The sequence below is a fragment of the Lygodium microphyllum genome, chromosome 17, assembly GCF_053477565.2.
Source record: "Lygodium microphyllum isolate KBCC chromosome 17, Lygodium_microphyllum_v1.1.10, whole genome shotgun sequence".
In the NCBI taxonomy this organism is placed as follows: Eukaryota; Viridiplantae; Streptophyta; class Polypodiopsida; order Schizaeales; family Lygodiaceae; genus Lygodium; species Lygodium microphyllum.
Genome location: NC_141151.1, coordinates 15962096 through 16106274, shown reverse-complemented (window position 1 = coordinate 16106274; position 144179 = coordinate 15962096). Strand labels below are relative to the sequence as shown.

The following is a 144179-nucleotide window of genomic DNA, read 5'->3' as shown; positions in this document are numbered from 1 at the left end:
TGATTTGGGCTTTGTACTCTCTGAGCATACACCTATTTGTGTTAGGTCTTGCCAGTATTGTGTACACTTTGCCCTATTACACAAGGGGTGTACTGGCTTACTGATGGATTCATTTGATATGGTTGGGTGTGTGCTCGATGTACGTATGACTATCACGTCATGTTTTATGCCCACTTGATGCTGGCTATGCTTTGACAATCAGTGGTTGACTTGATGCATTCATTTTGCCTACAGTTTGCTCTCATTGTACCTAGCTGTAATTTATTACAGCAAGCAGTTATGCATGGACTAACATGGAATTCTCATGCTGAGTCATGCTATTAGTTCGTGGTCATTTTGCCTTGGCTTTTATGGTATTTTGGCTATTTATAGCAAAAAACAGCAAGCAATTTTGAACTATCTACACTGCAGTATGGCATCTTCTTCCATTGATAGTGCTATCTTCAACATCACTAAGCTTGATGGTACAAAATATGCTTGTTGGAAGAGCTAATTTTGGCAGGTATTGGTGCAAAAATCGCAGATAAAGCCACTAAGGATGCATGGGGAGCAGTCTGAAACTGTGACTGATAACGAATGGGATGACCTTGATGAGTTATGCAAGTTCACCCTCATCTTGTCTCTCACTGAACAGGTGCATTACAATATGGTTGAGGAAGCACAGAGTGCTTGGCAACTTTGGGATAAAATTAAGAACCTCTATGACAACCACTAAGTCAAAAGTATTGGCTGAAGCAGCTTATGGACCTATGCATGAAGGAGAATATGACAATGTCTGCTCATTTGAGCCAGTTCCATGCTATTCTCAAGAACTTGACTTTGCAGGGCATTACCCTTAATGATGAGATTACTCCATTGTTTTTGCTTGGGACTTTGAGTGAGTCATGGGATGTATTCCACACTGCCTTATGTGCTCCTGCTATTATTTTGAACTTGTATGATGTAGAGAGTGCTCTTCTGCAGGAAGAGATCAACCATAAGAACTTGGATGCCTCTCGTGTGTCGCATGCTTTGACTGTTAGAGGCAGAGATGGTAATGGAAAGAATGACTGTGGGTTTGGACGTGTCAGAGACTCGCAAAAGTCTAGGTCTAAGCTACGTGGTAAGTTACGCAACAAGTCTCGTGGGAGAAATGCTAATGTGATATATCATCATTGCGGCAAGAAGGGTCATATATGCCCACTGTGTCATGAGTTGCGCAATGAGAAGCGCAAAGAGAAGGGGAAAGGCAAAGTACAGGAAAAGTCCTCTAATCGCAACATTATGCATGCGAAATCCAGTGTGAGAATCGAGGAGATAAATGTAATGAAGATTGATGACTCTGATGGGGAGTACATACTTGCAACTAGTACTTGTGATGCTATGCCGTTGACCAAGGTTCACTCTATATATGCGCAGTGCTAGCTTTTGGATTCTAGTGCTTCATTTCATGTTATACCATGCCGTGAGTGGTTCCATTCCTACCGTGCTGTCTCTAGTTCAATTCGCTTGGGTGATGACAGGTCACTTGCTATTATTGGCATTGGGGATGTACGGCTACAGTTCTCTACTAGCAGTATTTTTCTCTTACAGGATATACATCATGTACATGCACTTACACACAGTCTTATGTCTACAAGGCAACTTGAAGATGCTTGATGTTATATTTCATTTGGGGATTCTGCCTAGAAGATCACTTGTGTGGTAGACTTGTGCTTGCTAGAGGTGCCAAGGCTAGCAGCCTCTATCCTCTTGTAATTGATGGGTCCTCTATTGACCATGTTTTGTCAGTCAGTTTCATTCCACATGTATCTCTTTGGCATGCCCGTTTGGGCCATATATCCTTGAAGGGAATGAAAATGCTTTATGGGTTTGTAGTACTTATCGCCCCTTAACTATGCATATTTTGATTTATGTGAGCATTGTCTTTATAGCCGACAGACTAGAAATACGCATAAGAAGTCTGGTAGGACATGCATGAATGAGCCCCTGGCATTGCTACATTTTGATATCTGTGGGCCCATGCCCTATCAGACTATTGACTATTTTTCATGTAAAGTCTAGGCTTAGCCCATTAAGCTTAAGTCAGATATCTTGGATGTGTTTCAAAGATGGCTTGTATTGGTTGAGAGCCAGACTAGGCATAGGCTAAAATACCTTAGAACTAACAATGGGAGAGAATATATGTCACCTTCCTTTGAGCAGCTATGTGATGAGAGGGGTATTAAGCATCACTTGACCGCCCCCTATACTCCACCCCAGAACGGTTTGGCTGAGGGATGAATAGAACCATCTAGGAGCGTGTACGAAGTATTCTAAACCATGCAAGTCTACCAGAGAGCTTTTGCGCTGAGGTAGTCAGTACAGCTATGCATGTCATTAATAGATCACCTTCCAATGGTTTGGATTTCCAGGGTGCAGAGGAGGTATGGACTGGAAACCTTCGTCTTATGCACATCTACGTGTCTTTGGATGTGAGGCATTCTGCCATGTGCCCAAGGAGAGGTGGACTAAGTTGGATCCTAAGTGTGTCAAATGCATTTTCTTTGGCTATGGAGATGCAAGCGAGATGGGTTATTGCCTCTAGGATCCACAGGTGCGAAAAGTCATCTGCAACCATGATGTAGTCTTCCGTGAAGACAAGATGCATAGGTAGCCTGAGAAGGTGGTAGAGATATGCAAGGTTATATTCTAGGAGGAGCCACGTACTCCTACATAGCCAATTGGACAATCTGCAACAACAGTTAGTACACATGGCCAGGGTGTTGAACAGGATGCTAGACATGCGGGAGAGCCTCCAATGAGACACTCTACTAGAGATAGATGTCCATATGATCGATTTGAGCCCTCGATGCATTATGTCTTGGTTACAGATGCAAGAGAGCCTCTCACCTATGATGATGCTATGCGCAGGGGTGATAGTCACTCCTAGGAGAGGGCTATGCAGTCTGAGATGGACTCCATGCATAAGAATATGACTTGGGATTTGGTTGCATTGCCTCAGGGCAAGAAGTCTTTGCCCTACAAATGGGTGTACAAGCTTTAGAAAACCCTTGGAAACCCCAAGCCGGCTTATAAGGCAAGACTTTTTGCTAAGGGTTTTAAAAAGGAGCATGGAGTTGACTTTGATGAAGTCTTTTCTCCTATGGTCAAAATGACCACCCTATGCTTGGTTTTGGCCTTAGTCATGCAGCTTGACTTAGACATGTATCAAATGGATGTCAATACTGCATTCTTGCATGGGGATTTGCATGATGAGATTTACATGGAGCAGCCCAAGGGCTTAGTAGAACCTAGTAGGGTCTTAAATCTCAGCTAAAGAAGAGCATTGAGATGAAGGATTTGGGACAAGCCTCTCACATTCTCGGTATGTGCATTAAGCATGACATGCATCAAGGACTACTCTACCTCTCATAGAGGGAGTACATTTATAAAGTCCTTAAGCGTTTCCGCATGCAAGACATGAAGCCTATTGGTTGTCCATTACCTTCTTATGTGAAGGTTTCACAGGCAGATTGTCCATAGACAAATGAGCAGAGGGCCAAGATGGCCAAGATCCCTTATGCATCAACTGTTGGCAATTTGATGTATGCCATGATAGCCACTCGTCCAGATATTGCCTTTGCAGTTGTTGTTGTGGCATGCTATATGGCTACACCTAGCAAGAAACATTGGGATGCCGTGAAGGGTATCATGAGATACCTGAAGGGCACAGCAGATATGTGTATTTTCTATGGCGATCAGGATATAGGAGTTGTGGGGTACACAGACTCCGATTATGCTGGGCATGCAAATAGTAGAAAGTCCACTTCTGGCTATGTATTCACCTATGTTGGAGATGCTATCTCTTGGATGTCTAGGGTTCAGAAGTGTATGGCTCTCTCTACCACACTGAGGCCAAGTATGTTGCAACCACTGAGGCTTGCAAGGAGGCCATAGGGTTGGGCCGTTTGGTTCATGACCTTGGGATTGATTCTATACCTACGATGCATTTGGATTCTATGAGTGCTATTCAGCTAGCCAAGAATTTGGTCTTCCATGAAAAAATGAAACACATTGAGGTGAGGTATCATTTCATACGTGGGGTCGTGGGGGACAAGTCTATTGACCTTGTCAAGATCTCCACTAACGAAAATCCTGTAGATCTACTCACGAAAAGCCTCACTACTAAGCGCTTTGCCTTCCTTAGGAGATTGATGGGCATTGGATGAGATGACATTTTTTCTCATCCTGTTGTACATGTGCACATTGTACTATCTTTTCTTTTTCTTTTCACTCCTCTCATTGGGGCAAATTCGCCTTTAAATGGAAGGTTGTTGGGGGTAAAGGTGCCTCTACCTAGCTGCCCGTGTATTACTACACTGACAGTACCCACCACTACACACTACAGGTGGCGAGCGCCCATCACTATCACTTTATTCTTTATTCTTTTAGTGACAGTTTGAATAAAGGAAGGCCCTATCACACATTGTGACTATTGGAGTTCCCATTTTTCTATCTCTTTCTTGCTCTTGCTCTCTCGTCATAGCTCTTCCAAGAAAGCTTTGATCCTTCTCACCTTTCACTTAGGCACAATCTTAGTTAACTTTGCATTTTCTTACACTTTTCCCTTGCCTTTCTCACTAATGCCTTGCCCACTTATGCTCAATGTTGGCTGATTGATTCACAAGCTTTATCTCATGTCACGGCTCATCAAGAGTGGTTCCACTCATATTAGAGCATGACATGATCTATCACATTGGGTAATGACTTGGCATTAGATGTTGTTGGTATTGGAGATGTCCAGTTGCAGTTTTCTTCAAGCAATATGTTTACTTTGCATGATGTATGCCATGTTCCAACTTTGACCAAAAGCCTACTTTTGGCTAGATAGTTGGATGATGCAAGTTATGTTATATCTTTTTGTGATTCCTTGTGAAAGCTTACCCGCGGGAATCTTGTCCTAGGGTAAGGTGTCGAGTTTAACACTCTTTATCTCTTACTTTTATCTTGATCTATCGACCATATTTTGGCAATGGCTATAGTATCACATGTATCATTATGGCATTATTGTCTTGGGCACATATCATTAAAGTTAGGGACACATTCACCTTCTTTAAGTGGGAGGTTTTTAGGGGTAAAGGCACCTATGCCTAACTGCTTGTGTATTCATTACACTAATAGTACCCGCACACCCGTACACTACAGATGGTGGGTGCCCATCACTATCACTTCATTCTTTATTATTTCATTGACATTTATAAGGAAAGGCTAGTCGCACATTGTGATTGTTGGAGTTTCCACATCTTGTATCTCTTGCTCTTTCTCTCTTGGTTCTTCCACCATAACTCTTGCTTCTACTTGTGGGCTTCCACTCAAAGCTTCCTCCCTTCAACATGTAGAAGATGTTTGGTAAACTTTTAGTCTCAACGGTCAAGGTGATCTAACATTTTCCTAATATTTCATAAGGAGGTCCCCAATATGAATTTTACTTTTGTCGCCTCATTAGCATGAGTGGCAATTGCCCAATTCCCATCCAATCATTATATATTAGGATGTTACAATCTGCACCTTCATCGATCATGATAGTGATGTGGTGAGATATCCTAGCAATCAGGGTGATACTCAAGTAAGTTGCACGTATGGGGCTTTCGTCCTTAGGGTTGAGTTTACTGATCCTTGATACCCATATAGCAATGGAAAATAGTGCCATTAGGGCTTCATGCAAAAAGTGTATAGGTGGATAATATTTTTTGACTTGGCTTTCATTGAATAAGCCTATTCCTTCACCATCCAATGTTTTAAGGTGGAGTTATCAGTTCGACTAATTGCACAAACTCGAAAGGGACCTAGACCTTGGAATTTCACTTTTAGTTTGAACCCTCAAATGGAGTAGAGCATAACAATGTCGCCCTTTCCAAAATCTTGTTGTTTGATGTGTTTTTCAAGCTAGGCCTTTCTTCATGCTTTTTTGTAGATAAGAGTGTACGCTAACAGTAATCAGGTTTCCAATAATCATTCAAATTAGGTTAAGCAGTTGGTTTAAGCTTTCCTACCTTCCCACCATTCTTGCACTACCACTCTCAATCTTGGGACAAGATCATAATTGCAGCGATACCATAAGTCAAGTTAAAACGAGTTTGGCCAGTCATGGTCTTGTAGATTGTGTGATAGGCCCAAAGCGCTACCATTAGCTTATTGTCTCAATCTCTTTGAGAGGCAGAGATGATTTTGGTCAAGATATTAATCAAGATTTTGTTTGTGGATTCAACTTGACAATTTTCTTGAGGGTAATATGGGAAGGATTTTCAGTGTATGATCATGAATATGGACAACAAGTAGAAGCTACAAGGTCAATGGATTTGGCTAGTTTGCAAAAAATGAGGGCAATTGTGTACTTGGATCCTTGAATTACTTGGAAGTATCCTTGGGTTAGTGATTTTGGGTGTCTTTGGGAATCCTTTTGACTTCTTGTTTTTGTGCATGGAGTGGATCTTTGTTTTTCCTTAGAGGATCCATTTTGATGGCTTGAGCAATAGTATGAGGCTACTACTAGGGTGTTTCTTGTTTGTGTTTGTATAATAAAAGGTTCCTTAGTCTTAGAAGACTTTGGATGTTTGGTTGGACCAACAACTACCTTTGGTTGTTGCTTCTCAATGTTCAATGTTTCTACCATCTCCTTTCTAGGCTTTCTCTGGCTAGACGAAATGGTATCATGGGGGTTTGATGGTTTTGTTTCCTTTTTTTGAAACCTAGGTTTGCATTTAGGCCTTGTTTTCTTTCTCCTTGAACTCATTGGAGCTTTGGCATTAGTCTGTGGAGGTGTTCTTAGGGATGTATTAGATAACCACAAAAATCAATTTCATTTATAGTAGTAGTCTTGAGCATGAATTAGGGCGCCCATTTTCAATGCTTGCGATTGTTATCCTAGGTCTCCTCTTTTGTTTAGTTAAATATTTTTTTCATTTTTTTGTGACCAGCTTGGAGGCTATTGTCTTGCTCTTAGCTATGTTGATTTTTTTTTTAAACTCTAGAAGGACTTGTGCCAAGTGGCTTTTGCTTTTCACCTTGTACTTTAAGCAACTATCTTGAGCACCTTCTTGCTCTCCTCGCTAGGCTTTAGGATTGACTAAGAGATTGACTTCTTATCCTTTCCTTGGAAGTTGGCAAGATTACATACATTGAAAGCAATGATTATGTTGATATTTTGGTAGATTCAAATGTATTCATTGTGCTTTATGAATCATCATCACATTTAGTTGCATACTCGAAGGGTCTTCCAAGTAGGACTACTTTCCTATATCCCATGATTGGGAATCATATAAAATGTGAATGGAAAGCTTTCAATTCAATGGATATGGGGATTTTACTTTATCTAGGAGGGAATATTGAGATTCTAATAATAATTGCATTCATTGGCACAAGATCTAGATGTGTGATCTTAGTCCATGCATCATAGATCAAAATATTGAAGTCCGCTCCTTCATCAATGAGAGCATAAATGGCATGCTTTCTTTTTGCAATAAGTTTTTTTTTTTGAATGTGTATGAATATATTGATATTGCTATCCAATTGTTAACCGTCAGATGAACAAGGTGGAAAATCTCGAAAAGCTAAAGCAGAAGAAAAAGGCCAAGGAAAAGTGAAATGGAAGACAAAGGCGCACAAGGAAAAGTGCAAGTCAATACCTTTGTAAAAGAGCGCAAGCGCATCATGATTTAATTTAAGGAGCGTCGGGCTCTCACCTGTGCAATTAAATGTAGGCGGGTGGTGGAAAGGAAGCTAGGAAGATAGAAGGACAATGGGAAAAAGGGCCTAGGCCACGGCCGGCCATGTAAAAAAGGGGATAAGGGGATGACTGCCCAAAAGGGATTTAGGGTTTTGTATATAAAGTTAAAAAGTGAATGAGAAACTCATTCTTGTGTGTGGCCAAAAGTGGCTCTCCTCTTCTTCTTCTTCTTCTTCTTCTTCTTCTTCTTCTTCTTCTTCTTGCTTACTTGAGCTTGTGCTTGAGAGAGGGAGTGTGAGAGTGTGAGGGAGTGAGTGTGTGAGGGTGAGGGACCAGGGAGGAGAAGCTCTCCATCTTCTTCTCTTCTCTTCTATTCTCTTCTCTTCTCTTCTCTTGCTCGCGGCTATGGAGCTTGGAGCGTGAAGCTTGAGGATGGAGCTTGTTGAAGCTTGCACTTGGATCGTGGAGCCATCGGAGTGCGTGGGAGAGGAGGTAATTTAATCAGCATGGAGGTAAGCTCACTACACCCATAGATATGGATGGTGCGTCGGCTATGTGAGAGATAGCCATTAGTGCTCGGCTTGGAACGCTTGAAACAATAAGCAGTCCGTGGGTCTTAGGAGTTGAGTGAAAGCTCCCACATTTTGGTTGCGTCCGGGACCAACGGATTCAAGCCTTGAGCGCTTGCACACTTCGAATCGAGCATTGAAGTAGGGTTTTCCCCAAACCGGTGCTTGAGGTAGATAGGTAGGAAGTGAGGGAGTTTGAAGAGGTATTCGATCTCCTTAACAAGTAGGTTTTTGTTGTTTTGGACTTGGGAAAGCATGATGGAGTAGTGTAGGTGTTTTTCTTATAATTTTTTCTTCCATTTAGGAAGGATAGGAGCAAAACATTGGAGCAAACAGTAGGGTTTTCTATTGCTATATAACAGACTGAAACAGGGAAATAGGGGCACAGATTCAAATTTCTGGCTAGAAGAGTATGAGGGATTAATTTCTGAGCTTACAGCAGGCTGGGATGGGGCAATAAGAGGCCCAGGGAATCAAGAAAGACCACATTTGACATTCTGCCTTGTGAAAAGAGAGTGAGCTAGAGAGCCCGGGAGAGAGAGAGGGAGAGAGAGCAGCGGGGAGACCTCTGAAGTGCCGATCGATTCGAGCACCACAGTGATTCCAGGTACGCTTGGCAGTTCCCTGTATTGTTTTACACCTATTTGGAAGGCACGAGACGATTCCAGGGAGTAGGCGTTGACCTGGAAGCATCCCACGCAACCCATAGACCGTCGTCTGCGCCGTCAGACCAGACCGTTTGAGTCCCAAAATAGGACTGCTCGATTTCTAGAGTCGAGCTGTTCAACTCCAAAAATCGGACCACTTTTCTGATCCGAGTCCCAGAATTGGACCAGTCCAAAAATCGAACCACTTTTTCGATCCAACTCCCAGAATCGGACCACTTCAAAAATCGGACCACCCCTATTCGACCAGGGAAATCAGACCAAAGTAGATATCGGACTATCCGAGTCCCACAATCGTACCACCCTCTCCGAGTTCTACAATCGGACCACCCTGTCCGATTTTCACAATCTGACCACCTGTAGAGTGTGAGACCCTGAAACTGACCGAGAGACCATATAGAGCCGAAACCATATCATAGATCAATTCACTGGGCTGAAATTTAGAGCAAGTAGTTCAAAATTTGGCTATAAACAGTCTTTCAATTCACGTATGGCATCTACCGTAATGGCCCTGTGGGCCAGGGGGGACTACCCCCCCCCCCCTCGGACCCCTACAAAGGGGTCTCTGCCCCCTCCGCACCTCCCCCAAGTAGGTTGGAGAGAAAACGCACGTCATGACAGGTCCTCCAAATTGGACCCTAGTGTAGTAATGGCTCTACACGAGCATGGATTCTCACTTGCAAAAGAGCAACCAAAATCCCATACCTGAATAGAGAGAAACAGAGACCCTAGAACATCAATGGGCCAATCTAGCCAACAAGGGCAAAAAGGCCACACTGCAAAAACACATACATGTTGCATTTGGACTGCATCTAGTCGAAGCGGAAAGCAACAACATCAAGCTACAACAGCGAGAATGACTGGATATGACAGTCCTGACGATAGATGCTCCTTGAATAGCACTGCACTGATGAGCCAAGACATCAGTGGAGAATCCACATCTGGTCGTGCAGTTGGGGACTCAAGGGCATTAGGCTTAAATTTACAAGCCAAGACTCGGAAGATGAAGAATAAAGCCACCTGCTTATCTTAGGGTCAAACTCACCGCGAAAAGAGAGCACACTATCAATGCTTTGATTGATGAAGGATCAGATTTTAATATCTTGACCTATGAAGCATGGACCCTACTAGGCCAACCAAAGCTCACACCGATTAATGCAACTCTTAGCCCTTATGGGGGACACCCACAAGCACTCATAGGGAAGTGCAGAATCCTTGCGACAATTGAAACTGAAAGCTTGCCTATCCTATTTCATGTTCCTCCAAATAGTGGTAGCTGCAGGAAGGAAACCCTCCTGGGAAGACCCTTCAAAAGGGCGACCAAGTGTGATGCCAACTACGTAGCACAGAGAATACACCTGACACTACCGGGCGTAGGGATAGTCACTACCTTTAGTAAGGGTGACCTCATCAAACCTCGAGGGAAAGGCAAGGAATGTGCTGACATAACAGTCAAGCCTACTAACAAGAGCAAGGGTAGTTGGAAGAATTGATACAAGCACAGGTCGAACAACAAGAACTAGTGAGTGAGGCCATACCTAAAACAAGAAGGTCAAGAGACAATGCCAAGGACGAACTTTGGACTTACAAATATCGTAGAAGACCCCAAAAGAAGCCCAAGCCTTATAGACGAAGGCATCAATGGAGGGTTAGCACAACGCCATGATGGATATCCAAAGCATTGCTACGTGCTCAAGGGTATTATGCAGGTAACCGCCAATGGATTTGGGTGCCAAAACCCCTTGTTAAACCTCCCTTGTTGGCTGAAGGCCAGATCGTATCAAGAGCAAAGAAGTGTAGGAGGAGATCTAAATGAAAAACCAAGTCTCGAGTCAACAGTAGTGGAGTGACCAAGCCCCTCATGGTCGAAATCAAGAAACCAAACGGGACCAATCGGAGGGTAGATCCTAAGCCTAGCGTGCTTGGCAAGAAGATATCAAATGTAATTGTTGAGGATACGCAAAATCCACTAGTGCCCAAGGAGCTCTTGGTTCCCCAAGAGGATAGCAGGCATCATAGGCACAACATTGCTCTTGGCAAGGTTAAATGCTCAACAAAGCAGATAGCAAAATCATCTAACAGCCACGAGCAAATCTCCCAGCCAGTGTCAAAGCCACTTAGGAGTCCCAAGTCTCCTACACCCTCTTTCCCTAAACTGACACAGGAAGCACAACAGTCGTCAAGTGCAGCTACTCAATCCCAATCTCTACCTACATCAGAGCTTCCAAATGTCCAAGAGGCAGGACACGACACTACCCTTAGCTCTCAGCCTAAGGATATGCCTGTGCAATCCACCATGGCTATCTCAACCGATACTCGATCTACGCAAGTGAATGCTCTAAGGGCAACAAAAGACATGACCACTTCCAATCGACCTAAGGACTTGACACCGCAATCCACCAATAGTAGCAAGTCCACTGAACTAGCTGCTACTACTTCCAATCAGGGATCACAGCAGTCACAGCTCTTGGTCGTGACAATGCCCCTTGCGGAACGTGTCCTTAGTAGTTTGCCTGTGGAGGAGGTGTCCCAATCAACTTCATTGAAAACTCCAACACTTCCAAAGCGCCTAAAGTATAGGCTGGAGGAGTTAAACAGAAGGGAAGAGCTAGACTCTCCAAAAAGGGAGGCAGTTGTACCCTCACAACCTAGCGAGGCTATTCAGCAGGCCATAGCTATGTCCCATAAGGACACACTAGAGAAAGAGAATGCTGAGGCCCAACCAAGCACATCAACGGTTGACCTGGTCCAGACTCTTGAGTCGTTGAGAGATACACCTTCACTGACCAAGAAAAAGAGGAGAAGGGAAGAGCTAGACTCTCCAAAAAGGGAGGCAGTTGTACCCTCACAACCTAGCGAGGCTATTTAGCAAGCCATAGCTATGTCCCATAAGGACACACTAGAGAAAGAGAATGCTGAGGCCCAACCAAGCACATCAACGGTTAACTTGGTCCAAGGTCCTGAGTCGTTGAGAGATACACCTTCACTGACCAAGAAAAAGAGGAGAAGGGAAGAGCTAGACTCTCCAAAAAGGGAGGCAGTTGTACCCTCACAACCTAGCAAGGCTATTTAGCATGCCACAGCTATGTCCCATAAGGACACAGTAGAGAAAGAGAATGCTAAGGCCCAACTAAGCACATCAACGGTTGACCTGGTCCAGGGTCTTGAGTCGTTGAGAGATACACCTTCACTGACCAAGAAAAAGAGGAGAAAACAACGAAAACAACAGCAGTTACAGGTGGTTCTGGACCCCAAGAACATTGAGACCAAGAGCGTTGGAGAGCTAAGGAATAAAGCATCAAGTCCATCCACCAATGAACCCATTGATGCCTCTCCTAATAGCTGTGAAACCTCAGACACATCCGTGTGCTCTGAAAAATCAAAGCAGTCGTTACCATCAACAGTTGCTTGCAACACTCAATCCACCGACAACAGAACTCGCATTGACCAATCAAGAGTGGATACAACATTGTCACAACAGGATGAAAAATTTATACTAGTCACATCCAAGAAGAACCATGATGCAATAACAAAGCCTTAAGAGAAACATGAAAACCCCAAAAGCATAAGAAATCCTAGCGTTGACCAATCTTTCTTGTCTAGGCCTGAGCCCCCAGCTATGCTAAAGCCTAGGCAAACTCCTAGAACCTTGCATGAGATAGCAACCGAGCAAGCCCTCGTTGAACATAGAAGTGTCACAGAATGCTTAACCGAGTTGGATGCTAAGCTCAAAGTGTTCGCACGTGTCTATGTCCTGGCATACATGGGCACATTCCCTAAAGAGCAGCTTGAAGAATACTTGCCATTTCCCTTATCCTGGGAAGAGCAAGAACATCTTGACGAGCACTATAACAAGCTCCTATATGAATGCATACGACTCATCTTTGACGAGGAAGCCGACGAACTACGCTTGACTGTAACATTCAATGATGTGCTCTACCAACCAAACCTCTTAGAGATAGAGCAACTAAAGTGACAATCAGAGGGTCGAGGTCAATTCGGTATGAAAACCGCGTTACAATGGCCGAGCTAGGAGCCCAGATCATGACAGTCTCAGAGGAGCAATTGGCCAAATGGCGGTCTCAAAGAGACCCAACCTATGTGGCACCAACTTCCTTTCGAGTGCTGACTGCCATTCGGGGTACGGACTTAGCTAAAACTAGCCAAGAGAACTCTCTATCTGATAAGGTTCTCACTAAGGAGGAGTTACATGTTACCAGTAGACTTGGACAAGGTTCCATGCTACTCGATGTTGCAAAATATCTATCGGTATTGAGTAAGCTGCCATGAGTACTAGATGCGTGTGCCACACTTCAGTATAATCTAGAGTTCTAGAATTGGCTTTTATCCTCGAGAAGTGACATGGATTCGTAAATATATACATAAATAAACAATGAATTTTGTGACCCTATATAGACAATGTCAAAACACACACAAGCAATGATAGTCAAGTGCACGGAGAAGAGTTAGATTCAATAGGCTAAGCTCCTCAGGTCCTCCTCTCACCACACATTTAGAAGTTGTGTGACCATTCCCCCCTCCAGATGGAGGGCATGCAACCCTCATCACCACCATAGAAATCTCTGACCAACATCTCTAAGGGTGTAGGCAGGGTACCGTCCCTTTCTATACACCTTTCCCCCATTCCGGTCTATCCTTCCGAGGATGAGCCCTACCCCACTCCATGACAACCAGTCCACGCAACTTAGCATGAGCCAAGATCTGCTAATGGCTAGAGGCCAAATGAACATCATCATAGGGGCCATCCCTCTACAGCAAACACCACATGCTTCACCTCTCCCCTTCTCGGCATGTGCACTTGATGACCCACTGTATAATCCCTTCCATGCAAACAGTTTTATCTTGCCTCAAGGCCTAATCCTCTGTTCATATATTGCAGGTCCCCCTATGGTAGCCAACATGGAGCACCCAATACAGCTAGCTTTGCAAGGACGCTAATCGCCGTCGAAGGGAGCATGCAGCATAAGCGCTCCCACGAAAATGCTACGTGTCTACTTTAAAGAGGTACGCACCGAAAAGAGGCCCTAAACGACACTGCCTAGGACGCAGGCCAAAAACCCCCCAAGCCAAGAGGACGAGGGCTCAAGGGAGCACACGGGGTGTGGCAACACCAGCCGTGCAAGCTCCCACCAGAAGCTCAGGCACCAGGTGCTCGAAAGAGGAGAGGGCAGCTCAAGACAAGCAAAAATTTGACGCATTGTTTAAAAGCATCTTGGAAACAATTGCGGCCAGGGACTATACCATCCGGGTCCCAGCTGACATTTTCCCCGCCCAGCCTCACAGGAGCCCCTCACCAGCACAGCCTCAATCACCCAACCACCCAGACTCGCCCTGCTTTGTACAAATAGAGTAGCCCCATGTTGTATGAAAGGCTTATCAAATGCTACCTGGCCATAATTTTTTGTGTTTAAATGGTTAAGTGCTGACACGTTTCCCAATTGTACAAACTTTTCATAAGTGCGTTTAATATATTTCACGTCTTTAGCAAAAGAAAAGCTAATCAAGCACAGGTGATAAGTATATAAGCCAACACCATGGAATTCAAATAAGTGATGTCTCTTGCATTGCACTGGTTTATTATAGTTGCAGCATATGCCGTGCATGTACTCTCATGAAGTGACAAGTGGATGCAGGATGACGCAAGTCTTTGTGCGAAAGTGTTCAATGCCCAAGTCACCGCAAGACCACTGACCCCACAAAGAGTCGTGACAAAGCCACGTTGCTAAAAGCGAAAATCACCTGTGCGAGTGCCCACGTCACATAGCCCAAAGCATGATCTTAACCACTTCCTCTTTCTGGGTTACACTCTACGACAGGCACTCACGGCAGCTGTTACCCCAATTGTACCAACATCGCACGTTCCAAAGAGGATTGCAATATCTCAAGTGTATCTCCCCATCTCAACAATTGCTTCTCCAACAACAAGGCTAAGACAAAATCATCGCTATAATATCCATTTCCTGAGCCTTCGAAGCTTGATATTTCCTAACCCGTTGAAAGGCTGATAGCCTCAACATATTGCAATGGTTGTACTCAGGCAAGGCAAAAAAAAAACCCAAAAAATAAAAAAGAAAAATTAAAAATTAAAAAAAGAAAAATGCAAGAAAGAAAGAAAGAAAAAAGAACAAGAAAAAGAAAAGAAAAAAGAAAAAAGAAAAAGGAAAAAGAAAAGAAAAGAACGAAAAAATAAGAAGCACCCCACGATCACAACACAACACCTAGGGATCCTCAAATTAGGTACGTCCAGTGACCTTGGTCGGCTGGCTCCATCCCTAGTCCCCCAGCCCTTTAGCATCACCCACAATTGTTCAAGGCACATCAAGGGCAGAACATACCTAGGGAGCTTGTCTCGCCTATGGTTAGACCTGTCACCCTGACCCATTCGCACGATTCCCTCTTGCACTCTACCTTAATACCATTGCAATCAATTGTGGTAAGCACAGCACGAATGGCCATTAAAAGTACACCATCCTCATCAAGCCAGTCCAATAGTTCCCAGCTACCGAAAGTGCGGTGTCCCTGTGTTCAATTATGCTACGTCGTGCAGTCACAATGCAAAGGATGTCTCATATACCTTCACGTGTACTTCTTCTCAACAGGACAACTTTGCTTTATCCACACATTGTTACGAGAAACTAGCCTGCAATCTTCTAACTACGTAATATCTAAGTATGCACAAGCACTCACATAATATCTGCACTGAAATATATACACACTTTGGGTCCTCAAGTGCAGGACAATACTCTCAGCTTGCTTTGAGTTCGACCTATCTCCCAAACTAAGTGAACTATGTCTTGTGCACGATAGAGAAGACTAGCACTACCATGAGAGGTTTTCAATTGCAGGTATTGAAGACTCCAACGAAAGTGTCGTTCACTCTTCATCGACACCCAATTCTGAATTCTTATCCTTTATCATCCTACAAGCCCACCAAGAATCGCCATGTGCAGAATCCCCAACAAACCAACACTTGTGCTGGCCATCAATGCAATCCCCAACAAAGAATAGCCCTACCACCAACTCCAACAACCCTACCACTAGCCACCTAGGCCACCAACATGCCCCCAACGATCTTCCTCCACACCACCACCAACACTCCATGGCAACCATCGATGTCCCTTCCACCCACATCTTCAGTGCAGGCCAAAGCATGCTACCTATGACGGTGAGTGCCATGGAACTTGCACTCGTCTAGGAGGGGGTAATGCTAACCGTCATATAAACAAGGTGGAAAATCTGGAAACGCTAAAGCAGAAGAAAAAGGCCAAGGAAAAGTGAAACGGAAGACAAAGGTGCACAAGGAAAAGCGCAAGTCAATACCTTTGTAAAAGAGCGCAAGCACATCATGATTTAATTTAAGGAGCACCAGGCTCTCACCCGTGCAATTTGTAAATGTAGATGGGCGCTGGAAAGGAAGCTAGAAAGATAGAAAGACAATGGGAAAAAGGGCCTAGGCCACGGCCGGCCATGTAAAAAAAGGGATAAGGGGATGACCGCCCAAAAGGGATTTAGGGTTTTGTATATAAAGTTGAAAAGTGAATGAGAAGCTCATTCTTGTGTGTGGCCAAAAGTGGCTCTCCTCTTCTTCTTCTTCTTCTTCTTCTTGCTTGCTTGCTTGAGCTTGTGCTTGAGAGAGGGAGTGTGAGAGTGTGAGGGAGTGAGTGTGTGAGGGTGAGGGACTGGGGAGGAGAAGCTCTCCATCCTCTCCTCTCTTCTTCTCTTCTCTTCTCTTCTCTTCTCTTCTCTTCTCTTCTCTTCTCTTCTCTTCTCTTTCTCGCGGCTATGGAGCTTGGAGCGTGGAGCTTGAGGATGGAGTTTTCTTGAAGCTTGCACTTGGATCGTGGAGCTATCGAAGTGCGCGGGAGAGGAGGTAACTCGATCAGCATGGAGGTAAGCTCACTACACCCGTAGATATGGATGGCACATCAGCTATGTGAGAGGTAGCCATTAGTGCTCGGCTTGGAACGCTTGAAACAATAAGCGGTCCATGGGTCTTGGCAGTTGAGCGAAAGCTCCCATACCAATTAGTATTTAAAGTGGATCTTCTAAGTTGCCATGAAGATACAAAATGAAAGCTCCATGTCTTTTAACACATTGCTTTGTTGAAAGCCTTTAGATTAACTTTGAAAATGTAACTTTTCTTCCTAAGTCTCTTAAGGAGTGCTATGACGTCTTTTATAATATTTCAAAAAATAACATAGTAGACATCTAACTTGATTTAGTCAAAATAACAATGTTTTTGTTGTCCTAGACAGTACTTTCAAAGTCAGTTGTCTTAGTAGATTCCATAGCTTGAGAGATTGATAATCTAACTTGTCTCTGTCCCCAAACGACATAGTCGTCATCTTCAATCTTGTATTTAATCTAGCTTTGTGTATCCATTCCTTTAAATTTTCCTAAATTTTTTGGGCAAATGAGTTATTCCAAAGCACATGAGGGATGCTTTTCTTGTCTTTGAGACACATCATATAGAGTTGGCCAACTTGTTGGGGGTTAAAGGCCACATGTCCCTAGACGCCTACATTTACTTGTATATAAACATCCACACTTGTAACATTGCACGTAGTGGGCACCCATCACTGTCACTTTATTCTTTATTCATTTAGTAACAAATAGAATAAGGGAATGCATGTCACACATTGTGACTATTGGAGTTCCCACACACCAGTCTCCCTCTTTTTGCTTGAGCCTCCATAGCTCTTGCCCTCTTCTTGCTTCTACTTGTGCTTCCACCTTCCACTAACCTTTCAACTAGTATCATAGTGGGTCTTTGAGGAGCTTCATCCATATTTTACTTTAGCCCATGAAGAAGCTTTGGCTCAATCTTTCATGGTAGCCACACCTCGAGCATCGTTTGCGTCTCATGTCTACATCTTTCCTATAGCTCATGGAGCTCCCAACACTTGGCAAACACCTTGAAAATCATTTGGACATTGTTTGGCTTCCTTCCAAGCATTGTTTAAAGTATTCTTAATCAACCATTGCTCTACTATTTGATACATACTTGTTGTATACCTTATGGATAGCAAACAATGAGCTCCATATTGCATGTTTGTGCTTCCATGATGCTATTTTGGTGCTCAGATGTCATGGCAATGCTTTGGGATGTTATTTGGATTCTTTAGAGCTTAAATAGCTCAATTTTGAAGGGTTTATTGCTATCATAATAGTTTGGATAACAAGCATACAACAATGAGCTTTATCTCTAATATGTCTACATATGCTTCGAGTATGCTATTTGGCTACAATGATGCTTAGCATGGATCTACATGCCCGAATATGGTTATGACATGCTTTGGTACTTGGATTGGGCTATATTTGATGTACTTGGGCTTTAGTCAATTGCTTTGAGCTTTAGTGATTACTCACTTATGGGCATTGAAGATTCATTGGATACTTATACTCTTGAATGTATTTTTTATGTGCTTGGGCTTCCCAAATGATTTGATGTATATGCATTGAGCTTGGTTTTCTCCCTTATCATTCTACATGTGCTTCCAATAGGAGAAACTTGTATTTATTTGGCAAATCTTAGTTCTTTGAGACAGTGAGACTCTCTTGATTTATATTTATGCTCTCATATATGCTACTTGATATAGTTACTTGTGATTGTGGGCTTATTTGATTCCATATGCTTTGTACACCAACACTTATCTCTATCACAGCACTTTGTCAGTGATATATGCATACATATTGGTTATGTATTGAACATCATTGCTCTTTGCTTAATCTATTGTGCATTTGGTAGATTTGTGCGGTTTCTCTTGAGATATTTTACATGCATGACATATATGCTTAGGATGTATGGATTACTAAGACTTTAAGTTTGTGACAGTCTTTAGTATTAGTGGTCTATGCCTATCCATTTCTAATTGCATTTTGTATATCCTAGTTGCTACCTAGATATCCTTGATAGTGGGAGCTTGTCTTCTTACCTATTTGCCCACAGTTAGATTGGCATACACACAATATTATTACAACAATGCTATGATTATTATTTTGAGCATTATTTTGGATAGCAAACACTTTACTTTGGCATTCTATTGATTGGACTTTGTGGACAACTATATCCCCTCTTGTTCTTGTCCTTTTGCCTACCCTTTGGATTAGTTTTGGGACTATTTTGTTGTAGTTACAGCATGCCATACTCTTTCATTTGCAATCATTATGGTATGTACTTCTCATGCATCAACTGACAGTGCTATTTTCATTCTTGAGAAGCTTTTTGGTAACAACTTTCAATATTAGAATATAAAAATATGGCAAGTCTTGGTGTAGAAGAAGTAGGCTTGTTGGCCATTGAAGACAAAGGGCATAAAGCCAAGAGGTTGGAATAGAGATGATTGGGATATGAGCTTAATGAGTTATGCAAATCCACTATCATACTATCTTTGTTTAAGGTGTATTTTAATGTATCTCTATTGAGGGTGGTGCATATGATTTATGGAAGAATATCCTTGATCTTTATGACAAGTAGAGCCTTGCATTTCAATTGTATTAGTCGGAGAAGCTTGTGGACCTTCACATGAATGAGAATAACATGAAGACTTTGTTCCTTGTCATGCTCCTTGATTCATGGGATACTTTTCATACTGCTATGATTGCGAATCCCCCTAAGAGTGGTTTTAAATGCAACAATATAGAGAGTGCTCTACTAAAAGAAAAAGTAAACATGAAGAATATTGATGCAACTTGCGCGTCTTATGCATTCACTATTAGAGGTAGAAATGGTTAAAATGGTAACAATAATTGTGGTAGAGACTCACAATCCGATTGGGTCAAGTCTTAGTCTCATGGATAATCTTATAGTTAGTCTTACAATCATAATTCCTCTTTAACATATCATTATTGTGGCCAGCAGGGTCATATTGAACCGTAGTGCCATAAAATGTGCAATGATAGATGCATAAGAAAGGCAAGGGAAAAGTACATGAAAATGCAAAGTCCACTAAGATTGTACCTAAGTCTAGTGTGAAGATAGAGGAGATAGACACATTGGAGTACAGTTTTGATGCCTACATTCTTGTAGCTTCATCTCTTGATACTTCTTAGTTGACCAATGAGCCGTATGCTTGCTCTTAGTGTTGGTGACAATGCATTGGATGTTATTGGCATAGGTGATGTTAGTTTGTTGTTTAGTACTAGTACTCCATTTGTGCTTCATGATGTATGTCACATCTCGGCTTTAACAAAAAGCCTTATTTTAGTTGGATAGTTGGATGATAATGAATACCATGTATATTTTGGTGATTGCTCATGGAAGATCACATATGGTAGTTTTTGTGCTTGTTTCTGATTCTATTAATCATGTATTGGCTATGATCAATCTTTCCTGTGTATCTTTATGGCATCATCACCTTGGGCACATATTTTTAAAAGGAATGAAAGTTTTGACATGTTTACAATATCTTCTACTATTGGATAATTCTTGTTTAGATTCATGTGATCATTGTCTTTACAGCAAGGAAATTTATAATTCACATAAGAAGTCTAGTTCTATGCGTATGGATGAATCTTTGGCTCTTGTGCATTCAAATGTTTATGGCTCCATGACCTATCAATGGAATGATGTATTTTTTTAATTTCACAGATGATTAGTCACATAATATTTGGGCTTATTCTACTAAGCAAAAATCGAATGTTTTGCCTACATTTTAGCACTTTCTTGTCATGTTTAAGAACTAGTTTAGGTATAGATTAAAATGCTTACAATTTAATAGTGGGGGTGAATATGTATCTAAGGCTTTTGTGAAACTATGTGATAAGAAGGGTATTAAGCATCACTTGACTGTCCCATACATCCCACCCTAAAATGGTATTATAGAGCACATGAATAGGACCATTTAAGAAAGAGTATGTAGTATGCTTAGTCAGGTTGGGTTACTATAGTACTTCTGAACTGAGACAACTACTACTGCCATGCATCTCATTAATAGATCCCCATGCACTACTCTTGGTGGTAGAGTTGCAAAGGAGGTATGATCTAGGAAACCTCCCTTGTATGCATGATTGCAAGTCTTTGGATGTGAGGCTTTTTGTTGTATCCCAAAAGATAAGTGCAATAAGTTGGATCCAAAGTCTACCAAATGCATCTTTCTTGGATATGGGGATGCGGGTGAGATAGACTATCGGCTTTGGGATCCACATGCTCAAAAGTTATCCATGGCCATGATGTTATCTTCCATGGGAATAAAATGCATATGCGATCAAAGCATGTGATAGAAATACACAGTTGTGATCTTTCAGGATACGCATAGTGTCATAGTACAACCAGTCCTAGTGAGACAGCTTGCAGCAATTGTTGATGATGTAGTGGCCCATGATCCACATGTTGTGTGGGATTATCAGTTTGATAGAGAGGACACAGGCCGTGCATGCCCCAATAGCCAGCTTTGAGATGCTCTACTAGAGATTCACATCCTCCTAATCGCTATGAGCCCTCTATGGATTATGTCATGGTGACAAAGTCTATTGAGCCACTTATCTATGAGGAGACTATGCATAGAGGTGATTCTCATTCTTGGGAGAGGGCTACATAGGTTAAGTTTGATTTACTACATAAAAGCTATACATGGAACTTAGTTTCCTTACTTGATGGAAAGTATCCATTGTCATGCAAGTGGATGTACAAGTTGAAGAGTACCCCTAGCTAGCAAGCCATTATATAAGGCCAGATTGGTTGCTAAGGAATTTAAGTAGGAAAAGGGAGTTGACTTTGATGAGAGTCTTCTCTCCTATGGTGAAGATGATAATCCTACACTTGGGCTTTATCTGAGTTGCTTAGTTGGATTTGGATCTTTATCTTATGGATGTATAATACACGAGTCATGGATTACACTGACTTAGATTATGTAGGACATGCAAACAATAGGAAGGTCACCTTTGGGTATGTCTTTGCCTATACTGGAGGTGCTATCTCTTGGATGTCCAAGATGCAGAAATGCATGGATTAGTCTACTACCGAGGCTGAGTATATTGCAACTACTAAGGCTTATAAGGAGGCCCTATGGTAGGCCATCTGGTTGCAGATCTTAGTATGACTATGACTCCTACACTACATTTAGATTTGATGAGTGCCATCTAGTTGGCTCGTAATCTCATCTTTCATGCAAAGACAAAGCACATTGAGACATGCTATCACTTCATTAGGGGGATGGTATAGAACAATTCCATTAAGCTTGTGAAGATACCTATAGATACAAATCCTACAAATCTACTCACTTAAAGTCTCTCAGTGAAACAATATGTCTTAAGAGGTTGATGGATGTAGGATGAGATGACATCTTTCCTCATCCTATTGTAATCTATGTACATATTATACTTTTATCTCTTTTTTTCTTTTACACCTCTCACTAAGGCACATTCTCCTTTAAGTGGGATGTTGTTGGGGGGTTAAAGGCCACATGTACCTATTTGCTTATATTTACTTGTATATACTTGTACACATGTACATTGTAGGTGGTAGGCACCCATCATTGTCACTTTATTCCTTATTCCTTTAGTGACACATAGAATAAGGGAAGCCAAGTCACACATTGTGACTCTTGGAGTTCCCAAACATTGGTCTCTCTCTTCTTGCTTAAACCTCCATAGCTCTAGTTTTCTTCTTGCTCGTGCTTCCACTTTTTTCTCGCGTTTCGCAATCTCATGAATTTGTTTGGTTGCTAACTTCTTGAAGTAGATCTTCTAGAGAGGACAAGGTTAAGCTCCATATCCTCCTCATTGTGCACCTTCAGGTCTTCCAATGCTCTTGCAAGAATGTTGTTTTCCATTCTGCTTGAAGTCTGACAAATAACTCATTTTTCCTTTCATCAAAGTCTTTCCCTTCTTGCTAGGTGCAACCTCTTCCCTTTGACTATAGTCAATGATTTTCTAGGGTGTCGATCCCTAATGTGGTTGGAGGGGGCCAGAGATCTGTGATAGATACAAACTCTCCTATAGCTACTCTATTTCACTATTGCTAATCTTGAAGTGCCTAATGATTGTATTAGTTTTGATGAGCTCTCATTTTTGGATGTCCGACACATCATACGAGTGTTTAATCCCTTTCCTTTCAAGATCTTAGCCCTTGTGCCCAGGGAACTTCTTGCTTTGATATGAAAAGGGAAAGAGCCAAACATATTGTAGGAGTGATCTATCTCCTCCTCTTTCCTTATAATGAGTCCATATAAGACTTTGATGGATTGCTTCCAACTTCTTAGTAAAGCATTGCATGTGCTTGATTGTGTAATTGTAAGCTTCATGTCAAAGCATAAGACATCTTGCCAAGTCAAATCTTCCCATCTCCCTTTTTCTAGTCAAGTTGTGGCTATCTAGCTAACATAATTATTTCCCAAGGCCAATCTTGTTCTAATTCAGGACCTATGCCTAAGCTATTTTTCCAAACATAGCCTTAGCACCCAATCCTCCACTAGCCCGAGACATACAAAGGATGTTACATACAATGACATGCCAATTCTAGTGATTTGCATTACTCCATATCATTTTACATATTATCTTCTCAATGTTTTGCCAATATGCCTTTGAGAATGCATTTGCACCTACCACAAACATAGCAACTATGTTAATAATGGAATTAATAAGAGTTACAATCTTGCTATTTAGGTCCACCAAGAATCTCTTGAGTGATGTTGCCTTCTTTTCTACTTTTTCTGGACCTACTAGAACCTCTACTTCTCTGTGACCCCAATGCCCATTGGATACCCATGCCTAGTTTATGGGGTATCACTTGATTTGTGAGCAGAGGTAGAAATGGGGTTGGTGAGAGGGTAGGAATTCTTGATCGTGGATCAAGATAGGTGCTTACTTCCTATTATCAGGAGAATGGAGTCTACAAGCTACGATCTCGTGCTGCCTTGGCCTCTCTTCTTCTTACCTCTGAGACACAATCCTAAGCTTTGCCATGCTCGGTTTGGCCACCTAAATTATGATTACCTTCAGAAGGTGTCTAAGGGGACAACTTATTTGAGGTATGCCAAACATTGTGATGAGCCAATACCCATGTATATCTTGCATTTGTGGGAAACAATGTCATGATGCCATTCGCAGTAAGGATTCAAGGTAGTCTTTTGCACCCTTGGAGCTTGTTTCTATAGATGAGGACAAAGTCCCTTAAGGGGAGCTTGTATTTCACACTGATTGTGGACAATTTTAGCAAGATGACATGGGCTTATTTTTTGCAACTAAAGTCTTAGGATTTCTCCGACTTCAAGGATTGGTTACTCTTTGAGGAGAACCGATCAGACCTGAAACTAGAGACATTATGATTGGATAAGGGAGGACAATTTGTTTCTAATGAGCTTACTAGGTTTTATGCATATCGTGGTATCCATCAAGAGTTTGCAAATACCAACACAGCTCGAGAAAATGGCATATTGGAGTAGAAGAACTGAATGTGATTGAGATGGCTCATACCATGATGGAGCATTGGTGGTAAGCACCTCAATGTCTTTGGGCCAAGCATGTGGCTATTGCGATTCACATCCTTAATCGATCCCCCACTTCAATCGTTGTTGGTATGACACCCTATGAGGCACATTTTGGATCTAAGCCTTATGTTTCTTATCTCCAAGTTTTTGGGGTGACACCTATGTCCACATCCCAAAGATAATGTGATAATTTTGAAGTGGCTTCTCGAAGATAGGTGTTTGTGGGCTACAACTCACATTCCCAAGGTTACAGATTGTATGATCCCATTAAGCAAGACATCTCCACGAGTTGAGATGTTCAGTTCGTGGAGGTTCCAGCCCCAAAGGGGGGTGAGTAGCACCTTGTGCTTGGAGATCCAAGAGATAGTTGGGTGCTGCCAACTATACCATTGGAGCTCGTGCCTCATGGGGCTGCTTCCTCCTTAGATGAGACTTCCCTATTGGCTTCCTTGATTGAGCCCCCATCAATGGATGTTCTAAAGACTTCAACAGATAATGTGCACTGAGGAGCGATCCTCCTCCTCATTGGGAACGAGACACACTCCATGATTCATGGATTGAGGGATTCTCTAAGGAGTAGTAGCTACATGATGGTCAATGGCAATCTCAGAAGAACTAAGCACATGCTATCGAGCTTGTTTGTACTTATTGTTTGATGACCCGTGCCCTACAGGATAGAGAGACCACCTTTGTGAAGGAGGCTTTGCAATCACAGCATTAGAAATCTCCTGGCTTTTCCTCATCAGATGGCCAAGTGTACAAGTTGAAGAAGGTCCTTTATGACCTCAAACAAGCTCCACGTGCTTGAAACGAGAAGATAGACTCGTTCCTCCAAGGGAAGTTGGGGTATCGCCATTCCTCTTCTGATCCCCAGTTGTATGTCCACACATCAACTAGAGGACACTATTGTTCATGCTTTATGTGGATGATCTTATTTTGACTGGTGACCATGTCCAAAAGGTCAAGGAGACTAAGACGACACTAGATGAGATGTTCGAGATGACAAATATGGGCCTTCTTCATTTCTTTTTAGGCCATGAGATTTACTAGACTCTAAGAAGGACTTTCATCTCCCAACAGTGGTATGCGCTAGAGCTTTTGGCCACATTTGAGATGGAGGGATATAATGTCATTTGTACTCCTATGGATCCAAACTAGAAGGCTACAACCCATGCAGATTTTTTGGTGGCGGATGCTATCTGTTACAAGCAATAAACTAATTGGGTCCTTGATTTGGCTTCTAAACACTTGGGTTGATTTGTGTTTTTTTGTAGATCTATTAGCCAAGTTCATGAGTGAACCCAAGATGGTACATTGGTAGGCTTCTATGAGGATTTTGCAGTTCTTGAGGGGGATCCCCAATATCTTGCTATTAATAATCTAGCGGCTCCTCGAGATTCACCTTTCATTCTTATAGGCTAGACCGATTCATATTGGCTCAGGGATGTTGACCACTGGAGGTCAATGATAGGATATTTTTTTACTTATGGTGCAAATTTTATCTCGTGGAGGAGCAAGAAGCAGCCCACAGTTTCCCTTTGTTCAATAGAAGGCAAAGTATCAAGCAGTGTCTTCTCACATTGATTTGGCACAAAACCTAGTGTTTCAGGCTAAGTTAAAGCACATTGAGATTCAATAACATTTCATTTGAGAGAATATCTTGGATGAGACCATTGATGTGGTTTACTACAAGACAAAGGATAATCTCACAGATTTTTTTATAAAGGCACTTACTCAACTTCTTCTTTGACAACACTCTAGATCCTTGAGCCATACGTTTTGTCCAAGGTCCAAGATTCATTGGCTCTATACAAAGTGAGTTGAATGCTCCCAAATTTGGACATGATGAATAAGATCTCGATATAGATGCTCTTTTTGCTCTGAACTACACTTATATGGTATTGTAAATTTGATTTAATACTAATATACTTATGCATTATAAATAACCTTAACAAGTAGTCTATATTTTTTTATATTTACTTCTTACAAATACTACATGCAACTTATTATTCATATATGTTATAAAATTATGTTAATGATGTGTGTGTTTGAACATACTTAGGACCATCATGGCATCTTTTCTCTTTCCCCTCACTAGGGATTTTTTTTCCTCGTGCTTGTATAAATATCTATTCACTCTAGGGAAATTTTAATCTTGTAAATCTTCTACATAAATACTTCTCAATACCCTTTGTGTTGTGTTCACTCAAGCTTCTTTCTCTTCAAGGTATGTGTGTTCATTCCTACAACCCTAAATGCAACATTTAGTATCAAAGCATGCTTTGACCACTTGGGTTGCATAGCCAATCTTTTGTATCATTTCCTCTCATAAGGATGAGATTTGACTAGAATTTTCTAGCCAACAAATGCTATAAGGAAGCCTAAGCGCATGGCATTATCAGATTTTTTTTATTTTGGTTCATTTCATGCTCCATTTGCAATACTCCTAGTAGTACATTGTCTATTTTGTTGCTTACCTATCAAGGAAGAAATGAGGCTTATGTTACAAATCAAGTTTTTTGTGGCTAGTTAGAAAGTTAAAGTGTTTGTGGCTGGTCAAAAGGATAAAAGAAAATCTATCTTCTCTACTAGCACAAGTGGATATATATATATATATATATAAACTAACAAGGATGAGAAGAGAAATGAGAGTAAACGATTTAACTCATAAGGTAAAGGATTATGTCACTAAGGATTTGTTCTACATTGGCAAAAAAGAGTTTAAGAAGAAAGAGGCTACAATGATTGTTATAAATACCTCTGCTTCCAAGTCAAAATCTACAAATTTTGTACAAGATAAAGAGTAGATATTTATTGCGTAATGCGATCGTGATTCCTTTCTACATGATTCTTGATTGTCTATTGATATGTAGGATACTTTGACAACGGTGCCACTAAGTATATTTCCTTTCAACATATTTTATTCGCTTCTATCAAGTCTGCCCCCAAAGGATAGTACTATCACATACACCAATAACCCCTCTTATCTTGTAAAAGAAGTTGGTAAAATTGCATTAAAACTACTTATGGAAATACTTTCACACTTCTTGTTGATAATTCACATATACCAGAGGTCAAAAGGAATTTATTGTCAGTTTCTACACTTGTCAAGATGGGCTTGATTATAAATTTCATGGATGACTTACGTATGTTCATTATCTTTCATGTGGTAATACAATTGTTGCATTTGATTCACTATGTTGTGGGTTGTACAAGCTTAACAATTATGGGAAATATATGAAAGATATGGGATGTGTAGTTGCAAATTCACAAGTAATGGGTTCATGATCTTTCATGTGGTGATACAATTGTTGCATCTAATTCACTATATTGTGGGTTGTACAAGCTCAATAGTTATGGAAAATGTATGGAAGATATGGGATGTGTAGTTGCAAATTAACAAGTCGTTTTAGATGCAAATATTTGGTATGTTAGAGATCAATGCTCCACCCCACATATAATAACGTAGGTCATTGCTGACTCTTTTCTTTGTGAGCCTCCCCATATGCGAAGAAGGCATTTAAGAGCAATGCATTTATCTAGTAGGTCCTAATTTCAACATTAGATGGTGGCTTGAGTGTGGCTAGATAGATAGATATAAACCCCAGAGGTGGTTGTTGGCACATTGCCAACCAAGTTACATGCATGTGTATAATCATTGCTACACTGCCTCCTTATTTTATAATCATTGCTACACTGCCTCCTTATTTGGAGGACCTTTTGCAACACAGCTTTTTCAACCAACCTTCTTCGAGAGAGATGAAAAACCCCCTAAGCCCCTCTCAATGGGGAGTTTAAAGGGGATGTCCCCCCCCCCTTTCTCGAGAAGGGCCACTATGCTAAGTATAATGTGTGATTCATGGATCTATAGAATATACATTTGGTGGTGAGTTTTTTAATTGCATGCTTGAAAAATCATGTATTCAATTATCTATTTAGCATTTCATTTTGTGGCTCATTTTACAAGCTTCAATTATGCTTTTCTATATGATCAACCTTGAATCTCTTGTGTTTCCTAAGTGTTATTGAAGCTTCCCAATAGAAGCGCATAGGTTGGGAAGCATAAACTATGTAGTGTAATCATATGTAATTATTGAAGTTTTTGATTCTCTGTATTCTCTATTCATCATTTGCTTGCAAATTTTCTACACTCTGTTGCATGCTCTGTCTAACATGGTATTAGTGCATAACTCTAAGTAGGCTTATAAGAGATTTGTGAGAGTTGGAAAGATGCTATAGCATCAACCTACTACAAACATACCTTCTCATGTTCGACTTCATGCATGGGAATTAAAAGGTAGCTTAACAACATGAACTATATGTTGTGGAGATTCAATATGAAGGCCATCTTAAGTTCTTACAAGGTATGGGACACAATAGAAGGTTAGAATGTGAAGCCTTTCCACTCCCAAATCCTAATAATCCATAGGTTACAATTTAGCCCAACTCAAATAAAGCAATGGTATGGAGCAACCAGATGCAACTACCCTGCATCAAATTGTGATCAACGTCAAAGACTTGATCTTCATGTTGATATTGGTACCAAAGCATGGGTAATTCTCAAAGCTTAGTATGAACAACAAATGAGACGAGGAAGCAAAACGTTGAAAATCAACTAGCTCTTCAGACGATATCTGAGACTAAAGCTATTGAAAATTTCATCGCTTTGGTCAAGGATTTGGAGACCAAATGGTAGCTATTGGAATATCAATTCAAAGTGAAGATCTTACTTAAAGATGTCTTCAAATGCTACCTCCAAAGTTTGATAGTATGGTTACTTTGCTAAATACATTGGTCTAAGTTCCTCCACTCAACTTTAAGGATTTTTTTTAAATCTTGCAAGATGAAGAACTACGACAAAAGGTGGGGTAGTAGTTGTAAGGAGAGGATGTTGCTTTCTCTATGAATACAAAGAACGGCAAAGATAAAGACTATGGTAACCCTTCTTCATATTCTTTAAATGGCATGAAGAAGAAAAAGATAAAGTGCTTCTACTACAAGAAGACTCGACACATTCAAATTGAATGTAGGAAGAAAGATGGAGATGAGAAAAAAAAAAAGCATAGTTAAATCCACTAGACTTGCCAAGAAAGAGTCTAGCAACAATGCTCAAACAAAGCTTGAATTATGGGTTGCTAATAAAGAGATTTATGCAAAAGAAGTTTACTATTCAAAAGCAGATGTTCATTAAATCATTCATAGCAATGCCTCTTAACACATAGCCACTCACAAAGATTGGTATTCCTCACTATATCCAATAAGAGAAAACAATTTGTATGTATTACTAAAATTTTGTCAAGCTCTAAAGTGGGCACTCTCCATTCTGATAAGGGGAGGAGTATATGTATAAAGAGTTTAATGTATTTCATCAGATGTGGGATATAATACCAATGTACAATGTTATATACACCATAGCAAAATGGTATAATTGAGTAAAAGAATAGATCACTCATAGAGATGGCATGATGTATGATCAAAACTCAAGCTTTGTCACATGGTTTTCTAGCTTGAGATTGTTATCTATGCAACTTATGTACTAAACAAGTATCCCACCAAAGCATTGCAATCTATCACTCCATATGATGCTTGGCATTGCCAAAGTCCATCTATTGCTCACTTGCATGTTTTTAGTTGCCTAACTCATACAAGAGCTCCTATATAACATCGCAAAAAATTAAATGGCAAGGTTGTGAAACGTGTTCTTTATTGATTACATTTCTAAAAGCAAAGGTTGTGGCTTATATCATCCTCAAACTAAATGTATTTTGATAAGTCATGATGTTGTCTTTCTAGAAGATGTTGTGCAATCGAAAGATATTTGTCCAATCCTCTCTTGTGGATACGAGTGTCATAACAGCCAACCCAATCAACATTTACATGTGTAAATGCCAAGATTACATACCTTTTTGAATCTTGATTGGGTTGGTTTTTATGACACTCATGTATCCACAAGTGGATTTATGCTTGTCACCTCATGTATATTATGGTTGGGCAACCCACACTATAGCAACTTCTAGTTGTGAAGTTGAGTACATGGTAGCTTTCATGATTATGGTTAAGTGTGTTTGACTCAAAATTCTATTGGTTGATTCATATGTTGGAGAGCCACTTGCCATCACCATCTTTATTGACAAAAAAGAGTGCATTGATAGATGCATGGAGGCCACTCATGTATACAAAAGTGGCTTCCTGCTTGCCAACTCGTGCATATTATGGTTAAGCAAGAAGCAACCCACTGTAGTCACTTCTAGTTGTCTAGTTGAGTACAAGGTAGCTTTCGCAACTACAATTGAGTGTGTTTGGCTCAAATGTCTCTTGACTAATATTTACGTTGAACAATCATCTACCACCACCATCTTCATTAACAATCAAGAGCACATCGATAGTTACATGGAACCCATTGTTGTACACTTGCAATAAGTACATTAAGGTGCATTATCATTATGTCAAAAAGAGACCGTCTAGTAAAGAGATCACCTTGGTCTATGTGCTAACACGAGACAACTTTCCAAATCTTTTCCCAAAGGCTTTGGCATGTGAGAAGTAGAAAAGCTTTTCACTTTGGGCTTACTCCCCCTTTTGGATAAATCATAGTCTATTGAGTTACTAGTAAGAAATTGTCAACATATTTTAATAGTGATGAGTGTGATACACACTTCAGACTACTTGAGTGCTCTTTTCCTTCACCGTCTTCATTGACAATCAAGAGCGCATTGACAATTACATGGAACCCACTATGTATGCAAAAGTGTCTTTATGCTTATCAACTCATGCATATTATGGTTGAGCAAGAAGCAACCCACCATAGCCACTTCTACTTATGAAGTTGAGTACAAGGTAGCTTTTACAACTACAATTGAGTGTGTTTGGCTCAAATGCCTTTTTGACTACTTTTTATGTTGAACCACCATCTTCATTAATAGTCAAGTGCATTGACATTTACATGGAACCCATTGTTGTATCCTTGCACCAAGCACATTAAAGCCCCTTCTTATTATGTCAAAAAGAGAGACTACTAAGAGATCATCTTGGTCTTTGTGTTGACACAAGACACTCACAAATCTTTTCACAAAGGCTTTGGCTTGTGAGAGGTTCAAAGCTTTTTACTTTGGGCTTACTCCCCTTTGTGATTTATCATAGTCCATTGAGCTTGGTAATTTCCTATACACAAGTACAAGCTCTATTCACCACATCACTCCTAGTAGGAATTTGTCAATGTATTTTGCCAATTATGTGTGTGATGAACACACTAAGCCTATTTGAGCACTCTTTACCTTCACTTGTTTACTTGTCCCTAAATGGAGCTACAAGCGAAACAACTTTCTCACTCTTTGATCATTGTACCAAGGTCTTTTCAAAATGTATAGTAACCAATCACTAAAGACATAGTTTGGCATCTCATTCTTACTACTCATGTACATCCACCAAAATCAAAACTAACTTGCCTTTTGAGAGATTAGACACTCGTTTATTATAAGGACTTGAACCTTATGCATTATTCACCTTAAAAAGTCCCTAAAAGATATACCCACAACCAACCTTCTAGAGATGTTGATGTTATATATTGTGATGGGACACTTTGATCATTCTAAAACCCCACTAATATTGTCACGAGAATTACATCCAAGAACAAACAAAATCTATGAGTTGGCAAATGGTCGTACAAGAAAACAATGAATCAACCAAACACATTATGAGCACAAAGCAATCACAACATCCATAGCTCAAAGCAAGCCTTCGACAACATGCATAATACATAAAGCACAAGGCTAAGAGAAGGCTCATAATGCCATTTGTTGCATTTAACCTAAAGCATATCAAAACCCACGGCCTGATTTACACAACCTCAACCTTATACATTATTGGCATTTAGAGTCCCAACTTTTAACTAGCTTACAACAAAGAGAACGTATAGCCACAACCAACCTTATGAAGGTGTTAATGTTACATTTTGTAGTGAGAAACTTGTATTGGATAATCCAAAGATCCCACTAATTTTGTCACGAGATTTACATGCAAAAACGAACCAAATCCATAAGTTGACAAATGGTCATGTAAGAAAACAATGGATAATCAACCAAATACATTACTAGCCCAAAGCAATAGCATTGATAGCCTAAAAGCAATGAGAGGCTCAAAGAAGGCTCATAATGTCATTTGTTGCCTTTAGCCTTAAGCGTATCAAAACCCACAACCTAATTTACACAACTCTTTCTACAATTAAAACCCCTATTGCTCTTACTCAACTCATCACAAAGCTCTCACATTAAGCTTGACAATACCCACATGAGCAACACACAAAAAGTAAAAAGTGGTTGCAAGTTAGCACCCTTCATAACTATGACTCCCCCCCCCCCAAAAAAAAAGAACACAAAAAATAATCCACATAAATGCATATTCCAATTGAGCTCTCTCGCACATAAACCTTTCTAGCAAACAAGTACCATGTGGCACTGTATCCTCAATCCTATTCTTCACATAGCTAAAAAGGGTTTGAAACGCATAGCACTGGGTGACTTCCGACATCAACACCATGCAAAAGAACTCATAGAACATCACAACTACAAAACTTGATTACACCAAGAAAAGTTGTGAAATGCCTCGCAATCATTGACCAATAATTTGAACTCAAAATCATAGCTAAAGAAGGTCCAAAATCCATAGCACTAGGTGATTCCAATAGTTATGCCATGCAAACAACTCACATAACATCACAACTTCTACAAACAAACATCATTGTGATTCGAGAACTGAGCACTCATCATCTTGTAAAAAGGACCTTCAAATCCACACCACTAAAGCACTTGGATAATGAAGCACCAATCGATGCAATCGTATGCTTTATCCAAATATATGTTGATCAGATAGTACACTCCTCTGAACTCCATAGCATGATCTGAGCCCATGAGCAAAATAAGGATTGCTTCAGTCGTATGCTTTATCCAAATATATGTTGATCAGATAGTAACACCCCTCCAAACTCCATAGCATGATCTGAGCCCATGAGCAAATTAAGGATTGCTTCACGAGTCTTTCTTGAATGTATAAATCCATACTACATTTCATGCAATATGCATGGCAAGATGAATTTGATTCTCAATGCCATCAGAAATTCATCATAGTCAAGGGCCTATAATCCCCTGGTTTACTGCACTGCTCTTGCTTGGGTATGAGTTTAGCCAGTCCTTGATTCTGACAATAAGTCATTGCCCCAGCAATCCTCCTTATGTTAGCTACTAAGTATACATCCATGGAACCCATTTCCCACATAGCAATCAGACTTCAGATGGAATCCCGTCAAGCCCAAACACCTTTCCATGCTTCATTTTCCTTAGAATGTACTTATTCTTCTTTGATAAACAGCCTGTCAAGAAAAAGAGCAGTTTCGTTGCTCAACCTAGCCTTTATCAGGCTAAGGAATGCCAATAACCTACCCCCATACCCTTCCACAATGTCAGGCTTAGAACCATCGATAGTTGAGAGGTGGCTGACAAATGCCTTAGCAATCTCATCTTCATCCTTCCCCAACCTGCCATCTTCATCTTCTGCAGTGACAACAGTGTCTCCTTTGCTTGTTCTTTAGAGATCTGAAGAAATGTTGATATGATGATTCACCCAGCAGTGTGTCCGTTGCTCTTCATTGTATTGTACCTTGATAGCTGAAATTCTACAAGCTTCCCACACTTCAATGCAATTCTCATCAGCTACAGGAGGCGACAAATATAACACTCCCCACGACAGACAGCAAATCAATCAGGAAGACAATTTCTGAACCCAAGGAGCGGATGAATTATGATTATATCTTTACAAATAACACACATTGTGGCACAATCAATTGGATACAGATCAGAAGAAACACTAATCGTGGACATATACACGCGCTAGAAAAAAATATATATATGAACAACAAACCAAAAAAACTCAGGCGATTCTCTGCCTTTGCATGTTACAGAATACACTGACAAAGAAATGGGCAACAATCCGGCTTTACATGCTCAGAGTCCTGAATTTTCAGACTGGGAACGAATGAGATCTGCTTGCAGGACCTTCTCATTTACGAGACTAGTAAGACTTCCAACTACTAGATTGATATCCGATTTTCTAACATCATCCACAAACGGAGAAGAACAAGGCAGGCTTACGATTATGCTCCTCCTCCGCCTGATCTGTTGTAGGTGTAGAGCTTTCCGATGACGTGCAAGAGAGTGACGAAACCGATGAAGCATACACTCATGATAAGGACGACGGTCGGGGTGATCTTGAGGCCTGGGGCATCGTCCGTGTAGAAACGCAGCACGTTGCTCCCTCCGCCCATCGATCCGCCGCCTCCAGCAGATGATGCAGACGAAGAAGTCGTCCTGCGCCTGCGGGGGCCGACGGTCCCTCGAGGTCCTCCTGGTCCTCCAGACATGATGATGGCCGCAACGATTCTTGACTGACTGTAGGCTTTGAACTTCTTTAACCCGCAAAAAAGCAAGAAAACCCCTCAGCACTTCGCGTCAGATCAGATCTGTGCGGGGACAGAAGAGTTGTGTGAATCGCTAGGGTTTTGTAGACGATGCAGTCAGACAGGCAATGGAGACGCAGAAGGCTCGGTCAAAACGCAGTCGGCCGAAGCGTTACGGCAACTCGGCAGTCGGCACGGTTTTTCTATTTCACAGTAAAATAGCCTAGAAAGTTTCCTGATCCTGCAAATCGCTTATTAGATAGAGTCTAGCGCTGCGTGCTAGGATCCCCGCAAGCGCAGGTCTTCAGGGTGCGTGCAAGAGCCCAGCCATGCGCAGGCAAAACTCGATCCATGGAGTCGATGGAGTTAAGGTTCCCCTTGTTTGGCCGTGTGTTTTCACTCAATTACCTGATTATCTTAGGATTAGCCGCACCAATCGGAGCATCTCCAATTTTAGAGAGACCGGCCTAAACTTTCTCAACATGATGTGGCGATCAAGTTGAACATGTGCTAGACCTAGTTGTGACGTGTGTGGAGCCTCACACAAAGACAAAGACAAAGTGAGTTTGGCTTTGAGGGTTTATAGGACGAGAGGCTACTTCTCCCTCCCTCAGCCTCAGCCGGCTCCCTGCCTCACATCGTCAAGCACACAATAGTAAATAAGTTTAGGGTTTGTAGGACGAGAGCCTACTTCCCTCTCCCTGCCTCACATCACTAAGCATGTAACAACACGATGCCAAGATAGCCACACTTTGCAACAGCAAGCGTTTCAGCCATCTGTAGCTTGAGGGAGAGTCAAGATAGGGCATCACTTATTTGTTCAGATCTCAACAATAATAAGTCTCCTTCTATAGTCCTTCTACTTTCTAAGTTTTATGCTTCCTAAAGACTGAAATTTTTTATTGCATCTTTCTCTCTGCACCATAATTTTGTTAAACAATACGAATCTTGAGCATGGTTTAGCTATGGAGGATAGAATACATAGACATGAACCATGATGACATAGACAAGAGACAATGACTGTTACTCAAGTGAATTAGGTTCCAACATTAAGTGCTTGGACTCATAAACACAATCTTGAGTAGAATGATTGAAAGGACAAAGTACAATAGCATTGGATTGAAATAAGAACCAAGTACATGCTTATGTAGCTTTTAGGTTGTTCCACTCTCCTCACTATGCTTATGGGATATAGAGCATCTCTTCCTAGAGCATACATCATTTGTCATATCTTTCAACGCCCCCCTCTCCCCCTCAAATGATGAGTTCTTATACTTGCTCGCTTTTGCCTCCCCTACATCACATGGCCCGAGAGACTAGCTCATAGGCAACCTAGTCAAGTTAAAGCTTGAAACTTTATATCTTGAACAAGGGTTTTTACAAAACAACATCCACTATGGGAAAGATACAATGAAAATTTCTTGAAAACAATCTGTCAGAGTTGTTGTCGATAAGCGGAAGATCTTCATTGATGAACTGAACTTGATGGTTACCATTCTGGACCTATTGTGCTCTTTTCCTTTGGAAACATTCATTGGCCATGTGGCCAATCTTACCACAATAATGACATGTAACCCGATCTTTGTTATCAGAGTTGTGGCCCGATCTTTGTTGAATCCTTGACCTCAACCCTTTGCTCCATAATTTCCTTTGGTGTATAACAAACTGTCTCTTTGTGTTGAGAGAACTCCCTTTGCAACTTTGTTTTTATATTTAGTTTCTTCATCAAGTAGAGAATGCTCAATGTCTTTAAGTGAGAGTTTTGAAACATTACTTAAGGCAAATACAAGGTTCTCATAAGGCTCTTGGTTTACACTTGCTAGCAAAACTGCTATGGCTTCATTTTCATCAATGTTCTTTTTTAGAGTTGCAAGTTGAGTTTTTAGGCACTTAAACTTATTAATGTACATGGTCATAGAAAAACTATCTTTTACATCCATCTTGTAGAATTGCATAAGTAATTTTACCTTGGAGTTTTTAGCATGAGTCCTAAAAATTTTATCAAGTTCCTCCCAAGCTGTTTTAGCATCTTTGGTGCCAGAGATATGATGCAGCACATCATCACTTAGTCCCCAAGCAATGATGCCTATCTCTATCTAGCCGCCTGTGTATTACTACACTGACAATACATGTGTCCACACACTATAGGCAGTGTGGGCACCCATCATTATCACTTCATTATTTATTCTTTTAGTGACATTTGAATAAAGGGGAAAGGCTGGTCACACATTGTGATTATTGGAATTCCCATATTTGGAGTCCCTCTCTCTCTTGCTCCTACTCCTTCCACCATAGTTCTTGCTTCCGCTCATGCTTCCACTTCAGGACTCACCTTCCTTCAACTGGTATCAAAGCCTTCTTCTTCATGAGCTCAGGCACACTCTCAGCTTCCATTCGAATACCTACAACAGTCATCTCTTTGTTGGTAGCCATAGCCACTCCGTTTCAGCTTCCTATCGGTTGCATTCTTCTTGGGCACTCTTTAAGCCTTCTCAAGCAAGTCTTGGAGCAGTCCCCCCATAGCCCTCACCCTATTGGTGCAGCATCACGTTGCATGGAATAGGCCCTTTTTTAGCAACAACTCATGTTTTTCATCTCCTACAGCATATCTTCTTCATTGGGCAGCTATACAAGCACTTATATACTTGGTTTTGATGCTTGGCATTGATCCTTCCACTCTTGGCATTTGATTTGAGCATTAAGTTTCAATTTTGGATTGTTATAACAGTCCATAGACTGTCATAAAATAGAGCATCACTTATTTTTTATGTCTACACTCATTGCCATCGGTTGGATGATGCCTAGTCATGCCCAATTGATGCTTATATATTCAGGGATGCTATGTCATTGCTTGGAGTTGATTTTGGACTAATTGAACCACTTCATTTACTCTATTTTGTCTGTTGGCTAGAAATATAGGGCAGCTCCCTATTTGATGCTTCTATGGTCAGCTTTGTTGGTCTTATGATGCCCGGTTATGATGGGGTGATGTCTACATGTATGGGAATGCTATGCCTGTGTTGTGGGTTCGATTTGGAGCTGATTTTAGTACTTAAATAGCTTTGCTTGATAGTGTATTCACTATTATATAAGATAAGGCTAAACCTCTTTTAACATGGATTCTATATGCCTATTGCTCTTGGCTATGATTTGGGTGTTCTATATGCACTACTGATGTGTACCATTGATGCTAGTACATTGGTGTATCATATGCCCATGATTTAAGGTGGCTTTGAGCTTGATTTGAGGACTGATTTACTCAATTTTAATTGTGAATTTACTGCTATAATAACCAAGACTAAAGCCTATTTAGTCAGTATATGCTCTACCTATTGCTTATAGGTGCTTCCTGAGTGATTCATTTGACCATACAAATGTATATGGAGGTTGAAAAATGCCTTATTTTGGTTCTAGAATGCTTTTGAGTAGTGATTAAGCTCTATTTTGGTCTACACTAACTAGCATTGTACTACAATTGGCATTCTTTGTGACAGATTATACATATTGTCTATGCTTGACATCTAGGCTTCATGCTTTGATGGTTATGTCAGAAATGGATGCTACTTGGAATGTCTATGTCTGACCAACATTTGGGGCTTCATCTATGATTGCATTTGAGCATTTTGGAGATCTTGGACTCTCTATTCGGTTGCCAGCTACTCGACTTCGGAAGCTTCAATGGTTTATGCTTTACGGGCTTGAGCTACTTTGGGATTTATGCTCCAGATGTATCCTACTTGGATGTCAAATGTTTGATGATATGTACTTGATGTATTTGAGCAGTGCTTACTTCATCTACATCTGACTTTCCTTCCAGTGGGAGATTTTGGTCTATTTGGATATACATAGAGCTTTGACTTTGCAATTGAGCTTGAGGTCATGGGACATTGACATTATCTGTTCTCTCTATGCTTCAAGTATTCAGTTCATGCTTAGTGTGCTAATATGACACTACTCTTGGGTAGGGACCTATCTCTATCATGGTATAGTCAATTATGTATGCATCTTGAATGGCTCTGTACTGAGCTTTACTCACATTGCTCTATCAATTTTGCCTGTGCTTCGTCTCTTTTGTTACCCCAAGACTTGTTACATGTATGGCTTTTATGTCTATGAGATGTATCTTGTCTGACATCCTAATTGGTTGAAAGTTATTGGGACACATGGCTCTTTTTCATACACTATTAGATGTACTTTCTTCCTGGCAGTTGCAGTTGGTCATGTATTAGTGATAGGTCCAATTTTGGCTTCTTTTATCTATTAACGTGATTTATTATAGCAAGATGTAAATTGCAGACTGTGAACATTTACTGAGGGCAATCATTATTGTTTGACACCCTTTTGGTCATGTTTGGTGGACAATTGGTTATTTTAGCAGTTCCTCTTATTTTCAATTTGTTTTGGCAATGATTTTAGCATGTTTACTACTAGTTATAACAATCTGTTTTCGCCAATGTCTCTATTGTCTTCCGCACGAAGCCATTTAGGTTCACCGCATTGAAGGACTTGGTAGCGATACTTTCCAACATTGGCACATTGATTATGCTCATCAATGTGTTGTACCTTTGGCTAGAAACCAAAGCGTGCACCATTTTTGCCTATAGCTAGACTTTGGGGTCGGGGATGTCAGCTAGGCCAATGCCATTGTTGGTATGGAGCATCACTTTGTCCATTCCCAACATTTTGTACACATCCCTTTTTGGTTGTCTTTCAACTTTGTTGGGTAGGCCCAATGCTCTCTGCAACAACTCATGACTCAGTTCAATTTCCACGTGGCGGGGTTCATTCTCTTGATGCACCATGATGGTGCCGCGGTTCCTGTTGAAAGTTCAGAGGAACTCCACGCACTTCTCATAGTCTGCAACTTTGGCCCACCTTCTCCACATACTTCTATAGCTTACACTACTTCACGAGTTGCTTGATGGCTAGCTCCTCCATGACCATGTCTTCAAAATTCAAGATTTGCATGAATTTGAATTGGTCGTAGGCCCTTGTCTCAAACAACTGAGAAGCTGTACTTTGCCTGCTCTTCCTCCAAGAATGATAGCTTGCTGGTTTTCTCCTATTCTGCCATTGTAGGTGCATGTCATGAAGCCATAGCCCACCATTAGTATTATTCAGATAATTTTTACGGGAAGACACATAGGAGACAGAGGATATGCTTATGAAAATTGAAACGCTTGAATATAGAAAGAGAATTTTCCTTTAAACAATCCATGCATTTTACAAAAATTTTAACAAATTTCCTCAATCATGAGTTGATTTTTATGCATTCTTTTTCGTTCTTGAACGTTGATTGAGGTTTTATGTTCACACCTTTTATCATTCACACCCTCCCCCCTTAGAGATGAGAAGAATCCTTCCTAGGATTAGAGGTTGATGGGTGGAGACCATTCAACACATGTTCACTATGTTTCACCTTTGCATGAGCGGGTTGTACTCCATTTGAGCATAATGCTCCATGTCAATAGGTCAAATGCTTACATGGGTGAGGTAAGTGAGGACATATGTGAGGAAATCAGCTGAGTCCATTTGACTGGCAATGTGTAGCTCCTCCTCGGTTAACATGCGATCTAAGTAGGGGTGAGTCATGATGTGCTCTTCGAGGGGCTGGTTTGCGGATGGTGATCAACACTCTATAGGAGGTTGGGGATACATAAGTTGGGTCATATTCCAAGGCCTTGATTGCACATTTCTACTCAGCATTGGTCATAATTTGGTAGCCTTCTTGCTCCCATTGGAGTTTAAGAGCATACCATTGGTGCAAGAAAGAGGAGACCTTAGCAATAAACTATTTTAGCTTCGCAATTTCCTGGTTGGTGGGGTGGCAAGGACCATGCCCTTGGCCTAAGATATAATGAGGCATTGTTTGCATGCTTGTTTGTGGGTAATCTCGGTGTCTATGAGTTTCTCAGCTGCCTGGGGAGCCTTGATGAATAGAAATTTTGATTCTTCCCATGAGCAAGGCAACGTGTGTACCTCTATTACTAAAGGCTCGTTTAAGAGAGCTAGCTCTAATCAGTCATAGCTTTTAGCAAGTGTGGTAAATGTGGCATCCAAACACTGAAAGCAACCAACTAAGTCATCCCCTGTATTTTTAGCTAGATTTGCACAGCTAAGGTAAGAATCGAACATCATTTGTAAGAAGGTTTAAGGCCTACTGGAGGTTGGGGTTTGACCAAACTCGATAGCTCAGTGGCGGTACTAATGTTTGCGGTTGCGACTACTCCAGAGTGTGCAATTTGGCCTCTCGTTTACTAGGCTTGGTTTGGGATTCTAACTTTGTACTATCAGATGTCTCTGTGAGGCTTGAGTAGCACTAACATTGTTGGGTTGAGTTGGTTTGGAGTCATCAAGTTGGGGTTTCAGTCGATAGACCCATTGAGGTTTTGGGTCAGCAGTGTTGGGCTTTATGGGCTTCCAGCTTGAGCTTTTTGCAGCCGTAGTGCCTTATCTATCATGCAGATCTGTATAGTCAGGTTTGAGGGTGGCATTTGAATAGTGTCACTGGTCTTCTTGGTTGTAAGCACCCATATCTAGGCATTGCCCTCGTAATAGCCTTACACTTGCAAAAAGTTATTGGGGACCCATCTTGGCTTTGGCCGTTCGTCAATGTCTATAGTTTCTCCATTGCCTCCTAGGTTTCAAGTATGAGTTTCTAGGCTTGTGAGGTCATGGGTACATGCTCCTAGGTGGTAGTCCTTGATGTTTAGGCACCTAGTTAAACTATGGTTCAAGGGCCTTAGCTTTGATCTCAATAGTATGCTGGCAGTGTGGTGTGGCGGGTTGTGACAAGTCTTAACCCCGCTCCTTAGACTTGGTGGTGGGTTTCTCTACTAGTGGCCTCATGAACTTTGATGGAGTCGTGCTACCCTTGTTGAAATCCGTGACTATTCGTACACTTTCGATAGCAATGTGAATATGTTGTGACTCATAGTCGACATTACAATGTGCTTTCTTTTTAAATGAGCATCCTAACAACGACTCTTAACCAACATCTTTTGTGTTCAACAACACGTAAAAGATTATGGGTGTGCTTTCAAACTTGATAGAGGCTGCTAATTTGCACCTTCCTAGAAGGGCATACAACCGACCCCCAAACAGGCTAAGTTTGGTATTGGTGGGTTGGAGTTGTGGGCGACCAATTTGAGTCCAATGATCGTGAGTTAAGATATTGAAATCAGCTCCCTCATCGATCAATGCTTCAAAGGTATGTGCAGGTAAGCGAACACTATTGTCTCTTCATCTTCCTCCTCAATTTCCATTAAGGGGGCAACACCAGACTTTCACTCTTGCAAGGGAGGCTAGTGTAGTGGATGTGTGGGAGGGTGGTACTTCTTTAATTGGCTACCATTAAAGAAGCCTATGCTGCCCTCTCCGTCGAGTGTCTTGAGCTCTACATTGTTGGTTCGGTTGATAGTGTGTACTCGAAAAGGTCCTAATCCCCTAAACTTCATATTTTGTTTGTGGCCTTCTATTGAGTACAATAACACTAAGTTCCCCTATTCGAATTCTCGTTGCTTGACATGCTTGTCAAACCAACTCTTGCAACGTGCCTTTTCGCAAATTAGTGCATGGGTGGCTAGAAGTCGAGTCTCTAATAAGTGTTCCAGCTCAATTAGGTGGTCAGTCCATGCCTCCTTTTCATCAATTGATATATGGGCGGCTAGAAGTTGAGTCTCTATTAAGCATTCCAGCTTGATCAAGGTAGTCAGTTCGTACCTCCTTTCTATCCCATCTTTGTTGGGCGACTATTTTCAAGCTCGGGACAAGAAACAAGGAACTCTACAGGTAGAATGACTTCGGTCCGATAGGTTAACTTGAAGGGAGTCTGTCCTACCACTATTTTATAAGATGTTTGGTAGGCCCATAAGGATGCCATTAGTTTGTTATCCCTGTCACTACGCGAGGGGCAGAGACCACTTTGGTCAAGACATTCACTAAGATCTTATTAGTAGACTCAGCCTGACCATTTGCTTGAGGGTAGTAGGGTGAGGATTTTTTATGGATGATTAGAAACGTTGACAAGAGGTGAGTGATCACTTCATTAATGAAGTGCGTGCCTTGATCATTAACTAGTTCAATGGGGAAACCAAATTGTGATATTGATATCTTGCTTCCAATGGAACTTAGTAGTGGTTCTAGCATCGTTTTTCCTCGTGGCTCGCGCTTCTACTCACTCGGTGAGATAGTCTGTCACGACGATAATGTACTTGGCCTGTGAGTATTGTGTCGCAGGACTAATCGATCCAATGAAGTCAATTCTCCATTTTTCGAATGTTTATCTTGCAATGATTGGACTTAGTTCCATTTTGTCCTTGCGAATGGGTACCTTGGTCTGTTGGCACTCATCTCGCAGTGCTTTACAAATCGTGTTGCATCTCAAAAAAGAGTAGGCCACCATAGTTGAGACTGCAGCACCTTGCGGGCCATCGTGTCTTTGCTGAAGTGCCCTCCTGCAATTCTGTCGTGTGCTTTTGCAAGTGTGTCATGCATCTCACGTTCACATACGCATCCACGCAATAAGCTGTCATGCCCTAACCTATAGAGCTGTCCTATCAACTAATAGGGTTGTATTTTAAGGATGAGTCGCCTAAGTCAAGCCTTCTCAATGGGTCTTTCGGGTAGTCCATGCTCAAGCACTTGGACTATGTTGTTAGCCCAGTATGGTATCAAGTCAGCTCTACATAAGTCTCTTTCGCTGGATAGGTTAAATAGGTGCATGTACGACAAGTCGTTTGTGATGCCCTATCCAGTGGCTTCTCTTATGGGTATGCGAGACATGTGGTCAGCCATGTAGTGCTGCTTTTCTTTGCATACAACCACAGAGAAGTCAAACTCAAGAAGAAAAAGAAACCATCGAGCAATGCATCTCGTAGTGCAGGGTTTGTTAACAAGATAAAGCAAGGTTTGATGATCAACAAAGAAGCCACAAGGTATGGCCAAAAGGTAGTGCCGAAATTTCTTCATAGCAGCAAACACCATGGCTAACCCCTCCCTCTCCATGATGGAGTAGTTCGTCTTGGTATCCATGAGTTGTCTGCTAGCAAATCTCACTCGATAGTCTAAATTGTGTTCACCCGACTGGCACAATACAAACCCCATGGAAAACTTCGAGCCGTCAATGTGAACATGGAAGGTTAGGGTCTAGTTTGGTGCTGTGGTTAGAGCCTTCTTCAACTCTTCGTATGCATGTTGGCATTCCTCGATCCAGACAAATATTACTAGCAATTTGTATAAAGGCCTAGCGATTAATGCATAGTTTAACACAAATACTACCCTGTATGGCCCTCCCTTGTAGCCGGTTGGTGCTGGAAGTTCGACGATAGCCCTAACTTTCAAAAAGTCGGTAGCAATGCCATTCTTTGACACCATGTGCCCTAGGATGCATCCTACTTCACCCAAAACTAGCATTTCAAGAGGTTCAACGAGAGACGATCCAGTTTGCATAAGCTTGCCTAGGTGTGCCTTCCAATTGGAGTGGGCATAGAGATCATCGACAAATACCTCTAACTCTTGCCTAAGCATGTCATTGAAAATGGCACACATGAGCCTTTGAAATGTGATTGGTGTGTTCATCAACCCAAAGGGCATGACTACGTAGGCAAAGACACCCCACTCGGAAGTGAAAGCCATCTTGTGCCTAACATTCAAATGCACCTGCACTTGATTGTATCCGAAGAAGCCATCCAGGAAACTGTAGGCCTCTTTACCACCCACCATCTTGAGCATATGCTCAGTGTACGGCAATGGATAATTATCTCTCTTTGTGGCAGCATTGACTTTCTTGTAATTCACGCACACTCTGATTTTTTCATTCTTCTTCATCACAATCATGATGGGTGACACCTAGTCCATGTGCTCAATTTCATAAATGAACGATGCTCTCAGTAGCTTATCGATTTCCTCCTTGATAGTGTGAGCATGTTTAGGTTTCATTGGATACGGTCACTACTTTACCGACGTTGCGTCAGGTGTCATCAGGATGTTATGTGTCACTACACTTGGATTTACCCCCTTCATCTCATCAAGGGACCAAGCGAATACATCTATGTACTCTTATAAGAGAGTAACAAGTGTTGCCTCCTCTTCCTTGGTTAAGTCGTCAGCCATAAAAACAAGTCGGATGTTTCCCCTTCCTTAGCTAGATTGACCTCCTTGACTTTAGCAAGTCCTTCTATAGGCTCGCTCGCTTGCCCTCATCTTTTGGCTCCTAGCAACTCCACTACCCTCTCGCCTTTCTTGAATCTTGTGAATCGTTTCGGCAAGTCTTGTGGCTTCCTTTGCTCCTCAGCTTGTGGATCCCTAGGTTGTTTCCTTTTTTTCTCCTTCAACCTTCGATGCCTTAGGTGGACTGGTAGGTCTCCTATGGTTCATTTGGTCTTAGGTGGCCGGGGTATCTCAGGATCACTGTCCAAGCTAACTTTTGACTCAAAATCAAACTCTCCATCTTCGCTAAAAGAGGGAGTCTCTCCTAAAGATCGTGGCTCCAATGGTGGTTCCATTCTGAGTACTGCTGCGACACTTGGTTGGGCCAGACCTGCTTTATTGTAAATCAATCGCTCCTATGTGCTCCAACTAGGCACGATCACAGCCCATTTGTTCTCAATTCTCTTTTTTTTGCAGTTTGGAGTCTGCTCGTATTTGTTCAATCTCATTCTCCTCATTAGTGTCATACTCTATTGTGTCGATCCCTTCTTTGCTCTCATCATTCTAACATTCTTCATACTTATCATTGGAATCATTCTCATGTGATTGCTTTTCATCGCCTATGTGCGGTTACTTGTCATCAATAATGGCTAAGGTCTAATTGTACATCAAGTTTAGGTCGTGCACCTTGGTCCATCACCACTTGGATTCATCCAAGAGATCCTTGAGTGGTTTAAGATTCGCGGCACGGTCGCCAGCTAATTTGTATGTTAAGTACCATAAGATCTCGTGGGGTGGAGGTCTCGCTTGTTGTTCCAGACGTGAAATGTGACAGGGATGGCTCGCCCATGTGGGCTTCTAGCCATCATGTAGATTGGTACTGAGGGCATGTCTTTGGGCTTACTCTCTGCCTTAGTGGCTTGCTCGTATTCCTCGTTATCCGAGAATGGTAGATCGATTGTGGCTAGCACATGCATCCAATCTCGCTCATCCTCAGGGCAAGGGATACACTTAGTCAATGACCCATAAGCTTTCGTGCTCTGAGTGTTGCCCTTAAGCATAGCTGAGATGGTGTCTAGGTTGACTGGTGTAGTCTTCCAAGTATCCAACTCCTCTCTTACCACTTCCATTCAATTGCCAAGGAAGATCAGACCGTTACCCCATTCTTCTATGACTCGTGCATTGCATATCCAGGGTCGGCCTAACAGGGTGTTGTAGTCCACTCCTTTCATGACTATAAAGTCCACAGAGAACCAGACTCCTGCAATTTTCAACTGCCAATTTCTCAACACTCTAGATGGCTTTATAATAACCGCAGCACAAGAAAAAATAGAAAATGTAAAAAAGCACAAGTCGAGACCTAAAAGATGTGGCACAAAAGGAAATCAGACACAACGGAAGTAATACTCTGTTTCGTTGCGCCAATGCAAAGGTAGCAATTAATGGTCACAGGTTTCATCCCCCTTCTCCCATTATAGGTCTATATAGGTAGGGTGCATTCAAACATTCTGTTTAACTTTGGGATCCATGGTAAACCCTAGCAAAACATGGATGAAAATAGTGATAAACCCTTCTCCTCAATGGCTCTTAGATGAAGGGTGTAAAGAAATAGAAGAGGTAAGGTATTCAGATTGCTAGGAATTCCCATGGGGTTTGGAGTGACACTAAAGCAAAGATGGGATTGGGTACTCAATAAGGTTGGACCATCTGAGAGAACTACAATGCTCCTTTTTTTGTAGGATTATAGTATGAAAACATGTCCTCATTCCCTCTACAATATACTTATTGTCTTACTGGAAACCATCAAATTCTTGTCTGAAAAGCTTAGAGAGTCTTGCTAGAAACTTCTTGTGGTCAGTAAATAGTGAGAGATTTAAATTTCCAAAGGGGAAATTTTACAAAACCAAAAAAAGAAGGGGATATTGGGCTACCCAATGTGATAGAACTAGCAAATAAGCTAACAGCTAAGTAGGTTATCTATGCATTCCAACATAAGAAAGAACCCTGGGTAGTTCTAAACTTGCACAATTGTTACTCCACAATAACAACTCTGCCTAGGTGGAAAGGACTTTCAACTATATTTGTAGCCTTCAGTCAAACAAATTTCACAATAAAAGGTTGCTCTGAGTTGATGAAAAGTTTATGGAGTGCTTGTCTTCCCTACAAAGATTTCATTTGCCTCTCACCTAACATGAATTTTACCTTGCCCTGGTGTTCATCAGACTCCATATGGCACGATATGTTTCATGGCCTTGTGACAAATTAGCAACTACAACTAGCCTTCAGAATTACAAAAAAAAAAAGCCTTAATACATGGTTTGAATTGTGGGATTTTCAAGCAGTAACTTGGATTGAGTGGGACTCCCTCAAACAACAATATCAGCTATCCCCTGAAGAACTTCAGTTTATTCAACCCAAGACTGAATGTTGGGGCCCTGGCATCCATAAGGCAATTCAATTAAGGTTGGGAACTGAATAAAAGGTAGAACATTAATTGGGATAAGAAACAATGGGAGTATAGGTTTCAGATGCTTTGGAATCCTAGCCTTAAACCCAAATTTTCTTGCTTACTATGGCTCATCACACTAAATTTATGTGGATATGTCAAAGGACAAGTAAAATAGGTCTGGTGGGTAATGGACTACGCCCAAGTGCAAAAATGAACTAGAATCGATATCTCACCTATTCATAAACTATATTTATAATGCTAATATTGTAAATCTCCCACAAGTTGTTCTTACCCCCTTTTAGCTCTCGAGATTCACCTAGAAAGAAATAGTGTTTGGAGAAATGTATGGGATCCCTTCAATGATCTAGAACTGGATTAGAGAGTTATACTTATGGAAAATATGGATCATTAGAATTAGTATAATATTTGAAAATATTTTTTTGGATCCTATGTTTGGTTTTAAAACTGAGATTGTGTTGCAAGGAAATGATAGCTTGGCTAGAATTTCAAAAGAATTTGTGAAGTTTCATAAGGGAAAGATGAAAAAAGAAGGAAATTGCCAAAGAGTATTGGAGCAAGTTGGAGGTTCCAAGCAGAAGACACAAGCCCAACATAGGAAAAAGACCGAGGAAGAGAATTATGCAAAGTTCACTATCAAGATATTCCTCAAACTATGTAAACTAGGGCTATGCTTTACCCTCAAAATGTCTAATGATAGGGCAATAAGGCCCTAAGTTTCTACTGAAACTCTCTAATACATCAAGCTTAAGGGTGGACTCCTACTATAAGTCCATTTTGTATATATTTTATTATTTGTAATCTAATTTCAAGATTTCACAAAAAAAAAAGTAAGAACTTTGTGAAAATCTTGATGCCAATCTAGGAAACAACTAGTGCTCAATCAAGAGAACAATCCAAAATAAAATATAGGAGTCTAAATTGAGATTACTTTGTTGGAAAAAGTGCAAATGACAGAACATGTATATGCCTAAGATGACAAAACTCGAGCTTCACTCCAAGTTAAGGAATTGAAAATGCAAACGCCTCAAGAATTGAAAAGGTAGAGGAATCGTAAACATTCCTATAATGAAAAATCATCCATATCTAGCAAGCTACATGGCTATGTGGCATGTGTGCTTGCCTTTTGCACTATAGCGCCGCATGCACTATAGGAGGAGGGTGAGGTCTGGATGTGAAAGAGTCTTGTGTGGTCTTCAATGGTGGTGACCAACATGAAAGCATCAATCGATTAGATATCATGGTAGTGGGAGTATTGTTGCTTGGTAACGTTGTGATTGGCTTTTATATATACATTCATGCAAAAATACATACCAATGCTGGTCTTGCACCCACATATATGCATGTATATATGTATGGGTGTGTATACTACATACATAAATGCACACACATGCGCGTGCATGCACACACACCCCCCTACCCACCCACCCCTCCACCACAACATACAAATATTAATGGCCCATTAATATTCTCTTGAGTTGTGGCCTCCACCAATCAGATGGGTAGGTACTCAATGCCCATTCTCATTATGTAGCTAATGTTTGTGAAGATGAGCAACTTCATTTGCATCAATCCCAACATGCATGTACACCTCTCATTCCAAAGATCAACCTAGAGCCTTTGATGGTTAGCTTTAAGCAATATTTCTTGATTGTACACTTGTCAACAATAATCCCACACTCTTGATTTACATGATTGACCTTCTTGAGACAAAGGAATGATCCTAAAGGTTTGCTTGTGTCCCCACCTCTTTGAGGCATGAGAAGATTATCCATTCTCCTTAACTTTTGGTAGTGGGACACAATAGAGGCTTCAAGTCTTGTCATTGATTTGTCCCTCTTTTCCAAGATACACAAAATCTTTTGGTAGTGGGACACAATAGAGGCTTCAAGTCTTGTCATTGATTTTCCCTCTTTTCCAATATACACAAAATCATGTGAGGGCTAGCATCAATTAAATTAAAGCTTCTAGAGATAGATAGAGAATCATAAGAACTGTTTTTTCCTTTGTGAAACAATCATCCTTCTCTCCTCCTCATTGACCTTTTGGCAAGATGAGAGAAGTTGAAGTGCTTCTTCTTGTCATTGGATCCATTACAAAATACAATCAACATTCATATAGGCTATAGCATATAACCATTGTGATACAACTAACATTCTTTACGAGCCATGCCACCAAACATGTAAAGTACATTTAAAGATACCTCTATGGGCAATATACCCCTATTTCAATCAACCACATAAAAATGCTTCATGAGAGCACCTATATGTGACTTGACCACATTGTATCGTGGATATGGATAATAAGGCTATGTGTCTACCCTTTCATTGTCAATATTATTTCTTGTTCAATTTTGGAAGTGTTTGAGCTAAGCATAAACCATTATTTGTTACTTTTTTTTTTTTTTGGATAAGTAGATGGCACAATTCAACCAACTCCATTAAAAGTATCAAAAATTTAAAACATTCACAAGATTATAAATTTGAATAGCTCTAGTTCATTGGTCTTGTGACAAGTTTATTGGACAAAGTGGTCAATATAGATTGTGTTGCACTTATTCATTATATGTGTGAGGCTAGTTATACACTACCCATGATGGCTAGGGAAGTCTAAAGACTATTAGTACTTTTGATTGCACATCAACATGCCCACATTTTCCAACAACAAGGCTTTGGACCACTAGCGATAAGCATCTTCTTAGAGTTGATCAACCCAAGTAGGCACTCGAAATTTTGGGAAAAAGGAGTTGATTTTTAGTGATTTGGGTGCATAGGGGTGGGATCCATGCAACCCATATGTCCACCCCTGCACGAAATCAACCTAAATATATATTTGCCTCATGGAGAAACAATGACAAACAATGAATCTGCATGTGCATGTGTACATGTATGGCATGAAGAAAATATGGAGAATACAACGCACCAAATTGAAGAGAGAGGAATGTAATGCATAGTAATCCAACAGGATGGTTCTAAACAAGTGCTAGGGGATGAATCTGAAAGAGTGTTTTAGTTTGTGGTGTGTTAAGGGGGTAAATCTAAAGCGTTTTAACTTTTGGTGAGACAAGGGGGGAATCTAGAAATGGTAGAGAGAGAGAGAGAGAGAGAGAGAGAGAGAGAGAGAGAGAGAAATAAAAAGAGATGAGTCCAAAAGATAGTTCGGAATCTTCATTATAGCTAGGAAAATAGAATCTTCTCACGAAAATGAGAAAATACTCATTCGCTTACTACTCATCAATAGCACTTGCTTGCTAGGTAATAAGCCCCTAAACCCACAAGGGACAAACAAGAGCGAATGGTAAAGTTTTCATGTTCTATTAAGATGAGTGATTGAAATTCCCCATGGTCCTTAGCCACTACAGCATTATGCCTTCTTTGTAGCAACTTAACAAACAAAGTTGTAATCTTCTAAATATCAAGAAAAAAATTTATGTTAGAAAATCAATTATGGGATTAGGGTTTCAATTGATGAGCCCCAGGAATAAAACCTTCAAATATTATTTGTCATAAAGATAATCAGCCCTCCAATAATAAATATGCTCTAATATCTCATCCATACACTTACCCAAAGTTTTCATCTCCACTTAAGGAACTTAAATGTCATGTTATTCAAGTTAACAAATTTATAGAGTCTAAATATTGAAATGAATGACTTGATAGAAAGAGTGACACCACCCACAAATTGCATACAAAATGAGCCAACTAGAAGTTACTCTTTACATATTGTCAATTGGAAATTTACCCAAACATATTAACTAAATAGTAAATTATATCCACAAATACTTTATTAATGCCACCCATAACTTGCTTACCCAAATTACTCAATAAGTTTTTATTGGGAAATTGAAAAATGTATTAGGGTCTCCTAAAGAGTCCATGGAATAAACCTACTCAACAAAACAAAAGTAACACCCAATAAATCAATATTGTAGTAGTATTAAAATTCCTTTGATGAACCCAAGTAAGGAGACACCCAAGTAAGGAGAACCTTAGGTTCAAAAATTTGTAATCAATGACTTTCATGAACCAAGCAAGTAGAGCTCTCTTCCTTATTAGGTAGTATCAAGTGGGAGACACAAACATTCACGCACGAGTATATTTGTGTTGGAGATCAGTTGACCCAAGCAATACAAGGTTGGGACATCATGGTACCAAGGAGAGCCTTATGGGTCTCACTAAGACTGGATGATGCACTTATTACATTTTTGGCCATCTATGTCCAAGATGGCCAAAGAGATTTGGACTTCCCTTAATCAATCATTATTGCACTAGATAATATGTGGGAATTTCAATATGGTGGAGACCGTAGATGATAAGGGGCAAGGGTATAGAGATCATTCAATGAGTAGAGCACACTACCTTGGAGGAGTTTTGTTTTCATATTAAATTTTAGGACCTTTGGTTCCACCTCAAAGAGTCAAAGGACCCCACTTCAATGTTAGGATTCTAGACCACCTATACATCATGATGATCTCAGAGAATCTGTCACACAAATTTGGTGGGTAGACCTTTGTCAGTTGGTTAAGTGCAAGTAGAGACTTGGATAAAATCCTCCTAGGAGATCGACACCTTCTTCAAAGAGGAGGTCATGAGGAGGAGGCGGGGCTATCTAAAGAGGTAGAGGATTGCTGGAGCATCTTAATTATAGGTAAAGGGAGGAGGACAAACATCCATGCTATAGATGAGTGGATGAGAGGGTAAATGATGCTAGAGTGGAGATAGATGTGATCAAAGAAGCTAAATCAAAGTACACATTTCACACAATAACTTTATTTTGGACTCAAATGAAGACAAAGTTAATAGATACTTTTTCCACACAACTGGACTTATATACTCTAGACAAGGAGTGTAGAACCTTAAGAGAGCTAACACATCATACCCAGAAGGCCCTATCCTAGGAAGTTGGTGAGGTGGCTTTAGAGTACTACACTATGAGATCCTTCTCAACTTTCTGATGAGCATTGGGTAGAAGACCCTTTATTTTGAAGCACCAGGAAACTTTCTTTCATTGGGAGAGTGGTGGTTGCTACCCAAGTTCTTATTGCAACCATCTAGTACATCACTACATATTGGGCATTCTTCATATCCTCATAGAGGCAAGGTGAAGCATCTCATTATACTATTATTTGGTGCAGAGTAGACAAGAACCTAACTAGGTCAAAAGTGACATAGGATGTTATCATTAAATTTAGATCTAGAGTTGGTTTGGGGTTATTGACCCATAAAGTCCTTATTGGTTAAGCTCAATGTTAGGGATCTACTTCCAAGTGAGGAGCCTTGGAAGAAGTTACTGCTATGGAGGATCCAATCTTTTACATCAATTTTCAATATACTTAAATGCATATGTGCTCATGGGTGTCAAATTTGATGGCATGGTGGTCTAGGATAATAAGGAAAGGGTCAAATATAAGAGGTAATTCATGTGTGAAAGATTAGGGGTGAGGGATGTTATGTGGTGGTTTTGTTTTTGGGGAGAGTTTATAGCCCATCCCATGGGCTGCGCATTGATTCCCCTTATCCATGATCCAAGATCCCTAGGCATTTAAATTGTCATTAAATAAGTTGTTGCCCCTAATGTACTAGGCACTAAGTGACACACGGGTTAGGGTTTCCTCTGACAGTTAAGCCATTAGGGCCTCATTTCATCTACAAATGACTTTTTGCATCATTAGCACACAAGTGACATTTTCATTGTGATCGCCTTGAGCATTATATTCTCTTTCACTCATTAATACATCGCTTCTCATTTGTGATTGAGCATTATTGTGCATTGATTAGTTATTTCATTCTCATTCATTCTTTATTAAATTAATCACTCAATTGCTCCACACCTAGGCCAATAGTGGTATCAAAGCAACTTACCTTCATTGCCATTGCCCTTGCTCACAAGTACCTTCCTCATAGCCATTGCTATTGAGTGCCACACCTCAATGGCCACCATACAAAGCCATTGCTATCACAATGGCTCTTGTCACCTTTACTTGTGGTCACTGATAGTTGCATATCACCATGCTACCATTGCTGTCAATCTTTGTCATCAAGAGTAGCTCAATTGCCATTAATTCTAAATTGTTGCTATGTGCTAGGCTCGATGCTCTTTGCTGCCCAAGACATCTTCGATGCATATGCATTGTCTACAACATGTAGTAACACCTACCCTTGAAGCTCCCAATCAACCACCCTTGGAGTTAACTATTGCTTATCTACTATGATGGTTGATAGCTTGTTGCACCCTACGATATGTTGACTACTGCAGATTGCATCATCCCAGCCCGGACAATTGTAACACTACCGCCTGAAGCACTACCTTACTTTGTCCTAGCCCAAAAATCATCCAACAATTGTCAAAACACTACCAACTGAAGCACCGCCTTGCTTTGTCTACTTGCAGACACATCACCTTGTGTTTTTGCCACCCTAATTGCAACCAATCTCATAGCCTTCCTACCAACATGCTCCGATTGCCAACAATCCACTACCATGTAGACCCATAGTTGCTATTGCCTTCAACCTAACACAAATTAAATGATTAAAAGAATAATCATTTTATTCTCATGTTTTTACACTAGCAAAAAAGCCCTTGTTCACACACAAGCTCCCTTCCCAATCACAAATTTGGAGCTTTTTCCAAATTTACTCAAATTGAGCTCAATATTCACAAAATTTTGGAGCTTTCCATCAAATTTCCTAAATTCATCATCAAATTGAAGACATTTATTACTGGTCATCACCAATTTTGGGGCTATTGGAAGCTTTCAATTTCACTCCAATTTCACCGCCTCTTCAAAATTTGGGGTTTTTCATTGGAAACCTTCAATTCTCTCCAATTTCACTACCAAATTTAGGGTTTTTCTTAAGTTTGGTGTTCTTCATCCAAATTGAATAAATTTATTATTGGTCATCACCGATTTTGGGGCTATTGGAAGCCTTCAATTTCACTCCAATTTCATTGCCTCTTAGAAAATTGGGGTTTTTCATTGGAAACCTTCAATTCTCTCCAATTTCATTGCCAAATTTAGGGCTTTTCTTAAGTTTGGTGTTCTTCATCCAAATTGAGGCCCAAATCATTAATAAGCATGACATTCGACATTATCTAGGGTAAAAATTTCAAATTTATATGTGAATTCCTAATAAATTTTAAGGTTTTTTACCATTTGAGCTCAATTTCACCCACATTTCTTTTGAAATTTTGGGGCTTTTTTAAAGGTCATTGAAATCGAGGCTCAATTCACTTGAGATATGGCATTCAATACCAATTGGACAACAATTTGATCCAATTTCTTCAATTTTCACTTGAATTTTAAGTATAATTTGGGGCTTCGCCTATTTTCACCTTTGAGGCATTCAAAATTTGGGGCTTTTGCCTCAAATCACTTTCTTTGGCCTTTGGTGCTCAAAAATCATATTATTTGGCTGTTGATCCTATTTTTTTGCAACATTGAAGACAAATTCCATGATTTTAATGCATTAATTGGGTGAATGTACTCAAAATCTAGTATTGTTTGCATTATCAGAGCAGTTTTAGGCATTAATATCTTATTTCGACATATTGATAATTGCTGCCTTATTTGTGTTATTCTTCAAATTATTCAACTCCATTGAAGCAGCAACCATCTCTTTTATCAGTGGTTCATCATTATTCAAGCATTTATTTCCTCTCTCTTCACTTTTTTTTCAATTGTCGATTTTCCACTCATGGCTAGCAATATTAATTATTTGTTGGATATGCTTGGTGTTAACAACAAGCTTGATGGCACCAATTACCCAATGTGGGTTTACACTATGCAACATGTTCTTGTTGTGAAGAATTTATGGTATATATTCAACGGCACCAAACAAAGGCCGCCTTCTCCAACACTAGCACCACCTCTTGCCTCCACATTGAGATGTGGCTCTCATGATGTTGAATCATCTTCCTCGTCCATATTGCCTCCCACTCAAGAATAGATTTGACGGGATAGCGGTGATGCCCAAGCACATGACTTAATCACATTATCCGTGAAGAGAGGTATCATTCCACACATCCAATCATGCAAAACAACCAAGGATGCATGGGATTAGCCTACATCACTGTATCAAGTGTGCAATGAAGCTCACTAACATCAAATATCTTCACAAATAATTATTGAATATTGATGAAATAGGCCTAGATAATGAGCTTATTTCTATCACTTTGAATGGTGAACTTGAATCTTACCACGGTTTTGCTACCACTTTACAATTGATAACTATGGGCAACCAAGTTACCTATAGTTTTGAACAACTTATCTCTCTCTTATTTATAGGACAAAGTTGTCTCAACCATAATGCTACCATGGCAACCAAAAAAGCCTTTTCTAACCACCATCATGGAAAATGTGAAAATCAAGTGAAGAACAAGCACTCTAGTTAAAAACTAGTAAACTCATGTTATTCATTCATCTTTTTCATCAAATAATTCCTCCAAGACACCTTCCCATGTTGGTCCATTCTCTTCCAACCCTTCCAACAATACATCCAACAAACTAAAGAGGTGCAATTACAATCAAAATATGGGGCATGACATCACAAGATGTTGCAAGTGCATTGCATTATAGAAGAAAAAGAAGGAGTCGGCCAATCTCACCGAGCACATGGAATATACTTTCTTCATTGAGTGTTAGTATAATCCTTCTATTCATGATACTTGTTCTTTTATAACTAATGTGGCTTCTACTTGGTATTTCTATAGTGGTGCTTTTAAGCACATCACTTCTTGTCGAGAATTATTGTCATCCATTTCTCATACCTAAGGAGGGCATAGTCATGTGCAAACAATGCCTCTTATGCAATTGAAGGCACTGGTGATGTGCAAGTTAATACTTTTTTTGGCACTTCCATGACATTATAGGATGTCCTCTATATGCCATGCATTAAGAATCCATCTTAGCCAGTGCTACTTCAGGATTTCATGTTCTCTTTGATAGCCCTTAGTGTGTGGTTTATGATGATTGGGTATCTTCTTACATTATATTCACCGACACTCTCACATTAGGCCTTTATTGTCTTAATTCTTATGTTTACTAGCATGCTGAAATTTCTCTTGATCATGAGTGATCCCTTTATGGAACATGTTCCTTCAATGTCACATATTTCTATTCCATATATTAATATTTTGCTTCTCATTCGGATCATTGCTATCCAAATTACAACATTCCACCATCATTTCTAGCAACCACATGCTGTCATTTGTGTTGGTGTTCTTTGCCCACCTTTGGCTCTCCAATTTGCCACCATTGAGGAGGGGATACTTCCATCACCAACAAAGTATTCTGTTGTCGCTGCCCAATCAAGCATCATCATCAATAGCCCCTTTGGGAATCATATGTAATAAGCAATGAAGAGTGTCCTCGCTTACATCAAGGACACCAAGAATTTAAACCTTTTCTTTGAGATTGTTTCTTCACTTATGCATGGATTCATGGATCATGATTGGGTTGGTTATTCAGAATACATTTTGACATCTTTTAGTGAAGCTATTCCTCCATCAAATGAGCTATTTGGCTATTTTTACACATGATAACCTTTAAAACTTGATTTGTCATTCATTGTATTGTCATAGGTTGCCACTAGGAGGAAAAACATGTGAACATGACCACATATATCATTTTTCCAGGATTTTGTCAGTGCTCCTCGATCAGTCCACCATTTCATGGAGGAGGCTTTGTAGACCATCTCATGGGCTATGTGTTGATGGCCTTTGATCCATGATTTGGGCTCCCTAGGCATTTAAACTTTCATTAAATATAGATGTTGCCCCTAATGTCATAGGCATTGTGATACTCGGGTCAGGGTTTCCTATGATGGTTAAGCCATTAGGGTTTCATTTCATTTACAAAGGACATTGTGTGCATCATTAGCACATGCGGCATTTTCATTGTGGTCGCCTTAAGCATTGTATTCTCTCTCACTCGTTAATACATTACTTCTCATTTTTGATCAAGTGTTGTTGTGCATTGATTAATTCTTCTAATCTCATTCATTTCATGGAGGAGGGTTTGTAGACCATCTCATGGGCTATGTGTTGATGCCCTTTGATCCATGATTTGAGCTCCTAAGCATTTACTCATTCATAAAATGCAATTGTTGCCCCTAATGTCCTAGGCACTGTGATGCTAGGATTAGGGTTTCCTACAATGGTTAAGCCATTAGGGTTTCATTCATTTACAAAGGACATTGTGTGCATCATTAGCACACGTGGCGTTTTCATTGTGGTCGCCTTGAGCATTATATTCTCTCTCACTCATTAATACATTGCTTCTCATTTATGATCAAGTGTTGTTGTGCATCGATTAATTCTTCTAGTCTCATTCATTATTTCTTAAATTAATTGCTTAATTACTCCATACGTAGGCTAACATGTTTTGTGTGCTATCATGGGGTAGGGTCATAGATATATCGTGCCATGCTTGGGGTTGGGTGAGGGATACCATGCCATAATTGGGATAATTAATTTCTTGCCCATCAACTTTCCAATCAAAATTGCTCAATTAGAGTTGGCTCAGCAATTGGTATATTATTGACAGATCCTTCTAGAGAACATTCGATGGTCGTACCAAGAGAGGAGATTCTTCTTTAACCCTAGCCTTTTGTATACTCTCATTTGGTTTCAATGATATGAAATCACTTGCAACAAAAAACCCCAAGATATTGAAGACCATAAACAACAAATGATTGAGTAGATGGATGAATATTTGGGATGTTGACAAGATGGAACCTCATCCTTTGGATGATATAGCCAAGTAATTTTGGTTGCAAAAACATGAGAATAATTTTCCACAACAATCGCTCAATTTGAGGGAATACTGGCCTACTTTGATTGTGAAATAGAATACTCACCCATTTAAAATATTTGTTAGTGGAGATAAACCAATACTCAAATTGAAGGCTAATAAGGACTTTGATAATAATTACAATGAACTTGTTTTAAAAAGATGGAGGATCAAAAAGACTGGTTTCCTATCACATAGACACAAAATTGGAAGCTCAACTGCAGAAGAGCATGGAAATCCACCCCTTCTTCCAAATTAAATTTTGTGTGATAGTAGCTTATAGCTAGAAAATTCCCAACCAAAGACAAGCTCTCTAATTCGAGAATATTTCCCCTTTTTCCCCAATCTCTTTTCTTAAAAGTGAATCCATCCCTTGCCTATTTTGGTGCCATGGTTGTGCATCTACTCTTTGGAAGCGAATAATAATTGGGTCCATAGAGCATGTCTAAAAGCTAACATACCCATGAGGTTGGCCCTTGTTGGCGACCCCTTAATCATAGACCCAACCATAGAGAGACACTTGCTCTCATTGGGCTATTTCAAAGTCACAATGGATTATCAATAATATGTTTATAATGTAGAGTTTGATACTTGTACAATAGATTTACATAAGCCTTCGAAAAAGGGGAATGGAGAGAGTGTGAAAAGTACTCGCAATCCTTATGTAAAACTAGTAATTTCTATGTTTTGTAAATACAACTTTGAAAGTTGGATCTTTGCCTCTCAATCCTCTCCATTAATCAAAATTTATTTCTTCAAACCAACCATTCATCTCTTGTTGACCTCAAATGGGACTTTTTGTCAAAAAACCACTCAATCCTTCCCTTCCAAATCCGACCAATGATGGTTGCCCTTATAACATTTCAAATCTTTAAGGACTCTTCATTATGCTAACCTAGATCTCCAAAATGGGCAATCTTCAAGTTAATTTTGTCATCAAACCATGTAGTCTTCGTCTAGCTTTTACAAAGATGCATAAGCATTTGAACTCCATACATCTCAAGAATAAGTAGAATATACTCTCTTCTTCTCTCTTGCATGGTAGGCATGGTGGGGATATCCCCATTGCCTTCCTAACTCTATCTTTGGTGGAGTGCTTGCTCATCACTACTCTCTATAATGTTAGGTTTTGTGTTTGTGAGAATCTTGACTTCCACACTCTATAGAGCCTCCTTGTTAATGTCTTAACCTTGAGTTTTTCGAAATCATTTTTGCCATGATTGGACTATTTTCTGAATGTGCTCCATGGATTTATTATAGATAGATTTTTTTCCTCTCTCTCTCCCCTATTTGTTTTCTTCTTATAATGATCAATGTATTTGATCTGTAGATAATAGACCCTACCCCTCCTATTGCAATGCTATTAGTTTGATCATGGTTTCAAAGAAGTGTTAGTTGTGAAATCATGTGTAATAGTGCAATGTATATGATTACATTTGAAAAAAACATATAAATACCTATCAATTTCTTGCAAAAATGTGTCTACTTCCAAAACCCAAGTGAGTTCATAACCACCCCCTAGAAGTCCTTAACTCATGACACTTTTAGGAGATCCAATTGGCCCAAGGTGAAGACGATTGTGAGTTGATAGCTTGAGCGACTCGATTATTGATTCATGCCATGTGCCAAGTTGTTGTTATGCACATGGCCTAAAAGTGAGTGCCTCTAATGACCAATGGAAGTCAAATTACTAAGGATTGGGGTTAATTCATGTGTCAATGGGTTGGCCTTGTAACAACTAGCACAAATCGTGTAAGAGAGTTGAGAAATTTTAGTGTAGACAAGTAGATCGTTGATGTATCAATTGGTTGAAAGTTTTAACAAGCTGACAACTTTGTGCTTTGATAGGTTGATTGATTTGTGTTGATGGGTTTACAAGTTTTTGTGTTAGTGAGTTTCCTTATGTTGATGAGTTGACAAGTTTTGCGTGTCAACAAGGTGACACATTTAGAGGGAAGAAAATATCACTTTGTCAAAGCATGTGGAATGGATCTTTGAACCTTGAGTATGCCTAGCATTGGTCTAACCCATCATTGTGTGGCTTGACTCATGGGGCCACCACATAAAGTTAGCATGAGGCTCCCACATCACTTTAGCAATAGTGCTTCTCAAAATGGTCAAACTTGTCCATGAACATTGAGCATTTTCCTTGGCATGGGTGCCTTGGATGTCATGGTATCCCTTTTTGTATGAGTTTTTTGGTCGATGGTCTTATTTTGTTTAAAACAGAATACATGTAAGTTTGTGTTTTTGTTGTTCTTATGATTGGTGTTCCTCATGACTTAGCAATATTTCATTATAGTTCTTATGCAACTTATTGTCTCTTGAGATTGGTGGATTCTACATAGCATTGTATGTGGAGTGTGCTATTTATTGCGCATAAAATGTGTTGTCCATCCTTTTTTAACGAGGAAATGACCAGTTTCCTTACTCTCAAAAATGAAAAGTGAGTGAGATGAGCTTAACAAACTCACAAACTTTGCTAATGTCAATGTGTAAGAAAAAGAGAGAAAATAGTAAGAAACACAATCAAAGAGAGACAAAAGAATCTATGCAAAATACAATGGATTAGCTAACATACTATATTAAAAGTCAAAGAAATATCAAGCCATGTACTAATCATGCAAGGTTTTACAAAGGCTCGGCTATGCCTGCATCATTGCCCTCTGTGGTGACTCTTTGCCCGTTGAGTGCTTGTGCCTCTCTTCCCACTTCCCCTCCCATTGCTATGATGTTTGCAGGAGCAACCTCGACCATGGCATCAAAATTTGGTGGGTTTACCATCCCGAGTCTAATATGTTGTCAATGGACAATGTTGGTAGTGTGAAGACCAATGCGGGCCAAGTGACAAGCATAGCTGGATCTGTTTAATTTTCTATGAGCGAAAAGCAGAGCGAGGCACAACCTCAGCTTGCAAAGTTGTGCAACGCAGGATTAGTGGGCCTGGCCAGCTTGTAGAGACTTATCTAAATTGATGCAAGCAACAACCTTACGGCAACGATAAAAGCCAGATGGTAAATGATAACAAGACAAGAAGCAACTAACATGGAAAGATGGCAAGTGAAACATTGCCAGTTTAACATGATATATTGACTCGGTCGACGAGTCACGAGATATGAGCCTCGAGATTTGAGCTTCGAGCCGGCGGAGGGGGAACAATGGTGGAAGTGGGAGGAGGCACACAATCATACGTGCTGTAGCAGCGGCAGCAGCAGTGACAAATCCTCCATGGCCGCGCTTCAGTACCTGCAGGCCTTCGCGGCGCGTTTTGTCTCAGTGCATGCGGATGAGATCCCCACCCTCTTCCATGCTTGCTCTTCCTTCTTTTTTGTGAGTCTCTCATCCTCTCTCTGTTCACGTCTTCCCAAACACCTCTTCAATGATTCTGCAACGCCCGCACTCAATCAAACTAGAACTGCGTTTATGCATTGCTTTTCATTTTGTTCGGGCTGGTGATTCTGGCAGATCTTGAGTGCTTATTTCATGGTTATTCCATTTCGCGATGAAGCGGCCATCTCATTGGGGACAGATAAACTTCCTTTACTCTTCATTGCGTCGCTGTTGCTGACCCTGATTGCAGCTCCCGTATCCTCGTATTTCCTTTCTTTGCCTTTCCAGTCGAAATCGAAGGTATGCTTCAATAGCGTTGAAATTTGTAACCAGACATATGTGCTTATGTTTCCTGCTTATCTTCAAGGTTTATTTCTAAATGCGCCTTCCTAGCAAATTTGCAGCCTGCTTTTGCTTCCCGTCAGCTCATCTTAATGGCTTCTGTAAACGTAAGCTGCTCATAAACGAATGTAACACAGCAACCTGCGACGGCTTACAATATTGAGTCAATCGTTGATCACAATCTTGTGTTGGCGAGGTCAGCAATAGAAACATTTGGAAAAGTGCTAGATCGCAGGTGGTTGTGGTAGTTCGAATGGATGCAAAGGGATGCTTGGTGAGCAATGGCCTGGGTTTTCACATGGCAATAAAGGCTCTGTAATGCTTTTTTACATGATCTGAAGTGTCCTATATTCTTCAGGATTCGTTGGAGTGTATGTTCAAGTCCAATGCTTATGGGCTCATGGCTGAAGATAAATATAAGTGGACCTGTATATGCTGCAGATAATGTTGATCTCTTTTTAATCAGATCATAAAACAGCAGTTTGTGCTCAAGCCAAAGATGTTTCACAGAGACTTTGCTAATTTCTTTGTTACGAGATACAACAACAGGAGGTCTGTTCTCACAGCAGTTCATTGTAGTTTTCATGATGACAGCAGTACAAGAGCGGTGGTTGATTGACTTGGTCAAAATGTTTGCAAAGTTATTTGATGAAGTTACAAGGTCTAGGCAAACGGTACCTAGCTCCACCTGCTCTTTGGTAAAATGGTAGCGTACGTCAATATGCTTTGTTTTCATATTGATACTGGGGTTGCCAGCTAGTGTTACACTTTGGTTGTTGTAGAAGATTATAGTCAGTAGGGTGCATGGAAACTATAACTCTGCTAGTAAGCTCCTTAGATAGATGGCCTCCATAGCACTATTGCAGAGAGCTTGATACTCATTCTCAACAATGGAGGCAGCCACCATCTCTTGTTTATGGCAATGGGAGTCATGCCCAAGGAGAAGATGTGATCACCATGGGAATGTTGAGTGTCAGGATTTCTTGCCCAATCAAAGTTGACTTCAGTGTACCTTGCAAGAGCAGACCTTTACTAAAATATAAGCCATAATAAGTACACTTAACATGTCTCAACACGTGCAAACATGTAATCCAATATAAAAGCTTAGGTGCATTGAAATATTGATTGAGCAATGAGATTGAATAAGCTAAATGTGGCCTAGTATGAATTAACCACAAGAGCTTTTTCACCATAGCTCGATAGATATGCTCGTCAGAAGGTTGTGCATAAGGATCCTTAGAAAGCTTCGCTTTTAATCAAAAGGTGTGGCTATGGATTGTGTTTGATTGGTGCAATATTGATCCACTAATTGAACGATATATTTTTGCTGGGATGTGAAATTGCCATTCGGACAACCTCCATACCCAAGGAATAAGATAGTTGACTGAGTTCAGACATTTCAAATGTGAAATAGAGTTTGGCCTTTATATCTACGATGGTGGCAAAATTTGAGCTTGTGATCAAAAGATCATCAACATAGAGTAAAATATAGTTGACAACCTTTGCAAGGCCATCTTGGTAGTGTCAATCGAATGGATTTTGGATAGAAAGGCATGCTTGCAAATACGGGGCACCTAGGGTACTTTGGTGGTGGTATGATATTCCATGCTATGGCCGGTCAAGAACTACATATAGGGATGTATGGTACAAATTCTTAATGGTATTTAGCAACCAATGCATGAAATGCAAGGTCTGATGGATCCAAGTATGGTAAGCGGAATGCAAAATCCCATGTGTGGTAGCATTTGCATGATGCTTGGGGTACAAAGTGGCATGTATGGTATTGCATGTGCATCTCTTGGTATGTATGGGGCTCAATGAATGAATGTTGGTCATGGAAATGCATCATATGGTGCTCATTATAATGCCAATATAGCAAATGTATCCTTTTTGTAGCTGTCGATTTATGATAACTTGACTCCAAAAGGGCCACAAAGAACTATGATAAGGGTGGTAAAGGAGTGAAGTTTGAGCCGTTTAGTGGTGCACAAGATAGATTGAAAGCCTTGACTTTAATTCAATAGTTTGATGCAGCCTATTTGGGAGACAATTTCACCGAATTTCCTAAGATTTGAAAGGTAACCATCTTTTTGAAAGGAAATGCGTTGTAGTGTGGTGGTTCACATTGTGAGAGTGCGCAACGGAAGAGAAACACGAACATAGAGAGAAGCAGAGAGAGAGAGAGAAAGAGAGGAAGTGGAGGATGAAGGAAGAATATTGCAATCACCGAAGAAGAATGCTGATACAATGATGATGGACTGATTAGTCCTTGCACGTAGTTGAAAGTGTCAGTGAGGGCACCGGATCAAGTTGATGACAACGGTAGCACCAAGCACAGAGTGTTGGAGTGTGTATTTGCAAAGGGAAGGTTGAAGACTAAAGAGTGTGTGTATGTGCCAAGTGGGGGGGACTGGCTATAAATAGCCAAATCACCAAAAATTTGGCTGACTTGCTCTTCCAGGGGCCATAAATTACGGCCGATCAGCATTTAATGCTCTTCATTGAAGGGAAAAATGTGAGAAAAATAGGGGTGACCTTGGAAGAATCCTAGATGACAATGACAATATTCGGCAGGTGTAGGTAGACTGTGGAAAATAGTAACTAGCCTAGGAATGCACACATGAAGTCGATAAATAAAGATGCACCTAAATTGCCAGAGTTCCTATATCTTTGACAAGATTTGACAGGACCTCACAACTAGGAGATGACAAATTGACATAACTAACATAGGCAGGCTAACACCCCTCTCAGATCTTGGGAGTATGTGAAGACCCAATAACCTCATGTGATGAAGCATAGAAGCTTGGGGCAAAGGCTTTGTGAAGACATTTGCTTCATTTCCTCTGTGGGACAATAGGCTATCGCTAACTCAGAATCCAAGATCCGCTCTCAAACATAGTGGTACTGAACCTTGATGTGCTTTGAGCAAGCATGAAACATAGTGTTCTTTGCTAGAGCTAGAGCACTTTGGTTGTCCACATGCAGCTCTGCAGGTCGAGATTGAGGTAAATCAATCTCCGCTAATACGTGGTGAAGCCAAACCGCCTCCATAGCTATAGAATATAATTCACGATACTTTGCCTCTATAGAAGAAAGGGCCATAGTAGGTTACTTCTTGCTTCTCCACAAGATAACTCCCGAGCCAAGGGAGAAGGCATAACCTATAGTGGATTGCCTAGAATCCACATCACTTGCCCAGTTAGAATCACTTCAACCAGAGAGAGTAACCCCCTCTCCATAGATGAGCTTGTAGGATTGAGTCCCTTGTAAATAATGAAGAACGTGCAAGGCCGCTCTCCAATGCTCTTGACTGGGAGTCTTCATGAAAGAAGACAAGAATGCCACAACAAAAGAAACATTCGACCAAGTGTGAATAAGCTAGATGAGGGAGCTAACAAGACACCTAGAACGGATACCATCTGTAAGGGAAGCGCTAACTGCCAAAAGCTTGGACTATGGGTCCATGGGGTGAGAAATAGGTCGACAATCAGCCATACTAGACTTTGAGAGAAGCTCGTAAATATACTTGTGCTACAAAATGAAAATGCCATGTGCCATTTGATAGATCTCCAATCCAAGGAAGAAGTGGAGGATCCCAAGATCCGCCATGTCAAACTCTTGTCACAAAATCTCTAGAGTACGATCAACCTCCTGAGTAGAGCTCCTTGTAGTAATAAGATCATCCACATACAAGATGAGCAAAACACATTGGTCACCCTCAACTTTGAAGTATAAGTTGGGGTCATGAGTGTTGGGACGAGTGCACAATGGGAATGAGAGTCAGAAATGGAGCAGGAGCAGTGTTGAGTGTGAGAGTGAGAGAATCCCAAGATGAGTGCACTAGCTCCTTACGGGTACACAAAATAATAAAATGTATTTATATGTTAGGGTACCAATAAGGGTGTGTTCACACCCGTATAAGTTTATACACACAAAGATTGAGGGACTTTATACCCAACAACCTCCCACTTAAAGGCTTGAAGTGGTACCTTTAAGCTAGTCAAGTCCCATTAATAAGATGCAATGCTCATGCTGAGCCTTTGCAAGACTTTTAGTGAGAATATCTGCAGGGTTAACTTTGGTTTTGACCTTAGTTAGTGTGACAAGACCTTCATCCAAGACCTATCGAATGAAGTGGTACTGAACATCTATATATATGGTATGTGCATGAAGCATGGCATTCTTAGCTAGACATACGGCACTCTGGCTATCACAACCAAGCATTGGAGTATGTGAAGAGAGACCAAAATCCTTGACCAAACAGCCAAGCTAAATAGCTTCCCTAGAAGCTTCTGTGGCTCAAATATATCTAGCCTCTATAGTACTTAGTGCTACAATTTTCTTCAACCTTGAATACCAAGAGATAGCTCCATCAACCAAAGTAAAGACATACCCACTGGTAGATTTTCTAGTGTCAAGATCTCTTGCCATGTTGAATCAGAGAATCTCTTTAACTCTAGTGTACCCTTTCCATAGCATATACACTTCTCTTGTGTACCTTTTAAGTATCTAGATTCTAAAGGTACGTTTCACAACTTCCCAATGTGGTTTGCTAGGGTTAGACATGAATCTACTAACAACTCCCATTGCACGAGCAATGTCAAGGCGAGTTGCAACCATGGCATACATCAAGGAACCGCAAGCTGATGCATAAGGTATGCTCTTCATAGCACTAGCAACTGCATCATCCTTTGGGCAATCAGCTTTGCTAAGCTTTGTATGTGGTGGCAAAGGCACACCAAGAGGCTTAGCATTAGCCATATTAAACCTGTCAAGTACTTTGCTAATGTTCTTGTCTTGTGAGAGAAACAAGAAGTGTTGCCCTCTATCTCTTTTAATGCGCATGCTCAAAATGTGTCTAGTTGCCCCCAAATCTTTCATTGAGAAGGCTGAACTCAGCTGTCTTTTAAGAGTATTCAAAGTACTCTTATGCTTTCTTGCAATTAGCATGCCATCCACATATAAGGCTAGCACAATAAGGCTTCCATCATCAACTTGTTTTGTGTATAAGCAGCGATCTGCATGGCTGTGTTTAAATCCATGGCTGAGCATGAAGGTATCAAACTTTTGTACCACTGTCTAGGAGCTTGTTTTAGACCATATAACTTGCGTTTCAGCTTAGAAACCAAATGCTCTTTCCTTGGAATAGCAAAACCTTGTCGTCGTTTCATGCACAGCTCTTTATCTAGGTCACTATGAAGAAAAACAGTCTTCACATCCATCTGATCCAACTCTAAATCCAAGGATGTAGTGAGAGCAAACAAAACATGGAGCGTACTTATCTTCACAATTGGTGAAAAAACCTCTTGGAAGTCTATGCCTTCCTTCTGTGTACAGCCCTTAGCAACCAAACATGCCTTGTACTTGGGCTTCCTATCAATACATTTCACCTTGTAAACCCATTTGTTAGGGATAGCTTTCCTATCCTTGGGCAAAGATACAAGCTCCCAGGTGTTATTTGCATATAGAGACTTCATATTTTCCTGCATAGCAAGCTCCCACTTTCTCTTGTTTTCACATGACTGTGCCTCTCTAAATGTCAGAGGCTCACGTTCATTAGTCAATAAAATGCAATCCAAAGATGGCTAAAACCTCTGTGATTGCCTTCTGACATGTGTAGACCTTCTTACCTAATGATCTATATTGTTAGGCAATGGGTCTACATCCTTAGATATGTGCACACTATCACCTAGTGGCTGATTTTTAGCATTTTCTTGCTGTTGTAACCTGTTTTCAACATGTTCTTCTTGCTGTCCTATTCCATCCTATGCATCTATTTGCTGTCCATTATCTTCTGGCTGTAGCACAATGGGTTGTTGCTCATTTTCAGCATCAAAAGGAATAGAATCTTTAGCTAATGGCTGGCTGTTCATGCTGAATTTTGACATTTTTTTTGTCAAGGTCACTTTGTGTAGCATTTTTCAGGAACTTTGCCTCATTAAATACTACGTCTCGACTGCGTATTATCTTCCTCTCTTGAGGAAGCCAAACTCTATAACCCATCTCTTCCTCATCTCCATATCCCATGAAGATGCCCTTGATGGATTTCCTATCTAGTTTAGCCCTTTGATCTACAAGAACATGCGCTAAGGCATCACAACCAAAGATATGCAAATGGTAATATACAACAAGTTTGCTAGACCAAACCTCTTCAAGAATGCCATTTTCCAATGCATGATTGGGAGAGCGATTACATACATGAACTGCAGTTTTAAGAGCCTCTCCCCAGAATTGCTGCAGGAGATTAGCTGTGGACAGCATGCATCGGACTCTCTCACAAAGTGTGCGATTATACCTTTTAGCCATGCCATTTGATGTAGGATTGTAAGGGGCTGTCAACTCCCTCTTAATGCCATGCACCTCACAAAACTTTTAAACTCATTAGAGACATACTTGCCCCCATTATCCGTTCTTATAGCTTTTAACTTGAGCTCTTTTTATGTGGTAACAAAAGCATGAAACCTTTTAAAAGCATCCAACACTCCTTTTTGCTCTTTAAGACATACACCCATGACTTTCTACTGAAATCATCGATAAAAGTAACAAAGTATCGTGCATCCCCATGTAAATTAACAGGCATAGTGCGCACATCAGAGTGTACTAAATCAAGAGCATTGGACTTCTTAACGACACCAGAGTAATAAGGAGACTTCACATGTTTTCCATATATACAATCATTACAAAAGTCGAGACTAGAGCCTTTTACATCAAATCTCTGTAAAGAGGATAGAATTTGAAGGCCTTTCTGGCTCATATGGTGAAGTCTTTTGTGCCAAAGTTCCATATGTGAGTGAACTTCAGCCACATCCAAGAACTTGCCAGGTAATGCTTTACAATATAAATTGTACAAAGTCCTTTTTTGCTACCCTTAACAATTAGCATAGAGCCCTTGTGGACCTTCCAAGATCCACCACCAAAGGTAGTAAAATATCCTCTTGCATCAAGTTGCCCAACTAATAGTAGACTTTTCTTTATGCCATGTACAAATCTAACATCCTGCAAAATCAGCTCTTAGCCGTTTTCAAGGGCTAAGTAAATGGTATCTACACCCTCTATCTCACATGCATAGTTGTTGCCCAAGTAAACCTTGCCTAGGCAACCTATAGTATATTTAGAAAATGACTCCAAAGAGGGAGTAACGTGAAAAGAGGCACCGCTGTCCACTATCCATGATTGGGACAGCCCATCATGAGCTGAAAGTAAGGCATTAATCACCTTCTTTTTGGTGATGTGCATATCACTTATTGCGGCCATAATATCTATATCATTGCATGATGCTGCAACAAGTATCTCTTTAGTGTTAGGAAGCTCTTCAATAATCACACTAGATGTAACATTTGCCTTTGCAACTTCTTTTGAGGAAGATCTGTCATCATCTTTCTTGTCATCCTTTTTCTTTCCTTGGTGTTTCTTTCTTTCTTGCTCTTTCTTGAAGTATCAACAATCGGGCTTTTTATGCCCTTTACGCTCACACTGATAGCAAGTAACTTCCTGCTGTTTGCCCTTGCTTTTACTCCTACTTTTGCCTTTATTTCTTGCATTACACCTCTTCTCTGACTTGCCTCTAAGATGGTAGGTTGAACCACTGCTTTCTCCATTGGACTTTCTTTTGATCTCCTCATTGAGAATAGAGCCCCTAACACCATCAAAGGTTATAGTAGGGTTGTTGATAAGTGAAACAACCAAAGATTCCCAGCTATCAGGCAAAGTCATCAACAAGAAAACAGCCTTTAGTTTATCATTGAAGGGTTGCAAACCAGAGTCCTGCTCTACTGACTCAAAATCCCTGTGAAAGTACTCAAATGCTCAGATGTTGACTTAGACTCATCCAACTCCATGTTCATAAGCTTGCGCATGAGGTGTACTTGATTCATTGGTGTTGTATTCTCATAAGTGTCCGTTAACTTTTTCCATATGGCATAAGCCGTATCAAGACGCTTAATGTCTATAAGTACACCATCAGATACAACCATTTTAATGTATGCAATGGTCTTCTTGTTGAGTCAGCCCAATCCTCATCTGTCATAGCTGTAGGCTTGTTTTCCAAAAGAGCATCATGGCAGTGCTTAAGAAACAAAATGCCTTGCATTATGTCCTTCCACAGATCAAAGTCAGTGCCATCAAACCTCTTTATTTCAAGAAGGGATTTAGTGTCATTGCTGCTAGAGCAAGGTAGGTTTAGTACGTACGTACGGATCGTTACCGTACGGTACGTATTGATCGTACGTTTTGTGTACGTATGGAACATAAAAAACGTGATCATTTTTTTCATGTAAAATTTGGGGCCCAAAACATGATGTGCCTAATGATTTCTGTATCGCTTGGTTATTTGTGGATTTTCTTGGGCAAATTGAGACAAAAGCCCCAAACGTGTTCAATGTTTCAGTGTTAGCAGGTTACATGAGCTACATGAGGCGCCAGCGTGCACAGACCAGGTACGTCTCGTCTCTCTTTGTCTCTCTCTCTCTCTCTCTCTGCGCTCTCTCTCTTTGTGGGCTCATTCATGCATGTTGGAGCCTCTCTCTCTCTCTCTCGCATGCGCACGTGCACGCTCGCTCGCGTTGATTCTTGTGCATGCGCGCGCACATATTTACTGATGTTTTTCTCTCTTATCTTGCTCCAGGAGCCATCATGCCGAAACCAGTCAATTCCTATTGGAAGGAGTATACCAATATACTCCATATCGTCAACACTCCTGGGCAAGCTGGTTCAGGTAGTCGCAGGTGGTCATGCAAATTCTACAATTTCACATTGACCAGTACAATTACGCGTGTGGTGAAGCATTTGACGGGCATCAATTGCACAAACAACTGTAGCGTGTGCAAGAAGGTGCCAAAAGCTGTCCGAGAGAAGTTAATTGCTGAGAACTTCCCAGCAATGGGGGCAGCAGCAAAAGGCCAAGGATTCCAGAAAACACAAGACGCCTTGCACGATGCTCTTATTGGGGAGTTTGGTGATCCTCCTACACAGGTAGAGGAGAGTTTTGTGTCTCAGCCCATTGCCTCAGAGCAGCCATCTGCTAGTAGGAAGAGGGCTCGTGTCATGCAGGAGGAGGAAGAGGAGGAGGAGGAGGAGGAAGGTTCTAATGATGTGCATGTGCCTAGGCAAACCACCTTGCCTTCACGTGTGCATACTCAGACTTGGGTGAGAGAGCGTCAGAAGGTGGCTGAGATGGAGATTGCTCGCACTCTCATTGAGTGCAACATTAGTTTCAATGTCTTAAGGACTGAGCAGTGGAGGAGGATGGTTAGGGCCATTGCCCAAGTGGGTGCTAGTGCTACAGATTCATGGTGTGGGCTGGATTACAAAAAAATGCGTACCATTGCACTTGACGAGTAAAAGGCCTTAATAGATAAGGCATTGGTCCTAGTGAAAGCTGGCTGGCAGCAGTTTGGATGCACCATCATCTCTGATGGATGGAGTGATATACGCAGGCGGCACATCATAAATATACTTGTCTCCTCTTATCTTGGTACTTACTTCTTGCGCGCTGTAGATGCAGGGAAGGCAGGAGAGAAGATCACAGGTGAGTTTATCTATGGGCATATTCGAACAGCCATCATGGGGATTGGTAAAGAGAATGTGGTCCAAATGCATCCAACTGCAAGGCAATGGGAAAAATGGTGAAGGCGGAGTTCCCACACATTGTGTGGACTCCATGTGCAACCCATTGTCTAGACTTGCTTATGGAGGACATAGGCAAACTACCTTGGGTGCAGCCCATAGTTTCAAATGCTACTAGGATGACCATATTTTTTGAAAGAAGCATTAGGCTTTAGCCATCTTTCGTAGCCACAGTAATCTAGATATGGTGCGGCCCTCCAAGTCTAGATTTGCATACATGTTTTTGGTGTTGCAAAGGCTCTTCAAGCTTAGGGATCCACTTTTGCAGACAGTTGTGGACCCAAAGTGGAGGGACATGTCCCATGTACAAAAAGAGGCGACCAAAGCCATTCAAAGGCGTATCCTAGATGAGTCTTTTTGGACAGACGTGCAGGATTTGACAGTGGCTTTGCAGCCCATGTATGTGATGCTATGAGTCATGGACATGGAGGGCTCCACATTGGGTCTGGTTTATCACCTCTTCATGCAGATGAAGAGCCATATCATAGTATGCCAACCCTTGTCCCAGCAGTGGTAAGTACTAGATTTTGTTCTTGTACTTCTTTATGGCTGCTTGCATATGGTATTTACTTATTATTAAATTTTAATGCATAGGCTATATAGTACAGCACATGCATTGGCCTTGCAATGTGTCTAAACTTTGATATTACTGATTTTTGCAGTCGAGATGATATCTTGACTCTTGTAGAGAGTCAGCGGAAGTTTATGAGTCGTCCCATTCATGGGATGGCTGCTTTACTCCATCCTTTCTACAAGACCCCAGGCTTGTTCCATGAGCAGCATCTCATGCAACTGAAAGACAAGTTCATCGCATGTATCTTTGACAAGGAGGAGCAGGTTCAAATAGATGCAGAGATGTGCAGTTTCATGAATAACTTGGGACCATCATTTTCACGGGTGGTGGCATTGCGTTCGGAGGCTACTAGTCTTCCTCTCACATGGTGGCAGAGTTATGGTCGGCAAGGTCTTCCACATCTGACTTATTTGGCTCTATGTATCCTGTCACAGGTAACTCACTCTCTGTGCTCTCTCTCTCTCTCTCTTTCACTCTCTCAAGTGTAGCAATGGCAATTATCAAGCCAATGATGCCTGCAAATGCAGGATTGCTCAGCGGGTGCTTGTGAGCGCAATTGGAGTGCTTATTCTTTGATTCATACAAAGATCCGGAATCGCCTCAGCACTTCTCAATTGGAGAAGTTAGTGTATTGCAAGGCCAATATGAGGCTTGTGCGCGCCTATCATGCCTTGGGGATACCCAAGCAGATTTGAAGTAGTAGCTATTTACATGTTTGAAATATTATATCTCTATATTAGTATTTAAAATTTACATTATTGTTCAATGTTAACAAATGTATGCTATGTTGCCATCTTGAACAGGCTGATCCCTCACGTATAAAGCTGGTTGGCTGATCCGAATCATCCGATCACAGATGAGGACTAGCATATTAGGGACGAGCAGGAGGAGATTTTGTGTATGCTTCATAGAGAGATGGAGGAGGTGGATAGGCGTGTGATGAGGTTACGCGCACGTGCTTATAGCATTCCACTACGTGAGCAAGCTGCAAATCCAGAGAGTGCTCGACGGAAAGGCATTCGCAGAGGGAAGCTACCCATTCGGACTCCTCGGCGACGTGCGAATGAGGCAATTCGTCTCATTCACACTGAGGAGGAGGAGGATCTAGGTGATGCAGTCTAGGCTACAGGCCCTGTGATGGTAGAGCCAGAGTTTGACGACGATGGCAATGTTGTGGCGGATGGAGACATGCTCTCTTCAGCCTCATCATCGTCCTCTTCTGATCATGAGTTTTGCTAGAGCCTAGGCAGTGGATTGTGGGCACTAGTGACTACAGTCAGATCTAAAAATTTTGAATTTTCATATATTTCAGTTGGGTGTTTTTATTTATGACATATGTATACTCTATTAGGAGCCATCTTGACTTGACATTTGTCACCTTGGTGGATTGTTCCTAACTTCCTTGTTAGCAATTGTACGTTGTTTGATGCAGTGTACTGTGTTATGTTTTGGCTCTTTATCATGTAGACTTCCTCAATGTTAGTTTGATAGTCTCAAATTTTAGTTTTCACTATTCAGTGTTATGCACGTGTTAAATGTTTAATGCTTAAAGGTTTCAATTGTGATGTGACATGGTCATAAGTACTAAGTAGGGAATGTATATATCTTTATGCTTAATGTACAGTGGGGAACACCCTAAAATATCCTCTTGTTTATTATTTTTTTACAAAGGTACATATTTTTACGTACATAAAAAATTATCCATACAGAACGACATATAGTACGTATCTATACATGCCGTACATTACGTATGGAACCACCTTGTGCTAGAGGCATTAGTGGCCATTTTTCAGCAAAGTGCCAAGTACCAATGTTGTATTTTATGACAATAAATAATAGGCTGAATATCCAGCTGATTTCAGCCCACAATTTCGGGAAATAAGAGTAATATTTGATCCAGATACATGTACAGCAGTAGAAAGAACGACTTTCATCAATATAACTAAGATTTCAGCATACATTCCATGCATACACCACTGCTAGGTGACTCCCACTTCAGCAATATCACCAAAAATACATTTGCAACAATCCCAGATCTGCAAATGATCACTAAGATTGCTGCACCATGAATATTCAGCAATACAACAACTCAATAGGAGCTGCCTAACATGTGTACTGCATACATATGTGCCCAAAAGCACTTCTGATACACAAAAAACACCAAATTTCTCTGCAATTTCTTCCAAATCTCACAAATGGGAGATAATAAACTCGAATTACACTGCTTACAGCACCAAGATTGCTTTAGCAATGTCCCCAAAGTGCATTTCACACATCAATTTTACCAAAGTCCACAAATTGCAGCAAAAGCCCCAAAATTTCACTGACCAATTTGTCCCAATTGCATTAATACATGTTCCCGAGAGCATAAAATAGGCAAATTCAGGAAAATTTCGCAAAAGCCCCAAATTTCTGGGGTCCAAATGTGCACCAGAGTCAGAAAATTCGGCTCAGCTGAGCAAAATTTCACTGATATATGAAAAGCCCCGAAATTTTCAAAGCCAATGTGCACAATTTTTCCAATTTCTGGGTCAAATGTCACTGCTATGCATGAATAGCATCAAATTTGGGAAAAGCCCCAAATTTTCAGACATAAATCTGCACAAAACTGAAAACTGTGCATGAACTCCCATTATTGAGTAGGTGGCCCGTTCGATAAAAATTGAAAGAAAAATGATGAATCTGGGTTGAGAAGTGCTGAAGTGACTAGCAAGATGACTGCCGCCACGTCACGTTGATTGCCGCTTGGGTCGTCTAGTTCCATGCAGTCTACCAGCTTTCGGGTGCTGCCGCGTGCCCACAACCGACTGCCGAGCTGTCGCCTGCACACGACTGGCTGCTGCTGACCTGGAAAAGCTGTGCTTGACCACCTGACCCGTCAAAGATCAGAAACCTTGTCGCGTGGTCAAAACAAATGCCTGCTGTCCCTTGACTGATTGAAAAATGATGACCTGACTCCGCATGCGCACGCTGAACTAACTCGCACTATCCTCGGGAAGCGCGCACACTTGCTGTTGCTTTGATGCCAGCTTGTTGGGATGAGTGCGCAATGGGAATGCGAGTCAGAAATGGAGCAGGAGCAATGTTGAGTGTGAGAGTGAGAGAAACCCAAGATGAGTGTACCTGCTCGTCATGGTACACAGAGTAAAATGTATTAATATGTTAGGGTACAAATAAGGGTGTGTTCACACCCATACAAGTTTATACACATGGAGATAGAGACTTTACACCCAACAATGAGCTAAATGATGGAAGCCACTATGTAGAAAGAAGCGATCAATCCTCTAGCACCAAGCATGAGGAGCCTGCTTCAGGCCATAGAGGGCCTTCCACAATCTGTAGACATGGTCATCCTTCCCTTGCACAAGAAAACCTAGAGTTGAGAAATATAAATCTCCTCCTTAAAAACACCATTCAAGAAGGCAAATTTTACGTCCATCTGATAAATGGACTAGTGGTGGTGGGCTGAAAGAGCCAAAATAAGCCGAATAGTAGACATCCAAGCTGTAAGTGCAAAAGTCTCAAAATAATCCAAGCTTGCCCTCTAAGCAAAACCCTTGGCAACAAGTCTAGCTTTGTGCTTGTCCAAGGAGCCATGTGCAAGGTACTTGGTCTTATAGAACCACTTCACACCTATCACCCTCCGCTTTGGGGGACGTGGAATCAATTTCCAAGTCTGATTACACTCGATAGAATTGAGTTCCTCCTGCATAGCCTGATGCCAAATATCCTGTGCAAGAGCCTCCTCAACTATAATAGGCTTACTGGCATGAAGAATATGTGATATAAGAGCATAGTTCACACAAAGTGAACTATTTTGCTAGGCCTATAAGGGAATTGATTTGTGTGGACTTGGAGGAGTAGCAGGAATGTGAGAAATACTTGAATCCTGCACGAGTAGGTGGTACTAATGAGGGACCCGAATAGGCTCATCTAGCTACGAGGGGGTTGAGTAGCCTTCGGTACTGAGGGTGAGGGAGGTTCAGGCGATGACAAAGAATCACCGGGAATAGAACCATCAATAGTATCCTCGGAGGCCGAAGCCTCGTTGAAGATCACATTCGTGCTCACCTCAAGCTTCTGTGTCGTTGGGTCATAGAGTCGATAGCCCTTGGTGGTAGTGCTATAGGCCATGAAGATGAGCTTCTTGGACTTGGAGTCAAGCTTCATCTTCCTCTTCTTGTCCACATGGACAAATGCATTACATCCAAACATGTAGAAGTGAGACACGAAAGGATTTCGACCAAATAAAGCCTCGTACAGAGTCATATCCTATAATGCAAAAGTCGGGAATGGTTGTTGCTGATGTGAACCGCAATAGCCACCACCTCACCCCAAAGGGAATGAGGAAGATCCCAATGCTCCAATATTGATTGGGCCATCTCTAGCATGGTTCGATTCACATGCTCCACCACACCATTCTTTGAAGGTGTTTTCGGATGGGTATACTCCACCCAAATGCCGTGATCCTTGCCAAATTGAGAAAAGAGGTTAGAAGGAAGCTCTTCACCATCACTTATAGAAATGGGAGTATGCCTCGCTCTTGTACTCTAGAAAATAAGGCCACACATAACATGAATTCATCTACAGTTAGCATCAAATACTTGACCTTCCCAAGGGAGGCTATGCCCATAGGTCTGCAAAGGTCGGTGTGAACTAGCTCAAGTGGGGTAGAAGCCCTCCTAGTGGCAGCCTAGGGATGTGGTTGTTGATGCTGCTTGCCCCTCAAATAGCTAGGGCACAAAGTGTGAATAGGAGGGAAGTTAGGAAGTCCCTCCATCTTCTTCCGAGAAGCCCGTTGTATAGTGTCAAAATTGAGATGTGTTAGAGATTATTCATCCCTTGGACTAGCATTTCTCAGCTTACCATTGGTGCAGTTAGTTCTCTCAGAGGTACTCTCAGAGGGCATTATTTGCTATTCTTGTCAGTCAATGGGTATTTTCAGCAGACACAGTGTACGGGTCTTTTGTCAAGTAGGTGATGGTGCCACGTGGCAGCTGGAGGACTGATTGGTGATTATTTTATTCGTTTATTTTGTAGTCGGCAGTTTTCAGATTAGGTCGGCCAGTCTTTGCTGCATTATTTTATTGAATTCTTATCTCCTATTTAGCCCACTTGGCAGCCTGCCCCCACACACTCGCTTTTCAGGTGCTAGTGGGAGAGATTTGGCTCAAGGAGATATGTCCACAGCCCTTGCGCATCTGCCCTCTTCATTTCAGCATTTGTTAACTGCAGATTTCTGCATTCTTTTGTCTCTTTTCTCTCTCCCTTTCTCTGGTGTTCATTTTCTTTCAGTCTTGTCCATACCCTTCTGCATTTGCTGCACTCTGACATGGTATTAGAGTAGCATAGGAGGGTTGATTGATCGTGGGCAGGCTTGATCGGGAGGATTCTTTGCAACAAAAGTTTGAGTTTTCAGCCTTTGGAGGTTGTGGTGAACAGGTTGTGTGTGGAGAAGGAGCGAAGCTGCTGTTTTTTGCAGGTCTTTGCTGTTCGTGAAGGAGGAAAGGGTGCGTTCTAGTAGGTGAAACTCTTAGAGGACAAGCAGAGGAAGCCCTAGTAGGCACTAGTATGGTGTGCAGAGTTAGAGGGGGCTGCCCTTGTTTTTGTGTGGGTCTTTCTATTTACAATGTTGACTGAAATTAACGTGGAGTTTTAGGCTCTTATGGACCGTAAGGTCCCCATGTTACCAACTCTTCCTATAGATCAAGAGCTTGGTGGGGAGAATTACCACATTTGGCATGTAATGATGCTTGCCATCTTGGAGTCTTACGATTTGGCAGAGCTTGTGATCGAGGCTATAGACCATCCTACAGCTCGTGATGTCTCCAAGCTTTCTTTAGATGAAAAAGCCGAGTTGATGAAGGTACAGGTGCATTGGGACAAATTGAATGCCGCATCTGTTCTTTTCTCTCTCTCCTACACTCTAGCTATCATTTCTCACATCGAGCACTTGACTGTGGCTTTGGACATATGGCTGGAGCTTGATTAGATGTACAATCAGATGATTGTGTGATGTAGCAGGTGTCCATGGTGGTTTAGATGAGGACTTTAAGTCTTAACAAGTCTTCTTTTATGTGGGAGCATGTTAATAAGGTTTGGCAATTGCAGTTGCAGGTCCAAAATGCGGGGAAGGCGATTACCTCGGAGGACAAGGCGATAACTCTTCTTTCTCAGTTAGCACCCCGATTTAGTGGATTTTACTTTGCCTTGATTGCTTCAGGGCAGACAGAGACTCTTCATTGGGAAGAGTTGGTTCCTATGGTTTTGGACAAGGAGAAGCAATTGAAAGGATAGAATGCTTCCAAATCGAAGGCATTGATAGGTTAGTCCTCTCAGAAGAAGGGGAAGGTGTTGCACATTTGCAACCTTCGCGTAGATAGATTCTCATTGGCGATAGCTCTTCTATTCCTATTCAAGGGAGGAGTAATATTTAACTTATTCTAGATAGGTAGGGTGGTGCTCATACTTAAGAGGTGCTTTATGTGCTAGGCTTGGGTTACCATTTGCTTTTGGTACACAAGATTTGTGTCCTTAGCCTCTTGGTTGAGTTTGATGAGGATTCCTTTCAAATTCTTGATCGTGGATTGAGATAGGTGCTTACTTTCGATTTTGAGGAGAATGGAGTCTATGAGCTACAGTCTCCTTCTGCCTTGACCTCTCTTTTTCTTACCTCTTAGACACAATCTGATCTTTGGCATGCTCGGTTTGGCCACCTAAATTATGATTACCTTTTACTAAGTTTTGTGTAGATCGTGGTATCAACCAAGAGTTTGCAAACACAAACACACTATGGCATATTAGAGTGGAAGAACCAAAGTGTGATTGAGATGGCTCGCATCATGATGGAGCATAGACAAACACCTCAATGTCTTTGGGTTGAGGTTGTGGCTATTGCAATCCACATCCTAAATGGATCCTCCACTTCGGCCATTGTTGGTATGACACCCTATGAGGCGTATTTTGGATCTAAGTCCGATGTTTCTTATTTTAGGGTTTTGGGTGTGACGCCTATGTCTACATTACGAAGACACAGCGTGATAAATTTGAAGCAGCTTTTTGAATATATGTGTTTGTGGGCTATAGCTCATAATCCTAGGGCTACCGTTTGTATGATTCTGTTAAACAGGATGTCTACATGAGTTGAGATGTTTGGTTCATGGAAGTTTCAGCTTTGGAGGGGGTTGAGGAGCACCCCATGCTTGGCAGTCTAGGAGATAGTTGGGCGCCAACGACTGTACCTTTGGAGCCCATGCCTCATGGAGATGCTTCATCTTTGGATGAGGATACTACCTCCCCATTGGCTTCCCCTCCTGCACCACCACCAATAGATGCATTAGAGACTTCAGTAGATGGTGCTTAGAGAAGAGATCCGGCCTCCTCCTCGGGTATGAGACACATTGTGATTTAGGGATTGAGGGAGTCTCTAAGGAGTGGCAACCACAGGATGGACTGCGGTGGTCTCGGAGGAACTAGACACATGCTACCGAGCTTGTTTGTACTAACTATTGTTTGATGACCAGTGCCTTACACGGCAAGGAGCCTATTTTCGTGAAGGAGGCTTTGCAATCACAGCATAAGAAGAAGGCTATGGAGCAAGAGTTGGATGCTATTGAGCGGAATGGCACATCTTGTGCCTAGGCCCGTTCATAGGAAGGTGATTGGTGTCAAATGGATCTTCAAGACTAAATATCACAGTGATGGTACTTTGGATAAGCACAAGACAAAGCTCGTTGCAAAGGGCTTCTCGTAGCGGCCAGGGGTGGATTTCCATGACATCTTTGCATCTACAGATCAGATGGCTACCATTAAAGCCATTCTTGCATTAGCTAGCCATAGGACATGGCTGGTTTATTAGCTTGATGTGAAGTTTGCTTTCCTAAATGGTGATTTGAAGGAGATCTATTTTGAGCAGCCTCTTGGCTTTTCCTCATTAGATGAACAGGTGTACATGCTGAAGAAGACCCTTTACAGCCTCAAATAGGCTCCATATGCTTGGAATGAGAAGATAGACTTATCTCTCCAAGGAAAGTTGGGGTATCGACGTTCCTCTTCCGATCCCTAGTTGTATGTCCATGCCTCTGCTGGAGGGCATACATTGTTCGTGCTTTATGTGGATGATCTTCTTTTGATAGGGGACTATGCCCAAAAGGTCAAGGAGACTAAGGTGGCACTACATGAGGTGTTCGAGATGACTGATATGGGCCTTCTTCATTTTTTTCTAGGCCATGAGATTTATTGGACTTAGAGCGGATTTTCCTCTCCCAACAACGGTATGCGTAGGAGCTTTTGGCAATGTTTGAGATGGAGGGATGTAAGGCCACTTGTACTCCTAAGGATCTGAATTGGAAGGCTCTAGTCCATGTAGATTCTCTAGCAACAGATGCTCCCCGCTACATGAAGTTGATTGGGTCCCTGATTTGGCTTCTTAACACTCGGGTTGATTTGTGCTTCCCTGTAGGTCTGTTGCCCCGATTTATTAGTGAACCCAAGATGGTACATTTGCAGGCTTTTATGAGGATTTTGCGGTTCCTGAGGGGGATCCCTGATCTTGGTATCATTATCTAGGAGGTACTTGAGATTCCCCTTTGGTTGATACAAGCTGGACTAATTCAGATTGGGCCATAGATGTTGATCACTAGAGGTCAATGACAAGATATTGTTTTACTTTGGGTGCAGGTGTTATCTCGTGGAGTAGCAAGAAGCAAGCCACTGTTGCCCTTTTTTCCACCAAGGTGGAAGATAGAGTGGCGTCTTCTAATGTTGAGAAACCCTTCATCCTTCACCCGCAGTTTGCGTTTTTTTGTTTCTGCGTTTTGCATTTAGGGTTTGCGTTTAGGGTTTGTAGCCCCAAAAAGGGGCGCTATCCTAGACTGACTGTGCCTATTTATAGGCCACTCTCTCATTCATTTCTTATGGCTAATTCATTCAGTCCGTCACCTCCTCTCCAGTCTCTGCACTACCCTCACACCCCTTCAGGAGGACATCGCGGTTCGTGGTTTGTGGTTGTCTTCATAATTTTTCTTGTGCTACGGCACCCTTGTTCCCTTGTATCACATTCACTCCATGATTCAGATCTTCATCATTCCATTCATCAAAGTTTCTTCTCTCTGCTATTCTCTTCTCCATGTTTGTCGAGTACACTCTGTGTTCCTCCTCGCAAACCCTAGTGTCTCACTGGTACGTCATCTTTTGACATGGTATCAGAGCAGGATCTGTTCAAACAGTGGCAAAGATCCTCCACTCCAGTGATGACAAAGACTGATGGCGGGTTTGGCATCCACTTCTCTTCTCTTCTTCCGTTGCATCAAAATCTCTTTTTTGTATGTTTCAGGTGTTTTCAGCTTGCTGCCCACACCCCTTTCATGGAGGACATCACAGTCTCAGCTATCCCTTGGTGTCATCTACAGTCTGGCACTTGTTTCCATCCTTCCACCCGCAGTTTGCAGCTATTTACAGCAGAGCGGCTGTTGCTGATCACTCTCCATTTAGAAAACAATCTCGTTTTTGCATATTTTAGGTATTTCAGCTTGCCTATCACACACTGTTCGGAGCTGATTTTAGCATGCTAATTGCTACTGCTGGTTTTTCCTGCGTTTTTAGCCCCTCTCCTGCAGCCTGCGTTTTTAGTTTTTCTCTCTCACCTACTTTTTTCTACTGGTTGCAACCTCTTACTGTTGTTGGTAGCATCCTTCTCCCATTGGCAACTCACTTCCAGTCCTTTCACTACCCTCCTAGCCCTTGAGATAGACATTGCAGTTCATGGTTCATGGCTAACCTCTTCTTTCTTCAACAAGGCACATTGGTACCTATGGCTTCTCCATCGACAGATTGCCAGTCTACTGGGTGTTCCTATTGTGGCAAGAATGGTCATTCCACCGATGACTGTCGACATTGACCTTTGCTCCCCACCCCCCGGAGTATATGCGTCTTTCACTAGGCACTCCTTGTGCCACCTCTCCTTTTTGGGCCACAGAGATCGTTTTGCATCGGCTATCAGAGTATTATGCTCAAGGCAATAAGCCGCACCCGATGCGCACTAAGTCCTTTCTAGCGCACTAAGTCCTTTCTAGCACACGAAGGCTCTAAGACCTTACGAGGCGATAAGCCCTCTTGGAGACCATCCCAGTGCATGGAGGTTTTCCAACCCACTTCTGGGTATAGTGGCATCCACAGCCCACATCTCCTCCACAGTCCACTCTCTTGAGAGCTCGCGACTGTTTCCCACCCTTGGCTCATCCCGAGCCTCCTTCCCCACCCTCTTTCATCGAGAGGCCAATTCTGGGTGCTTTCCGACTTCTTCTTTCACACCCCAGATACCTTCTTCGGCACACCCGACGGCACTTCCTTCATCATCAGATGCTTCGTAGTTCGTGAGCCATGATTGGTTGGATTCCCTTTCTCTCTCAGATTGGGATTCAGAGGGAGATTTTTTTACTTCGCCCTCAGAGGGGGCTTCCAGTCCTTCTTCGGCTTCAAAGGGGGCTCCTACTTCTACTTTTTCTCGATTTAGAGAGGGAACCTATATGCCATAGGTTCTTTATACACCACCACCTTTCACTTTCAAGGAGTGGCTCTCCTTTGAGCAATCATTGTTGTGCTAATAAATATACTTAGCCACTTAAACAGCTTCAAAACATGCTTATTTTAGGCTTATTTTAGCCAAAACCCTAAAACGGGGAGCGGATCGAGAAAGTTAAGTGGGAGAGGATCTAGAACCCTAATTTTCTATAAATTGGCAACTAGCCCTCCACTCTTTCACAATCTCGTTTTTGCAGGTTTTAGGTGTTACCAGCTTGCTGCCCACACCACGGTCACAGAGGACATCTCAGTCCTTGCTGTCCATCATTGTTCCCTACAGTTTGGCGCCTGTTTCCAGCCCTCCACAAGTTGATTGCTGTTGTTTCTGCTTGGCGACTGATTGCTGTTTATCTGCACTGTTGTCATACAGCCTGCTACGCCAGCAAACTGTTGCGTTTGCAGGCTCCAGCTACCGCCCTGACAGTTTTCTCTTCTGTCTACAGTTGCTGCAGTCTTTCTCTCTGCTACAGGCTATCTTGCCTACGTTTTTAGTCTTTCTCTCTCCTGCAGGCTGTCTTGCCTACGTTTTCAGTCTTTCTCTTCCCTGCAGGCTCTGTTTTTAGTCTTTCTCTCTCCTATAGGTTGTCTTGCCTGCGTTTTTAGTCTTTCTCTCTCCTCACTGTTGTCTGCATCAGATCCAGCTTCTCACTGTTGTGTTTGCTGGTGTTCAATATCCGGAGGCTACCTTGCTGTGGTTCGGATCCGTTCGGAGTACGACACTCTCTCCAACTCATTACCCTTGCCCTGATCCTAGAGATACAGGAGTTCGAGGTTCAGTATTCATTCACTGCATAGTGCGTTTGCTATATGAGCATCGTATTATTAGTGGTCATATCATTTCATTTATTCACTGTGTTCATTGTCTTTGAGTTACTCTAACCCTAACCCTAACTGTGTTTTTTTTATCAGCTTGTGCTTTGTCGTACGGTTTCTGTTTATGTTTCCATGTTAGGCTATTTTCTTTACATGGTATCAGAGCCTGGTACTCTCTGAGAAACCTAGGTCTTTGATCTGAAAGCTCTTCGCAAGAAGCAAGAACAACAGTAGGTTCAAATGACTTCAAACACATCAACACCGATTCAGTCTCCAGATCAGCCTATGCCGAGAACCGAGCGAGAGTGGGCCGATCAGCTTGCTCCACAAAGTTCTGACATGGTGGGAGAAACATCTGAGTACATGGAAGAAAATATAGGCAAGTTGACCTCTGAGGAATATAAATTGATCATAGCCTATCGACAAAAGAAGATTGAGGAGCTCGATCGAATGATTGCCCTTCAAGAAAAGCTTCTAAATGAAGGTATGCATAGATTTCACTCTTCAGATGTTGTGCGTAAGTCTGATGATGTTGGAGGGCCGTTGAGACCTCCATCAGGGATGCCCCCCCTCCCCCCTTGGAGAGCAAGATCCGGAGTATGTTCCATTTTTTCAGACTCTTCCGTCCTCTCCGATGCAAGGTACTTTTGATTCGTCTTTTGTGCCTTCTTCTTTTACCTCTTCTGTTTTGCAATACTGGTAGAGATCATGTGGAAGAAAGAGTCTAGTATGTTGACTACGGAAAAGGTTCTCTAGAGGACCAATTCTTATATGTTAACACACGTTGTGGGGATTATAAGAAAAAGCGAGGTAACTCTTCTTCTGTCCTTTCTTCTTTTCCGTCTACTTCACATAATCAGAATGAATTTGGTGTTCCTTTCACTTCATTACATGGTGTATCATCATTGCCACAGTTTCATTTTCAATCTTTAAATGATAAAAATGAACAAAAATAATCTGTATCTCATACACCTCACTTTCAAAACCCACCCATCCCACCACATTCTTCCGCTGCTTCACCACTTCCATTTATACCATTTACATTTCCATTTCAGACATCTCATGTCGCACCGCACATCACTCCGGGGGGTTATGGAAACATAGGCACATTCTTTAGGACCTCATCCTTTCCTTAGCCGGGTGGTATTCCACCTACCTCATACACACTTTCGGGATCATTGCAGCCTTGGTATCCCACTCAGTCTCTCTCGAGTGTGGATCAATTGCCTCCACAGTTTGCCTCCATGGCATTGCCTAATGGATCTTCTGGTCATAATGTTATGTCCCAGCCCTACTTTGGACAAGGCTATTGTGTTCCAGTGCCTCCACCTACACCAACACCTTATGAAAACATTTATGTTCGAGTGCCTCTACATCAATCAGCACTCATTGGACACTCACAACCTACTTTTGCCTACCCACCTCTTCCCCCTCCTTCTTACTCTTATCAGACACTCTCACCTTCATCTTTGCCACCATCATCTTACTCCATCCATGTGACACCTCATGGTTCTAGCTCATCTTCTGCCAAGAATGCATTTAATGACAAGGCTCGTTTTAACGGGTCAAACTTTACTACTTGGTCGAATTTAATGAGACATGTCCTTGATTTACAGAACCTATGGGATCTAGTGTAGGGGTTGAAACCCCAACCCGATCCCGCATTTGTTCCATACAAGGTCGTCCGCTCATGGAAGGCTAGGAATGCCTCCACTATTGTCGAGCTGATGCAGACTTATTGCCAGAGTTTCATTCTTAGCTTCAGCATTTTGACTTGGCGTCAGAGCGATGGGCACACTTAACTGACCGCTATGCGGCTCGAGATAGGACCCTTCGTATTAATCTTGACCATGAGCTTTAGTTTTCAAAATCACTGACCGGGATGACTTGAAAGTCAAGTTGGCTGAGTATTGACGTCTCCTCTCGTTGAATTCTCCACTACGGGGACTCCCAAGTCCTCTGATGATCAGGTCACATTGTTCCAAAATAAACTCCCCAAGAAATACTTCAATTTTGTGGAAGGAATAGTTTCAAAGCCTACCATGCCTACATTCTATGAATTCGAGTGTTAGCTGTTGCGTTACGTACGGTTGTTCGATCAGTTTCATATGAATTCCTCTTCAGAGGGGGCTCTTTTTGCTCATTCTCTGAAAGGGCAACAAGGGAAGGGCAAATCAAACCAAGCCTCCACTCAAAATCAAAATCAAAATCAAACTCAAAAGCTAAATCAATCTTGCTTGGGTGTTGCTGGTTTATAACTAGACCGGTCGTTGTGTTGGGTGCATGAAGAGTGATAGCGGTGATGAGTTTATCTCCCACGAGTTTTCCGAGTTTCTACAGAAGCATGGTATTTCTCGCCAGCTCACCTCTACCAACTCCCCCTCTCAGAATGGAGTCGTAGAGCGTAGGAACCGCACAGTCATGGAAATGGCACGCTCTAAGCTACTTGAGCGCCTTTGGGTCAAGGCTGTTAACACTTCGGTATACATCCTCAATCGGTGCGGATTGCGGCTCTTCCTCGGAAGACCTCGTATGAGGCATGTTTTGGCTTTCGGCCTATTATTTCCCATTTTAGAGTCTTCGGGTGTCGTGCGTACACACACACACACGTCTGATGACGATAGGAAAGCTTACTCCCCGAGCTGATCTCCTTATTTTTGTGAGATATTCCTCTGAAGCGAAAGCCTATTATTTGTTCAATCCTTGGACAAACAAGGTGATTGTTAGGTGGGATGTCGTCTTTGACGAGAGGGATATTGTGCAATCTTTTGCACCGGATTCCGATCCGCTTCCTTCTTCCACATCATCAGAGATCGTGTCTACTGAGCCTGGTCTACTTTCGGCTCCTGATGAATCCGTAGTTTCTTCACCTTCCAGGCCCCTTCGCAAGACCTATTACCTCGCTGGTACCAGCAGACCATGCAGGATTTGGGGATCCTACCACCGGATTCCACTCCGGAGGGACCTAGAAGATTTGCCCGGCTTGCTCCTCAGGCATCATTTGCATCGCTGTTTACAGCTGATTACATAGCTCATTCTGAGCCGAATACCTGGCAGGAGACTCTTCAGCACCCTCAATGGCGAGAGGCCATGGAAAGGGAGCTAGAGAGTATTGACTGAAATGAAACTTGGACATTGGTGGATCGTCCGAGCCACAAGAAAGTTATTTGGACAAAGTGGATTTTTCGGACAAAGCTAAAAGCTAATGGAACTTTAGACAAGTACAAGGCTCGCACGGCATTGATTATGGAGAGACCTTTGCTCCTAATGGACGGTTGACTTCCTTTCGGTTGCTACTCGCACTCGCTACTCACGACGACTGGCCAATACATCATATGGATGTCAAGAGTGCCTTCCTGAATAGATACTTGGAGGAGGAGGTCTATGTGGAGTAGCCACTGGGCTTTTCCTTAGGGAACCCTAGAGATACGGTATTCCACTTGCAGAAAGCTCTTTATGGGCCCTAGGGATATGGTATTCCGCTTGCAGAAAGTTCTTTATGAGCTGAAGCAAGCGCCACGATCTTGGTTTCATAGAATGGATGAGTTCTTACAGACTCATGGATACCATTCTACCCCTTATGACCCGAACTTATATGTTCGATCTACTCCAGAGGGGGTTAGCTATATCCTGCTATATGTTGATGACGTACTCAATACGGGTTCAGATTCTGCTGCCATAGCAGAAATTAAGGCTAAGCTTAAAGCTACATTTGAAAGGACAGACCTTGGTTTGTTGTCTTATTTTTTGGGGATGGAGATAGTTCGTTCTAGAGGATGTATTTTTGTGTCACAGCAGAAGTATGCACTTTAGTTTGTGGAACAGTATACTTTGGATCAGACACGGCCAGTGGCTATGCCTATTGATCCTACTGTCCACTTGTCGAAGGATACCCTAGGACAGCACTTCGATACACACATCTATCGTTCTGTTGTAGGAAAACTTCTTTGGTTAATTTACACTAGGTCAGATTTAGCTTACTCAGTTAGCATACTCAGTCAGTATTTCACAGCACCTAGGATGCCACATTGGATTGTATGTCTTCGTGTGTTGCATTATTTGTAGTGTATTTTTTCTTATGGCTTGACATATGGTTTTGGTTTATGTTTGCAAAGGTACATAGATTCTGATTGGGCAGGAGATCCTGACACCTGGCGTTCCCATGGCGGCTAGCTCTTTACCTTGGGCATGGGTTCCATTTCTTGGTTCAACCATAAGCAAGAGACGGGAGCGGCTTCCACGGCTGAGGTTGAGTACCGGGCTCTCTTCGATGGCACCACCGAGGCCATCTATGTAAGGAGTTTACTGGCGGCGCTTCATTTTCCATGTGACTCTCCCTCAGCTGTCTATTGCGACAACCAGAGTACCATTGCCCTTGCGGGCAATCTAATCATCACACAATGGACACGGCATGTGAGAGTCCACTTCCACTTTTCTAGAGAGCAAGTTGAGCTAGCACTATTCGCCTAGAGTTTGTGCGTTCATCAGATAATTTTGCAGATATCTTGACCAAAGCGGTCAACTGGCTGGTTCTTCAGTACCTGCTACCCAGGATTAGCTTGGGTATATCCTCCCCTACTTCTTCAGCTTGACGGGGAGAGGGTGCTTCCCTCTTGCTTTCCCTTCCAGTTTGAGAGGGGGCGGCTCCTACTCTTGATCGTGACAATGATGATGCTTACAATTTTTTAGACATTACATTCACTTATTCTTTCGTATTGTATTATGGACATTTGTAACTTCATCCGCACTATCAGGATGACCTGATTGTAAAAGGACACTTGGATAAGTGAACACTTCTCCTGCGAGGGCATTGTCCGAGTGGCACTGTCGCATAGCATATTGCATGAGCATGACATCTTGCATCTCCCTTTGCATTACCCTATGTATTGGCATTCTGTTCATGTCAACATGCATCTGTGCGCATTTATCCCTTTTCGGTCTTTTGAAGTGGTCGACTCTAGGATCCACCATATTCGTAGCATAACACATGGTAGTTCTGCTAAAGGCAGTTTCCCTACTTGTAACGTGTCCACTAGTATCATCGAGGACACGTCTTAGTAGTCCATCGGAAAGGATGTCTAGAAAGCTTTGCCCGGCACTCCCACAGAATGTTACGGGATTTGCGATCTAGGGCTTTCCGCATCTGCCACGTAGAGGAAGTATTCTGGCCATTCCCACTTAGGATCGACCTGGATTAGGGTTTTCCTGATTGGTCATTTCCTAACGGCAACTAGCGTCGGACCCAAGCGAACTACTTTATGCAGAAACACCAAGTCCGAAGCGGATTCACGCTGCACTTGGTTCAAGGAGAATGGGAAACGAGAGGGATGCAAAGCTCAACCTCTCTGCCATAAGACATAGTCCCATTCCGTTCCCCTAAAACAACGTAAATCGGGATAAGACATATCCCTAGGTCAACACTTTTGTTGTTCGTGTCCTTTGACGATCATTCCGCCGTTCCTCGTGATTTGAGAAAAGTTCTCGGCCAACCGGGACCACCCATCCATAGGACGGACCCATGGCCCATCCTTCGCACTTTCCTCGGGTTGTTTTAGTTATGTAATTATGTAACACATTAATTGGACATGTAACAACTAGCTTCTTTAATTAACCCGTTAAGCACTGGTTCCTTTACGTAATCTTATCACTTTATAGAAAAACAATATCAGACAAGTTTTTTATTAACAAGTCATCATATTTAACTTTGAAATACAAAGAGTTCTGCCCATAGGCTTATCCACAATCCGCCCGAAGGCTATCCAGCAATCCATAGGGATCACTATTCAAAGTTTCCGCCCGTAAACTAGTATGTGGGCCTCGAGATCCAATCCCGAGTCATGTTAGCCTCTTGTGCAAGACCTGGAAGGCGAGGGATTTACGGCCAGAGCTCCCCTTGGCACCCAAGCGTCCTCCTGCTCCAAGTAGCGCTCAACGGAGAGACCTCTCGCAGCGGGTTCAGTTCACGTTCTCGGCGCGGTCAACAACCCCCTTGGTTAGGGTCAGGCAGGCAGTCGGGGGTAACTGAAGCTGCCTCTCCCTTCAAGTCTTCAACCTGAAGTATAGATATTCATTTATTTTGTAATTCATTGGTCAAACAAGGCAAACAGTGCTCTAAAATCTCTAGCAAGCACAAACATTTACATTGATCGATTTTGTTGTTGGTAAACTGCTAAGGAATGAATCCTTCCTTTCGAATGCATCCAGCACTCGATCTGGGATGTCTTGCAACTTGGCAAGATCCCTTGTATTCTGGTTAGGGCGTATCCTATTAGCCCAACTTGGTCAAACCTTAAAGTTCATTGGGTACTTCGGTTTCTGGTTTTTAATCTCCAATTAATCTTCCTTACCCAAGGAGGATATCAAAGTACACATCCTCTTGCAAGATAACTTTGCATAAGGATCCGCCATCCTTGTTGCGAGAATTTGGCCTTCCTTCTTGTGATCCAATCACAAGACCATATGACTTTGTACTTGCTGTGCAAGTGCCGTATCGTACTATGCGATAATGGAATCACGAATCAATTTGTTTCAGGTTCTTTAAGCTGACGTTGTTAGACCTAGGGTTTCTTAGCTTCATTCTTGTAAGAATCTCAGGGACAAACCCTAGTTCCTTTTTCGATTACAATTTACTGACCCTACATTCAGGGAATGTGGACAAGTATTTAAGGTATAGATGTTTCTTGGAATTTTAACTTATTTCCAACGAATATTTCATAGGTATTTTTAAGTTTAATTTGGTTAACTCTAGAAGGTAATTTCGAGATTACTTCCGTATGATTTGTTATCTATGTGTCAATTGACTTTTCAATCCTATACTTTATCGATTTGAGGTTAGGTTAAATCCAACTAATCTTCCCTTTTCTTTGCGAACAAACTCATGCTAAATAAGCAACCTTTTCCTTGCTATAAGTTATGCAGTTAGCAACGATAATTTCCTAGAGTTTATGCATCGTAAGAATCCTTTCATGATTTGCACTTTCCATGATGATTCGTTGCAAAAAGAATAGGGGTTAATAGTGCGAGATGCAGTTTTATACCTTTAGGCTTAACCGAGGTATACTACTTTAATGGGTAAATAATCTTGCTCATAATTCATTTCAATGCATAAAGCTATTTGAAAAAAATACGTTTATACTTTATTTATTTTGCATGTTCCATTAGATGTATTTCGTCGTGAATGACTAGGACAAGATATATCCTCTTTCTAACAACTAACCTTGCATGATTAAAATTACAACGATATAAAATTAAAAATTAAGAAGGAAAAACCTGGGTTTGGGGTGAGATATCCACATGGATTCCGGGAGATGACCCTCCCGCGGTTACACCTTGGACTTTCTTAGGAGGCATCGCAATTGTAGTCGTTCGGACGTGGAATCAGCTTTTACAACTCTTCTTTGGAATTCCACCGTCGCTCCCTTGCACCATCCGTCAAAAGTAATTTTTTTTGGAAGGCTCCCTCCTTGAAATTGGAAAATTCAGAAGGGTGTTTCAGAATCTTTTATGACTAAGACCCATTGAAGCCATGGGGAAGGCTTAATGGCCTTATAATGACTCGTTCAACGAGGTATGAAAAGGGAGGGAAAAAGCACAAGGTGCGGAAGAGAACTCCAAGGAAATATAGTAACCGTAAAGGTTATAAGTAAGGTGGAAGGTCCTTGGGTCAACTTGGAGGGAAGGGTTTCAATACGCCATAAGGGAAGGGCTAGGGAAGGTTTAACATGGAGGAAAGAGGGGTGGCTCCAAGGAAAAGGGATAGGGGTTTTAAAGGATTAGCACGGGGGTGTGTGGTTCCAAGGGAAAAAACAAAAGGGGGCTTAAGGGTCTTAAAAACCCGGGGGGAATAAAAGGGGGCTTAAGGGTCTTAAAAACCCGAGGGGGAAAAAAAAGGGGGCTTAAGGGTCTTAAAAACCGGAATAAAAGGGGGCTTAAGGGTCTTAAAAACCCGGGGGGAATAAAAGGGAACACGAGGGGGTGAAAGGGGGTTTAACTAGCCCCCTTAAGAAGCTTCTCTTAAGAAGCTTCTATGCTTCAACGTGGCAGGGGGGCGTTTCAACGCCGCGTTGGCAACGGGCAGGCGGCGCTGCGAATGAGGTCGACGGCTGCAGGCGGCGGCGCTGCTGTGTCAGCTGGCAGCTCTCTCCCTTCACATGGCACGTTCCGATTTATCATTGCCTTTCCCTTCCTCCTCACCCCACGGCAGCGACTGGCAGCGTCGTCTTCTCCCTCCCCCTTGGCCTTCCCTTAGGTGAGGGTTTTAGGCGCCGAGCTCCACCAAGGAGCTTAGTCCTTCATTCTATTTCCCTCCCCTTACAGCATGACAGTCGGTTTTGGGGAGGGAAAATAAAAAAAATTTGCATTATCGTAGACATTTCTCAAAATTATCCATTTGAAAGGGGTTAGTTCATGCGAAGGGAAATGCATAACTTTACACTACCCTTGCTTGCTTGCTTACTTTGCTTGTCTTGCTAAGTCCACCGTTTTTTTTGCCTCTCACATATTCAACACATGATTGGCACATACACACACTTTTATCATCCTTAGACACTTATCCTCGTCAGTGCGAGGGATTGGCTTGCTAGTTTTGTGAATAACTTGGGTTTAAAACTCTCTTTATCTTTTCCTATCTGTCACTTAATTGGCCGTTGGCCCTATGTTACTTATGTATTTTCAAAACACTTAAAAAAAAAAGAAAAGAAAAAACAAAACAAACAAGTCCATTGTTGATTCCATCCGCCTTTGTAGGCCTTGGTAGGCCCTTGGGCAGCCGATGAGCACCCTTGGTCCGATGCCCTGACCTCTCTGGGGTGATCACTTGGGCTCCCTTGGTAAGATATCCATCGCCTCTGTAGTCTTGGTAGGCCATTGGGCAGCCAACGTGCACCTTTTGTCCGATGCTCTGGCTGCTTTGGGATGGGACGCCTTGGTAAATCAAAATTTAGGCTGATCTACTTTTCTCACCCTATTTTAGGCTTGAGAGGGGGTGTTGTGTTAAGAAATGCACTTAGTCACTTAAACAACCCCAAAACATGCTTATTTTAGGCTTATTTTAGCCAAAACCCTAAAACGGGGAGCGGATTGAGAAAGTTTAGTAGGAGAGGATCTAGAACCCTAATTTTCTATAAATTGGCAGCCAGCCCTTCACTCTTTCACAATCTCGTTTTTGCAGGTTCTAGGTGTTACCAGCTTGCTGCCCACACCTCGGTCATGGAGGACATCTCAACCCTTGCTGTCCATCACTGTTCGCTACAGTCTGGCGCTTGTTTTCAGCCATCCATACGTTGATTGCTGCTGTTTTTGCTTGGCGATTGGCTGCTGTTCATCTGCATCGCTGTTGTACAGTCTGCCACGCCAACAAACTGCTGCATTTGCCGGCTCCAGTTGCTGCCTTGACATTTTTCTCTCTCTTGTCTACAGTCGTTGCAGTCTTTCTCTCTTCTGGAGGTTGTCCTGCCTGCGTTTTTAGTCTTTCTCTCTTCTGCAGGCTGTCTTGCTTGCGTTTTCAGTCTTTCTCTCTTGCAGGCTCCGTTTTTAGTCTTTCTCTCTCCTGTAGGCTGTGCTGCCTGCGTTTTTAGTCTTTCTCTCTCTTGTAGACTCCGTTTTGTCTTTCTCTCTCCATTGCCGTCTGCATCAGATTCGGCTTCTCACTGCTGCGTTTGCTGGTGTTTGACATTCGGAGGCTGTCTTGCTGTGATTCGGGATCCGTTCGGAGTACGACGCACTCTCTAGCTCATTATCCCTGCCCTGATCCTAGAGATACAGGAGTTCGAGGTCCAGTATTCATTCATTGCATAGTGTGTTTGCTGTATGAGTATCGTATTATTAGTAGTCATATCATTTCATTTATTCACTGTGTTCATTGTCTTTGAGTTACTCTAACCCTAACCCTAACTGTGTTCTTTTTATCAGTTACTCTAACCCTAACCCTAACTGTGTGCTTTGTCGTACGGTTTCTGTTTATGTTTTTGTGTTAGGGTATTTTTCTTTACAATCATTTCCTCTACTCATACCTAGGATCTAGAGGATGTACCTAGATCGGGGTCCTTGGGTCTTCAGCAGTGACTTGGTGGCTAGGCCTTCGTATTCCTTTTAGCATGGAGTCACGAAGCTAGTGGCTTTTTTCCCGAGGTTGAGTTTCGGGTTCTACAGCTCATCCTATCTCTTTACTATCTTCAAAGGTCTCCTTTCAGGTGGTATTCTCAGATTACAAGGTGGATGTTCTTCGTCCCTTGGTCAGCATGGAGCCACCTTCTGAGATTGAGTACGGGCATAATCCTATGGTTCTCAGCACCACACAAAGTCCGACATTTCTCCTATGCATTGCATGTTTTCATTATCTTTGTACTAGGGCGCTTGGGTAGCCCCAAAAAGGGGCGCCATCCTAGACTGACAACGCCTATTTATAGGCCACTCTCTCATTCATTCCTTACGACCGATTCATTCAGTTCGTCACCTCCTCTCCAGCCTCTCCACTACCCTCACACCCCTTCAGGAGGACATTGCGGTTCGTGGTTCATGGCTGTCTTTATCATCTTCCTTGTGCTATAGCACCCTCGATTCCTTGTATCACATTCACTCCATGATTCAGATCTTCATCATTCCATTCATTAGAGTTTCTTGTCTCTTCTCTGCTCTTCTCCATGTTTGTCGAGTTCACTCCTTATTCCTCCCCACAAACCCTATTGTCTCGTTGGTACATCGTCTTTTGACATCTACCACGTGAAACGGTATGGCTTTGGAGGCTACTAGGAGAGCTTGGTTGTACTCAGACAGGTCCTATGATACTTCATTGCAACAATGAGAGTTTCATTGCTTTGGCATGGAACTGAGTGTTTCATGCTAGGCCGAAACACATTGAGCTTTAGTACCATTTCATTCGGGAAAAGATCTTGGATGAGACCATTGATGTGGTTTATTGCAAGACAAAGGATAATCTTGTAGATTTGTTTATGAAGGTGCTTTCTTAGCTTCTTTTGACAACACTCCAGATCCCTGAGCCTTATGCTGCGTCTAGGATTTGAGAGGGAATGTTAGAGATTATTTATCTCTTGGACTAGCCATTTCTTAGGTTACTATTGGTGTAGTCAGTTCTCTCGGAGGTACTCTTGAAGGGCATTATTCATTATTCCTATTAGTCAGTGGGCATTTTTGGTAGACAGTATATGGGCAATTTGTCAGGTAGGTGATGGTGCCATGTGGCAGCTGGAGGACTGATCTCTGATTATTTTATTTGTTTATGTTGTAGTTGGTAGTTGTCAGATCCGGTCAGCCAGTTTTTGCTGACCGATTGCATTATTTTATTGCATTCTTTTCTCCTATTTAGCCCACTTGGCAGCCTACCCCCACACACTTGCTTTTCAGGTGCTGGTGGGAGAGATTCAGCTCGAGGAGATATGTCTACAGCCTTTGTATATCTACCCTCTTCATTTCAGCATTCATTGACTGCAGATTTCTGCGTTCTTCTGTCTCTTTTCTCTCTCTCCCTTTCTCTTGTGTTCATTTTCTTTGTCTTGTCCATACACTTCCGTATTTGCTGCACTCTAACAAGATGACCATAATGAGCATGCCAAAGCAGCCCAAGCTTGTGGGAAGACCTCACAACTAAGGCTGTGAGTGTATAAAGCCCACCCTCTTGGGATCTTGTCGAAAGAATGACACTTGTAGAAACATCCTCCACTGTCACCGCATCTTGTGTAAATACCATGTGGGTACCAAGTTGTGTAAAACCATGAACAGACAAGAGGTTAAAACCTAAATTTGGTACATAGAGAACTTTGCCTGAAGAGGACTGCTTGTTTGGCAACAGAGGAATAGTCCCCACTCCTCAAACGGGAACCGTAGAGTTGTCACCAATGGTGACTGTGCCCCCTTTGGCACTCAGATCCTTAAGCCAATCTTGTCTGTAGGTCATGTGAGAAGAGGCCCTACTGTCAAGGTGCCGAGGCTTCTCTTGAGCGAAAGAAGTAAGAGTTGTATCCTCCTCAACAAATACATGTACAAAGACAGGCTCCGTCGTCGCTGGGGCAGCCTTTGAACCCTTTGAATCCTTCTCCTTTGGCTTCAATGTGCTCCTTCATAGAGGAGGAATAATCAAGATTCAATATCCATAACTTCTTCTCAAGGGAAATCTTGTGGGAAAATGTCTTGTGTTGATACAAAGATGCAAGTTTTTTCCATACTTTTGCGGCGGTCTTCAACCTTTGAACATGCACAAGGACAAAATCTTGCAAACTCATAAAGAGAAAGGATCGGGCTCGAGAGTTGAGCCGATTCTATAAGGCTGCACGGTCCATAGAAGTCCTAGCTATGGGATCCTCCTTAGGACGAGGGATGGAATCTGAAACAAGAGCGCAACGATCGAAGGTGTCGAGTATGCACTCCATCTTACACGACCACAACGAATGGTTCGAACTATTGGGTTTGTCTTCTTTGGGTATTAAGGATGGCATCTTCATTGAGGATGGAGCCTTCTATGAAAGATGAATAGAAGGGGGGCACGTGCGGATGGGGGACTCCTCTCATTGACTATAATCGCGTCTCCACTTAGAAGAGTGTTCGGAAAGAAGCTCCTCCTCTGAGTTATGAAAGCTCATGAACTAGTAAGACATCTTCAATCTTGCAATCACCTAGAAATCTGTGTTTATCAAAGAAACAATTGTCGCTTTTCACTAGGAAGCTGTTGCTTGCATAGAAAACTACTATCTACAGTAGAAAGCTATCGCCTATGCACGGGAAGCTATTTCTTGCACTAGGGAGAGGTCACCTGCAAAATGCAAATTTGCGTTTTTGCAAAACATAATAAGCTGGGGCTGCCTGATGACTGGACAAGGTCGCCTAGTCTTGGATGATGTAGTTTGTGTTAGTAGTCTAGTCAACTCATGTGTGAGTTTGGGCTATGCTTGATATTACTGGTTAATTTAGGCATTTTATAGTGGTTATATGAGTGATTATTTAGGCATTTATTGCTGGCTGACCAGCTGCCATGTTTGGCATATTTTGGGCCTATTTTTTCAGTGGCTCCTCCTCTCATTTAGGCATCATCATTCTTCAGGTGGTCTTCTTGTTGGAGAGAGGAGCTGGTGTGGTGCGGCGTGTCCACATAGCGAGTGACTCACTATTGTACGTGTCATTCTTGTGTTTGATATATGGATTCTATTTCCTGAGCACATCTTTGAGTTCTCTTCCTTTGCAATGTTCTTTTGTTTTCTTTCTCTTCTGTCTTGTGTTCAACAATTTATTTCAGCACTTGTCTATGCTTCCATTGATGCATCACTTTTGACATGGTATCTAATTGCAAGATCTTGGTTCTTGCTGTGAATTTTTTACCGATTACAGGTGTTTCTTTCCCTTGCTGATCAGGCCTGCGTTTTTCAGACCAACAACTTGCGTTTTCAGCATGGGCCAATGTCCTTTTCCTCTTCTCAAAGATTTTGATGAGGAAAACCATGAGGAAGTTGTGCTTACATGGGATTCGGACGATGCCTGTGCATATTCTGCATTGCTTCGATGTATTTCTAAATAAGTTCAAGCAGCGATTACCTCCTATAGGACATTACTAGAAATATGGTGGAAGCTTCAGATGTTGTATGAGGCACCTTCCCCTATACGTGTAGTGACCCTTTATGGACAGCTTCAGCAGATTAAGTTTGAGGCCAAGGACACCATTTAGTCATTTTTGCTCCGTGTTACACAAGTACAGGACCAACGTTGACACATGCAGTTTGCCCCTCTAGAGGCACATCTAGTGGGCACGGTACTCTACAAGCTTCCTCTGAGTTTGATGGAGTAGCAAATGCTTTGTGGATGCAGACATCCTCTATACCTGTGAACATAGTTACCTGGAACGGGGAACGGGAACGAGACCCCCTGGAACGGGGGGAACGACACATGTCTTAAGTGCCCCAAATATGCCCTGCATGACCCAAGTTGCCCCAAAGAATGTCCCTTTAATTGCCCCAATATCCCTCAATTCTCCAAATTGACCCAAATGTCCCAAAATTGAATTGATTACCCCCATAGCTCCAAATTACTTTGAATCTCTTTCTGCACAACTGGGTGAAAGCATCAACAATTGTCAAAATGTCAAATTAGGGTGGAAGGTATCTAGGTCCTTCACAAAATCATACTCTTTATGGGATCCACTGGCTTCTCCAACCAGCTAGGGAATGGAACAATGCCCACTTTGATTTTTCCTCTTTCTTCAATGAGGGGTTGCATCATTATATCTCCTATTATTGAAGGTACATCCATCTCTTCCATCTCATGGATATCCGGTTTGTCATCATGTACTGTTACTATATTCGTTTGTGGTACTAGAGTACTCTATACTGTACTATCATGTATTGTACTGCTCTATGGCTCAATTGGGAGCCTGAACTTGACATCTTTTGTATGTTAAATATTTTCTTTTGGAACCATAGTTTCTCTTTTCTTGGCTCGTGTTATTGTAGCTACTTCTAATTCTACCAAATTGGAGGTAGAGGCTCTTGATTCTTTTGTTAGCTGTTTGTGGCATGAAATTTGATTGTTATTTGCAAGAGTTCATAATGCATCAAATTTGAACTTTGCATGGACTCTCGATTGACTTGTGGGTGTCTTGACACTTTGAATCTTCAATGAGAGAGAGAGAGAGAGAGAGAGAGAGAGAGAGAGAGAGAGAGAGAGAGAGAGAGAGAGAGAGACCCGCGATGTCAGAGACGATGGCGGGAACTGTCGGGCTGCGGCGCGTGCTGTTCTCTGTCGTCGAAGTCGCCTTCGTCGCTTGACCCGCCCCGCTGTCGTCCGCGGGCGCTGCGCCTGTTCGCGCCCGTGCGCCCTGCCGTTCAGTCCCGTCCCGTCCCGCTGTCGTCCCGCCCCGTCGCTGATGTCTGCGACCTTTGTGCCTGTCCGCCCTGGAGCACACCCGTTTGCAGGCACGCTTCCCTGCCTGTGTGTAGCCTCGACCTCTGCGCTTGTCCGCCCTGGAGCACACCCGTTTGCGGGCACGCTTCCCTACCTGTGTGTAGCCTTAGGCTTTCCCGCCGGGCTGTGCAGGGTCGCCTCGGCCCTGTGTGCAGGAAAAACGAGAGCAAGAGAGAGTCTCGCCCTGTCCTGCCCTGTCTTCCGCCCAAGCGAGCTGCCCACACGCCCTGTCTTCTGCCCATTCGTCTTGCTGGTCCTTTTCTGCTGAGGTGCTCAGCTGCGGTAAAACCCTAAGTCAGACAGTTGGCAGGGAGGCAGCGTCTCGGCCGGAGTACCCACTGTTCTGTACAAAGACAGAGAGCGAGAGAGCGAGAGTGCGTGTGAGCGCCAGTGAGCGAGCAAGAGAGTGAGAAACAGAGAAAGAGGACAGAAGTATGGCTGGGCTGGATCTGGCTTTTATAGACTAGACGGTGGCCGCCCTTGGTCCGGATTCTGATATAGAGGAGACGGACGAGATGGTCCCTTGCACGGAGGAATTACCTTCTGGTTCTAACCTGCTGCTTGCGGGCAACCGCTCCAAGCATACTTCTGACGAGACAATGGGTCCTCAGGAACGTTCCTATTCGCAGGTTGCCTCTGATTCTGTGGATTCGCAGGAGATTGACTGGGAGCATTTGCTGGAATTTGAGAATACTCTGCTTGGCGATTATGTTCAACATAATCATGAAGCTTTTTCTGACTCCGGAATTGATGAAGTGCTGGAAGCCACGGTGGACCCGAAAACTGTTTTGCGATCCTTTTCAGTGTTCTATGACCGTGCGGTTATACTCTTCTTCACTGGCAGGATCCCAGTGCTTTCCCATATCCGTCAGTGGTTGCACAATGTATTACAAGGGGAGTGTGTTGAGGAGATCTTTCTTGGACCCCGCGGATTTTATGAGGTGCTGCTGAAATCAGAGAAGCATCGAGCTGAGCTCCTGTCCAAATTGCCATTATTCTTTGATCGCCGTTTGGTCCATGTGGTGCCATGGCACCCTATGGCAGACTTTCAGCGCCTGCTCCAACGTGAATGCCCGGTGTGGGTGGAAGTGGAAAATTGTCCGGCAGTCTACTGGCCATTGTTAAAGGATGCAATGGCAGTTGTGGGAACGGTGCTGGTTCCCCCAAGCCTAAGAGCCATGAATCGAAACCGTTTATGTATGTTATGGGACACGGCTAGGAAAAGGCCTGCGTGGCTTCGCCTCAACTGCTCGGGCATGCATCCTTTGCACTTTCACTTGGAATGGGGCAACTTTGCAGGCCACTGCTTCTCTTGTGGCAAATTGGGGCATTTTATGGCTGAATGCCCAGAGCGGCACCAGTCTTCGGATGATGCGCATGTTGTGATGCCTATGGATGACATGGTGCTTGATGCTCCGGCACAGGAGGCCCCCTAGCCACCTAATGTTTTGGATAAAGGTAAACAACAGGTCGGGGGTTTGGATTCCTGTAGTAATATCTGGCAAGAGGCACGTCCTAAAAAAGGGAAAAAGTTGGATGCAGGCCCGGCGGATTGGACCTACAGTTTCACAGGATCCCATGCGCACGTATATGTGCAGGAAAGAAATGTTCTCTTCAGAGCATGCTGCGCATTCTATGCTTCCTTCTGCCCCCCGTCATCAGTCTATAAGGAAAGTATATATAGAAGGTCCCAAGGGCCCACCTGCGAAGCTAGCCTTTGATACTAGAGGTAATGTGATTACACCTTGGGATCGTCGTTATCCCCGTTCCACTTCCAAGGCAGTGGATATTTCCTCTACCTCTAAAGCGGGCCGCCAGAATTCTTTTGCAGTGTTAGCCGACTTTCTGGATGGTGTCCTGGACGTTCTCGCGGAAAAGGTGAAATTGAGACAGCAGGTGTCTCGTTCCTGATCCTCTTTTTTGAAGATATATGAAAATAGCCACGTGGAATGTGCGAGGCATTTGTTCTCGTCATAAGCAATATGCCATGTGGACTGTCTTGCATGAGAACCAGTGGAATGTCTTGTGTGCGGTTGAGCACAAGAGTCACGGTGAAGCAGGAAAAGTTGTGGATTGCCATGGGTTTCGTTTGTTTTATGCAGGGACACATGCTATGCACTATTCTGGCGTGCTTATGATTGTTCATGAGAAATATCAGCCTGTTCTTATAAAAAATGATGTACATGGCCGCTTTGTGGTAATAGAAGTTTTATTTGAAGGAGAGATCTTATGGTTGCTGGGCCTCTATGCTTCGAATGACCCTGCATCTAGACGGGATCTTTGGAAGACTTTGCAGAGCTCCATGTCACTTGGCAGAAGGGGTTTTTTGATGCGGGATTTCAATATGTGTGTTGACTCTTCTCAATCCACTTTAGGGCATTCGGTAATGGATGCTCCGGAAAGTCCGGTGTGGAATGACTTTGCTCTTCACACAGTTAAGCAAGATCTCTGGTCCTGGCTCCATCCTTCTTCTTCAAGGTTTACTTTTCATTCCACTCATTATGCAACTACCTGGTCGCGGTTGGACCGAATGTATATCATGCAGGGGGATGATTTTCTTCCCGAGATGCTGGAAATGAAAGTCTTGCAGCATTATGCCTTGTCGGACCATTTCCCTCTCCAGCTTGAGATGCATGCGCAACCTATTGCACCTTTTATGCAGTGGCTAGAAAGACTCCCGTTACGGTTCAACTCGTCCTATTTGCAGCATCCAATCTTTCATGGCTATATGCAGCAATTAATTGAGAGATTTCTATTGGACTTCGTCGTTGAGGGCTTGGCTTTTTTTGCACGGCTGCTCTCTAATGTGCAGCGGGTTGCTCGGCAGTATGGGATCCATCATGCCTCTATTTCTCGCCAGCGCCGACACGCAGCGGAGAACTTACTGGCGTTGGTTCGGTCGCTGTTGGTGGACACCCCAGATGATGAATTTCTGCTGTCACTGGCAATGCGTTTGACTGATCTTATTCAAGTATTTCAGTTAAAATCTTATCAGCAGGCGAAAATGCACAACTTCACCGACACATTGCAAGATAGTGCTTGTCAAACTCATAAGTTCTTTCGCACATTGCATGCTTCTCCTGCTCGAGAAAATATGACTAGACTCCAGGATTCAGAAGGTCGCATGGTCACTGATCCGCAGACCATTGTCAATATGTCCAGGAATTACTTTCAGGATCTTCTTGGTTCTTCTCCGTCGCCTTCTAACCAGGTTACGCATGCACGTTCCGTCTTCTATGATCTGGTTCGCCAGCAGGTTCCACTTGATATGCAAGCAACGTTGGAGGTAGATATTTGTGAGGAGGAGGTTATGGATGTTTTGTTACACCTGCCTAAGGATAAAAGCCCTGGGTGGGATGGTCTCACCAATGAATTCTTTGAGAACTTCGCCACCCAATTGGTGAAGCCACTGGTGGCTTTGTTTCAGCAGGTTTGGGAAATAGGGGTGATGCCTTCCTCATGGAAAGAAGGCCTTATCAAGTTGCTTCCAAAGATCCCTTTATCGTCAAGGTTACAACACTGGAGGCCAATTTATTTGATGGGTTTGATGTACAAAATCTTTTTCAAAGTGCTGGCGAATCGGCTTCACAAGCACATTCCAGCTATTGTGCATCCTCTTCAATACGGTTTCATTAAGGGCCGCAACATTCTGCATAATATTTTGAATGTGCAAATGGCTATTGACTATGCAAGGCACTCCAGTCAAGAAGTGGTATTGATTCAACTGGATCTGGAAAAGGCTTTTGACTATTTGGATTGGTTTTTCATTGCAGAACTTATGTCCGCTATGGGTTTTGGTCCTCGGATGTCCCGATTGATCTACACCATTAGTGTTGCGGCTTCTTCGCGCGTCATGCTCAATGGTGGGGTTACAGAGCCATTTGTCCTTGCATGCTCAGTGAGACAGGGTTGCCCTTTGAGTCTTCTCTTCTTTGCCCTGGCAACCCACCCGGTTCTTTCAATGTTATCTTCAATGGCAGCTTCTGCTCAGCTGGCCGGATTGTCGCTTCCTTTGGGACAACACTTCATTAGCCAATCACTGGGTGATGATAGCTTTATGATTTTGTGTGCGGACAAGGACAACATTTGCAAGGCATTAGATGTTTGGACGCTCTTTGGTCATGCTTTTGGTCTTCGCATCAATACCTTCAAATCAGCCATTCTCAGTTGCTCGGAGTCTGATTTATAGTCATTGGGCTGGCAAGGTCAAGTTGTTCCCCGTGGCTCCATTGTCAGGCATCTTGGATACCCATTGGGGGTTGATGTTCGGCCAAAGGAACTGCTGGAGTGGATTTCACAGAAATTGACAGCTAAGTTTATGTATTGGAAGTCGCAAGCGTGGCCATTCCATGTCCGCCTCAAAGTGGCGCAGACAATTATGCTGCCGATGCTCACATACTTCTTACCATTGCTGCCGTGGAGGCCTACTACTTTGAAGGCTCTCAGTCACCCCATTCGTTTCATGTTATGGAAGAAGGATTCTTTGTACGCAGGTATTTTGTGGATTTCATGGTCACATACATGCACCCCCAAACGCCTGGGTAGGGGGGCTATTTTGGATGCTGAAACTCATATGCGGGCTCTTCGTTGGTCTCTTTTTCGCGCGTTGTGTGTGGATCATCACCCATGGACCATTATAGCCCGTTATTTTCTTGAGGACAGTGGGCTCCGGCATGGTAATACACGACTTTGGTGCTCCTGGTGGCATGTCCTCAATGCAGACTCTCGGTTTTTGAGTCGCGCCTTCTCTTTGTTACTGCATTTGGTTGGCTCCTGGAAAGTGGTGCTCCAAAAGGCGCGTTGGCAGCCAGTGGGGGATCGCGTGCATGCTAACTCCTTTCAATTGGAATTGCTGGCAGTCTCCAGATTACTTTCATGGGAAGCCAAACATGAGCTCAGACCAAGATATAACCGCATGGCCCGTTTGGGTTTGACTTCAGTTGCGGATGCCACCCTTGCTAGTCGCAATGTCTTTGCATCCTTTCGTACTGCAAGGAGACTTTTCAAAATCCCGCGCGGATATCGTGATTTGTGGGACAAGCTTCTGTCGGTGCTTCAGGGCAGGCAACCCTTTCCTGCCATCGCTGTGGATCGTCCTTGGCAGGACTGGGACCTTGCAGGCCGCTTGAGTCTGGAAAAGGCTTCTGCTAATCAGGTGTATCATCTTCTGATTAAAGATCACCATTGGCTGGCTGTGAAAGCTAATACTGTGTGGGGATTGCGGAAATCTGAGTCATGGTGGAAGGCAACTGTGATGGAAGGCTGGTTGAATAAGACCCCTTTCAAATGTAAGGTCTTTCTTTGGCGCGTCATGATTGGTGATCTCCCTCTTGCTTCGGCCCTTTCCAAGCGTCGCATCTCGAACGGCAATTGTTTCTTCTGTACCACTACTGCAGAATCGGCCCGACATCGATTTATTTCTTGCCCGCTCGCCAAGAATATCTGGTCGTTCTTGTCACAGGTTTGGCGCACAGTGGTGGGATCCTCACTAACCCCTTTCGATTGGGTTTTTGTGCGCCCAAAATACCCCACACCACCCCAATTGCATATGAAGATCTTATTCCACTTCTTCAAATACTGGGGATGCTGGTACACTTGGACCACTCGGAATGCCTTTCTTTTTGATTTGGCATCTAATGTACGGAGACACCTTGCCCGGCTTAAAGGTCTTTTGCATTGGCAGATAGATCTTATTCGGCATTCGGACTTGCTCCCTCGGGAGGACCTGCTTCCTTGGCATATGGCAATTTCCTCTGGGTCTTTGCCATGACTTGTGTAACTTTTTCGTAGCCTAGTATTGGGTTTTTACACACGTTGGCTTAGGGCACTCGTGTATTTTGTAATCATGTAAACTTGTACCTTTTTTCGTAATTAATACAATTACCTTTTACGAGAGAGAGAGAGAGAGAGAGAGAGAGAGAGAGAGAGAGAGAGAGAGAGAGAGAGATTAGTGTGTGCACATTAGGCGATGGAGATGGGTAAACATGTGGTAGGAGTGCGATACAAGTGAAAAGAAAAAACTACAAAAGACATAAATTTTTGATCAACAAGCCTAGAACGGCCATTCCAAATAGGGAACAGCAGGGAACGGCCTTGGGAACGTTCCCTGGCCGTTTCACCTCCTGCAAGGGTTTGGAACGTGTTAGGCCGTTCCTACAGGCCGGAATAGCCATTCCCTGTTTCTATGCCTGTGAGCTTTACACATATGTCTTCGATGCTGCTTGAGTATGAGACATCTTCGCATTTACAAGGGAGACTCTGATCTTATTTTGGAGGTTCCAGTGAGGTATTTATTACTTCAGAGAGGGATGAGAGGAAGAAGTCAAAGGCCTAGTGTTATCACTATGGTAAGAAGGGCCACTTGTGGAAGGACTGCAAGGAGTTAGCAGCCTCACAGAAGAAGAAGAAGAGGCAAGACGCGGACTCCTCCGCCACGGCATTCTCTTTCTCAAACTACGACTCCGATTCTTCAGTGAAGGAGAAGTCTGCAACGCAGAAGGGATCCACCTCTTCAAACTGTAGAAGGGCTTGATTGCCCCTTGCTCTGCTACTTTCTAGTCTAGGTGATGTGGTCATCCCTTACAACTCTTCGGTGCCAGAGAGGGAGTGTGAGGGGGTCATGAGATGGGGCAGTTGTGCCTCATCTATATAGGTATACAATTGCACAGGTTTCAGAGCGGGACATTCTTGATCCATCGATCGAAGTCTGGTTGATTTAAATCTTGGAGCTAGGATTGACATCGAGGCTCATGATGAGTTGTTTCTTTGTTAGCGACTAGGATTGCTCCTAGTCTTGAGCTCACATGAGGGGGCACTTTGGCGGTCTTGACCAAAGGCGGGGAATCCATAGTCACATATGTTCACATGCATTTTTGATAGGATAGTCTTGTATGCTACTACGAGACAATGTTGACAGACACGGAAATCTGTTATGGCTCTTCTCTATTTTCAAGAGCTGGTACGATCAACATTGACCTCAGGTTCTCTCCAAGGCACCTTGGTGGTGGCTTGATCACTCACTACTTGGGTTTCCATGGTTCTACTCTGGTGGTTCTTTGTTGTATATGATTATCATTGTCTCATTCTATTGTATTCGATCACCCATGATGTGAGAGAGGGTGTTAGCAGTCTAGTCAGCTCATGTGTGAGTCTGGGCTATGCCTGATATCACTGGGTAATTTAGGCATTTTATAGTGGTTATATGAGTGATTATTTAGGCATTTATTGCTGACCGACCAGCTGCCATTTTTGGCATATTTATTCAGTGGCTCCTCCTCCTCTCATATTCAATCATCATCATTCTTCAAGTGGTCTTTTTGTTGGAGAGAGGAGCGAGTGTTGGTGCCCACACAGCAAGTGACTCATTGTTGTACGCGTCATTCTTGTGTTTGGTATATGGATTCCATTTCTTGAGCACATCTCTGAGTTTCTCTTCCTTTGTAGTGTTCTTTTGTTTTCTCTCTTTGCTGTCTTGTGTTCAAGAGTTTATTTCAGCACTTGCCTACGCTTCCGTTGCTGCACCACTTCTAATAGCTTGATCATTGGAAGGGGCAATTGGGTTCTAGAGCACTTGTACGGGCCGTAAAGGCAGGTTGAAAATCTGCATTTTGAAGATTTGACTGCTCCTTCGTGATGAAAACTTGCTTTTTTGCAAGAAATCTCCAGACTATGTCCTCAGGCGATGATACCTTGTGAGAGTGTGCAATGGAAGAGAAACATGAACACAAAGAGAAGCAGAGAGAAAGAAAGAGAGGATGAGGGAAGAATACTGCATTGACAGAAGATGAATGCTAATACAATGATGATGGATTGATTAATCCTTGCATGCAGCCCAAAGCATTAGTGAGGGCACCATATCAGGTTGATGACAATGGCAGCACCAAGCACAGAGCCTTGGAGTGTCGGAGTGTGCACGTGCAAAGGGAAGATTGAAGATTGAAGATTGAAGATTGAAGATTGAAGAGTGCGTGTGTCTACCAAGTGGGGGGGGTTGGCTATAAATAGTGAAATCACCAAAAAACTGGCTGACCTACTCTTGGAGGGGCCATAAATGCCGGCTGACCAGCATTTAATGACCATGCTGGTCATTAAGGAACAAATGCTAGAAAAATAGGGGTGACCCAGAAAATTCCTAGATGACAATGATGATGTCCAATGGGTGTAGGTAGAATGTGGAAAGTAGAATCTGGCATAGGAATGTGCACAGGAAGCGGATAAATAAAGAAAATGCACCTAAACTGCTAGAGATGCTGTGTCTTTGTTGAATTTTGACAGGAGCTCACAACCAGGAGATGACAGATCACATAACTAACATAGACAGGCTAACACACACTTCTAATACAAGGTAGAGCATTGTCAAGATGCGTATAGTTTAAGCAAATATTTGGTTCAAATCGGTTGACGAGAACTTTTTAAGTGGGTGCTATGATTCCTTGGAATAAGTTGGATGCGTTGTAGGGCAAAAATCTGGAGCAGTATAATAAGACGTTTTGGGATGCATTACTGCCTATTAATTCTTATCGTCTTCGTGAGAAAATTGAGAAGTATCATTGTGGGTTGCTTGAAGGAATCATGATTTTTTGCATAAAAACCACTATGACTAGTATGTTACAACCATAGAGACGGCTAGTACAGCTGATGCTTTGCTTTGTGGAAAGAGTTCAAGGTTCCAAGATGATTATAAGAAGCCTTTTAAAAAGTTTTCAAAGTGTGATAAGAAGGGAGGATTTGAAAATAAGGTTGATAAGAGACAAAAATAGCATAGAAAGGCTTGGAATTCAATTGCATAATTTATAGGATTAATTGTTGCAAATAAGTGCTTTGTTTGTGAACAAGAGGGTTACATGATAAAGGATTGTCCCAATAGGTAGCAAACTGCAAAGACTAGAAATAAGGGAGATCCCAACGGGAAAAAGCCCAAAACAACCGTTGGTTTAGTGTTTGATGTAGTTAACAATTAGTCCAATGATGATGCTATTGAACTTTGTAGAGTACGGGGGAAAATCAAAGATTGGCATGGATTGATCTTGTTCGATAATGGAGCACAAGCCAATTTTATCTCCACAAACATGGTAGCTCGTCTAGGCATGAGAGAGCATGAGATGGGATCCATGGGAGAAGTTGTTATGGTATCCAAGGGCCATGCAAAGCCAGTCATACCTTTGATTGGGAAGCTTTGCTTGAATATATAGAGTTATGTGGACAATGGAGAGTTTTTAATTGCACCACTTGAGGGTTGTGATGTACTGCTTGGTATACCTTTGTTGTTAGCAATCTTGTCAGCTCATGTGGGAGTCTATGCATGCCATTTAGGGCTGGGCACATTGTACTTATTTTAGGCATTTTTGTTGTGGTCATTTTATGCCAGTTTTGGCATTTATGATGCTGGTCGGCTAGCATTAATAATTGCACCACTTGAGGGTTGTGATGTATTATACACCTTTGTTGTTAGCAATCTTGTTAGCCCATGTGTGAGTCTATGCATGCCATTTAGGACTGGACACATTGTACTTATTTTAGGCATTTTTGTTGTGGTCATTTTATGCCAATTTTGGCATTTATGATGCTAGTCAAGACCAGCATTTATTTGGGGCCTATTTTATGCCTATATATTGGGGCTCCTCCTCCTTAGTCATCATCATTTACCATGTGGACTTCCTATTGGAGAGGAGCTGGTGCTAGTATCCATGCAGCCAGTGACTTTGTCATGGGGACGTGAAATTTTAAGATGCTTTAATCTTGTCGATAATATTTGATTAAGCTATTAATCAAATGTGTAAGGTTTTTAGCACATGTGATGCACATGGTAGTTATTTCATGGTAACAAGCCTAGGACCTCGAGGATGCAGCGGGTGCCAAAGGCAAAAGTTGTAATAAGTTATGCTTGATAAGTATTAGGTGGTACTCGGTGTTAGATTTTGGCCTAAACCAATTTATTGGCCACTAATGCCAATGGTGACATTAGAGACTAGATGTTAATTAATTAGTTAATGCTAGTCTAAGGGTCAATAATTGCTCAGGGACACTTAGAAGACAAATAATTAATTTTTTGAGCATCAGAATAATTATTAAAATAATTTTCAAACATAATATTCTAAAAATTAATTTAATAAGTTGAATAATGCTGAAAAATGGGATTAGAAGGCTGCCACTTGGCAAAACTTGCCGATGCAAGTAGGTAAAACGTCTTTAGGGACTAGTGGAGTCTATTCCAGAAATTGTGAGAGAGAAGAAGGCTGTTAGAGAGCAAGGAGAGGCTGCTAATGTGGTTTGTAGCCACCAAAGATCAGTCCTACAGTATGTGACAGTAGTTTGGAGCCTTCCAAGAGTAGGTGACAGTAGCCCAAGGTCCTTGTGGTGCAGATGATAGCATATAGAAATTGGCAACAATCTTTTTGGTGGTCCTAGGCTATAGGTGATAGCTTCCATGATTGTTTGAGCAAGGCAGCAGCAGTTTTTTTGCATTTCTCACGTTGAAAATTTGAAATTTCTCTCTCTACAGCATCATTTCTCATCCCCCAACCATCTCTCAAGTTATCTCAGCATTTTCCAACAGTTTGAGCCATTAGAGGAAGAGATTTTAGTCAATCTTTGCTCTAAATCCTAATTTACAGTAGAAAGTAGGGTTTTGATAGCCGCCTTGGGATGCGTGTTCAGAATTGAGGGCCTATGACTTGAATTCCAGGAATTGAAATTGAGGAATTTTAGGGGGATTCAAGAGGCCAACCAACCAATATCAGATTTGGGGTTGAATTTGTCTTTCAAGGAGTAGGGTGAAGGCTAATCCCAAGCAAACTAAGGGGCAAATTGGTTGGAGGCTTGTTGGTCAGTTTTGACAACAAGAGGCACTTGGGTTAGTGGAGGAGATTAAAGGATCTCAGTTTTACCCCTTCTATCTGCAATACAAGGTAAAGGAATATTGCGAGGGGTGCTAATTTTGGGGCCAATAGGGTGTCCAATGTCCAAGATTGTATGGTAAAAGTGTGCATTTTAGTTTTGTGAATTTGTTAATTGCTATAATTAGTGCTTAATCAAGTTATTTACCACCCTTTCGGAGAAGGAAGACTGGTTTCGGACTCACTATTGTACGCGATTGTCTTGTGTTTGGTATATAGATTGCATTTCCCAAGCATTCTTTTGAGTTTTCTTCTTTGCAGTGTTCTCTCTTTCTTTCTCTTATGTCTTGTGTTTAGTAGTTTATTTTTGGCTTGTGTTCAACAGATTATTTCAGCACTTGTTTATGCTTCCATTGCTGCATCCACTTTTGACATGGTATTTGATTTCGAGATTTGTTCTCCTATTGATTGCTGGATTTTTCCTTGCTGACTACAGGCCTGTTTTACCCCTTTTGATGAGGCGACCTGTTACAGAGCATGTTTGTGGTTCCCTACGACCTGGGTTTTCAGCCTAGGACATTGGGTCTTTAGCTTGCGACAACTGTCTAACCTGTCCACGTTAGATTGCTGCATTTAATGCTCAATTCAGCCTGCGTTTTTGTGTTTCTCTCTTGATTGCTAGTTGGGCGACTCTATACAGGTTATTTTTGCTATTTTTGGCATTTTTGGGCTGTTTTTCCCACTTCCTACAGCAGTCATCCTTCTTTTCTGATCCGATTTTGGTTATCACTATGTGGGAACTCTCATTTTGTGTAGTCTTTGCTGTTTGGTTGGCTGTCCTCTCTCTCTCTCTCTCCATACTTTCACTCTATTTTCTCTTCTTATCCTCTCCATATGGCTTCTTTATGCACTTCTACTGATGATAAGTTACATGGACTTGACTATCTAACATGGAGTGTTGTCATGAAAGCTTGGTTTGTGTAGAAGCGGTTATGGTACATTGTTTGTGGAGCTATTCCACGTCCTCAGCGTCCTTTTCCACTTCTTGAAGATTTTAATGTGGATAATCATGAGGAAGCTGCACTTACATAGGATATGGATGATGTGCTTACCTATTCTGCTCTTCTTCAATGTATTTCTAAGGAAGTTCTATTGGAAGTCGCTGCTTGTTGGACATCTCCTGAAGTATGGTCAAAGCTTCAAATGTTGTATGAGGCACCTTTCACCATGTATGCAGTGACCTTTCATGGATAGCTTCAGTAGATGAAGTTTGAGTCTAAGGATACCATTCAATTATTTTTGCTCCTTATTAGATAGGCACATGACCAACTTCGACACATGCATTTCGCCCTTCCAAAGGCACATCTTGTGGGAATGATACTCTACAAGCTCCCCTTGGAGCTTGATGGAGTGGCGAATGCTTTGAGGGCACAAACATCATCTACTCCTGTGAGCTTCACACACATGTCCTCGATGGTGCTTGACTATGAGGCACCTTTGCATCTACAGGGGAGGTTTTCATCTCATTATGGAGGTTCTAGTGAGGCTCTTGTATCTTTAGAGAGGGGTGACAAGAAGAAGTAGTCAAAGGCCCAATGCTACCACTGTGATAAGAAGGAATACTTGTACAAGGACTGCAAGGAGTTAATAGCCTCATGGAAGAGGAAGGAAAAGAAGAAGAAGTGGGATGTAGACTCCTTCGATGAGTCCTCATTTTCCTTAGGTTGCGACCCCAATCATCTGGCCAAGGCGAAGTCCAAGGCGTGGAAGGGATCCGCTTTCTCAGATTGAGGGAAGGGCTTGGTAGATTCTTCCTCTGTTGCTTTCTAGCACAGGTGATGCCGTTATTGTTAAGAAGAGTGCTAGGGTTTGCACTAAGGACACACAGAGTGTACGACCACGACAGAAACACAAACACATAGACACAGACACAGACACAGAGGGCAAAACTCAAACCCTAAACGCAAAACTCAAAACTGAAACCCTAAAAGCAAAACTCAAAACTGAAACACAAAAACTTAAACACAAATAGAAGAAGAGAGAGAGAGAACGCAACTCTGAAGTGAATGAATGTTGTAAATGAATGTAAGAATGTAGAGTGTGCTCAAGGGCAAAGCAATATCGGAGTGTGACGTCCATCGAAGACGGATCCCAAGTCTGTGACCACTAGTCGGAGTGTAGGAGTGCTGAATAGTGAATGGCAGAAGGCTGGTCACCAAAACGCAGCAGTCTGGAGGCTAGAAACTGGTAAACGTAGCAATGTACCACTGATCGGGGGCTGGAAACTGTGCACGGTCTGTTGTAAGCAGCAGGCTGAAACAGTGTCTGAGAGTGTTAGGGCCTGCAATGCTGAAAACGCAGGCTGGCTGACCCTGGAGATGATGGACAGCAGGCTGAAACAGTGCCTGAGAGTGTCAGGGCTTGCAATGCTGAAAACACAGGCTGGCTGACCCTGGAGATGATGGACAGTAGGCTGAACAGCAGTCTGGGACAGTTTGGAGTAGTCACCAGCAGCTGAGAGCTGTCGCCTACGGCAATGGACAGGCTGAAGATGATGTGGCTGCAGTCAATGATGGCTGGATAGTAGATGGAGACGGGCTGCAGGTTGGAAACTGGGCGCCAACATCAAAGCTCGTGGAATGGTAAGACATCTTCGATCTTACAATCACCCAGAAATCTGCGTTTATCAAAGAAACAACTATCGTTTGCCACTAGGAAGCTGTCATCTGTAGCAGAGAGCAATCACCTATGCCCAGGAAGCTATCGCTTGTAGCAAGATGCTGGTGCCTGCACGAGAAAGAGGTCACTTGCAAAACACAAATTTGCGTTTTTTGCAAAACACAAAAATAGATGCCGCCTGATGATTGGATGCTGCCGCTTTGGTCTTGAAGGCTGTCGCTTGGCTGTTAGGAAGGTTAGACGGTAGGACCACCTGTACGGGCTATAAACATAGTAAACATAGGTTGAAAATCTCCGTTTTGAAGATCTGGGATGCTCCTCTGTGATGAAAACCTACTCTTTTGCACCAAGAAGAGGTCACTTGCAAAACACAAAACTGCGTTTTCTGCAAAACACAGAAATAGATGCCGCTTGATGATTGGATGCTGCCGCTTGGGTCTTGGAGGCTGTCACTTGGCTGTTAGGAAGGTCGGACGGGCAATGGACCACGTGTACATGCTATAAACGCATGGAGGAAGAGGTCACTTGCAAAACACAAATTTGCGTTTTTTGCAAAACACAAAAATAGATGCCGCCTGATGATTGGATGTTGCGGCTTTGGTCTTGAAGGCTGTCGCTTGGCTGTTAGGAAGGTCAGACGGTAGGACCACCTGTACGGGCTATAAACGTAGTAAATGTAGGTTGAAAATCTCCATTTTGAAGATTTGGGCTGCTCCTCTGTGATGAAAACCTACTCTTTTGCACCAAGAAGAGGTCACTTGCAAAACACAAAACTGTGTTTTCTGCAAAACACAGAAATAGATGCCGCTTGATGATTGGATGCTGCCGCTTGGGTCTTGGAGGCTGTCACTTGGCTGTCAGGAAGGTCGGACGGGCAATGGACCATGTGTACATGCTATAAATGCAATAACACAGGTTGAAAATCTGCATTTTGAAGATTTGGGCTGCTCCTTTGCAATGAAAACCTACTCTTTTGCAAGAAATCTCCACACTATGTCCTCACTTAGGCAATGATACCACGTGAAAGTGCACAACGAAAGAGAAAGACAAACACAGAGGGAAGCAGAGAGAGAAAAAGAGAGGAAGTAGAAGATGAAGGAAGAATACTGCATTGATTGAAGAAAAATGTTGATATAATGATGATGGATTGATTAGTCCATGCACGCAGCCCAAAGTGTTAGTGAGGGCACCAGATGAGGTTGATGACAATGGTAGCACCAAGCACGGAGAGTCAAAGTGTGTACTTGCAAAGGGAAGAGTGAAGATTGAAGAGTGAAGGGCTATAAATGGCCATAAATGCCCAAATCTGGCCGACCTGCACGAGGAGAGGCCATAAATGCTGGCCGATCAGCAATAAATGCTGGTCATTGAAGAATAAAATGCCTGAAAAATAGGGGTGACTCTGGGAAAATCCACGATGACAATGACAATGTCCGGCAGGTGTAGGCAGACTGTAGAAAGCAGTATGTGGCCTAGGAATGCACACAAGAAGCCGACAAATAAAGATAATGCACCTAAATTGCCAGAGCTCCTATGTTTCCGTCAGACTTTGACAGGAGCTCACAAGAAGAGATGACAGATTGACGTTTCAGCTTGTACCCAATCCATTAGCCAATAAAGTTAAAGAAATACCGAAAGAGATGCCAATTTTGGGGCCAACAACGATCCAAGATTATTAAGGTAAAGTGTGCATTTCAGTTTATGCTCATTGATTCATTGCTGTAATTAAGTGCTTAATCAGGTATTACCACCCTATCCAAGAAGGAAGGCTGGTTTCAGTTTGTGGTTGCATCTTCTTTAGTTTGTGTTCACTTTGTTCAGCTTCCATTAGTTGTATGTGTTGTACTGGCTTTGTTAGCTTTTGGATTCTTGTCATTCTTATTTTATTGCTCACAAAAGTAAGCATAGGGGATCCAAAGAAGATATGACTAGTCCTTGATTGCCCAAGCTTTGTAGAGGATGCTTTGTTTTCCAAATTTGTTTAAGTGAGATTTGCTATGGTGTTTGATAAAATCCCATTGCTTCTTTGATGGCTGCAGGCTCTTTTTATCATGTACAGATTTTTTGGTGCTTCCTTAGTTATATTTTACATGCTATACTGTGCCGAGTCAACCACGTCACTTGAGGTAAATCTCCAAATAATGGAAACCTAGTATCTCTGAGATGTTTCCACGGTAGTGGTGTGCAGTACAGAATGCCCAGGGAAGATCAGCTTTGTGAAAACTCAAACCCATTATATTTGTAAATGTTAGCTGATCTGGTTGTGATTCCTGCTAAAAATAAGTATTCCAGTGAACAGAGTCTAACATTGCTCAAAGTAACAAATATTTCAATGTTGTGGCAGCTGCAATGTTTTATCCATGATTGCTTTTGCAGTTTTATCATAGAATTGACACGTGTGGTCTATACATCATAATTATTGCTGTAGTAAAAGAGGAGGAGGATAGTCTCCCCCTTTGTTCCTCTTATTTCTTGTGAGTTTTGCATTCATTTAGAGAATAGTAATTTTATGCCAGGCACTTTTTGGGGCAGTTTGGGGACAGGCGTAGCAGGCAGTGGATGGCAGGCACGCAGGCAGTCAACTGCCATATGGTAGTCGGACTGGTGTAGAGCCCCCTCCTACAAAGTGCCACTTTCTCCCTCCTATTTTGTGAACATCAGTTTGAGGCTCTGGCAGTTTGCAGTTCGAGACTGCCAGAGGCTGAGGGGGCCTCTGTTCAGGAAAGGATAGCAAGCATATGCCATGGGTACAGATCATGGTGGTGTGCAAGATTGCATAATGCGGATAGTTGCACTATGCGGCAGCCTTTTCCCTACATGAGGATGAGGATCATTTCTGCCTGCGGATGTTCTTATCCCTTGTGAGTGCCTTTATGTGGAGATTAGAGTTTTATATTATCCAAGGAGTATGGCAGAAAGAAGCCAGAAAGGGGGGTGGGGGGGATTAGGGTTGCTCTCAGGCTTATTCTGAACAGACCAGGTCGGCCACAACATAGGGTCCACCCTTTACTGATGTAGTTAGGATCCTTCACATCAGTCTCATTGAGAAGATGACATCCAATGCCACCCTCGAACAAGTGATGCATCCCTAGTTTGGCTTTGCTTGATGAATAAGCTTGCAGGGACTCTCCACAAGATCTGTACCTCTTTACTGTCTCAAAGATAATGTGGCAAGGTCTCCAAGCACAACATGGAGCACCTCTTACAGGCACCCTGCTAGTGCATCTGCACAAGCTGGTTGCTCACTTCAAGGCCACCATGAGCAACAAGCCACATGAAAAAGAGACCTTTTTGGCCCCCCTGCTCCCAAATCAGCTACCGGGGATTGCTAGAAAGGCTTATTAATGCTCTGCTCTGGTCTTAGACTAACCTCCTTGCATCAGCACAAGCCTGTCCTCTATAAGTGAAGACCTAAGGGGAGGGCTGAGAGATCGAGGAGGTTTGTAACTTGCACTTACTAGGATATTTTCTTTGAGTGGCTGCATCCACTTCTACAAGTTAGCTACATACCTATTTGCCGTGGTCAGTTCTTGGGGATTGCTAGAAATGCTCAGTAATGCACTTACCTCCTTTCACCGGCACATACCTGTCTGCTGAAGGGAAGACCCCAAGGGAGGGCCAATCGAGTCTTATCTATGAGTGGCTGCATCTGCTTCTGTAAGACAGCTGTAAGCTATGCTATGGTTTGCACCGAGACAACACAGAATATATGAACACAACTAAAGCACAATAACTCAGATAATAATGCAAAATGCCGAAACACAAACACTAATAGAGAAGAAAGAGAACTGTGAAGTGAATGAATCAATGCTGTAAATGATGGAAACGATGCACAAGATGCTCAAAGGCAGAGCAATGGATGTAGTTGGGGTGTGACGTTCACTGCAGATGGATCCTGAGGTTTGTAACCACCAGTTGGATCTGAGAGAGTGTTGAATATGGAAGGGCGGCAGGCTGGAAATCAAAATGCGGCAGTTTGGAGGCTGAATCTAGCAACAGGCTGTTTGGGGCAAGAGATGTAGTCGCCAGCAGCAGCTAGATGGAAACTTTCACTACACAGAAATGAGTCCTTAGAGAGTTTTTGTGTCCACTAAGCCAAACCCCAATTTGGGAGGATCCACTCATCTATTAATAGATGGGCTGCTCACCATTCAGCCTATCCCATTCTTGTGGGTTATCTATCTCGTTTTGCAGGTCCCCAGCCATCGGCCCTTCTTTAATGGATATCCAGCCCCAAGTCAGTGTTGCCACATCATCATCAGTCCCCTGGTGCCTGTCCACTACCTGCTAGCGACCCCTTCAGCCCTAGACAGCTGTGTTTTCAGCTCCTACTCACTACCGTGCTGATCAGCTCCCTTGTGGACATTAGATAGCTGGCATTTTGCTCAGTGCAGGCTTGTTCGACTCATCTTCCTCAGTTGTCGCCATATTGTTTTCAACCTCAATGATCAGTTTCCAGCACTTTTCGGGTGGTACACTGCTGTGTACAGCCGGATTCATCCTCTAGATTGATGCATTTTTGGTTACCAGCCTTTTGCCCTTCCATTGTGAGCATTCTTTTAGCTTCAATTGGTGGTTATAGCACTTGCGATCCGTCTTTTGTGGATGTCACACTCCGACTACCTCCATTGCTCTGCCTTTGAGCATTTTGTACACTCTTTCCATCATTTACAATGCTTATTCATTCAGAGTTCTCTTTTTTCTTTATTTGTGTTTTCGTGTCCCGCGTTTATGTTTTGCATTTATTGTGTTATTGTCTAAGTTTTTGTGTTTTAGTTGTGTTCTTGCAAGCCCTAGCATATATTCACATGTGAGTGTGCTCTCTGACAGCCTAGTCACATGCTCAAGAGCCTTGTCCTATGTTTCTCTAGAATAAGAAGAAGAGGAGAGCTTGTAATATTTTTTCTCTCACTTTTTGAATAGTTTGTCTTCTTTCACTTGTCTTTGCTCCTTCACTTACTCCGTTTCTTGGAAAAAGCTTATTTGCAAGCTATTTGTGGAAAATTCTTTACAATTACATACATTCAGAAACACTATCCATTTGACTAGATTTAGCACTGATCTTGGAGATGGTTACAAGTTTGCTCAATTTTAAGAAAACAAAAGATGGAAAAGATTGACAATGCAACAATAAAAAGTTAGTTGAATGTGAATTTGCGAGATTCTTAGGGCCATAAAGGGATGCTGTCTATTTTTCTTCATGCTTGAAGTTACTATATTATACCCTATTATCTCTTGTCTACACTTCTGTCAAGTTTAAATTAGACCTCAATCTTTGATGGTTGCTGCGTATCTCCTATAGTCTATTGAAGCGTGAACTTTCCCTCAAACTTTGATGATTCAATTTGTAGAAGCTCAAAGAAGTGGATGCTTGGATTTCATGGTTCTGTTATGTGTTGGAAATTCGGGCATTCAAGAAAGACATGCCTTTGATTGATGGCAACATGGGCAAAATCTTAGTTCTCCAGATACATTTGTGCTATCCATCCACGTGTTTTATGTGTAGAGCACTAATGAAAAACCAATAGGGGAGTGCACAATACTTATAAGGGTGTAAGAATAGGACATCTCTCTTTTGAACTCACTCTCAAATGTGAAAGAGAATCCATACTCAAAAATTTAGCCCTTACCTAGTTAAAGAAATACTTAAGAAGCAGTTCCTATAAAGAAATGTCCTAAATTAAAAACTCAAGTACAATTGTATGACAAAGCACAAATTGATAATAGAACAGAGTTAGGGTAGGGTAACTCATAGACAATGAACATAGCGAATAATAAACTGAATGAATTTGAATAGAATACAATGCTGATGCAGCAAACACACTCTGCAATGAATGAATATTGACCCCCCAAACTCCCATGTCTCAAGGACCAGGATAGAGAATATGAGCTGGAGAGTGTTTTGTACTCCCGATGGATCTGAAAATGCAGCAAGGCAGCCTCGGAAGGTGTCTGGCAGTAGTGAAGCCAAAACAGCAAAACACGGCTGATTGATGGTGTAATAGACTGGGGCGGCAGTAAAACAAAGAAAATGTAGGTTGTTTGATGATGTGGCAGGCTGGTTTGCAGCTGCAGACTACAAACATAGCAGTTCCTGCACACGTGGCAGCTGGCGACAATAGAAAACAGGTTGGACAGTAGTCACTTGATCAGCAGTAGTCGTACTGGGGCTGGAAACAGCAGCAAACTGTAGTAGAAGGCTGGACAACAGGTGCCGGTGGATGAACAGCAATGGTGGACAGCTTGTGCGGTTGAGATCTCCTTCATGAACGAGGTGTGGACAGCAAAGCTGTAGCACCTGCAAATTGCAAAAAAGAGATTGTGCTGAATGGGAGGGCAGCCTATCTATTTATAGAAAGTTTGGGTCTCCCAAATTAGGGTTTGCATGTGGGACACAGAAACTCTCTAGGATTGTGTTTCTTTTTAATAAAAGGTTCAAATTCATTAATTAATTTGAGTTTTAGAGTTGTTTAAACAAAGCTAATGTAGTTTTAGCTCAACACTATATCTCAAGTGCAAAACCGGAACCGGAAAGGAACTAGAAACAAGCTGAAACCCTTTTTCTTTTCTTTTCCCAAAGGCATCCCATCCCAAAGCAGCCAGGACATTGGGCAAAGGGTGCATGCTGGCTGCCCAGTGACCTACCAAGACTACAGAGGTGATGGTAATCTCACCAAGGAAGCCGAAGTCTTCACCCCAAAGAGGCCAGAGCATCAGACAAAGGGTGTATGTTAGCTGCTTAGTGGCCTACGAAGTCTTGCAAAGGTGGATGGAAACATAGTGGACCTTTTTTTTTTTTTGAGAGGATTTGTTTTATTTTCAAAAGATTTATGTCCCAAAAGGAGAAAGAGATGGTCATCCCTAAGACAGTGGGATCAAGAGGCGTGGCCATAGGCCATGTATGATCTGTACAATATTGATCCATAAGACGAAGATCATACTTTTGCTGTGACACAAAAATACTATTCTTGGAATGAACTATCTCCATTCCCAAAAAATAAGACAACTGGTTGGTCATCTCAAATGTGGAACTAAGTTGGGCCTTAATTTCCACTATAGTAGTAGAATCTGAGCTAGTGACAAGTAAATCATCTACATATAGTAGGATTTAGCTGATCCCCTCTGAAGTGATATGGATATATAAGTTCAAGTCATAAGGGGTAGAATGGTATCCGTGAGTTTGAAGGAACTTGTCCATCCTTTGAAGTGATACACACATATAAGTTTGAGTGATAAGGGATAGAAGGGTATTAGTGAGTGCGAAGAAACTTGTCCATCTTTTGGAACCAAGACCACGGTGCTTGCTTCAGCCCATAAAGGTCTTTTTGCAAACGAAAGATCTTCTCTTTCCGATTAATAGAATAAAATCCAGGTGGTCGTATAGACTTTCTCCTTCAGATAAAGTGTTTAGAAAGGAACTTTTGACATCCATTTGGTAGATCAGCCAACCATGGTGAGTGGCTAGTGAAACCCTTGTACTACAAGGCAAGCCTTGTACTTGTTAAAGTCCCTTAAGCTTTTAGCTTGGTCCTAAAAATCCACTTGATCTGGATGATTTTCTTGTGACTTGGACGATCCACCAAGGACAAAGTCTCATTTTGATCAATACTCTATAGCTCCTTTTCCATGGCCTCTCACCATTGGGGGTGCTAAAGAGCTTCTTACCAACTTTTCAGCTCGGAATGTGTGATATACTTTGCTGTAAATAGTGACATAAATGAAGCTTGAGGAGCAAGCCGGGTAGATCTTCTAGAGCCTTTGGAGTGGAATCGTATGTAAGGATCCCCGAATCTTGCATGGTCTATTGGTACTTGTGAAATAAAGGGTCTCATGAAGGGGGTTGGGAGATTGAAGAATCTATGGGAAGGTTAGGAGCGGGCAGTAGACCTCGCTTAGAAGGCACTATCTCTGATGGTATATCTTGAGAAACGAGCTCGGAGTCTTGTGTAGAAGACTGCACAATGTCCCTCTCATAAAAAGCCTCTCTCTGTATGATCACCTTGTTTGTTTGAGGATGAAACAAATGATAGGTTTTCACCTCGAAGGAGTATCCTACAAAATTAAGGAGGTCAACTCACGGACTGAGCGTTCTTATCTTATCAAGAGTGTGCATGCATGCATGACACTCGAAGACTCTAAAATGAGAAACTACATACCGAGAGCCAAAGAAATTAAGGAGGCCTCGGTATGTAGGAGGGCATGACATTGGTTGAGAATGTACACTGAAGTATTAACAGGCTTAATCCAAAGGGTGCTTAGGGAGCTCTGCTGCGAACAACATAGAGTGTGCCATGTTTACGATTGTTTGGTTCCTATGCTCTACGATTACATTATGAGAAGGAGAGTTGATGAGAGATGCCATGCTCTTGTAGAAACTCGGTGAACTCCTCGTGGGAGATAAACTCACTATCATTGTCACTCCTCATATAATCTACACGACGACCATTCTAGTTATGTACAAGCAACATCCATGCAAAAAAGTAGGTGAATGCGTCAGATTTATGCTTTAAGAAGTATATCCACATGTATCTTGAGAAATCATCCACTTAAAAAAAAAATAGTGCGTTGTTTAAGGTAGTAGTGAATATTAGCCTACAAAAATCAACATGGATCAATCTAAGGGGTGCCTTAGCTTTATGTGTGGACTGTTGAGGGAATGGAGTACAATAAGTGTTAACAGCCTCGATCCAAAGGTGCTTAGGGAGCTCTGCTATGAATAGCATAGAGTATGCCATATTCGTGACTATCCGGTTTCTATGCTCTACGACTCCATTCTGAGAAAGGGAGTTGGTGAGAGATGCCATGCTCTTGTAGAAACTCGGTGCACTTGTGGGAGATAAACTCACTGTTATTGTCACTCCTCATACAACCTATATGATGACCGTTCTGGTTATGTACCAACAATGCCCATGTAGAAAAGTAGGTGAATTCGTCAAATTTATGCTTTAGTATATCCACATGTATCTCGAGAAATCATCCCTTAACAAAAAGAAGTACAACACGCTATTTAAGGCAGCAATGGATGTCGGCCTCCAAAAATCAACATGGATCAATCTAAGGGGCGCCTTAGCTCTATGTGTCGATTGTTGAGGGAATGGAGTACAATGGTGTTTCCTTAGCTGATAGGCTTTATAGACATCTCTAGACAGTTTCAAACATGAAAGACTCTCTATCATTTGTAGGCAAGTCAACTGCGGATTGTGTGGATTGTTGAGGAAATGAAGTACAATGGTGTTTCCCTAGTTGACAAGCTTTACAGGCATCTCTAGGCAGTTTTAGGCACAAAAGGCCCTCTATCATCTGTAGGCAAGACAACTCATAAAGAGAGTCATATTGGAGATGCCCCAAGTGGTAATGCCAAAGACGCTCATTGCTCGTAGGCTTCTATGTGGTGGCTAAAGCCTAGAAGTGGTGGAACACTAAGCCCTCACCTGTCACCTCAGAAAGAAACTGGGTCATTTGGTAAAGGCCACTAGGCTGTGTGAGCAATCACCAAACGAGTTTGAGAGTCAAAGGACCTCGATTGTGGTCACTGTAAAGAAGATTGCTCGTCCCAACTGACAAAGCTACTGAATAGATAACAAGTTCACCCCAAGTAGGGGGATGTGGTAGACATTGTCGAGGATTGTGAGATCCAGACCTTGGTTAGTGGTGGTAAAATTGATGCGATTGTGAACCTAAATCTTGATCGAGGAGTTATTTTTTACTTGAACATGCACGGTTGTAGGGGCTTAGGTGAGAAATATATCCTAGATGGGGGTCATGTGATGTGTAGCTCCATTGTCCACAACCCAAACAAGAGAAGAAGTGCTTGGCTGCGAAGATTAGGCCTCTACAATCACCTCGTTTGGAGATAACTCACAAATGTGGACGAGACCTGAATCCTTAGATGTCCCAAAAGAGACAAGGTGAGCCTTTGTAGACCAGTCTAACAAGCCCTTTGGCATTGAGAACGAAGCCGATTGTAATGGCTGATCGGTGGCAGTGTGGGACTGACCGCACCACTACCCCCGATTTTGTTTGCTACCACCTTGCCTCCCTTGTTGGGGGTTGCTTGACCTAGGGGCGGGGGATCTAAGTTTTTGATTTCAGTTGTGTGCCTTTGGCCTTTGATCAATACTCATTGTCATAATGACCAACCTTTTGACAATGTTGACAATACTTGTTCTTTTTAGGTACATTCCGCCACCAGGTTTTGAGAGAAAACTGGGAGGTTTCCTCGTGACTCACTAGCTTGATTTTGTTTTTGATTTGAATATTGGTTTTGGTTTTGTTTGCCCTCCCCTTGGTGCCCCTTTCAAGAAGATGCAGAGAGGACTCTCTCTCGAAAGATGAAGGACGGTGAAATTGATTGAAGAGCCGTGCTTGTAATGTAGTAGCTGATACTCAAATTCATAGAAAATGGACATGGTAGGTTGTGACATCACATGTTGTGCAAAATGGAAGGATTTTCTTATCAACTTGTTTAGAAACAATGTGACCTGGTCATTAGAGGATTTAGAAGCCCCTATAGTAGAGAACTTAGTGAGAAGTTGTTGATACTCAATCAACTTGACCTTAAGGTCATCTCAATCAATGATTTTGAAATTTTGAAGTTCATGGTTAAGTGTGATAGGACACGTCCTATCCCAAGCCGCATAGCTGCCAGTCAAGTGTGCCTATCATTGGATGCTAGGTCAAAGTGTTGTAACTGTGAGTGAAACTCAATGAAAAGACCTTGCATCAACTCGACTATGGCGGAGGCATTTCTAGCCTCCCATGAGTGGACAACCTCAAATAGGACAAGGGTGGGATCGGTTTGGGGTTTCCAACTAGTGTGCAAGGTCCCATAGGTTCTAAGAGTCAAGAATATGTTTCATAAGATTTGACCAAGTTGTATAATTTAACGTATTGAAACGAGTCTTGTTAGATAAAGCGTGAGAAGGATAAGGAGGGTAGGAGGGAGGGGGATAAGAAGGAATAGGAGGTGAGTGGGTAGAAATAGATTGTGAGTGTCCATATGGTGTCGATAGTGGAGGTGTTGGACCATGAATATTTCCATAAGGTGCTAATGGAGGTGGAGGCATTGGAGCATGTAAGCCTTGTCAAAATTTCACTTGGGGTACAACAGAGTGACTAGTAGGTCCACTAGGTATAGCCATTGAGGCAATCCATTGTATGAGTTGATCGACACTTGCATAAGTAGGGGAAGAAACCCCATGCTGGGTGTAACCCAAAGGTGTGTAGGATGAAGGTTGAGCCTCCCCCAAAGGTGTATGAGCACTACCCGAAATTGAAGGTGTAGAGGTCCTTAAGGTTATGCCTATGTTTGAGGGATCCTCGGTGTGGTATGCAAAACCTTGTGGTGTCTGATATGCAAAGGTGAATGGTGTAAAAGGTAATGGTGATGTAACAAAAAAAGTGGGTGGAATGGGTGGGTTTTGAAACTGTTGTGGAAATGATGATGCATTAAATTGATTTTCATGAGGTGATGGAAATTGAAATTGAGGGTGAAAATATACTTGATTTTTTCTTATAATCACCCTTTCTTGTATTAACATACATGAGTGGACCTTCAATGGGAGATTTTCCGGGATCAGCATGTGGCACTCTTGCTTTAACTTATTCTTTACCAACATGTTGCAAAGGCAGTGAAGAAAAAGAAAAAGATGAAGGGACAAAGTAGAGACTCGTGTACCTTGCGTTGAAGTATGAGAGATAGGTTGAAAATAGGGAACGTACTCCAAATCTCTCTCTTCAAGAGGGGGGCTCATCCCTAATGGAGGTCTTGATGACCTTGTGACATCATTAAACTTTTGCACTACATGTGTTGAGAAAGAATCAAGTATACCTTCTTCATGTAGCTTTTGTTTCAAGGCTTGTCGATATAGCTCTTTCATCTTCCTAGCTGTGTGAGCCAAGAGTAGTTGTAGCTTCTCATCTGTGATGTCTCCAATGTAGCTAGAAGGATCTCCGGCCGTGTTGGAACCTTGTGGAGCTGATAGTGGATGCCACTCTTGCTTAGTTCTCGGCATGGGTTCCTTAGAGGATTGAGTTGCTATAGACATGTTTGAAGTTATTTTTCCTACTATAGTTCTTTGCTTCCGAGAAGAGCTTTCAAACCAAGGTTTAGGTTTCTTTAAGAGTACCTAGCTCTGATACCATGTAAAGAAATGCCCTAACACAAAAAATTCAAATACAATTGTATGATAGAGCACAAACTGATAATAGAACACTGTTATGATTAGGGTACTCAAAGACAATGAACACATTGAATAATAAACTGAATGAATCTGAATAGAATACAGTGGCCATGGAGCAAACACACTATGTAGTGAATGAATATTGAGTCTTGACCCCCGAACTGCGGTTTCTTGAGGAGCAGGACAGAGAGTATGAGGTAGAGAGTGTTTTGTACTCCTGAAGGATCTCAAAGTGCAGCAAGGCAGCATCCAAAGGGGTTTGGCAGCAGCAAAAGCAGTGGTGGATGTTGGATTAGTGTTAGATGGGCAGAGATGGAGCAAAAACTGAAATGCAGCCAGCAATAATGACATGGCAGGCAGTAGTGAACCCGAAACAGCAAAACATGGCTGATTGATGGTGTAACAGACTGGGGCGGCAGTAGAACAGTGAAAATGCAGGTTTTTTGATGATGTGGCAGGCTGGTTGGCAGCTGCAGACTACAAACGCAGCAGTTCCTACACACGTGGCAGCTGGCGACAGTAGAAAATAGGCTGGACAGTAGTCGCTTGATAAGCGGCAGTCGTACTGGGGCTGGAAACAGCAGCAAACTGTAGTAGAAGGCTGGACAACAGGTGCTGGTTGATGAACAGCAATGGTGGACAGCTTGTGCGGCTGAGATCTCCTCTGTGAATGAGGTGTGGACAACAAAGCTGTAGCACCTGCATACTTCAAAAAGGAGATTAAGCTGAATGGGAGGGCAGCTTGTCTTTTTATAGAAAGTTTGAGGCCTCCCAAATTAGGGTTTGCATGTGAGACACAAACTCTCTAGGATCACGTTTCTTTTTAATAAAAGGTTTAAATTCATTAAGTAATTTGAGTTTTGGGATTATTTAAATAAAGCTAATGTATTTTTAGCTCAACAGTTCCTATGCTCACCCTAGTACCCATTGATTGGATAAATACCTTCATGGCCTCATGTGCACGTAGTTCAAGGAAAACATGCTTTTGTACAGGCGCAAAATGCTCTTAGAAATGCATGCAGGTTAAGTGAATGCAGAATAAACAATTATGCAAATGCAAAGGGCAATATGATACAAATTGAAATTGATGTATGCATGAGAAGGGTGAACAATGGTAGAGGATGAGCAACATCTGCCACAGAACATGTGTCGATATGGTGGCTGTGGTGTATGTCATGTGGGGTGGATGACTATTGGAACATGGCCCTGATTCATTATCTGACCAGAACAAGATATTCCTGTCTTGGTCAGCCTTTGAGATGACTCGAGATTATCCCGGCCCTTCAACTTGAGGTAGAGAACCTTAGTTTGGCACTCACTTCTGCAATAGCTCACCCTCAAACAATTACATCCCATGATGACACCAGCTATTTCCTAACTATCCACTAAACATCTGATTATGGTGTCTAAATTGGAATCTACCAATGTCCCATCAGCACTCCTCATAATGGGCCCTACAACTGGGGCTCCTAGAGTCCTAGGACTGTTCTTGATAACATATAAGAATGGACATTGAGTGAAGCGGAACAGTTTTAGAAGATTGTGAAATGAGTGTGATGGTGGCATGTAGTGAGTGAGGGATGTTTAGTGCCTTTATTGTCCTAGGAGATCATTTCTAATTTCTAAAAATTGTTACTTCCATTTTTTTTCTTATTCTTCAATCTTGCACAATGCTACTACGATTTCATAAGGCTAGCAATTGTGTATATGAACAAGAATCCATTAGAATCCATCTTCACACCAACTTGCATAATATGTGCAATACGTTGCCTAGCCTGCTTGATGCTCGTTAGACCAATAATGTGAGAGTTTTAATTTCACACTTTTGGAAAACTTTTCTCTTCAATGGATTATGTAAAGAGGACTGCTTCAAGGTATTGTAATTGTGTCAACACAAATGTGGAAGTATCACCATTAGTTGGGATTGGGGACATTAACTGGTGGTTATTTAGGTGCATTAGATGTGAAACCAGTGTCTGTTTTACACATCACTAGAAACATTTACAGTAGGAGCATGATTACAAAGAAAGGTCTACAAATCAATGCCCTTGAACTACTGATTATAGTTGGTATTTATATTGTGATATTTTGTCCATAAAAGTTTGCATACCTATGATGACAATGCATCATTTCAAAATGTAGTCTTTGGGTGGTAGACTTTCATAAAGCCCTAAGGTTTCTATATGCGCAAAGATTATGGCCAGCTTCTGCATTAGAAAAATCTTCTTTATCTAGAATAGGGTAATGGTATTGCCTAACAAAAAGATTCTAACTCACATTCTAGCATGAAAACCTTATCAGGGATTGTTCTGCTTGTTGACATGTGCAGGGTTATTTTAGCTCAACGATGCAGAAGCTCAAACTGGGAGCAAAGAGGGAACCCAGTCATTGGATTTTTGTTGGTCTGCGAGTTTGCTTTTACATTTGGGTGTGTTTTTCAGTTTTGGAGATAAATAGGAATACATGAATTCAAAGAAAGTAGTTGGTCCACGCTTTGCATAGATCTTATCTGGTTAATCTTTCAATTCTAAGTGTCCTTTCTAGATTGCTCTTTTGAACCTGTTCACGACATCAGCATTATGGGCTCGCCTTTCAGATATAATGAACAGTGAGGTCACTTATCAACCCAGATTGTGTCAACTTGTAGCATTGTATTATGCTGAGACTGTGAATGAACTCCAAGGAAATCATGTGCAGGCGGGATCAAGGCTCTTTGGATTTGTAGGTGCAGGAGCAACGCTAGGCCAATTGGCTGGATCAATTCTTGCTGTGGTTTTCTCTTCGTTTGGACCATGTATCAGTTTTCTTACTTTTTGTAATTTGCTTTCATTTGTTTGATGTTCATACTTGTGCATGTCAATATAAATTTTCTAAGTCCAATTTGCTGACCATGTTCTATTTCAGTCCTGCTCCTCCTATCTGCAGCTTTTTTGGAGTTTGGAGCTAGATGTGCATTGGGGATAGGGCCAAATGGTCTGTTTTGTGGCTCCACTAGTAGCAGGTTCCTATTTCAAACTTATATTCTTGCTTGTTGTTTCTGATGGGACCAATTCAAAAAAGATTACAGAAGCTATAATAAGATCTGAATTGTTATTGGTACAGCTGTACCTCTTCCTCAGTCCATTTCATAGAAGGATGACATGTGGGATGTCATTCAAACACACAAGCACGCAAATCTGCTCTTCAGTGATCAATCTGGAAATCAAATAGATGTTAGTCTATAATGCATTTGATGGAGCTGATTTGGTTTTTAAAACAGTTGGTGTGATGCAATTTCCAGATAAATGCTTTAATTCCCATGATCTCTCTCTCTCTCTCTCTCTCTCTCTATATATATATATATATATATTGGGCCATCCTTCTTGTTCCCCCCAAGTGGAGCTTGAGGCATTTGCAGAATGCTATATATCTTTCTGCTAAAGTGCTTCTATAAAGTGGCAAGAAACATTTATTCTGTTTTGTCAAGATCTGTTTTCCTTTTGACCAACCATCAGGCTCAGGTCAAAAAACATTAGTTTTAAGATAATAATAAAAGACGAATGCTTGTGGGACATGATTTGGGACTTGGTGCCATCCAAAAACATTGCAATTATAAGTGGGGTAGAAAATAGCAACCAGAGACTTGAAATTATGACACCTTAAACCAGGAAAGGAGCTGTTGTCCAACTATTGAAAAGCTTCTACAGTTCTGTCATCCTCATTTGATTTCAAGAAACTTTTTAACTTTTCCTTGTGCCAAAAAACTTGCATTTAGAAAAAAGTTCAAGGGTCTGTTCACGCCAGGACATGCTTGCTAAGGCAACTGGCATGCGCTTTGCCATGTTCCAGGCCACATGGGAGTCAACTATCAGTTGTTACCTGGAAAGGTTGCAATCACTAACAGGGCATGCAAATTGCTTTGCCGCAGGCCACATGGCAGTCAACTATTGGCTGTTACATGGAAAGGGTGCAGTCACTACCATGTCTTCTGTGCACCATATTGACACAAATAAGTCCATGAAAACAACCCACATCTAAGCCAACCAAAGCAGACTAGTTTAATTAAGAGCATACTACTCTTTTGAGGGCAAGATGATTGCCCTTAGGACTTCTCTTTCCAATTTATAGCTGGATACAACAAAAACAGGGAACACTTCAAGCCTAATGAGATGATAGTACCCTGTTTGATTTTAAGTAAAATGCAGTTTACCATGAAAAGTTTTAACAAAAGCTGTGTTGATTCTGTCACTTTTTCTGCAAGTTATTGAATTAGCTCCATTGCTCCATTTGTCAACCATATGAAAGAAGCACAATCATTCTTGTTCTTGCAACAAAAGTGTGTCTGATTGTGTTACTCAATGCAAAACATTTAAGTAAAAGGGCAGCTCTTGCTGATGCCATGAGTCTTCCTTGCTCTCAGTGCCTGAGAAATGAGTGAAAATCTTAAATGCTACGGAAAGAACCTGGGACTGGTTCACAAGTGATGGTGCGTACTCTACACTTGCGGCTCTGTTAGTGGCGTTTGTGATTCCTGCTCCGGAGCTTTGCTTCTTCAGGGCCATGGCAGATGCAGATCCTCCTGCATGCTAGGCTCCCCACTTCGTCGAACTTGAAGGGTGCAATTACAAGTCTTGAGCGGCTAGGTAGGGCCTTTATGAGACGGAGCCCTTGTAAAGGAAGATGGAGTTGTCCAATGGGTGCTAGAGGTTGGAGGGGTGCGGACAAAGTTGTCCAATGAGACTCCCTCATGCGATGTTGATGATCAGGTGATGACGGCTCTTGTCCTTCCTCTCTTATCCTGTAAAGGAAGATGGAGCTGTCCAATGGGTGCGAGGTTGGAGGGGTGTGGACAAAGTTGTCCAATGAGACTCCTTCATGCAATGTTGACAATTTGGTGATGACAGCTCCCGTCCTTCCTCTGTTATCCTGTTTTCGTGTCCGCTTGTATCCTCTTCCTCTCCTCTCTCTTCTTCTTATATTCTTTGTCTCCTTCTCTCTTCTTCTTCTATTGCTTCTCTCCCTTCTACTTTTTCTCTTTCTTGCTCTTCTTCTTTTTTCTCTCCTCTTCTCCTACTTTCCCCCCTTCTACCTCCCTCTCTTCTTCTTCTCTTCTTCTTTTCTCTAGCCTTCCCTTTCTTCTTTGTTTATCTCCTCCTCTTCTTCCCTTTTTCTCCTCCTCCTAGGACCTCACATTTTTGTCTCCAGTGACTGATGGGACAGTAGGTGTCTGATGGGATGTACCTGCAGTGACTGACGGCAATGTCTGCAGTGACTGATGGGACAGTATGTGTCTGATGGGATGTACCTGCAGTGACTGACGGTTTTTGTCTCCAGTGATTGATGGGACAGTATGTGTCTGATGGGATGTACCTGCAGTGACTGACGGCAATGTCTGCAGTGTGAAAGGCAAGAATACTGCCATGATACTCTGAATGTTGCAGTGATTGCTTATGTCACAGTGACAGTTTATGCTACAGCCACATTTCATATTCCAGACACATTAACATTTTATGCTACAGTGAAAGTTTAGGTGAGATTGACAATCTTATGCTACACTGACAGTCTTATGCTACAGTCACATTTTATGGTGCAGTCACATTGACAGTTTATGATACACCAACAGTTTATGCTATAGTGAAAGTTCATGTCACTGGTTTACTGCTCTAGTCAGACTGTAAACAGTTTATGCATATGCTGTAATCATGGCGGAATAAATTGACAATGAAGGAATCACAAAACTAACCATGGAAACAATGTTTCATTTACCGCCAAAGAACCCGAGATACAAAACCTATGGGTGTAAAACCTGAGATTGGAATGTCTCTCCAGGGTCAAGTAGATATGGGAAGACATCCTGCAAAATCAATGAAACACTATATGAGGAGATGTTGATCATACTTCGTGCTGAAATGCGTATCATGAGGAAGGAAATAGAAAGTGATATACAAGAGCGGGTTCGAGCTGAAATGATGGAGGAACTAAAAAAAGAGATGCAACAAACATTGGGTGCACACATGGTAGAGAAAGACTCAATGATCTCTAACTTAAAAGAAGAACTAGAGGAATGAAAAAAGAAATTGGATGCACAATAGGCATCACAAATCACACCGGAGCTGCAAAAAGAAATGGATGTTTTAAAAAAGGATATGCACACCTATGCAAGTGTGGTGGAAGGAACCTTAAAGAAAATGGAGAATGTTGTCAAAGAAAGTGCAGAATGGATAGATGTGGCAAAAAAAAAAAAAGGAATGCATGGTAGCAAAATGGAAGTTATGAATGCTACCTTGGAAGAAGAGACAAAAAGACAGGCACGCGCACTTCATGTAAGAGTGGTTGGACTAGATGAGAAAAGCTCCCCAATTGAAGATGCTACAACTCTTGCGACTAAAATTGGGGCTGCAGACATACCTATCATTGGGGTCTAATGAGTCTAGAATGATGACAAAAACAAAAGTTCTCATCTTGAAGTTTGGAGACTTGGAAAGGAAGAGAGCCTTCCTCTCTAAGAGAATCGCTCTCAAAGGAGAAAATATCTACCTAGATGAGGACCTTGTCCCAGCCTAGATAGTCCACTGGAGGGAAAATATGCCATGTGTTCTAGAGGCACGGAAAGTAGGTAAATGATGTCTACAGAGATGGAAGAGTCATCATCACAAAGAAAAGGACAGCATGACGGTGTGCAGTCTATAAGACCTTGCAGTTCACATTATGAAATTGCAATGGCTCCCTTAAGAATAGATGGGAAAGTACATATCGCCCTCAATATAGGAGGCTTGGAGGGATGAGGGGATTAGGAGGTATGGCAATTCTATTTAGAGAAGAGCTCCAAGATACAATCCAAGTGGTACATAGAGATGCAGAGGCAAGATACATGTGGATTAGGTTACGCATAAATAGAACTCGGGACAAATACATTGCTATATGCTACTTTCGCCCTTCATACTTTGAGTTTGTCCCTAAAGAGGCATCCCCGTATACACCACTATATGAGGACATAATGAGATTTATGAGCATTGGGGATGTTTTAATAGCAAGAGACTTTAATGACGCGCATCAGGAAGCAACTTATCAGCTTTCTTTGACACTAGCAATAAGATGTTTAGAGATATTGCACTAGATTAAGTGGGATTAGTCAGCAGATCAGCCCAAGATAGAGAGAGAACAAAATATGGAACATAGCTACTGGCATTGGGAAGTGCACATGGTTTGGTCATTCTTAATGGGCTTCCACAATGGCCAGGATCTAATGGTTTCTCATGCTGGAATAACAAGAAAGGGTCGAGCACAGTGGACTACTTGATTGGATCACCCAACTTGCTACCTGACATAAAAAGCTTTGAAATCTCAGACAGACCAATTGGATTAGTAGTAGACCATGCTATTCTAGCTTTCACAATGCAATATGGGCATATGAGGCACAGTCACACATACCAAAATTACCACGGTATGGTTTTGTGGAAGTGACCTCACACATATACAACACTGTTGTGCGAGATGCATTGAGGGAGCTAGATACACAAGCTTCTTTGGATGAGTTTACATGACAACTTGCCGAGATAATACATACATCAGCATCCTATGCTTTCCCACACACTACACCATCAGATAAGCCTCCACGAGGTAATACCCCACAAAATGGTTGGTATGATGATGAGTGCAGAGAGACATGAGCACGTTTTCAGCGAGAGGTGGCACTTGGCACATGTAGACACAAGCATGCTTAGGCACTCTTCAAACGATTGGTACGCAAAAAGAAGCGGGAATACCTAAGCAAACTAGAAACAAAAATGTATTCCTAGACCGGATGATTGGCATGAATATGCTTGCACACCTATGCCTCTTCCCTCAACCCCAAGCCTAGCAATTGCAGATTTTTCATAGAAAAAAAAGTGAGGAATGCCATATGGAAACTAAAAAATGGGAAAGCCCAAGATCATGATGATTTAGTAGCAGAACACTTCACGCATGCTTGTGATATCTTGACACTAGCATTGGCTCACATCTTTAATAAGGCAGTCTGTGAGGGGTTTCCAACCAGTTGGTCAGACCATACTATTGTGCCACTCTTTAAGAGTGAAGAACCTGTCCTACTTAGTAACTATCGAACGATCATGATTGGTCACATGTTGGCCAAAATATATGGCTCTATTGTGGAACAAGCATTGAGTGAATGAGCCAAGATGCATGGCGTGAGATCAAAAGGCTAGGCTGGCTTCAAGAGGGAATATACAACTCTAGACCATATCTTGACATTGAGGGCAATCATTGAAGAATGCAAGGCATTTAAGAAAAAGATCTACTGCTGTTTTGTGGATTTTCACAAGGCCTTTGACACAGTGCCATGTGCTAGACTCATGAGAAGAATGCAAGACATTGATGTGCCAGTAGAGATACAATGGAATATCTATGACTTATATGACAGACAGAGTACAGACACTTGAGGGCATCTTAGATACAATCAATAGCACCATTGGGGTGAAACAAAGGCTTCCCACTTTCACCAACACTATTTGTGCTGTACATAGATGAAATTTCAGAATATGTGGACAGAATTGGTGGGGTCGGAACCAGCCTAGCTAGAGTGTTGATACCATTATTGCTTTATGTAGACTATATTATACTTATATCTGACTCACCTAAGGGACTAAATAGACACTTGGATGCATTATCAACTTTTTGTAGAGATAGAGACCTTAAGGTGAACCTTGGGAAAACTAAAGTAATGGTATTTAACACTTCAGCTGCCTGGATGAGAATTTAGCATTGGTTTACTTTTGATGGAGAGCCTGTGGAGATGGTAAAGTAGTATGTTTATTTGGGGGTCACATTGAAGGGACCACAATTCTCTTGGAGAGAGACATCAGAGGCTCATTTGGCAAAAGCATATGCAGCCTTAGGTGCATTGGAGAGGCAATGTGCTCACATACAGTTTCATGAACTGTGCACCAAACTATGGCTTTTTGACACTTTGGTTACACGCACACTCCTATATGGGACAGCTATTTGGGGTCCGAGTCTCTTCCACATGAAGAGATAGCCTTTGGGAGACCAGGATGGATCAAAGAAGGAATACTATGACGGGTGGGAGCATATGGAAAGACCATTGGTCATGATGATCTCACGTATGATACGAGTGAAGAGCACGACCCCACATGAGATTATCAAAGCTGAGCTAGGAGTATCATCCATGGTGGTTGAGGCCTTGGTCTAGGCAGTGACTTTCATACGTAGACTATGGGAGCTTCCCCAAGATAGATACCCACGGCCAGCCCTAGCCTCTTCTAGACAGCTAGCAACAGATGGTAACAAACATTGTTGGTATGCTCAGATGAGTCCATGGATGAGTTTACATGGGATGTAGATTGATAGACTACCCCTCTTTGACTATAGCTTGGATTGCCCTACACTTGATCTAAGGCGATCAGAGCTGAACCATGTGATTAGTGTAGACATACTGAGGTTAGATACGGAGAAAACTTGGATCCGACCCCCTTCCCCCCATGGCACGAGGATGGCACACTACTAGATCCACTTCCTTTAGGTATCTGAGGATGGTATCCTCACTCGACCTAGGTACATGGATACACAACTGCCTCATGGATGGTGCACAATTATTGCTCAAATCCGCACCTCATCCCACCACCTAAGGATTGAAACAGGCAGATGGGAGGGCATATAGAGAGAGGAACACATATGCCCACTATGTGACAAAGAGCCAGAGGCAGAGGAACACTACATCTGCCGATGCACGGTATATTATGATATATGAGACAGATACCACTGTCTGTTTTGAGAGGGTTTGGGACCCTTGAGACGAATAATGCAGTTTGAGGATCAGAGATGCTTGAGTTTCTTTTTCTTGGAGCTATAGAGGCGCAGAGCAGCTATTCTATGGAGTAGGAGGCCCCCACAGCTTGGCTCACATAGACAAGGAGCAGCCACTGACTTTTTCATTGCTACACGATTGAGTATGGGACATACCACCATTGCTGTGACAGAGCCTACAGGAGTCCATCATCATTAGGCCTATCTTTTGTAGGTGTCCCTTTGGATAGAGTAGTGGCGCTCAACCGGTCTAGGATCCCACGTCCACCTAGACGAAGGCCTAGACATCCACACCACAGACAAATTAGAGCCATCATTGAGCCCCACAAGAGACAGATGCCGAGATGCCTCAGCCATGCGAGATACATCTTCCTAGAGGATAAACATCTCATTGATGGAGAGTCTGCTTTTTCTACTTTTACTTTTAGATCATCGACATGTTTTCTTTTTATAGGACACTATTTCACCTTTGAGTCTTATAGGCATGCTTTTCATCTTTTTTCGTTCTAGATAAGAAACACACCATCATTATAAGTATTGCTTTGGTCTCATAGGCCACATTGGCCTTTTAGAGATGTTAATATACTCTTTCTCTTTTTTTTTTCATGAAGATAATTGAATTAAAAGGCAATATTTACATCAGACCATTAGGTCAGCTAAGAAAAACAGAACAAATACAAATCAAGCCGAAAGGCCTCAAAGACCATAACACACAAATATCACACAAAAAGGACAGCTAGATTGGAGCAAACAATATCTGGCCAAGGAGTAGCAATGTTAGGAAGAACCAGGTCAGCTGAAACCATAGAGGAGATTTTCCATAACAATAAACTACGAACACAGGCCACATGACCATGGATACCTGAGGCAAAATAAAAAATGAAGGCATTCCAAGTACTCCAAATATGCCATAGAGCTATCCAACGAAGGAAATGAAAAAGGTAGGAATGATCTAATTGCAAGGCGGACATAGAAGACATCCTTCCCATAATCCACGAATGAGCTGATATTCGTTGCTAAGTCAACGAGGACCACACCCAGGAAACAAAATTCCAAAATTGTCGAGCAATAAGGCAAGAGACGAAGAGATGAAACAATGTCTCATCGCATGTAGTGCAAAATACATGCCCACCACGAGAGATCTTGCGAGCACGAAACACATCCCCAGTTGGAAGACCCCCAATAAGCAACCTCCATATGAAAACTTTACCTTGATAAGGAATCTTAGACTTCTAGAGTTGGAGAAATCTTTCTTGATACTTCTTTTTGTTGTCTTGAATATACCATATTTTATTGGCCTTTCCAGTGACCCATCTCTTGACCTCGGCAAACTAATGATAGATTTGATTAGCTGACATGTTCTCGAAATCGTCAGGTAGCACAAACATCCCATCCCGCCAAGGAGACGAGGGCTGTAAAGCAAGCAATGGAGAGTATCTCAGAAGCTGCTCCTGTAAGGACAACCAAATGCCATGATAGCCACGAGGCACCTGAAAGTACTGACAAATGCGTCGGAAAGAATAAAGACAGGGCTGCCTAGGAATGACACCATCATGGAATGTTTGTAACCCCAGGCGAGCCATTTGATTAAAATTATCTCGTTGCAAGTCTTTATAAGGCTAGTCCAACAACCTGGAGGTAGCTAGCACTTCTCCTTGTAGCGAATTCTCCTCACAAAAATCAAGAGGGTGCCAACTGCGAAATGCAAAATCTCTTGCCAAGGTGCAATCGAATGAGAAAGGAGAAAAGATTGGGAGACCTTAATAGGCCTCATGGAATTTAGCACATGCCACCAAGAAACTTGAATAACTGTGCGACCATGTGAGATACCAGTCTTTTCAATGAAAAATTTTGCAATATTTATCCAAGGATGACTCTGCACACATAAAGCCTACAAAAGTGCCAATCTCAAAGCAACCATATGGAAATTAACATCCAATAAAGCTGCTCCGCCCATCCTTTTAGGAGTAATGACATGCTGCCAAGAAATCGACACCTGGCCCAAACGATTACCTTTCTTTTTCCACAACATGAAGCAGATAGGCTGAACTAGTTCCAAAAGAGATTTCTTAGTCCAAGGAAGTAAGGGCAGAAAAAACGAGACCATACTAATCATGATGCATTGATACTCTCTCTCTCTCTCTCTCTCTCTCTCTCTCTCTCAGCATATATGAAAATGTGCAGGGTATCCGCGGTGTTGTTAAGCCTTAACTAAAGCTTATATAGCCTTAGTTAAAGGCTATCGTTTTAAATTTCCCTTATTGCACAGGCTATGGCTGCCATTTTTTCGAACTCCTAGTTCTTGCTAGTTCCAAAAACTATGCTTCTATCTTTCTGAAATGGTAGTATCAGCTCTTTTGTCTGCTAGGTTCCATGAGATAAGTCTAAAAATTTCTGGCCCTTAGGACAATGTAGTCTGGGACTGGATGTCTATGCACAACTTATCATCTTGGACATGCAATTTTGCTCTATGGACTTCTTGCACTGATTGAAATTGAGTCATCTTCCATTCCACATGGATTGAACAGGTATATTGTGACATCTTCCATTCCACATGGATTGAACAAGTACACTTATTTTCAATCCCCAAGGCAACCCTTTATGATTGTGATGGATTGGAGGACGTTGATCAGCATCAAGGGTATTTGTTTTTTCGGTTTTTGCATTGTAAACCTTAATCAAGGCCCTCATGACAGATCTGTGAATTTTACCAAAAATGAAGTACATCAGAGTGGAACATAGAAAGATGTGAACCGCTCTTGAATCATGATCGTTAAGCTGGATGTCTCTGAAAAATAGTTGCAAGTCAAAGTGGTGCACTGGCGTCAAGTCTTTATGTTACACAAGCCTTGGTGTGCATTACCTATGGGCTATGTGTAGCACTGTTCTTAGACAAGCTGACGCAACATACAAACTTGATTTCTACTGAAGGGTTCTTTACTTGAAGTCGAAGCTTCCAGTGCTCATTGATGTTGACAAATTATGCCGATGGAATTTGTACAGAAAGAAGGGCTGTACTATCAGTCTTACCCGTTTTTTAAGTCTTTCTATTGATTTTGTATTTTCAGATTCCTGTTATTAGGTTGCTCTTTCCGTCTCTGAACTTGTATTTTGTCACCTTGTTGGTCATTGGTTTTGTGCTTGGCCGCAGGAATTCTGATGATATGTGCACATCAGAGAGTGATTCTCAGAAGATTAGTGAAGTGGTTCAGAGTGAATCATATTCTCAAAGAACTGTATGCAGCAAAATCTCAGCATTGCTTGAAGGTTTACATCTTATCCTAGCTTCCAGTTACCTTCTTCATATCTGCTGCCTCTTGTGGCTTACAGCTGTGGTGTCTTCGTTCTTCTACTTCCAGGCAAGTTTATTTTGACTGATTGTTGTGTGCAATTCTCTTTGTCTGTAAACAGTAAAATTATGGAGCTGATGCACATCTTTGTGTGTTTCTTTCCCTATAGTCTTAGCTTTTCAGTTTTCTCATCCTTTCTAGACTGTAAACAACCATTCAAAAGAACTGATAATTGCGTTGTATCTGTGACTGTTGAATGCAGTGCAATTAAGCAGCGGCACCTCCCATATCTGTGACATAATAAAATGAAATACTTGTCATATGCACACTGTTCATTACTTTTTGTTTCTTCCATGCCATCAGTATCTGCAACTGTTGAATGCAGTGCTATTAAGCAGTGGCACCATCCATAACTAAATGAAGTACTTGTGACATGCACACTATTCATTACTTTTTGTTTCTTCCATGCCATAGATGCTTCTGTTAATATCACCAAATAAATCAAATAAAAATTTCCACAATCTGCTGTTTGTTTTGTGTTTGGGTGGGGATACCATTGTATTGTATGCATGTGCAGGCATGGGTCTGCATGAGAACGAGGAAGCAAAGCTAGCAGTATATATTTGTCAACTTGTCAAACTTGACATCTTTTATATTTCAGAGAGCAAATGTGGTGGCAGGAGTTGTGCATGATTCTTTAGGTAGACGGAGGCTCCTTGCAAAAATCAACAGCTTCACTGCAGTTTTTATCCTTCTAGGCCAGCTCACTATCACGGTATATGAAATTTCTATGTACTTGCTCTGGTTGCCTTTTTTCTGAAGTCTAGGTGTCTGTCCATTTGACAACTTGTTATGTGCTAGAAATTGCGGAGAGAAGGATATGAAACTTCTATGTATTTTCTCTGCTTGCCTTTTTAAATTTCAGGCCTCTCTCTCTCTCTACTTGGCAACTTCGTAATCAGTAAGGTTTGTGCTAAAAACTGTGGAGGGAAGGATATTTAAAAATGAGCGTAAGTTGAGTAGATTTACTTGCTATAGTATAGTGATCTGTGGTCTCTCAATCCTCTAGTACCACATGCATAGTAGCTGTAGTCCCTAAAAACCAGCTGCACATACAGCTGGTGTGTCAATGGTGCCAACTACATCTCTTAATGTGGGGTTCAGCCTGAAAGCACTGTCTCTTCAGTAGGGTAGGGCTCCATATCCTGATCGTATTGAGACATCACCCATGCACTGAACATGGATGATCTTGGACTCTACCTATGGAGTTCATGGTCGTATTGGTTGCATTAGAGGCTTATTTTATGATATTGGTAGGGGTTGTCCTGTGTGATGCGGCTGCTCCACGATTAGAGATTATTTGCACAACTTCGATCATTTTCGTGCATGATTTTCTTAGTGTTCAAGGCCCAAGAGTTTCAACAAGTTACTTTTTCCTATTAGTAGAATTGTGACTTTTTTGGGGTTTGTGCGAATATGGCTTTTCCATTCTGGCTAGATGGCCTTTTGAACATCTGTTTATTCTTTTATTTTTTGTGTTTTTCGGAGAGAGAGAGAGAGAGAGAGAGAGAGAGAGAGAGAGAGAGAGAGATTCGTAATAACGTATAGGGGCGCTTGTTGACGTTTGGTGGAATCACAATTGCTCTTTGTGCATCACCAATCATGGCCATCATCAGCATGGCAACTATTTCCCTTTGGCCTACACCATTGGTGATTGCGATCTCTGAAGCATCTCGCAAGGTCAGCGTATCCATATGGTGTCAACGAGCTCTCAAAAATTTTAATTGTTTCTTGTAAAACGTACTGTTGTTTCTAGTTAAAGTTTCAATATCTGTTGCCTGTGCTGCAGCATTCTAAAAAGCCGAACAATGCTATGTAAGTGCCATCTTCTATGTTTAATCTAGACTCATATGTAGGAAGGTAATATAATTGGATTATTCTCCTTATGGGCACATGCTTTTTCCCTGGGACTTGGGGCCATTGCATGATGCATGCTTTGGGATGCAAATCGTCTGACATCAACGACGGACAAAACAGTCTACTTATGCTAACTGCTCGAAGGGCATACGTTTTTGGTGATCGTTAAATAGAACACAAGCAAAATACATGAGTATCCATTTGTTGAGGATCCCTTACGTGAACCCAATTTCCTACTTTTCATATTCCAGCATGTGACTGCTCGAATACAATTCTTGTCACTCCTGACACCTCTTTTTAATGTGAGGGTTCATTTTTTAGGGTTTAACCTGTGATCTTTCACTGTCTTATGCAGGTCATGACGTATGTTGTAACGAAGCCTGGAAGGGAAGTGCTTTTCACTGTCACAAGCCGTGAAGAGAAATATAAAGCTAAGGTTTGTCAGTACAGACTTTGAAAATGTTTCAGTACAGCATTTAGCTTACTCTGCTGTTAAATGCTCGTAATAGATGGATATTTACATGGTTGAGGCAGGCCATCATCTGATTATCGATAAGGTGTCTTCAATAGTTTACTGGCTGATTCTTGAGTTTTTTTTTTTTTGGACACACCGTGAAAAGAGACGTAAGAGTAAGATTTTGTCAATACAGACTTTTACAGTATATCCTATAGCATTTAGAGTGTTCTAATGTCACTTACCTGCTACATGGTTAATGCAGGCCATCATCTATTGTGGGTACACATTATCTGATAAGCAATGCACCAATTTTGTTCATATCACTCCGGTATTTTTGGTAGTTTGCTGGCTGATTATCGAGTGACGGATTTCTTGTAGGTTTTCATCGACACATTCGTTCAGAGGCTAGGGGATGCTGCGGCTGCAGGAATTTATGAAGTCATTGGAAGTCTGCTTCTGCTAGAACCATCGAGTGTCGCAATATGTGCTCTACCAGTTATGATTTAATCATTTCGATCGTCTTGTGTGGCTTGAATTTATTGATCATTTATGTTAAGACTATATTTTGCATAAATTGATTGATTCATACAATTTCTTCTGCTGTTTCAGGTCTGTTTTGGGTGGTTACTGACAGCGCTTACTTTAGCTCATCGACAGCAAGCACTGGCAAAATCTGTCCCGGATGTTTCAAATTATTGACTGACTCGCTACTGAACAAAGCATGCACATAGTATATGTACCAAAGACTTCGAAATTAACCAAAACAACTTTGGATATAGGTCACCAATGGTGAAAAGGGCGAGCTGCTAAGGCAGCAAGGGCAAGGATGGCCTCCTCTTTCTGCCTATGCACCCTACTAAAAACAAAAACACATTACAAAGAAATAAAAAACTTTGGATATAGGTTGAGCTTGAGAGCCGAATTTTGCTTACATTTGCTTCACAAGATGCTCCAGTCAGTGCAGGCCTAGTCGACAGTAGAATGCCCACCAAAATTTTGGCCACAAGCTCTTGGTCATTTCAAGAACAAAGATGTATGGGAGCTCTTTGCATCTATCCATTTATATATATATATCTATATCTATTTTATATATAGTATTGGTTGTGCCAAAGGGAGTTTCCAAACTTTCAAAGAGCCTCTCATACTTATAGCATATGCCAAGCCCACTAAATTTCAAATTTAAATTCCTCTCTCTCTCTCTCTCTCTCTCTCTCTCTCTCTCATAGATGTTGCTGAAATAAAAGAACAATCATATAGACAAGAACATCTATGAGAGAAACAAAACCCAAAAAAATCTCTACATTTGTGAAACCATGAAAAAGAAATATTCTTGAAGCTCTTGAACAATTACAAAAATTTGCAGCATTATGCCCAAGTGGTGGTCGAAGTCATATTGGAGCAGTCATTGCAGACAACTCTTGCCAAGAAGCTCTTGAACAATGACAATAATTGACATTTTGCACCATAATGCACAGTGGTGATCGAAGTCACGTTGGAGTAGTCACATTGCAGACAACTCTTGCCAAGAAGCTCTTGAACAATGACAATAATTGACATTTTGCACCATAATGCACAGTGGTGATTGAAGTCACGTTGGAGTAGTCACATTGTAGACAACTGTTGCCAAGAAGCTCTTGAACAATGACAATAATTTACACCATCATGCACAAGTGGTGATCGAAGTCATGTTGGAGTAGTCACATTGCAAACAACTCTTACCAATATCATAAAAGCCACTTGCCACAACATTAAGCCTCTAATGTGATCAATATACACTATCATCTTTTTCTCACACAAAATGTTTTCATTGTTCATATACACACACATACTCTATGTGTGTGGGGAGCGAGGATTTTGTGAGAGTAATGTAGCTCTCTCTCTCTCTCTCTCTCTCTCTCTCTCTCTCTCTCTCTCTCTCCACAAGTTCATTTTTCTCTCGTTACAATCAGAGTTTCTTTAGTTGTCTTCACACACACACACACACACACACACTCTCTCTGTGTGTGTGTGTGTGTGTGTGTGTGTGTGTGTCTCTCTCTCTCTCTCTCTCTCTCTCTCCATGTTGAGAAACCAAGTCATTTAGTACATTTCTTCATTCATTCTTATTTTGGTTCCCATCTATAGTTTCAAAAAGGCTCTATTTGGACTTAGTGTCGAGGTATTACTCCAAAAGACTTCAGTGGGTGGCACTCCAGACAATTTGTGCCTATATATATGACACTAATTTCTCTCATTTATATTCATTCCTTTTGATACTTTGTCACTCTTTCATATTTTTTTCTTTTTTTTATCATCCTCTCCACTATCATTCACACCTCACGAGAACATTATGGTTCATGGCTTTTGCATCTATCTCCACCTGGCATATTGTAGCCTACACCATTTGCTGTTAGTCCTTTCTTGGTGTCATCATCAAGCTAATGTTTGCAGTAGTTTTGGGCCTTATGTAAGTTTACATTAGATACTTGAATTTTTGTGTTTTTCTTACTCTTGAAGGGTTGCGTAGCAATTGTATATTTGCATATACTTACATGGAGAAACCTTCATTAGATATTTTTGCAAATTTTTATTGAGCTCGTTGCCCTAGTAGCATCCATCATCATGGAGAGATTTTAGCATATCCTTCGTCTCTAACAACTCTTGAGGACTATATTTCACTCCCTCTATGATTGGTTGTCCTTTCCTTCACCATTTAGCATTACCTTGGATATCTTATTGTTAGAGGATTGTGTTTTGTTCTCTTTACTATGTTGATTCTCTTTAGATGTTGCCACCTAATCAACCATGACAATGCAATCATCTCATAACATTGCTCCATTGCATTAGCTTGATTCATTCAACATGATTCAATAATCCATTTTCCATCTTTTTCTTCTTTTGTGCTTTCTTTGAGTTTCTTCTCATAGTGTTTGTTATACACTATATTTCTCCGTGCAAATTCTATTCTCTCTTTTATTGTACGAGTGTATACTGTTCCCTCACACTATTTTGACATGGTATTAGAGAGAAGGTACTTAAAGAGCTAAAGATTCTCTTGATTGGAGAAGGCAAAGATATATTGTGGGGTTTTGCCTTCACCTGTTCTCCCTATACTTGGTTGCATCATTGGAAGATAATCTTACTTTATTCTCCCGCCCATCCTCCCTCTATAGGTTTGCCATATTGGTATTATAGCCTCTCCATAGATAGGAAAATCGATCGCTAGGTGCACTTCATGTGGCAAGAATGATCATATCACTGAAGATTTTTTACACCAACCTTTGCTCCCTATCCCACTGGAGCATACACATATTTTCGTAGGTACTCATTTTGCAACCTCGTCTTTTTGGGCCACCAATATCTTTCTGCATCGGTTATCAGATTTTTATACTCAAGGCAATAAGATGTATCTAGTGCATACTAAGTCCTTACGAGTCAAAGGAGGATCTAAGATCTCATTAGTAGGCACCACAACCTCTTGAAGATCGCCACAATATGCTATGGAGGTTTTCTCCACCCATTTTCAGGTGCAGTGGCTTCTTTGCCACCACCAATTTGTTGTTTGCTCCACTAAGAGATAATGGTTGTTTGAGTATTGTCTCGTCAGTCCGTTCCTTCAAGAGAGTGGCTATTCGACTTCTTTCTCTCCTTCAACTCCATAGTTCGCTCCACTGAGAGACTAAGGCTATTGTCTACATGTGGCTCCTAGGAGCTACTATTACCTCACCTCCCTTATATTGCTTCAAGGATACCAACTCCAATATAGGCATTGAGGAGATTTTGTGTGATACCCCTTTCTCCACTACTCAGGTTCAAGAGACCATCTTTAGGAGCTGCCTAGCTTATGTTTCCTTAGAGCCCCATATGTCTTCTTCGACACTGTCAATGGGACTTCCTTCATGATTAGACTCTTTGGAGGTTGTGATCCATGAGTTTCTTGATTTCTTATCTCACACAAAGGGGGATTTAGAGGGGGCTTATCTTCTCTTGAGTAGGGGATTCCATTCTTTCAGCTTCAAAGGGGGTTCCTACTAATCTTGTGGTTCTTCACACACCCTTTACCTCCTTGGAGTGTTTGATATCTCCATGTAGTCTTACCCTTTCATTCCCCTTTTCATTGATTTCCATTCATACGTAGGATCTGCATGTCCTTCCTAGTTTGGGGCTTTGGATGTTCTGGTGGCTAGGCCTTCGCATACGTGCAAGCATGGAGTAATGGTGCTTGTGGCTTCTCTCATGAGGTCGAGTTCTGAGTACTATTAGCTCATCATGTCTACTATCCTTCACTACAGATCACCTTATAGGTGGAATATTGGGATTTCATGGTTGATCCTCTTCTCTCACACTCCTCTTTTTCACTTCTTTTTGGGCTTGAGAAGGGGCATTGACAAACCAAGTTATTATGTATATTTTCTCTTCATTTATTTCTATTTTGGTTTCCATTTAGAGCCCCAAAAAGGCTCTATTTGTACATTAGTGTGTGTTAGGGCACCATTTGTCGAGAGACTTCAATGGGTGCTGCTTTGGGGTGCCACTCGAGACAATCTATGCCTATAAATATGGCACTAACTTCCCTTATTCATCATTCCACACATTCATTCCTTTTGGCAATTTGTCACTCTCTTTCATATTCTTCTCTCCTTTCTCTA

General features: G+C 42.0%; 1 protein-coding gene and 1 pseudogene across 4 annotated transcripts; both read left to right on the top strand.

Moving 5' to 3' along the window:
* Nucleotides 1–61249: 61249 nt before the first annotated feature.
* Nucleotides 61250–140641, top strand: LOC148021609 (TLC ATP/ADP transporter). 3 transcript variants are annotated; one of them, XM_087697062.1, is made up of 14 exons: nucleotides 61713–61852; nucleotides 61957–62168; nucleotides 62253–62568; nucleotides 113941–114027; nucleotides 126413–126511; nucleotides 126628–126696; nucleotides 126781–126877; nucleotides 126988–127084; nucleotides 137039–137246; nucleotides 137839–137952; nucleotides 138786–138917; nucleotides 139450–139530; nucleotides 139930–140046; nucleotides 140161–140641. In XM_087697062.1, exons 3-14 carry the CDS (start codon nucleotides 62479–62481, stop codon nucleotides 140248–140250), a joined length of 1281 nt encoding a protein of 426 aa, XP_087553188.1. In that variant the 5' UTR covers nucleotides 61713–61852; nucleotides 61957–62168; nucleotides 62253–62478; the 3' UTR covers nucleotides 140251–140641. The 3 variants fall into 3 exon arrangements, with proteins under 3 accessions (XP_087553187.1, XP_087553188.1, XP_087553189.1); XM_087697061.1 differs by lacking the exons at nucleotides 61957–62168; nucleotides 62253–62568 and adding an exon at nucleotides 61250–61552 and having other exon boundaries at nucleotides 61688–61852; XM_087697063.1 differs by lacking the exons at nucleotides 61713–61852; nucleotides 61957–62168; nucleotides 62253–62568 and adding an exon at nucleotides 113342–113581.
* LOC148021610 (uncharacterized) lies at nucleotides 70439–73404 on the top strand (annotated as a pseudogene). The gene is made up of 4 exons (XR_015694351.1): nucleotides 70439–72031; nucleotides 72181–72526; nucleotides 72620–72791; nucleotides 72949–73404. The product of XR_015694351.1 is annotated as an uncharacterized LOC148021610 (transcript).
* Nucleotides 140642–144179: the final 3538 nt, after the last annotated feature.

What these genes read in the sequence shown, in the direction of transcription:
- LOC148021609 (XM_087697061.1), top strand. Translation starts at nt 61,451, where the DNA reads ATGGCCGCGCTTCAGTACCTGCAGGCCTTCGCGGCGCGTTTTGTCTCA. An exon ending in TAGGCCAGCTCACTATCACG is followed by an intron (nt 137,953 to 138,785) that starts GTATATGAAATT and finishes AATAACGTATAG; the next exon opens with GGGCGCTTGTTGACGTTTGG. An exon ending in AAGAGAAATATAAAGCTAAG is followed by an intron (nt 139,531 to 139,929) that starts GTTTGTCAGTAC and finishes GATTTCTTGTAG; the next exon opens with GTTTTCATCGACACATTCGT.